The sequence below is a fragment of the Theropithecus gelada genome, chromosome 5 (assembly GCF_003255815.1).
Source record: "Theropithecus gelada isolate Dixy chromosome 5, Tgel_1.0, whole genome shotgun sequence".
Lineage (NCBI taxonomy): Eukaryota > Metazoa > Chordata > Mammalia > Primates > Cercopithecidae > Theropithecus > Theropithecus gelada.
This window is the reverse complement of record NC_037672.1, coordinates 94,000,952-94,145,130: the sequence shown is the minus strand read 5'-3', so window position 1 is coordinate 94,145,130 and position 144,179 is coordinate 94,000,952. Positions and strand designations below refer to the sequence as shown.

Below are 144,179 nucleotides of genomic sequence, written 5' to 3'. Positions count from 1 at the left end.
GGAAGTCTATGGCAGTCTTTCAATCCTGTCCTTGAACCAGAAGTAAAAATGCATGAAAGAGGTGTTACATACCAATACTCACAATATTGAGTGAGGTTCCTTCCAGGACATCTGTCCCCCATGACCATGGAGGGGCATATTTTTTGCCAGCATTCTGAAGCTCATGCATGGAATTTCAATATTTTTGTGTTTAAAATTTTCTAATTTACATATTAGTGTTTTCCTAAATTTTAGAATATACTCTGCCCCTATCTTCATAGAATTTTAATCTGTGTGGTTAATATGAAATTGTTAATGAAAATTCAGAAAATCAAAAGCTTTTGCAAATATTATAGATGACACTAATCTCTATATTCCTACGATAATGTATTCTTCTTCCTCTTACGGCTCCTGTAACATTTCATTACATGTCCAATTTCCTTTTAGACTATAAGCAATCTTGACGACCAGGCTCATGTATTTGGTATCCTAAACATCTAACACATGTTGTATACAGCAAATAGTAAGGGCTGAGTGAATATTTTCAGAGTGAATACACACTTTGAAAACAAAAACTGAAAATGCAGTGCCATCTGTATTAAATAAATGTAGTACCAGATATAATACAAAGGTACATATATTTGAGATTTGTATTAAGTTTTTTTGCTTATTGAGTGCTGAGAGAAATTTGAAAGAATGGTTTATGCAGCTTTTAATGTGGTTCAAATGTATTTATTTAAAACCGGAGACAAACAAAATAGTAAAACAGATTAAATCACTTTCATTGTGTATTCTCTCTTTTATTAAAAATATTATATAGTTTTTAGAAACATTGACTGGGACTTGTCTCTCCTATTTCAAAAAATAAATAATATGGTTATCTAAAATATACAAAGGTTTTCAGTGAATTTTAATTTGTATAACACAATAGTGACCATGGCCTTTAACAATAATTATATAATGGTCATGCGCTGCATAAGGACATTTTCACCAAGGATGACCACTTGTCCATGCTCTCATAAGATTATAATGAAGCTATATGGTGGAGTAGGCTATATCATTGAGGTTTGTGTAAGTACACTCTGCAATGTTCACACAAGGATGAAATCGCCTAATGATGCATTTCTCAGAAGGTGTTCCCATGGTTAAATGACACATGACTATGCATATGCTAACTTTAATTTCTACCTTAAACAACTCGTGATTCATGTAAGTATGAAGTAATTTTTTCAGCAGCAGAGGTATATGTATGGTGAATGCAGCTCTAGGCATATAGTAATGTTCATCACGTTGTAATTCCAAGTCTTCATATATTGAAATCATTGCTGTTGCATAATGAAAGACAAATGCTTCAGTACTAAGAAGGCAACAATTTATTTGACCCTGCATTTGGTTTTAAAATGAGAGGCTCTATTTAAATGATTACTAAACCAGACACTAGGACTGCCTAATGTATATGGGACCATCATGTACACGCTATAAACTCGAGACAGTGAAGAGCCTCAGTAGCATATCTTGACTCAAATCTCCTTTGGATCATTCCAGAAAAACTCATCCTTGGATGCCTTTTCATTCAAGGCAGCATAATAATTTGTGTACAGTTTGCATATATGAAAAGTGTATGTTCCCTTTAGCTTTGCCCCTTCTGCTTAAGGGCCATATTGACAAATGTTAAGACATATCTCTATAGAAATAAGCTAGAAGAACTTTTCTCAGAATGTATTCTGCGTCATACCAGTTTGATCAGACTTCCCGTTTGCAAAATGAGAAAAGTATTCTGTGATTAAAAATAGTTTAGGAAAATTGGTTAGACACGTTCCTTTGTCAGACTTTTTAGCTTTCAAATGCTATTGTGCATTTTATCTGCCTCCAGATGGGAGAAAGAGAATGCAGTATTCTCTAAATTTAATGATTACAAAATCTGTTTTTCAACATCTTATGAAAATAGAGTCATTAAAAATACTTAGAAAAATTTCATTTTTGTCAATGGAAGTGAACGCTATAATCTATTAATTGAGAAAACTGAGATGAGTTCAAAAGTTAAAGTCTTTGCAGAAAAAAAAATTTGAATGAGAAACATAGTTTTAGGCTGCTGATATATTTAATGCCAGCTCAATACAATATGCCATTTTTCTCTATTCTGTATTTATCTTTTCTCCCAAAATTGGAACCCTCACTCCCAATAATATCACTGTATTTACTCATTTGTGCAGTCTTACAATACACACATGTGGCATAATTTCTACTTCTGCACCATGAAAAGATATGAAAGCAAAGAAACTCCAGTGAAAATAAGCACACCTTGCCACTATCACTTGGTTTCTAAATGCTGTTCCCCATTAAAAGTAAAACATAAGTACTTGGATAAATGATGTATTCCAGGGCAAGTATAAAATAATTCTGGAATATCTTATTGTGACAGGAACTATTACAATCAATCAAAAAGGAAGATTCAAGTTCAAATACACAAGAACAAGTTTGACAAATCTCCCACTGAGAAAACCTGGGAAGGTAAGTCTTCATAATAAATAAAGTTATGAATTATAACATGCTGAACATAAACAAATTTATATGTCACTTGTGATGGCTAACTTTATGGGTCAACTTTACTGGTCACACGGTGCCCACACATTTATTTAATCCAACACTATTTTTTATTATACTCTAAGTTCTGGGGTACAAGTGCACAGCATGCAGGTTTGCTACATATATATACATGTTCCATGTTGGTTTGCTGCACCCATCAACTCTTCATTTACATTATGTATTTCTCTTAAGGCTATCCCTACTCCAGACTCCCATTCCCCAACAGGCCCCGGTGTATGATGTTCCCCTCCTGTGTCCATGTGTTCTCGTTGTTCAACTCCCACTTATGAGTGAGAACATGTGGTGTTTGGTTTTCTGGTCTATTTTTGTATGTGTGTGAGAATGTTTCTGTACAAGATGAAAATTTAAATCAGTACACTAAGTAAATTAGCTTGTCGTCCGTATATGAGTGGGTTTCATGCAATCAATTGCAGACCCCAAGAGGACAAAAAGGGTGCCCCATTTTCCAAGGAGTAAGAGGAAGCTCCTGCATGACTGCTTGAGCTGAATTTTTATTTATTTATTTATTTATTTATTTATTTATTTATTTATTTATTCCTGGTCTTCAGCCTCAAACTGAAACATCAGTTCTTGAGTCTTGAGCCTGCCAGCTTTCAGATTGGAACCTACAGCATTAGCTCTTCTGGTTCTCAGGCCTTAGAACCCTGGAAAATACACATGCTAGTAGCAAAAAACAAGCATACAAATTCAGATAGAAAGAAAAGCTTTTCTGTACAGTAGAATATCAATTAATAAATGTAAAAATTACAATTTCTACAATTGTAGAAAAATTACCATTCTTCATACATCATAATAAGAATAAATTCAGGCAAGAATGATGTTTATAGAGCAATTTTCCTACATTAATTATAACTTAATTCTTTTAAGTAAAATTATGAACAAGAATTTATTATGCAGCCCATTCAAATAAGAAAGAATAAGCTTTTGTAGAAAAGTTTTATTGAAGTCTGGATGGAATGCTGGTGGTTTTATTCCCCTGCTCCAAATATTCTAAATGTAAGAGTGTGACTTCAAATTTCTGGTTGCAATTTGCCCAGTTATTTAAATTGTGCAGCTTATTCTCCACTGCCATCTCTAATCCTTGGAGTCATTAACTATTGTCTTAATGAATTCTGAGTGCCACATGTTCTATCTCAATTTTCTTTTTTTTTTTTTTTTGTATCATTTTAGCAAATTGCAGAGAATATCCAAGTATAAAATCGACTATTTTGCCTATACCCCATGACTTTTTTCTTTGTTATAGTTGTTTAGTTTAAACATTTTATTGTTAATGATCTGATGAACAGTACTTTTATTCATTTTAATTATTTAAAAACAGTTGGCTATATTTGATAAGTTGTTGAAAAGCAATTAGGAAATCTATAAGAAGTAATAGGAATCTTATAAGAAAACTTTCTAATAGCAGTTTTATGAATTTATTAATTTTTTCCACATTGACCATGTTTTTATAAGATTGACTAGAAGGATAATGTAACTTTTACATTCTAAGATACTTTATAATATTTAGCTGACTGTGTCCTCATTATACCTAATAACATTGTAAGTTTCAATAGCTAAAGGCCCTTTTTTCATTTTTTATATCTCTTATTTTCTCTTAGCCTCTGTGAAGGTAGTGTAAGACCACTAGATAATTTTGACTTGAGATTTAAAACTAAACATTAGTTATAGAAATATACATTTATTTGGTAATTTTTGGAATATGATATATATGGAATGATATGATTTGAAACTTAATGGAGTCAGTTTCCTGTCTTAATGAACATGTATCTTATCACTACTTAAAAACCTAACTTGAGATAACATTTGATGCTGCTGACGTGAAGTGACAAGTTTAAAAAACTAAAGAAAGAAACTGGACTGCTTTCAGAATGGATGAATCTGATCACATGTTTTATTAAAATGGTTAGCTAATCCCTTGATTTACCAAATTTCTTTGCTTTTCCGAAATAGGAAAGTCAGACATCAAGGCATTTGAAAATGAACTCTCTAGAAACAGAACATATGTTATTAAAAACATCTACCTGGACAACTTCATTTTCTTATAAATAATAACGTATAATTGTCCAAACTCTTACTGCTTTAAAGAAACCCTACATGGAAGAAGTATAGAAGAAACTGATTAGTAAAGAAAGTATAAACATTTTCTGTTATCAGAGTGTGTATATTTAAAGTCAAAGGATATAAATGTAGGCTTTCGTTAAAAATAGTGCAAATAATTCTGTTCCTCATGATTTAATAATCATAGCAAATGTTGTATGAGTTTACGTGCTTGTAATATGAATATTTACATCTAACAAGAGATAGAAAAAAATTATGCCAGTTAGTTAGCTTGATAAGATATTGCAAGAACAAATTTGCTTTATTTTAAAAGGGCCTAAAGAAATCTTTTAAAAGGAAGAAATATAAATGATAATATCAAACCTCACTAAGGTGGAATTAGGGTGTGTTATCTGAATTGCTGAAAAATCAGAATCATTGGAAAATCATTTAAAAATAATCAGCTGTTGGCCGGGTGCTGTGGCTCTTGCCTGTAATCCCAGCACTTTGGGAGGCTGAGGTGGGAGGATCACTCGAGGTCAGAAGTTCAAGTCCAGGCTAGCCAACGCGGCGAAACCCTATCTGTACTAAAAATGTTGAAAATTATCTGGGTATGGTGGCACATGACTGTCAGTGGCACATGCCTCTCAAGGCTGAGGCATGAGAATAACTTGAACCCAGGAGGCAGAAGTTGCAGTGAGCCAAGATTGTGCCAATGCACTTCAGCCTCAGTGAAAAAAAAAAATCCTTTCCAAAAAAAAAAAAAAAAAAAAAAAAGATAATCAAGATACAGATAATTAGCTGTTATCACAAAACATAAAGTATGAAGTAATTTTAAATAGTGCTGCTATATAGGTATATGTTAGTATGTCCAAATAAACATCTGGCCTACTTAATTGACTAAATAACAATTATGATTAGATTAGGCAAATCAAGTTCCTGAAAAGGGTAAATGATTAAATTTGCTTTAATTTATTTTTGCCTATGGAATGGCTAACCTAGAATTTGACACAGAAAAGAAACAAAATGAACATTTTCTATAAATTTAAGTGGTTGAATGAATAAGAATATTTGAGGAGCTTGTTTCTCTTGAATGCAGTATTTCACAAATCAGTTTCTGTCCTTATGATAATTTTATTTTTATATAAAGCTAAACTTTTGTTCATATATTGATTTGGTAAGAAAATTACTGAGAGGTTTATCTTAGTGAAAATAAAACTGGAAAAACATACATTCAAAATAATTTAACACCACTCCTTGTGTTTAACACGATAGCTTTACATATTAAAATTTTATATAAAAATATTTATAGTAACACTGTAACAGAAAATTTAGAAAAAGAATCTGTGGCTACTCATTTGATTCATTCAAAATTGTCACCAAAAACCCTAGAGAAAAGTCTATGAAGATAGCAACTATCAACTGGAGTGGAAAGGGAGGAATGAGGTTGCTATTTTATGCAGGAGATTTCATTTGTAAGACTTCTTGATAAAGTGATATTTGAACAGAGACCTGAAGAAATTGGAGAGGCTAGTCATAAAGATATCATAAGGAAGCATTTTTAAGGCAGAAAGAACAGCAAGTACTAAGCCTGGACTGGAGTTGTGTGGTGCATTTGAGCAAATTGCAAGGAAGCTAGTGGCACCAGGCTAAGATGAGTAAGGAGAAAAGTGAAAATAGATTAAATCTAGAGGGTAGTAAGAGGTTATTTCAAGTAAAATTGCAGGCCATTTTAAGCATTTTGGATTTGTACCTAAAAGGGATAGGAAGCCCCCTCCTATCCACAGAGGACACATTCCAAGATCCCCAGTCGATGCCTGAAACTAGGGGTAGTATTGAACCTTTATTTTATGTATATACTCTACATATTTTTTTTCTTCTACACAATTTTGTGGATAGAAGATTTGTTTTCACCATATATCTTAGCGCCCACAGCATGCCATTTTTTTTTTCTTTTCTTATTGAGATCTTTCCCCCACAGGAAGTGCTTTGGCATATCCAAATTATCAGCATCACTAATGTTGTACTTTGGGGCCATTATTAAGTAAAACAGTAAATTAAGGATTATTCGAACACAGCACTGCTATACTATAACAGTGGCTCTTGCGGCTCATATGGCCATGTGACCAACAGATGGGTAGCCTATACAATGTGGATACTTGGGACAAAGTGTTGATTTCTGTCCTGGGTGGAATGGACTGGGATGGTACAACATTTCATCACACTACTCAGAAGGGCACATGATTCAAAGATTATGAGTGATTTATTTCTGAAATATTCCATTTAATACTTTGAGACCATGGTTAACAGTGGGTAACTGAAACCACTGAAGGCAAAATCTTGAATAAGGCGGGTAGAGGAGGCTACTGTGAAATGTTTCAAGGAGATGATTAAAATTAGCCGATTTGCATGCATCTCAAAAGACCACTCTCATGGGGGTGTGGAGAATAGAGGAGGCAAATTAAAAGTCTGTCAATCCAGATGTGTTACCATCAAGTTTGGATGTGCTAAAAAGTTGCCATAATCTTCATACTTTTAGGTAGACCCAACAAGATTTGCTGATTTATTGAACGGGAAGTTTGAATTAAAGGTAGGAGTCAGGGACAACTCCAAGTTGTTTAACATGAGCAACTAAATTGAAGGATGAAGTTATTTTTCACTAAGATGAGGAAGACTAAAGGAGATGCATGTCTGAGGAGATGGAAATCTAGAGTTTGAGGACGGCTTATGATGTCTATTAGACAACTAGGTAAATATGTTAAGTTGGCAGCTGGATGTAGAGTTTGTAGAAAATATGTGAATTTGGGAGTTTTTATCATTTAGGTAGCATTTACTAGATAAAACTACCAAGGAAGAGAGTGAACTATAGAGAAACTACTCTAAGGACTGAGATCTAAGTATAAATTCCTATACTCTAAAAATATAATGCAGGATTAAATTACTTCCTCAGATCTATCAAGTCCCATATTTGCAATGATTGAAAGTAAAGCTGTATCTTTGAAAGGCAAGTAAAAGAATAGTTGCTTGCTTGCATTTCCTATGAATTGCTATTCATTTTATTTTTTAGAATTAGAAAGAAATGGAATACATTTTGGCTCTACAGAAAGAGAATAGCATGTATGGGGAGTCTGGATACTGCTTTAAAAGCTATATGCTATTTCTCAGGCCTGGCCATAGGCAATTACAAAGGCTTTACCTGTCAGGCCTCACAGGGGAAAGCTGCCCACCCCTCCCCAGACTTGGGGTACAGCCAGTACCTTGCAGCCTCTGAGGGAAGGGGAGTTGATATCAAGGACTCAGGCCCCTTTGGCTGGTCATACTCTTTCTCATATTTGTGGTCCTAGTCTCAGAGCCTTTAATCTCAGGTTTCCCTTTCTGAGGCCTTCTTAGAGGTCTTCTTCAGGTGCCTCTGCATAGGCCTCCTTTTGAGGAGGAGGGGGAACACATGAAGGCACATTTTCTTACCCTTACTCAGACCGTGGACTTGTCCATTCCTTTCCCTTAACTCCCATACTTCTTTCCCAGCCCCAGGGTCTATACAACTTTTAGAGCCTTGTATTCTTGGCTCCCTCAAAAAACAGATAACCCCCACATCTTGGCTGATTCCCTAGTATGCCATTTCACGGTGGTGGGTAGGAAATGGAATAAACAGGGAGGGAGAGTTGATGTGTTTTTCCTGTTTAAGATGCTTGCATATACCATTGTAGTAATTCATTAAAGGCTTAACTCTCACTTTTGGCTTGTTGCTTTAATTGGCTACTCCAACCCCTGGCAGCTCAGCTATTTCTCCCAGCTAAGCTCCTGATAGTGTAAATTATCCTTTTATATATTTTATCAGAACAGATTCAATATTTTTCTTTTTTACCAACCCTGTGTAACTTTAACTTATATTGAGGTGTTGTCCTGCATTTGACCTGGATTATGATTTTCTTAACATTTCTCCGTATTCAGTTAGTTATTCTAAAAATTCTGTAAGCATTTTTTGTAGACAAGTGCTCTTCTGCCCATTTGTTAACGCAGTCATATTCCCACTAATGCTGTGGTCAGTAAATTAATGAATTAATAAATTAACATATCTTATTTTATTTATTATTTTTTTCTACTGTTAATTCTTCTGACAAGATTACTAAATAGTTATAGCCCAAGTGAATGAATGATAAGCCACAAACTAGGTGCTGTTGTTTGAATGTGTCCCCCAAAAGGCATGTGTTGGAAACTGAATTCCCAAACTCATGTTGAAAATTAATTGCTATTTTAACAGTATTAAGAGGTGGGAGCTTTAAGAGGTGATTAGGCCATGAGGGATCTGTCCTCATGAGTGGATTAATGATCTTACTGCAATAATAGGTTCCTTATAAAAGGTGAAGTTTGGTCCCCTTTTCTTTCTCTCTCTCTCCCCTTCTCTTTGTCTTTATGGGTGATGCAGCAAGAAGGACCTTGCCAGATGCTGCCCACTCAGTCTTGAACTTCAGAGCCTCCAAAACTGTGAGCCAATAAATTTATAGTCATTATAATTATCCAGCCTGGGTATTTATCCCGGTGGTATTTTGTTACAGCAGCATGAAACAAACTAAGACAGCTGGTATTTGTGTTATGCCATTCTTGCATTGCTATAAAGAAATATCTGGGACTGCATTATTTATAAACAAAGGCTGTATAGGAAACATAATGCCAGCATCTGCTTGACTTCTGGGGCATCCTCAGGAATCTTACAAGCATGGTGGAAGCTGAAACAGGAACAAGCATGTCACATGACAAAAGCAAGAGCAAGAACAGGGGAAGGTGTCACACTTTACAACAACTAGATCTTGTGAGAATTCATTCACTATTGCAAGGGCAGAATCAAGGGGATATTGCTCAACCATTGATGAGAAATCCACCCCCATGATCCAGTCACCTCCCACCAGACCCCACTTCCAATACCTGAGATTACAATTCAGCATGAAAATTGGGCAGGGACAAACATCCAAACTATATCAGTGTTATAACTACAAATTACTCAAATATAACAGCAATTAAGTATTTTTTTCAGACTTATTTTTACTGCTTGTTCAGTACAAAAATTGGTAAATAAAGTTTAATCTATGTTAAAATCTATCTATTAATACATAGTGTGTTCTAAGCTTTTCTTAAGAGGATAAAATACTGAAATTTACTCAAAGGCAATTTTGATTTGAATCTAAATACATAAAAAATATTATTTATACACTGTTATTACAAATAAAATGTGTCTACTAAGATTACTTAGCTTTTATATAGCAACTTATATTGCATAATAATTTTAAGATTACTCAAATATTATTCTGTTATTTATTATTATTATTATTTTTTGGACAGAGTCTCACTCTGCGTCCAGGTTAGAATGCAGTGACAAGATCCCAGCTCACTGAAACCTCTGCTTCCTGGGTTCAAGTGATTCTCCTGCCTCGGCCTCCTAAGTAGCTGAGATTATAGGCACATGCCACCACGCCTGGCTAAGTTTTGTATTTTTAGTAGAGGCAGGGTTTTACCATGTTGGTCACACTGGTCTTGAACTCCTGACCTCAGTTGATCCACCCACCTTGGACTCCCATCAAATATTATTCTTAATTATATTTTTTAATATTGTCATTAGGAGTCAAAGGACCAAAATATCTTAAATATGACAAGTAAAGTTCACTGAAATTTATGTAAAGGAAATTAAATGGGAATTGTTTTCAAAATCTGGTTCTATGTTCTACTCTGCAACTTGATAGCTCGTTATTTTTATTAATGTCACTAAACCACTGAGTCCCAAGTTCTTCATCTCTAAAGTTAACTTAATTGCCACATTATTATGGGAATCAATTAGCATATATAGTTTTAAATGACTTATGTAGTGTGCTGTGTAACTGAATCTTGCAATATTAGTTTTATTACAATGTTACATTTGTTAACCTTTTGGTGGAATATATTGGATTTACCATGTGACTAGAGGAGGACTATACTTAGGGAAGTTTGACACCTTCCCTCCCATCTTTCAGTGCTTTCAGTGTCTTTGTCCCTTTATTTCTTGGCTGTTTACCAGGCTTACTGGCCTCATATTTCTTTATTCAAAGGTCCTTTTTTTTTTTTTTTTCCCCCTTGTGGACCCAGGCACTTCTCTTACCAGAAATCATCTCTCTCTCCTCACATCTACAGGACTAGGTGTCTGAACTGGCCAAAGGGAGAGTTCACTAATCAAAGAGGAATGGTGTTGTGGCAGAGTGAGCTCTGGAATTAGATTTATAAAGGTCAAATCTTTGGCACTACTTTACTACTTCTTTAAATTTCAAACAATAATTAGTTCTTATTGCCTTACCTGTGCAATGGAGCTAGTGATACTTTTGGCCTATCTCTTAACACTATTAAGATTATAATAAAATAAGATCCCTAATGTACCTTGTAAACAATAAGACACACACAAAGTAAGTAGTTACTATTGTTCAGATGAACTCATTTATTTTAGCAGAAAGAAAGCACGAAGATGCCCTAGAAAACTCCCATTGTTATAAAGAGGTATATAAGTGCTTAACAGAGGCCTTCAAAAGACAAGATCTCTCTCCTGTTACTAAATCTACGGAATAACATAGAAAACAGCCTGCTGAAAAGGACAAATTTAGTTGGGGAAAGGATATATTAATAACATTTATTGGAAAACTTGATATAGTCTGAGTTTGGTGGCTCATGCCTGTAATCCCAGCATATTTGGAGGTCCAGGTGGGGGAATATTTTTGCATATAAAAGATAATCTTGAAAATCTTAAACCCAGGAGTTTGAGACTAACCTGGGCAACACAGTGACACTTCACCTCTTAAAAAAGGGAGAGAGAGAGAGAGATAAAGAAAAACTGATTATCTCCAACTTTTCTTTTAAAAGCTATGCAAGGTATAGATGGAAATAGTGGTCACTAATTTAGTTTACAACATATTTCCAGTTATTGAGAGTTCATTTTTCCACAGTTGATATAGTGACAAGCAACATTTGAATGGTTGCTACTCTGCCAGTGTGTCTTCCTAAGTAGTGACAATGAACAGGGTTCATAGGCAATGGAAGTGAGAAATAAACAGTTCTTGCTCAAATTTTGGAGTCGATTGTTGGCACTACATAGTCTGTCTATCCTTAATAGCACAATGCAATTTTACAATGAAAATAGTGAGTTCCAGATCGAATATATTACTCATTAAAGTTTATGCAGCTTTTGTGTAATAGACATTGGCTACAAACCTAGATACATTTAATTCTAAAGACTAATCTCTATTTGCTATGATGCTAGCTCTCACAGTGTGATTGAAACTTGGAGACCAACCTCAGTTGATCTCTGATGGCTGAGTTGATGCCCCTCCTGAGAAGAGATCTTAGAGAAGGTCCTTGACAAAGGTAAGGACATTGCCCAGAAAAGCCTTAGGAGGGACAAGCTAGGATAAGAAAAAGGAAAAACAGACTTGAAGACAAAGCAACTATTTATTCTGTGAAATGAAACTAGTAAACAGTAGCCACTTGACTTCCATTTTTGTAAGATCCAAATTCATGAATTTATGCAGTAGTAAGGACTACCATGTTCCAGAAACTCTTCTGTGGAAAACAATGATAAGTAACTTACATAATGACAGGTAACTCATATGAATGAACAAAAGTTTTTGCCCTTGGGAAACCTATGTTTTGACAGGATTCAGAATTGATACAATGTATATGGGAATGGTTTATATATTCTAAAATAAAATTATTGCATAGTATAGGTAATACTTTAAAGATAAAGGGATTGCTTGCCATGAGAAGATTTCTAAGAAAATATATTCATAACACGAATATTTGAGGAACAAAGGAAACAATAAGAAACCACATTAGATAACATTAATTGAATGTGTACCATAAATTCTTAAAATCTTGCTATGAGATAAGTACTAGTATTTGATAGATTTCTAGCTGGAAAACATATTTTTTCACAGCAAAAACACTGTATGGTAACATAGTTATTTTAAGGCAGTAACATGGATGCCTGTGTCCAAGGTGCTGAAATGTATTTGATTTTGACTAATTTGAACAATTCGTATCATTAATTTTTCTCACTATGCAATTTAAATATTTTCTGTGATGCACTATTTAGGAAAGTAAGACTTTATGAATGATTTTTCTAATGATAGCATTGTTTATCAAGAGCATTTAATGAATGATATGCCACAATAGGTTGTTTCTTGCTGTGAATGTCTAGAAACACTGGGTATTATAAAATGAATAATGTTTTTGCCTTTTAGCCTCACATATTTTACACCTGAACACACTAAGTAATATTTAAAATGCACAAGTTTTATTTTGACATATTTATTAACAATTATTTCATTTGATGTATATTATGTACATCTTATATACATAATCTTATGTAATATGATTACTATATTAGCAGGTGCTTCTTCAGTTCTGATTCCTCTTCTACATTTTCTACTGGGTTTGGGAAACCTCTATATAAATATATCAGTACTCCAAAAATTAAAATAAACTCAACAAGTCTCATCATGTTATCTCTAAAATTTGCCCTGGTTGGTCTCAAACTCCTGGGTTTAAGACTTGCAAGATTATCTCTTACATGCAAAAGCATTCTCTCATGTCAACCTCCCAAAGTGCTGGGATTACAGGGTTGAACCATTGAACCCATCTTGTATCACAGGTTTTCAATAAATTGTAACTATATCTTTTTTCCAACTAAAGTTACCTTGCTCAGCAGCCTGTTTTCTATGCCATAAACATCTTCCAGGTAACTCAAAGAGCAGAGAGAATCATAAAAGAAGGAGGAATTGGTCTGGACCATGAGCAATTGAAGCTTAGTCTTTCCAAAACCTTCCGATAAATATATAGGATACTGCCCATAATTTTCCACCTGAGAGATACCACAGAAAGAACCGCAGATTCATCACTTCCCTTTCCTCATTGGTTGAGAGTTTACTCAGACATTTTTAACTACTGGCACTTCCAGGTAGCAACTTTGTGCATGCTAATCAGGCTGCCGTCTGACTGTTTCTCTCACCATTGTACCAGAGCAGAAAGCAAATGATGGAAGTTACAGCATTGAGTTGAAAAACTGTCATCTTGAAGGAATTCCAAGTCTGCACACAAGTATTTCTTGACTCTAGGACTAGAATGAGTGGCCTCAAGTAAATGAAGTTAGCCTCAAGAGATGTTGGTCCACCAGATAAACTGTTAAAGAAACAGAATATTTAAAGTTCCAGAGGGGGAAAGAACTGGGAACATTTAAGGAGTTAAAGAAAGCCAGTTGACCTGGAGTCCAGCAGAGGGAGATGAAGGTGGAATATCAGGAGAAACGTAAAGGATAATTACATGACATAGTTTTGTATTCTGTTATCAATCAAAGCAGATTTAAGCATTTGAAATGTGCTACACAAGGGATGGGTTTTTTCCTGAACCATGATCTTGTATTTTCAGTACCCATTGCTGAATGTATAATTTTCTGTCTGTTTCCCAATTTGGAGTCTTGAAAGTGAGGATTAGACTGCCAAGATTATTTTTTAACACCCAAAAAATATCATTTTAGATTATAGGATATTCAAAAGCATAGCTGCCCTTGGATCAGGAAGTCATTTATGATTTGCAATCAACTGTATTTAAACAAGTCCAAGGGACACAGGTGTCATGATTGACATCTCTAATGTAGATGGCGTAGGGAATTTCTGAATTATATTAACCCACTATATAATAGGGAAATATGTTCCAAGACATTCTTATTCAGCCTGCTTCAGAATGCAGAGAAGCATTGCTTTCGCTAATAAACTATCAGTGGCATCTACATGATCTATAGACAAAAAGGAGACTTGAGTGTTCTATCATTGAATGTGAGGAAACGGGAAAAAACAGCACTGGAATTTAGAAGCTAAGTAATAATCTATATTATTTGCTAAACCTTTAGGTCAGGAATCTTACTGAATTTTATATGCGAAAACTATACTAATGCACAACTCACATCTCCCGCCATGGAAAGCACAGTTGACCAGTAACCCACACTGCTGCCGCTCTGAATCTACTATAGTATTTGTACTGAGGATACTTTTCTTTCAAGTTGTACCCAGCCAGTGAATGAGCATGATGAGCGTCACAATTCCAAGACATTTCTAGGAGACCAAATACTCCTCTCACAGGTGAATTGGCTTGAGGACTCCTCATTGGCCTGACCAAATGTTTCTTGGAGCTGTGCTGTAGTCACAGAATCCTCCTACCCAATTCTTTCTTTATTTCCCTCACAGGTGTTAGACATGCATCACAGTCTGAGGCTCTTCCTGTCTTCTCTGGCTGTTTCTTTCATCCTTCTCTGGCATTCCTCCTAATGAATCTCTCACATATCTCTTTTCATGTTGGATTCATCTTCTTGAAGAAACCAACTATCATAAGATACATATTTCCCTGTATTTCACTGCTACATATGCACCAAGGAAGGAAGTAATTCCTTTACAAGATGAGCTTCTTGTATTTACTTCAAAGAGGACACATAAAAAGGATGAATAAAACATACCTATTGTTTGGAACCCAGTAATATAAATAAAAAATATATTTATTATGTGGTGAGAAAAGATCATCTAGTTATTCTCAATAATATCAACTGTATTTTAAATGCTTTGGTGGCTCTTAGTTTTGAAAGTTGGATCTTCAGAGTCCAAGTGATTCTACTCTAATTCTTAGGGCTGGAAGATGTCATGCTGTCTCTGAGAAAAGTAACTGAAAAAGTAATAAATAGCAGATGGTATTGGAAGGACTTTTGATTCAGATTTTCCAAATGAGATTCAAAATACTTGGACTGCATCCAAATGTGAGAGAACTGGGAATCGAGAACTGGAGTCATAGATTTAATGTGATTGAATAGAGTAAATGGATGGTGCTCTGTGTGGCTCTAACCAAACATTTTTTCATGGTTTTTATAAGAATACTAAGTGTAATATATATACAATGAACACTATTAATAGAAGCACAGTTCAGAGTTTCACAAACCAAATAAGGAAAACAAAAAGCATTTTATAATTTGAAATTAGTTAAACTACCCTTGTGTAAATGTCCATTGAAATTCAATGTTGAACATTTAGTGAAGATGCTTTATAGTTATTTATAAGCATTGAAAGTTAGAAGTAACAATAGAATAATCCAGGGATGCAAAAGGAAAGAAGCTGAGTCCAAAGTTTTCCCATGTTTCCTTGATTTTGGTGGCTTCTGAGCACGAAAATCAATGCCAAAGAAATCATAATTAGATTTCAACATATTTGAATAGGAACAAAAACAGTAGCCAGATTCCTCAAGTACTTTGTGATTATCCTAAACATGTTAATTATTTCCATTTTTCAATTTATTAGAAAATTTGAAGTTTGTTAAAATTGCTCTTGATTTTTATGACTGTTTAAAGCATTAGTTCATTAATAGCTGTTCTCATTAATGCTGAGGGCAATTTGCCTTCAATATATTATTTTGCTAATGTATTTTGAGATAATAGTAGGTTTATGGCATTTCAATAATTTGGAAATAAAATATTATTCTAAAACGATATCACTTAGAAAATGATTCCATTATGTTTATTACATCTCAAATACACAGCCACAGTTCGTAATGTTTCTGTAAATTGCTTCTTGTTTTTTTGTTTTGTTTTGTTTTAATGGAAGTAACCACATTTCTCTTACTATTATCCATATCAAACCATAAAAGAAGGACGTCTACACACATACAGTTTGTCATTCATACATGTGCATGCACACACACACTACTTAATTTGAGGTAAATATAAAATGAAAAAATATATGATTTGGAGCAAAGACCATGGGTATTGTTTTTGCCACCAGCTTCATCTAAATTCAAATCTCCCTCTACCATTTACCAGCAATATGACCTGAAACACACAACTCTAGTATTAAGACCGTCAGTACTACTGGAATTAAATGAAATCATGTATCAAGCATTGTCTTTGTTTAATCCCATGTTGACAATGAGTTTTCTCTTTGACCTGGTTCTATTTCCTACCTTCACCTTCATCTCCCACCAGGAATTTTTCAAATAATAGAATTCAATAAAAACAGCTCATATGCTTTTCCAGATGTCCGTGAACAACATATACTGTATGAAACTTTCTTGTGGGAAAGAAAATTAAAGAGAAAGCTTGTATAAGCTTAGATATTCAAATTGGAATAAATTTTTATGAATTGCAAAAACTAATATTTATTGAAAACCTTTAGTACATGTTTCTTCAATATATTACTTGATTTGAAATGTCTTCAATAATGGTAAATTTGCCTGAAAGAAATAATTAATAAATTATTCTTTTTGAACTTTTTTCCTTGAAATATTAGAAATAGATTTGTACATGAACATATTTATTACCATGATATTTTTTCGAAGTCTTGAGCTAACTTAAATTGTCACTGTATGAGATGTCATACTAAATATTCAGCCTGCAGAAATGAAAATCTAGCATCAGGAAAATGCTGTCTGAAGCTATATCTTCGTGATCTCTGTGAGGTATTGCCGATCACACTCTTGGACTGCCATTTCAGAAGATCCTGGTAACATGTCTCTGTAGTATTCTCTGTCAGCCATGGAAGTATGTTTGCTGAATTTTGTTTGATTGAGTTGTCTGTAAGAATGTGCTGTTTCTACACACTAATGCAACAGAGTTACAGTTTTCTTAGTTCTATTTATTTTCATAATTTAAAGTAAATTTTCTGTGAAAGATGAATAGTTTTAAACTGTATTTCAATTATGTCCATTGAAATATTGAAATTATTCACTGTTTAATTTCTCTGGCTTCAGTGCCTTTTTCCCTTAATTCACATTGCTCTTGTTTTGTAGCTAATACTTTCATGTCAATCTCAGATATTCCATACTGCCTCGTTACCATCGTGTAATTGTACAAAGTATTCCCAGATGCTTCAAGTAGTTCTCTAGCTGATGTTTTATCTTCCCTACATTTCCAACTTTTGTTACATGAGTGTTGTTCTTTATTTTCACTTCATTTGCCAGTGTTTCTTGTTTGTGTTTTTGTTTTCTATTTTACTTTTAAAATTGCTTACCTGCGAACAGAGAGAAAAAAACAAAGTGTTTCTCCTACTCTCTTATATAGTCCTTCAGCACTATGTTTCTGACACCAGATGTGTGGCAGTATTTTTCCACACACCAGACAATTCTCCGGCAGACATCAGCTGGGTGTCTCTAATTTGATTCAATTCTAACACTAACTGCCTATAGACAGAGTAGGATCCCACAAGTTAAGGGCTCAGTCCCACAAGACTGCCCCCAATGTCTGACACCAGTCACAAGAAATAGTAGGATGTCACCTATGCTTCTGACCTACCAGCCATAATCTGAGATCCCATTGCCCTTTTCTTGGATTTGATTAATTTCCTAGAGTGGCTCACAGAACTCAGTAACATTTACTTACATTTACTGATTTATTAATAAATGATACAGATGAACAATAAAAGCTCTAAGTTTATAATCATGGCTTGGTCTTTCTAGGAATGAGCACTCATCCAGCAGCACACCAAGAGTCGCCCCATTAGATAAAAAGATGCTCCTATCACCGAGGAAATTCCAAGTGATTTAAGAGCTCTGTATCAGATTCTTCTATCACTCAGGAAATTATAAAGGTCTTAGGAGCTCTGTGTCAAGAACCAGTTCAGATATCAAATATTAGAACAAAAGATTCTCCTGGAACCCCTAACTTTCAAGAAATCCAAGGGTTGTAGAAGTTATGTGCTAAGGACTCTGGGGAGAGATCTAATATTTATATTTATTATTTGTTGCCTGTATTTGTCAAATCGACCCATATTTTGTTTATAAATATATAATGTTCTGTCTTTATCTGTATTATTTTTCTATTTTCCATTGTTTATGTTCATTTTATTATTTTATTGAATTATTATTCAATCCATGTTCTTTCTTTCCAGCTTTCATTCCATTATTTTAAAAATAATTTTTCTAACATTCGTTACATATATATGTCTCTGTGTATATGTATGTGATATTTAACCAGTATAATTATGACTTTTAGTTTTCTCTGGAACCTTTATTTCAATGACACTTTTATATAATAATTATTAATTGCTTCTTATGTGGTAGCTATTTTGAACCCTGGTTTTATTTATGAAGTCAATATGGAGGACAGGCATGTATATATATGTGAAATATATAAATGTGTGTTTATTTATAAAAGTTACTCCCTATAATAAGTGCTCTAATGTGAATAAATGGGGCTCAATGTGGGGGGGCTCCCACATTTATGGGGTACACAAATGATGCTTCCACTGGAGTACAGTTAGGCTTGGATTGAAAAGATAAGAAGAGGCCTAGAAATCATAAGGGAAAGAATAGTCTAGGCTAAAACACCTTAGGGGTGTGAACACCTTAGGGCCTAGAAATCATAGGGAAAGAACAGTTTAGGCTGAAATACCAGGTTCTTAGCTGTGAACAACTTAGGGTCTTTAAAATGGCACTAGACAAACTTCTAGATGTTGGCAAGATCAGATATTGCAGAGCCTTCTAGGAAATAAGTGCCTGATTTAATTTATATTAAAAACAAAAACAGAAAATGGCTCAAGCTGCTCTGTGGAAAATTGATTGCAGTGAACAAGAGTGGAAGTAGAAAAACCAGAATATTGAGCCAATTTAGTAATTCGGGAGAAATCATGAAAATGGTATTCCCTATTTTGGAGCAGTACAGCTAGAGAAAAATGAATTATGGAGGTAGAAACAACAGATATATAGTATATGTGTATGTTTTTTCCCAGAATCTTGAAATAAATTTTCATGTCAATGCCATTAGTTAGGATAAATGACACTAGTTAGAAATGCATATTCCTTTCAATTTGCTACCATATTTACCAGTCTACCAGCCTCAAATAGGCTGATTTAGAAATTATACATTTAGGTAACCTATTTGGCTTAGAAGTCATTTAAGGAGATGAATATATATATTCACGCATTCATGAAGCTTACATTCATTCAGCATAATTGGAGGGATAATATATATAAATATATAGGTTACAGCATTAATATTACTAAGGAATCCTGGCTCCATCACTTGAAGTTTCTTAACTTCTAATGAAAAGAAGTTGTAGCAGTTACTATTACTGTTTAACAAAGTACACCATAACTTACGGCATGAAGCAATAACATTAACAGACTCAGTTTTTGTAGATCAAGAATTTAGATATAGCACAGTAGGGGAGGTGGGATGGTTTATCCTGATTATACCTTGCCTGGAGCATCAGCAGGGAAGATTAGAAATCTAGAGGTGATTCAGTACCTGACGGCAGGAGTTTTCTGGGGTCATCTTTACTCACATGTGGAATAGTTGATTCTGGTTGTCAACTGAGACCTTTGATGGCCTAATGGCTAGGAAACCTATGCACTACCTCTCTCATGTGATCTCTGAGTATGGGCTATTTTGGGGTCCTTCACAGTATGCTGGCTTGTTTGCTGAACCAGGTACCTCAAGAGAATCAAGCAAATGTGTTATCTTTTACGATCTAACACTGCAATACTCATAACATTACTTCTACCAGAGTCCCAAGTCTACCAGGATTATAAAAAAATAACAGGTCTGACCTCTTAATGGAAGTTAGGTCAAAGTTGCATCTAAGAACGCATGCATTGGGGAATATTTTTGGAACCATTTCTGGAAAATACAACTTACCATGCATGTAGTTTTAGTAAATAATGGAATTCTGGACATATGATAGACTATACCTACCTTTCAAAAAGCCAGAAACATCTTTACTTCGTTGAATATATCATTTTAGTTTGGATGTTACTTTAATTTTCATCTTGATAGTTTAAGGAATGCAGGTCATGGTTGAAAACTACATCATTTAAAGACCATTAAGAAACATACACTTTGCAGAAAAGTAGGGAAAGCATTTCAGTTTCTTATTAGCTTTTCCTATGATGAATCACATAATGAATCAGCTTTACACTAGGAAGTCAGCATGGCTCAATAAACCAATCAATGAACTAAGGCTTGAGCATATGGTAAATATACCCTACTCTCCCCAAGATATTTTAAGCCTCATCAAAACAGTCCAAACCAGATGCACGTCTATTTTTTTTTATTGCAACTGTAAAATCCATACCAGAAATGATTTTTAACCCTATAAAAGTTCTTAAAATATATTCACATCCATTCTTGAATGTTTGCTTTCCTAACTTTTCAGCTTATCAATTAGAATATATTGGATTTAGCTCAAGAAAAAGTGGGAAAACCTGTAGTACAATTGGCTTTTCATGATATTTACTGGCAAAGGTTAAGAGAATGCTAAAAGTATTGAATTATGACCCACATGTATATTGATACCAGTACATTCTTCTTCTAACACACACTGAGTGTAATAGAATATGGAAGAGAAAGGTTATAAGAAGCACATTAAACTAGCCATGGCTGTCAGTTAATAATACTTTGCTGCAGACAAGTCACCTCACTAAATGCTTATCTCCATTTACTTCCTTTAATGTTCACAGTAAGCCTATACAGTATCTTAAATGAACAGAGTTTTGTGGGGTTTTTTTTTTTGTGTGTGTGTGTGTGTGTGTGTGTGTGTGTGTGTGTGTGTGTGTTTTATTCTATCCATGAAGACAAGAAATTCTGGGATACACAGCCTAAAGCACATATGGAAATTTAGAAGTAGATAAATAACCTTTCTGTACATTCACTTTTGCGTCTCCAAGGTTTGTTTCTGAATAACAGAGAAGGGGAAGACCAAACCTGAAATTCCAAGGATTGATGTTACACACCAGCCTAGTATATTCCTTAAGAAGCAAGAAAAAAAAAAAAAGTGGTCTGTCTTTAACAGAAAGACCACTCAGACACTTTCTAATATCTTGTTCATTAGACCTGGGTCATATGATCACTTTTAGACTATATACAAATGTTTGGTACAATACTTTTTCTTCCTTTGCCTCTATAGTAGAGAAAAGCTAGGGACTGTATGTATGTTAGCAACTCACAGTGTCTGCTGCACATCCTCTATGATCAGGGCTTTTATTTTTATCCACATTTTACAGTTGGGAAGAGTGTGGCTTGGAGAGCTTAAGTAGTTTTCCCAGAGCTATATTGTCACTTACTAATGGAGCTGGACTAGAAACTGGGCTTGTGAATGTAGAGTCACATTTTCAATGGGTACACAGTATTGCTTGTTATTACTGTTGTGGATCCAAAAGTCATCATTACAAGAAAAAAGGTTGAAAAGTGCACTTCATGCAAATGGATACCAAAAGAGAACAGGAGTAGGTATCCTTATTTCAGACAAAAAAAACTTTAAGGCAACAGCAGTTAAAAGAGACAAAGAGTGACATTATACAATGGTAAAATGTCTTGGCCAACAGGAAAATATCACAATTCTAAACATATATGTACCTAACCCTGGCACTCCCAAATTTATAAACCAATTACTAATAGACCTAAGAAATGAGATAGCAACACAATAATAGAGGGTGTCTTCAGTACTCCATTGGCAGTACAAGACAGTTCATCAAGACAGGAACTCAACAAAGAAACAATGAATTTATAGTACACCTTGGAACAAACGGACTTAACGGATATATACAGAACATTTCATCCAACAACCGCAGAGCACACTTTCTATTCAACAGTGCATGGAACGTTCTCCAAGGTAGGCTATATGATAGGTCACAAAATGAGCCTCAAAAATTTTAAGAAAATCAAAATTACATCAAGTGCTCTCTCTGACCACAGTGGAATAAAACTGGAAATCAACTCCAAAAGAAAACTTTAAAACCATGCAAAGACCTGGAAATTAAATAACTTGCTTCCGAATGGCATTGGCTGAAAAATGAACTCGAGAAAGAAATTTAAAAGTTCTTCAAACTGAATGACAATAATGACACAACCTACTAAAACTTCTGAGGCCAGGCACAGTGGCTCACACCTGTAATCCCAGCCCTTTGGAGGCCGAGGCAGGTGGACAACCTGAGGTTGAGAGTTCAAGACCAGCCTGGCCAATATGGTGAAACCCAGTCTCTAATAAAAATACAAAAAAGTAGCCTGGTATGGTGGCAGATATCTGTAATCCCAGCTAGTTGGGAGGCTGAGGCAGGAGAATCGCTTGAACCCGGGAGGTGGAGGTTGCAGTGAGCCAAGATCACACCATTACACTCCAGCCTGGACACAACAGAGTGAGACTACATCTCAAGAAAATAAATAAAAACAAACAAACAAACAACAACAAGAAAAAACTTCTGGGATACAGCAAAGCTAGTGCTAAGAGGAAAGTTCTTAGCCCTACACACGTATATAACAAAGACTGAAAGAGCACAAACTGACATTCTAAGGTCACACCTCAAGGAACTAGAGAAGCAAGAACAAACCAAATCCAAACAAAGCAGAATAAAGGAAATAACCAAGATCCAAGCAGAACTACATGAAATTGAAACAAAAAAAATTACACAAGATAAATGAAACAAAAAGCTGGTTCTTTGAAAAGAGAAATAAAATTGATAGACCATTAACAAGATTACCCAAGAAAAGAGAGAAAATGCAAATAACCTCACTAAGAAATGAAACAGGAAATATTACACTGACACCACTGAAATACAAAACATCATTTAAGGCTAGTATGAACACCTTTATGCACATAAACTAGAAAACCTAGAAGAAATGGATAAATTCTTGGGAAAATACAACCCTCCTAGCTTAAATCAGGGAGAGTTAGATACCCTAAACAGATCAATAACAAACAGCAAGATCGAAATGGTAATTTAAAAATTAGCAACAAAAAAAGTCCAGGACTATACGGATTCACAGCAGAATTCTACCAGACTTTCAAAGAAGAGTTGGTACCAATCCTTTTGACACTATTCCACAAGACAGAGAAAGAAGGAATCCTCCCTAATTTATTCTATGAAGCCAGCATCACTTTATTACCAAAACCAGGGAAGGACATAACAAAAAAAAAAAAAAAAGAAAGAAAGAAAGAAAATTACAGACCAATTAATAATCTTGATGAACATAGATGCTAACATCCTTAACAAAATACTAGTTAACCAACCAAATCCAACAACATATCAAAAAGATAACCCACTACGATCAAGTGGGTTTCATACCAGGGATGCAGGGAGGGTTTAACACACACAAATCAGTAAATGTGATACACCACATAAACAGAATTTAAAACAAAAATCACATGATCATCTCGATAGATAAAGAAAAAGCATTAGAGAAAATCAAGCATCCTTTATGATTAAAACTCTCAGCAAAATCAACATACAAGGGACATACCCTAATGTAATAAAAACCATCTATGACAAAGCAACAGCCAGCGTAATACTGAATGGGGAAAAGTTGAAAGCTTTCCCTCTGAAAACTGGAACAAGACAGGATGCCCACATGCACCACTGACCTTCAACATAGTATTGGAAGTCCTTTTGAAAGCTCTAAAGATTCCTCCAGAAATCTCCTAGAACTGATTAAATAATTCAGCAAAGTTTCCAGAAATTAATGTACACAAATCAGTAGCTCTTCTATAAATCAACAGTGACCAAGTGGAGAATCAAATCAAGAACTTAACCCCTTTTATAAGAGCTGCAAAAAAACAAAAATACTTAGGAATATACCTAACCAAGGAGTCAAAAGATCTCTGCAAGAAAAACTACAAACACTGTTGAAAGACACAGATGACACAAACAAATGGAAACACATCCCATGCTCATGGATGGGTAGAACCAATATTGTGAAAATGACCATACTGCCAAAAGCAATCTACAATTTCAATACAATCCCCATCAATGTACTACTAACAGTCTTCACAGAATTAGAACAAACAATTCTAAAATTCATATGGAACCAAAAATGAGCCCACATATCCAAAGCAAGACTAAGCAAAGGAGGCATTACACTACCTGATTTCAAACTATACTATAAGGCCATAGTCACCAAAACAGCATGGTACTGGTATAAAAATAGGCACATAGACCAATGGAACAGAATCAGAGAACCTAGAAATAAGCCCAAATACTTACAGCCAACCAATTTTCAACAAAGCCAGCAAAAACATAAAGTTCAGAAAGAACACCCTTTTCAACAAATGGTACTGGGATTATTGGCTAGCCACGTGTAGGAGAATGAAACTGGATCCTTAACTCTCACCTTAAACAAAAATTAACTCAAGATGAATGAAGGACTTAAATCTAAGACCTGAATCTATACAAATTCTAGAAGATAACATTGGAAGAAAATCCTTCTAGACATTGGCTTAGGCAAGGATTTCATTACCAAGAACCCAAAAGCAAATGCAATAAAAACAAAGATAAATAACTGGGAACTAATTAAACTAAAGAACTTTTGCATGATAAAAGGGCAGTCAGCAAAGTAAACAGACAATCCACAGAGTAGGTGAGAGTCTTCACAATCTATACATCTGACAAAGGACTAATATGCAGAATTTACAACGAACTCAATCAAGTCAGTAAGAAAAAAATGAAACAATTCAAAAAACAAGTGGGCTAATGACATGAATATAGACAATTCTCAAAATAAGATAAACAAATGACCAAAAAACATATGAAAAAATACTCACCATCACTAATGGTTAGGAAAATGCAAATCAAAACCACAATGCAATATCATTTGACTCCTGCAAGAATAGCCATAATAAAAAAATCACGAAACAGTAGATGTTGGCATGGATGTGGTGAACAGTGAACACTTCTACACTGCTGGTAAGATTGTAAAATAGTACAGCCACTATATAAAACAGTGTGGAGATTCCTTAAATAACTAAAAGTAGAACTACCATTTGATCCAGCAATTCCACTACTGGTTATCTACCCAGAGGAAAAGAAGTAATTATTTGAAAAGGATACTTGCACATGCACGATTATAGCAGCACAATTCACAATTGCAAAATTGTGAAACCAACCCAAATGTCCATCAATCAACAAGTGGTAAAAAGCCTGTGATATATATATATATATATATGAGAAGAACTACTAAGCCATAAAGAGGAATTAATTAACAGCATTTGCAGTGACCTGAATGAGAAGACTGGAGACTATTATTCTATGTGAAGTAACCCAGGGATAGAAAACCAAACATCGTATGTTCTCACTGACATACGGGGGCTAAGCTATGAGGATGCAAAGGCATAAGAATAGTACAATGGACTTTGGGGACTTGAGGGTAAAAGCAGGAGGTGGGCGAGGGATAAAAGACTACAAATATGGTGCAGTGTATACTGCTCAGATGATGAGTGCATCAAAATCTCACAAATCACCACTAAAGAACATACCCATGTAACCAAATACCACCTGTACCCAATAACTTATGGATAAATAAATAAATTAATTAATTAATAAATCTGTAGACCCAGTTTAGTGATTGCCTCTTTGTCTCCAATTCATCCCTGCAATCTTGTGCTTGGGCATTTAACATGTGGCCTTTGATTTTCCAGTTATATGGATTAAAGTAAATTATGTTGTTTATCCAATTTTTCAGAACCTTAATTAAATATTCTGTTTTCAGTCTTATACTGGACATGTGTATGCTGCTGACTCTGCACTCCAATGTTAGTGACCACAACAAAATATGTTCATAATAATGCTTTAGGGCTTAGTCTGGGTATGTGGAACCTGGATTCATAGAGAGGCAATTTGGTAGAGTGCTCATGAGAATAGGCTCAGTCTGGCATGCCTGGATTTAAATCCAGTTGTACCACTACAATCGCTGTCTCTGTGTCCTTGGTAGGCATGTCAACCACTCTGTGGCCCAGGTTTCTCCTGTGAAAATAATAATGGTAGCTATTTCTTAGAGATTTTGTAAGGATAAAACTGGTTAATATAAATACAGTCCTTAGGGCACTGTCACATTTTTATTCAGCACTGGCTATGATTATGTTTTCTTATTGTCATATTAATTTTTGTGCTCCCATTCTTTATTCCCAAAAACCATTCCCTCTCATAAGTCCTCATAGAAAAACATATCTAACATGACTTCTATTCCCATTTCAATTTCATGTATTACAGTTATTTGTTAAAAGTGGCCAAATTAAATTTAAACTAGGATGTGTGTATGTGGTAGGTAAATGTTCAATTGCAGGGCCAATCGATAATATCAGCACACTTTGGTACATGCCCAGTTCTGTTTTCTAAATAATTTTGTGCATATAGTAAAAACTCAGTACATAATATTTTACTCTATAAAAATTAATGATTCTTCTCTCACTTGAGTGTCTGTGTGCACGTGCCTCCATAGGAAAAATTGAATAACTATGCACCAAAGTGAGAAATGAGTTGTATTACATTTATACCGAACTACATGGTCATCTTAGTAATTCTAGAACTTTCCATAAACTTTTATGAAATGCATCAAAGTTTCTATTTTAGTGTCAAGACACAAGAAAAAATTAAAAAGGATTCTATTGTATTTAGTCCTATGATAGATCATAAGACTATTCATCAAAGTAAAATTACTAGGGCTAACGAAAGCCAACCTTTCAAGAAATGATCTGCCTACAGAGTTCAATCCAGTATCTATACACATAAAACCAGCTGCAAGATAAGGAATACAATTTAAAACAGTTGTTACAATTTCAAGTGAAATTGGTTGCTTCCAATAAAACTTCCTTTTATATAGAGGGGAAACGTACAGTGTGGCAATAAATTCATATTCATTTAAATTATTGCCTAAATATAATATGGGTAGTCTGCCAAGCACTCTTTGTTGAAATATTGGCTAATAGGTGTTTAGAAAGTCTGGGAGGGTGGGTAGTAATCATGGGTGATAGATACTGTCAAGAACTGAAGACAATAAGAAACTCATATAGTTAAAGTTGTAGGGAGAATACATTTTTAAAGGAGTTTTTTGTATGAAATAGTACAGAATGTCCAATTACACATTTAAAAATAAGGAATACTGCCTTTGAGACTCTGATGAAAGAGGATAAAGAAGCACTAAAATTAAAATTATCACTTTTTATACTCTAGAATATTCTCTTGCTTCCCGCCATATCATCACTTAAATGGCTTACTCCTAATAATCTTTTACATCTCAGGTTAGCTTCTGATTAGTTAAGCCTGGATTTTTTTTCACCTATTTGGGCTTCAATTAAGTTCCTCTGCATAGCTCATATCAGCTTGTTCATAATATTCTGGTTATTATTTGTTTTTTTATTTGATTCTAAATTATTCAGCCAGAAACTATGCCATTGTTATTGTTATACTCCTAGCAAGAAAGGAACAGCCAGGAAGACCAGTTTTTTTTTTTTTTTTTCTTTCCTACAAATTGTCCAAGAAGGTATGTAATGTAGACCAAAATATATATTCTTGGCTAGCAGAACCTTTGGCAATACATGTAAACTTAAGAAATCTAGTAAATTAGTTTTTGGCTCTTACAACAAACATATGTCTCAAAATTTACTACATCAATGTGCCAAAAATTTTATTTGCCAGTATCCAAAAATACAGAGCCAGAGGGAAAAAGAACAGTCTTCTTTGATGCACCGGTCAAGCTTGCCAAGTCATCCTGGCTAAGCCATGGCTATAGGACCCTGTAACATGAAGCTGAGAATTGAGATTTGCTAGGGGTGCCTCTAGCTCCTGTTTTTCACGTAGGAGGAAAGTATATATGTGACCATAAAGTACACTAACTTTAATCTGTTCTGAATCCTAATAATATCCTGACATACTCTAAGTATTTTCATTTTCCCCTCCAAATCTTCTCTCCACCCTTCTGCCCTCTGTACTGTGTTCCAGAAAAGAGATGTGTGGCTTAGATCAATGGTCCCCTTGCCATCTGGCTTCTGCTTAGGGTGTTCCAGTGGGAAGGACTAGCAGAAGAGCAGAGGGAGAAAATGAAGTCATGCCACTGGAATATTTGCTCCACAAGTTCCCTCCAGCAGCCTTATTGGAGCTGCCTATATCCTTAACTGATGAAGGCCACACTTCCTGTCAGATGTTATTTTGCAGACAGAGGTTTTTTTTTTGGTTTTTTTTTTTTTTTTTTTTTTTTTTTTTTTTTTTTTTTTTTTTTTTTCCTGAGACTTAACTCTCCCTGACAATGGCTAGAGTGTAGTGGTGCAGTGGCGCACGATCTCGGGTCACTGAAACCTCTGCCTCCTGGGCTCAAGCGATTCTCCTGAGTCAGCCTCCAAAGTAGCTGGGACCACAGGTGTACACCACCACACCCTCGGCTAATTTGTGTGTGTGTGTGTGTGTGTGTATTTTGTAGAAACGGATTTTCACCATGTTGGCCACACAGCGTTTTATAGCTTTTTACAACTACTCCCTTCCCTTGGTCCTTTATCTCTACCTCCTCCTTTTGTAATTTGCTTCAGGATTCTGAAAGAGCCTAGGGGGATATCCCAACTGTAACTCTTTCCTATACTTTTGTTAAGTGTCCTTTCATTAAACCCTCCTCTAATTACATGATTTGCATGTCTGATTCTTCTGGGATCGTTACTAAAAAACACATAAAAAATATCTTGGGATGAAAACAAATTTTCATACCTTCTTTACTCATCCTTAAAGAGACAAAGTCAAGGAAGATGGGAGATATTATGTATGTGGTATAAATCATTTGAATTCTTTTATAATATGCCGTAAAACCTGGGGTTTGCCTTGTAAACACAGAATATATAAGCAAAAGTCTTGGGCTTGCTATGCGTAATATGGTCACCCAAGTTCCGTGGCTCATTAGTTTCTTCTTTGTCAGATGGAGGGCTTAATATTGGTACCTCATATTCCATAGACTTTGATAGTGGCCAACTGATATCACTAATATGAAAATGTTTGTACAGTAAAAGAATATGCTAATATTAGTTATCAATGTTAACACAAACAGAGATCTTCAGTTTCAAATCTTTTTTATTATGATAGTAATTTGAAAAAATGATGGACTAGGTAATAATTGAGATTTTAGCTAAAGTATTTGAAGGCAAAAAGTAAAGAGAATTAAATACTAAAAATCAAATTCTCAGTATGAATATAAGAAAATTTTAGTAGTGACTTGAATCAACATTCAGATATTTTATTTAAGGTAAACATTCAGTATAGCATGACTAAACTTCCTTACTCTATGGTGTTGACTTGAAGAGGCTCTCCTATTTTATTCAGAGTATACAATTTTTTTAAACAAACTACTCTTTATGACTATTTTAAATATAAATTTTAATAGTTGAAATGCACATGCTGAAATGCAAAAGGAAAGACTATGAGTAATGTACAAAGTGAATTAAATATTTATTCTGATGAAATTATTCATAAAGGGCTGCTTGGATTTTAGTGCTGCATAAAAGTATTGTTAAAAGCAAGATTTCATATTGACACAAACAACTTTAATGGGAAAACATACCTTATGCTGCCTCAAGAGGGAAAACATTAAAATTACTTTAATATTTGCATTTCTCACTTTTCTTTTACTTAAAGTATCTTATGTCAATTTTAGTGGTGACAACAACCTTCTCTCTAGATTAACCTACTTTATCTACTTCAAATAATATTGAAATAACTATAAAGCATATATTTTCATTAATGAAACAGATTTATAATAATTTTTTACAGGTCTTAAAAAAGAGGGCATAGCTTTAATTAATGTCTCTTTGAGAGAAGTTAAGAGTACAGTGGATTTTTAATTGCATTACTTCACACCTTCAACGATGATCTTTTTCTTTTAAAGTTAAAAATTAAAAATATTAAAAATGCACTTTAAATACGTGGTGCTTGTTAAATAGTATAGTAAAATTTTTCTAAAACAATAGTTGGCAAACTTTTTTCTGCAAAGTGACAATGTGTAAATATTTAGACTTTATGGGCCATTTAATTTCTGTTGAAACTACTCAGCTCTGTTGCGATAACAAAAAAGCAGCCATAGACAATAGTGAATGAACAAGGTGATTGTGTCCCATTAGTCACTGCTATGGCCATAGTTTGCCAATATCTTTCTTTAAAAGTGAGTTCTCTATATTTTGAGTGAATATCAGGAGTAATTTTTAAGAACAGATCTAGTATATGTTGAAAATGTTTCAGCTGAAATGAAATCCACTTTAGAAATAAAGGATGAAAAGAGCATGCTACTATGCTGTTACTGAATAATATAGTGTTTTATGCTTTAGGCAAATAGAGTGGTCTGTTTTTCAGGTCTTTGCTTCTCTTTTGTGAAGGAAAGATGTTCTAGTGTTGGAATAAGTGCAGTCACTCTACCATCAGAGTCCTTCCATGTAAATGAAAGAGAAGGTCTTTACGGCTACAGGTACCTAAATCTAATTTTAGGTTACAGGTATATGAGCTTGGAGAATGTGTCCACTATACTGAGTCTTGGTCTTTTCACCTGTTAAATAGTGTTCTCTGCTTTGAAAACTAAGTTATTAATATATAATGCATTTGTAGTTCCAGACGTACAGCAGGTACTGCAGAAACAGCTGTCATCCCCTGCCTTCTTCAGTGTTATGAAAATAACATATCTGTTATTTTGAACCTGAGAGAAGAATCACAAACTTTTAAAAAATATTGTACTGTGGCAACAGGGAAGGGAGAACTAGGAGGATGAAGCAGAAAATATCTTATCTCTTGATTTTCTGACTTTTAATTTTCTTTCAGTAACTGTTCCTTCAAGTGGAATAGAGTTTTTTATAACATGGGATAGTTGGAATGATCTAGATATTCATCCTAACTAACATATATTGCTCTCACTGACACACCTACTGAAGAATACCTGGTCGTTGAAATCAGAGTAAAATCACAAATAGCTAGAATAATCCAGACATTCATAGGGCAGTGAAAATCATGCATAAGCTTCAATTATCTTTACCTAAGATTTTCAACTTAAATTCCTTTTCAAAAGTCTCAGTCAAGAAGAAACTTTTTAAGGCTCTTAACTGAAAAACAAATGTGAAATTACATGGATCAGAAATGAACTTCAATACGAAAGCTATGATCACATACTCTGAAACAGTGAAGGGATATATCTGTATGAAAGCTACCAAGAAAGACACAATTTAAGAGAATGTGACTCTTTATTTATAACAAGTTGCTGTTATGTTTTTGTACTATGGATCATGAGAGTAAAGAACACTGAAAAATTGAGACACCTTTGCCACAAAATTACAAATGTTCCTCAAAACAATGAGGCAGTAGCAGAATAACAGAAGCCATTATAATCACAAGCCATAAAACTTTATTATACGAAGTGACTACACGCACTTAATGGATGCAAATAAGTGTTATTACAGTGAAGGATTGAAAACCAAACTATTTCCATTTAGGTAAATCACGTCTTAAAAGTCCACTAATTAGCCCTTTTTGCTTAACTGCATTTCAGTTATCACAGCCTTTACTATTCACACACTCAAAGGGTCCAGGTATGGTTTATTGTCCAACAACAACAATTCTTTTATTTATTCTGACAGAAATATTTCAGAAATTGTTTGAGGATGAGAAATCAACTTTCTGGATTTGTCTACACACAGTAGACTATTTCTACCCGCAATTATCTTGTTCTCTTTCTCTATATATATATATATATATATATATATATATATATATATATATATTTCTCAGTTAGAAAACTGGAAGAGGTTATTTGAATAGAAAACCGTTTTAGTGAGGAACATTTTTAAAAAATAAGAATCTAGACAGATCACTTATTGTTTACATTTCAGATTATTCTTCTTCATCTTTTTTGTGTGGAAAAGATAAATCAATAGGAAAAATAAGCCTTTGATCGAAATGGAACAGGAAACAAGATTGTATGGCATCCAGAATTTCCTTGTGGTGTCTTTGTGCCCATCTCCATGAAAACAAGTGTCTACTACTGGATCCCTTCCACCCAATACACCATGTCTCTCAGTTATGTTGTCTATTAGTCAAAGCTTAATATCTGCCACTTTTCTTTCTATTTGGGGCTATCATCCCCCGTCTCCTCTGAAGACTTCTGTCATGAGAGTACTGATTTCATCCTCATATTAGCCACTATAAGCCTATATTCTTAACTGGCTTGTTATATTCCAAATGATCACACACAAATAAGATGAAACTTCTGCAGAAATTTTAATACTGCCTCTTTTGTACTCAAGTATCTCTGTGAACTTTTTATGACTTTATAATTTCCCCTAGTCTTCTGAAGTCCACATTTGTACTTCTCAGTTTACTGTTCTAACCTAACCTTTCATTGTCTCTAAATGAATCTTAACTTCCAATTACAATAGGATTTTCATTTGTGCCCATGCTTCTGTTTCTTTTTTCAAGCTGTTTACCCAATTGGAAATTGTGATCTCTGTCCCTCTCGCCTATTAATTAAACCCCCAACTCCCATCTCTGAACACATATCTTCCACAAAACCTTCCCAGAGTTATCCTCCCTTCCTTAAATTGTACAACTAATCCTCTCATCTTTCTGACTACATTATATGTTCCTTGAAAGTTCATCTTTATATTCCCTTTTGTATTTAGAACAGTACTTTGTACACAGAAAGTGCTGTATAAATATTTGAATGAGGTTACCTCACTTCCGAAATGCAAACACAAAAAGTCAGAGCTGACCTTACATTAGCTAGAGCAATGTGGTCAACAGTGTTTGAAAACTCCATTTGGAAAGTCCTTGATAAAGATTTGGTGATGGTTTTTGTAACTGTATAGAAGCCTGGCAAGATCTCCCTAGCAGTAAAAAGCAATATAGAATGACCAACAGAAATGCCAATACCAAGTATGTCTGGCCATCATACGGTATAGCACGGAGAAGCTGAATCAATTTGATGATGTGAAGAAAACTAGGTAGGTCAGAAATAAATGTTTCTAATGAGACAAACAGTAAAGCCTTAAGAGTCTACTGGGTAACTTAAATCCCAGTGCTAAAACCAGCGAAATAATTTCAAATGTAGTATTTTGCTATAGGAAATTTTGCAAGAGTAAAAATAGGCACTGGTATAGAACTTTGAAAATATTATGCATGTACTTATTCATTTTGTTATACATTTACTTAAATACTGGTTGTTTATTTCAATCTACTAAAATCATCTTATTTAAAGCTCCTCTCTTGTAAAATCAAAGTATTTTGTTTATTTTTCACAAATTTTAACCTGGAACATAATTTCACATTTATAACTATGGGGCCCTTGGTGTGAGAGAACTGTAGCCCATTATTTTTGATGCTGAATTGGTATGAATGCAGATTTCAATTTTATTCTTGTTCTTGAGACAAAAACGTTGTCTATTTTATGATGATATAGTAATGCCAGAATATAGAAACACAAATAAAAAAAATCCTTATGATTGCCTTCATATTTATACACATTTATTGTGCTTTAATTTAAAGTTGATCAATTTTAAAAACTTATTAATGAAATATGTCTTTAACTTAAAATGCCTCCAATGAATTGTGTAATTCTCACTTATATCAAAACTTTAGACTTACCGGGAAATTTTTCCCTGACCCTGCTAAATTCTCAAGTATTTTATGTACTTTTTACTTTTTTTTAGAACTTACTTGGGTTTACAAAAATTAATTTCAAATAAGCCTAATTTTGTCCGTGGAATTCAAAGATGAATAAAATGTTACCCTGTCATCATAAATCCAAAAGAATCAAACTATGCCAATCACATTTTCCCCTCTCAGAATTTCTAGATCCTGGTCACATATTTAGAGGTTAGGTTTATATGAACAAACAATTTTACAAATGATCCTATTTCTTGTGCTCCAGGTATCATTCCCAATTCTTTATATCTACTTTTGGGGTCTAAAAGTAAAAACATTTAAAGCATCCAGGAAATTCAAGTTCCAATTAATTCAAGAAATTATTATTTAACTCCCCAGAGAAAAGAGGAAGATTTTTTAAAACTTATTTCTCAAGGTGGTGAAACTTATACTTGGAAGAGAGGAACAGGAAATGAACTGAATCAGCTTTGAAAAAAAAAAAGCTGTATTTGATCTCTTGAAAAAGAAGTCTAAATGTAGTTTTACCTTTTTATTCTTATTTTTAGAAATAATAACATTTGTACACCATTCTTTCTGATCACACATTTAAATGAAACAGATCAAAGTACCACTTGCTTTGAAAACAAAGTGCTTTCTTGATGGTATATACAAGGAAAGGCATCTTTACAAATTTTATTTCCACTTGTAAATATTATCAACATTTAAAACCAAGTTAATGAAACACCAATGAGAAAATCAAAGCTATTTTTTTTTATATTACATAGAGTTGCGGTTCTGAAGGCAAAACTATTTATATCAAGCACTTTTAAGTATTTTAAAATATAGTCATGCTCAGATACACTTGAAAGAGTCCCAAAATCAAAACTGTCTCATGATAATGAGTAAGCTATAGCTTCAAACATGAAAATAGCCACACAATATTTTAGTAAAGTACTTTATTCTTTATGAGTACTTTATTTTTGATTTATCCTTAAATGAATGCTCACTTTAAAAACATCCATCAGTACTCAATGTTATTAAAATAAATGTATGGATAATCTGTAAATGAATATATAGATGGCCAAAGTTTAATTTGGCTGTTCATTCAAGAAAAAGCAGGGTCAGTGGATATTGGGCATTACCATTTGATTCATGCTTATTTTTTTTTCAGAAGTTTATGAGCAAGTGAAAAAAATTAGAGTTAGCTGAGAACACACAGTAAACTATAAATAAATAAATAAATAATTTAAAAACTATATATTTCCAATACATGTGTATAATCATGCCAGACATTCACTAACCATGTAGCAGAATTATAACATTAAAAACTAGAGTGACAATTGCAGAGGTGACAGGTTCCCTCTCAAACCTTAAGTAAGATAGGCTGTGATCATAAAACTCTTCATCATGATCATTGGTCTTGACAACAGAAACAACATTTAAAGGTTATTTCCAAGCAAAACCTGTTTGTTCTCCAGAAATTTATGTGATAAATCTTATAAACAATTGATATGTCAAGCTACTTACAGGATTATAATGATTGAAGCCTAAATTTAACTCTCTGTTTAACAAAAGAGGCATTTTTAAAACTATTAACTGATAGATTTTACATCCAGTGAGACGCTAAGAATTTAGAGAGATCTCACACTCATGTTCATAAAGACGCCTCTAACAAAACTCCCTCTTTAAGATGATTTTGAGGCTGCCCCCAGTTTCTAGAAAAAAAGAATATTATAATAATGTATAATGTAGTTGCAAAACTGACAGGGTCCAAAACTTTGGAGCTGGAAGAAGCAATATGTAATGCAGGCCTAAAACTGTTTTCTGAATATTACTAGTCTAAAAACAATGCTAATAGCACATATTTAAGATTTTGTCCTCAATATGACCTGCAACTCAGTTTTCCAGGTAATAATTTTTTAACCACATGAGTAAATACAAGCACCGTTCCTCAATATTTTTATTTTAGGGACTGCAACACTTTCATAAAACATAAAGAAAAGAAAATTTCTCTCTGCATTTAATTTGCATTAATTTGCATTTGCAGATTTTAATATTTCATTGTTAACCTCGTTATACATTATAAATGCTATGAAGCAGAGAATAAAATGGTTAGATTTTACCTGATTTTTTTCATCTTACATTCTTAAAAAATGACTGGTGGCTTCTTTCCAAGTTTGCAAATCACCAAAGTAAATGTAACTGGAGTTCTGTTTAATATTGTGCCAGAAAATGGACTGGACTAAAAGACAGGTAAAAGTTGACCTTTTCATAAGTCTTCTGCAATTGATAGGTTAAAAATAAATAAATTTCTTCTTGGGAATACAATATCTTGGAAGCAAATCCAAGAAAACTATGGCTTTATGTTATCAACTAACTGTATTTCAGGCAGGGCAAGCAAAGGAAAAGCAAGAAAAAACAAATTAACAGTCTTTTTTCTGGCAAAAAAGTTGCTACATAAATATTAGTCATTAGTCTCACATTACAAAACAATTATAGTTTATATTTAAACAAAATATGTATTAAAATAATTCCATCTTTAAAACATGAATCATAGAACTTAAACATTCAAAATTATAACAACATAGAAGTAAATTAAAGAAAATTTAAATAAAAATAGGTGAGTATTTTAATCTACTGCATTTTGCAACTAATCAGTTTCACGTAAATTAGCCTGAAACCTGCTACTTTATTTACTTCTGAAGGCCTTAAAATAGTTACAATACTACTCACATTTTAACCATTTTTTTCTCTGCATTTTAAATTTAAACTTCAAGTTACTGAAGGACAAAAGATTCTATTGAATTTAGTCAAACTTCTTTTGACTTTTGCTTATGAAGTAGATTTTATAAGTAAAGATAGCCAACCCAATAAACCAAGTTGAACAAGGCAAAAGCTGTTGGGAAAAATATTCTAGAATAAGAGTCAATTTTGGCAATGCGTATATGTATCCTTCCTTCCCTCCAAGATCCTGTTCTGCAGTCTTCAAAGCAACAGAAGAAGCTGGCACAATCTTTGCCCTCCAAACACTGATACCCATAATCTTCTTCTTGTGGCACAGAAATACTATTCATTGGAATCAGAGTGGATCCAGGATGGAGACCGGGAGTCATCTGGTCAAAATAATAAATGAATGTTTGACACCAAAAAAGTAGCATAAGGAAAGATCAATTTGCTCCCTTAACGCAAACTCTGGGAGACTGATAGGTAATGAAAATAATCTTGATTTCAAAAAATCCAGTATTTTCAATTATAACAAGTTTTATATTATAATTTGCTTTGTAACAGAACATTTGCTACATTCTAGTATGCAGAAATGAAACACCTCTGAAAAATAAAATATATTTTTATACCTTTAGAAAGTTGACCGACCAACATATCATTTACCTTGGATCTGATTCTAAAATAAAAATGAACCATATATTCTAGTTTACATTAAAACATTAACACTGCTATACACGTCTTTTTTTTTTTTGCTATTATATATTATTTGTTTTCTTGAATAAAAATGAGAATAAGTAGCAAAGAAAACATTTTGATAATGCAAAAGGTTTGTGAAGATATGAATGGACAAAAAAAAGTTATGGGGTTTGTGATGGGTAAGCACAAGGCACCATATTTGGGAAAGAGGATGTATAGTAATTAAAAGCTCAGACTTGGGAACAATCGGAGTTCAAATTCTGCTCATTCTACCAATGTAGCTGTCTTCACAGCTGGAATTATATTTGCACCTAATTTCTGTGACAGTTATGATAAGTAAATTTCATGGCTTATGTAAAATGATCAATGCTTCATCATGCTCAGTAATAACAGTTACTATTATTAACAGCTTTATTTGGAACATGTTAAATTTTTATAATACTTGATTTTGAATAATACTTAAATAATTAAAGAGTGAAAGTATTATTCTTTGACTTCTATGTTTTCTTCTGTACAAAAGTGGCATTAAAAATATTGTAGGTTTGCTTGATTGTTAAATTGGATGATGGACATAAAACACTAAGTAAAATACTTGAAACATAGCAAGTAATCACCTGCCAGTAGGTAACAACATTACTGTTGTAGTTGTTACTGTTTATTCCTGATGAGGCTATATCACAATTAATTATAAAATTCATGCTAAGATAAACATACAAACAATAATAATAGCAACAACAAAAAAGTCCTAGACCACATAAAAATGTTATTGGATGTAATCCCAGCACTTTGGGAGGCCGAGACGGGCGGATCATGAGGTCAGGAGATCGAGACCATCCTGGCTAATACGGTGAAACCCCGTCTCTACTAAAAAATAAAAAAAACTAGACGGGCGAAGTGGCGGGTGCCTGTAGTCCCAGCTACTCGGGAGGCTGAGGCAGGAGAATGGCGTGAACCCGAGAGGAGGAGCTTGCAGTGAGCTGAGATCCGGCCACTGCACTCCAGCCTGGGTGACAGAGCAAGACTCCGTCTCAAAAAAAAAAAAAAAAAAAAAAAAAAAAAAATGTTATTGGAAAAAAATTAATGACTCCTTTAATAAGCTGGCAAGTAATATATGAATATTTCAGCATTAGTAATTCTTCATTTTTCAGAGCTCAACATATTTTGAGGGTTATCTTAAGATGTGAATCTTACAACTTACTGTATTCAGCAATTTCACTATCTAAACACTAAATACAGTGCCAATTTTATAAAAATTGTTTTAACCGGATCTTACATCTTTTCTCATGCAAATGTGAGTTACATGCTCTCATCCTAAATTTTGAAATAGTCAGGTCAACAAAATTAAATATTTTCTGAAAAACAATTTTACATTTATATACAAAAGTTTAAAATTTCTTACAATGTGAACCTATATTCATGTCCATTTTATTTCTAAAAAGAAACATAGAATCCAAGTCACCAAATATTAAAAATCCAGTATATGCAAAAGGAAGCAAATATTCACATCTAGTGATATTTTTAAAAGATTAAAACATCATGCAGGTCACAATATTCATATTAGAGACAAATGTGCACCTTAAGGATAAGGAGAAATGCCCTAAACACAAATAAGTTCATGATTAAACTTGCTTAGCTATATCATAAAGAGCAGAGGCAGTATCTTATTAAATGTTAATGACAGATCTTTTGTGGATGGAACTTGGGGATAGTTGACTACATCCCTAAGTTTTAATGGAGCACTAAAATCATGTAGAAAAAAAAAAGGCGGGGGGGAGAGATGAATTGGTACCTATTTCCTTGTCACTTGATACTTGAATAGTATTGGCTCTTATGCTAACCAGAATGAAAATTAATTTTAAAAAATTGTTAGGAGGCAATTTTAAGATTTTGTGGTAGAAAACACATTCCATATATGAAACAGCATTATCATAAATGGAAATATCGTGTTTTTCAGAGGATATTAGTTTTTCATGAGAGAAATTATGACATTTTTAAATGCACTAAAATGAAGAAAAACTGCAAGTGGTTTGTTTAAAAAAAGAACTAATCTCTGGTGAGCAGTGTCATGGAGAGTTCTATTGCAAATACATTTTAAATTGGCAGTTTTCTAGATTTTTGCTGCCTCCACCCCCATCCCCTCAAAATTCAAGTTCACGAATTGAAATAAACTACACATCAATGAACGATGAAAGTAAACAGAAATGGACATATAAATGCTGAGAAAAATAGCCAAAAATCGAACACAATATCAATAAAACAAAATATTGATGAAACCTAGATTTCTGACCTTTAAAACACTGAGAAATTAATCAGAAAAATATATACATTCCAAGTCTTATTTATCTGAAATGCAACTATGCCACCCATCTTTTAATTTCTCAAGTATAGACTTGCTTTCCCCCAAAAACATTAAAAAATTATAAATATTAAAAGATAATTAAATTTAAAATTAAAAAATAAACACTAAAAAATAATAAATCAGTTAAAGCAATTTAAAAAGTAACAACATAATTGAATGGAATATTCTACTTTAAATAAGTTTCTAAAATATACTTTTAAAAAATTTCAAAAATTACTAAGAATATAGCTTAGCTTGCTATTTTGAGAAATTCATCCTATTTCCACTATTAAGGATATATCTTAAAGCACCAAAATATACTAATATCAAACAAATGCGAAGTGATAAATCAGTATTTACATACAATTACTTATGCCATCTGCTAATTATTATACCATCTGCTAAAATTACTAAATATTAGTAATATGAATAGCAAATATTATTTGATGATTATATTATTATGAAAGACTGACTATATAATATTACTAATTTCCCATTTAAAATACTGCACCTGAAAATGCCAAACTAAGCACTGTTTATTCCTCCTTCACAAAATCCTGTTTAAGTTGGATGTTCAAAAATTATAGATTATACCATTAACATTAAAAAATCAACAGGAGAAGGCTGGGCGCATTGGCTCACATCTGTAATCCCAGCACTCTGGGAGGCTGAGGCGGGCAGATTTCTTGAACCCAGGAGTTTGAGACCAGCCTGGGCACCATGGCAAAACCCTGTATCTACAAAAAGAGGAAACAAAAGAAATTCAGCTGGGTGTAGTTGCATGTATTTGCAATCCCAGCTATTTGGGAGGCTGACGTGGGAGGATGGCTTGATCTCAAGAAGATGAGGGTGTAGTGAGCTGTGATTGCACCACTGCATTCCAGCCTGGGTGATGGAGTGAAACTTTGTCTTAAAAAAAAAGAAAAAAATTCCAGGAGGTGAAACTTGGTGATGAGGAGCTGCCAATCAGCATTTAGAATTTCTGATAAATTTCTGAAGTACAAAAAGCAGATGGAAATAGGCCAACGGATAAAGCAGACCAAAAGAAGACACATCTCACAAAGGCTCAGTAAATGAAAACATGACTGTGAAATCTACTCTTCCCATCAAAATGTCAGAGACTCTTAATATAAGGAAGGAAGAATGGGAGTAATGAATAGGATGGAAAACATGGTGTTAGCTAAATGTCTACCTCCAGATCAGCTGCACTCCTTTGAACTATAGCTCACCTACTGTGCATGTAGAGAATAAAGATGACGATGGTTGGCATTCACTCAGTCTAAACTCTATAACTTCTAAAAATGAGAAGAACCTTCCACTATCCCAGGAGAAAGGTTAGGGCTCTTGATGTTGGAACTGGAATGTCCTAGTATTGTGCCATCATCTTATTATTTAGAATGTATATGTGTATATTTGGAAGGAATCAGATGTCATGCCCCACAAACACATGTATAAAAGTAAAATCCAATGGCTACAAACTTGACAGTTACATACCAAACTTACTGGGCCTATTTGAGGAGCAATCATGAAGATGTTTTGAGGTAAGTGAACAATACAAAGGAAAAAAGTGAAAATGAACAGCCGGAATTACTGATTCTAATATTTTAATAAATATGAGAATATATATCTAGTTAGTCCACTCAGAACTACTTGAGGAAGTAATACATCCACTTAAGGAAAAATGAACAAAAAACAGTTAGAAAATAAGACCTCTCTGAAATTCATGAAGTTATTGTAAATTTTTAATAAGCTAAAAATTTTAAAATGAAATCTTGAAAAAAACTGCTCATAGTAAGGAAAAATGGCTTAAGATATGATAAAAAGAATATCTGGAATATATGCTGAACCTGGGAAGTCTAAAATCTAACTACCAGTAGTTTCCAAGGAGAAAATAGAATTAAATTGGAATGAAGAATTGATAACATTCTCAAAAATAACACATAAGAATATTAAGTAATGAGGAAATGAAAGAGGTCAAAACACAGAAAATATATGAATCCTTAAGAATTTTTTTACACTGTAAAAAACACGATGAAGAAAATTTTCAGGTAAGAAAAGAAAAAATTTTATCTGTAAAGAATAATAAAATTGGCACTACAATTAATCACAATAATGAATTCAGAAGTAGAGATTTAAATATATTATTTAAAGTTTTAAAATTAATCAAGTGCCAGACTAATTTTTTGTATTTCTGTAGAGATGGGTTTCACCATGTTGGCCAGGATGGACTCAATCTCCTGACCCTGTGGTCTGCCCACCTTGGCCTCCCAAAGTGCTGGGATTAGAGGAGTGAGCCACCGTGCCAAGTCAGTAACTATTAATAGCAAGTTAAAATACGGAGAAGGTAATTATCACAAGAATGTGAAAACAGAAATGGTTACAATGTAGTTGCTTCTGAGATTTGGTACAAAATGTTCTAGGTAGAATATTTTCTTTATTTGTACATTTATGAATTGTTCTATTTGTTTATTAGTTTCAACCATGCTCCACTATTACTGTTAAAATTAATTTTTTTTAAATGGGAATTTCACTCAATGATTAATCTGGTCCTTTTCGGCTGCAATAGTCTATGATGTTTTAAATAGAAATATAAATATTAAAGAGTGTTCTTTGGAAGCCAAGGTAGAAAAAAGAGCTGTTGTTGGTGGTATCTATACACTTCAGGGAAGCATCATGTGGCCTTGTCACAACTGGTACTAAATGATTATTCTATCTATTGAAAACATCCCACTATGCACCGACTCTTTACAATTGTTTAAGTAACCTTCTTGCTGTATTTCACATTTCACCAATATGACATAATCCTTCCTGGGAGCTTTGCCAAATATTATTATAAGAAAGAGTCTTTATAAGTTGTGAAACTGTGGATTGATACAGCTTTTCATTATTTTAGTACTCTGAGAGGTAGACAAATGTTTATTCAATAGGCATGCACTGACTGAAATGAAAATCTTCTCTGCTGAAAAGGAGCTGTGGGTGAGGACTGTGGTATGGGGCAGGGCCAGGGGGACCCAAACACTTGCTATGCATTATTTTCATCCCAATATCTTGATTTCAGCTTTTAGTATTATATTACTTCTGGAACAATTGCAATAGTCTTCAAATTTATCTCCCTGCCTCTTTTGTCATCCAAGTATATACTGTATACTACTTCTAATTATCCTCTGAAAACATACATAGAAATATACCATCCTGCTTAAAAACGTGTATAACTTGCCAGTGCTAACAAGACAAAATGTAAATTCTTAGCATGGCTTTAAAGATTTTGTAGAACCTGGCCGTAAACCATTCTTCTATCCTCAACATAGGTTATTTTCTTTCCTAAGATTCCTGTTTTCAAGACAAAGATTACCCAATAGCACTTTCTGTGATGAAAATGTTCTACATCTACACTCTTCAATATGATAGCAATAAGTCACATGTGGCTACTGAGCACTTGAAATGTGACTAGCGTTACTAAGATACTGAATATTATATTTTGTTTAATTTTAATTAATTTAACCCAACCTATCTATATGTGGTTAGTGGCTATTATATTGGACAACATAGCTTGGGACGTATACTAGTGTACTTTTTTGTTCTCACATGTAAGGCTCAGCCCAGCTGACATAGTTCCCTCTATCTTAAATGTTCTTCCTAATTTGCTATCTTAAAAACCGCAACTATTCTTCAAAAAATTGCTTCAGTGAAGCCATACTTTCTCTGGAATTTTCCCTGCCAAACTTCCATTAGCTTACATGCTTTACGAATGAATTATTTACCCATGAAATGAAAGGAATCCTCTCCTCTCCACAAGATTCTTTTCAACACTGTGTGCCTGTTCAATGTTTCACAGGCGATATTACATGAAGTCTGAAGACTGCCTGGGATGCTAGGCATAGGCCACATAGGTCTGGCTTTATGATACTTGTCTGTTTCCACAAGAACAGTTCCTTTAAAAATACATTTTATGTTTTTATAAAAAATAAAAAAATAAAAATATTGTTATTTAAAAATAATAAAACATCATATATATATATATTTGTTGTAAAAATACCCTGCTTCTGTAAAAGTATGAGACATTATTCATCTAATTGTTAATTCCCTCACAGAGTCTTTGTTTAATTTTGATTTTTATCTTGGACTGTTATTTATATTGCATCTTATTATATTTGTATTTGCGATGTATTTTTTCACAACTGGATGTAATCATCCCTGAAAGCAAAGAACACGTTCTCTTTTTTGTCTCCATAGTGTCTTAGCTGGAGATATAAATTTCTATAATTTCACATCTTAATAAAATCAGGAAACTAAAAATAAGTAAGTTCCTCCTCAAATCGCTATAGCAGAACTGTGAAGTAGGTGCAACATGGTTTTCTGAGATTTCTGATAGCCTATGGGCTGAATATTCAAGTTTCAACATAAACTACTCTTCAATTGGCAATGGCTGGTTTATTACTAGTGCCTTTCTGTGGCCTTTATCTCTTGCATAAAATGTCTTGATTCCATAGTTCAACATATTTAACTTTTTAGATTTTCTTGAAAATAAATGTTGACACAAATACACCTGAATTACATACTTACCAATTAGTAATAAAAATATATATTGGATGGGCATATGAAACAATCCAAAATGTCATTGACATGTACAATAAAATAGAAGGAAGAAAAATATGATAACAGAATAGAGAAGGAAGGAAGGAAGGAAGAAAGGAAGGAAGGAAGACAAGAAGGTAGGAAAGAAGGGAAGAAAAGGGAAGGAAGAAAGGAAAGGCAAGGAAGGAAAAATAGAAAGCAAGCATAACAGACAAATGAAAGAAAGAATGAGAGAGAGAGAGCAAGAGAGAGCGAGCAAGCTGGTTCAATATTTCATGTGGAGAGTAAGTTTAAAAGGGTGTTTATCAATTTATATTTTAGGGTGTTCATTGAAGGTAAAAAATCGATTTTGTTCAAGTATTATCTCTTCCAAAGAAAAAAAATCTGAACATTCTGAGATTTCCGTTAAGCAGTCAACAAGATGTCAGGAAAAGGATTTTAATTTTGCTTAATAACAGATATGTTGACCTTCCAACAGCTCTCTAGCCAAAACATTGCATCCCAGCCTGACTATAGCCCTAAACAATTTTTTTTAAAAAAGAGAAAATGCTGGATTCTAAACTACTCTGAATTTTATTTTTTGTGTGTGCCATAAACTGTAGCTTTTATTTTTTTATTTTTTATTTTTATTTTTATTTTTATTTTTATTTTTTTTACTTTTGAAATCAATTTATACAAGCATTATTTAAATAGATTATTAAGCCTACAAGTGTACACAAGGTTCAAATGAGATCACAGAAGGTCAGTAAAATTGCTGATGTTTTCTTGTTTTCTTACATTAAAAGAGTTTTTTTTCCAGTTATATGTGACATTTAGTCTTTGAGGATTAGAGACAAGACTGTACACATTTTTTTAAAAAATTATTATTATTATACTTTAAGTTCTAGGGTACATGTGCATAACGTGCAGGGTTGTTACATATGTATACTTGTGCCATGTTGGTGTGCTGCACCCATCAACTCGTCAGCACCCATCAATTCGTCATTTACATCAGGTATAACTCCCAATGTAATCCCTCCCCCCCCCCCCATGATAGGCCCCGGTGTGTGATGTTCCCCTTCCCGAGAGTTCTAGGGTACATGTGCACAACGTGCAGGTTTGTTACATATGTATACTTGTGCCATGTTGGTGTGCTGCACCCACCAACTCGTCAGCACCCATCAACTCGTCATTTACATCAGGTATAACACCCAATGCCATCCCTCCCCTCTTCCCCCTCCCCATAATAGGGCCCAGTGTGTGATGTCCTTTGTAGGGACATGGATGCAGTTGGAAACCATCATTCTCAGCAAACTATCACAAGAACAGAACAGCAAAGACCACATGTTCTCACTCATAGGTGGGAATTGAACAATGAGATCACTTGGACTCTGGAAGGGGAACATTATACTCTGAATTTTAATAAAGAAAATGGGGATATTAAAGAAAAGACAAAGAGGAAGAGAGAGAGAAAGCAGGGAAGGAGGGGGTGAAGTCACAAACATTTAACACAGGCTTAATGGCAAGATGCTACAACATCTTGCAACCAAAGAAAAATGTGGATTCCAGAAGCTCTTAAATAGAGAATTTGAGACAACAGCAAACAGAATTGCCTAATCCTTCTAAAAGTACATTCTGATTTACCTGATTAGCAAGACCATATGGCTGTACACTGAACCATGCAAGGAGTCAGATTTGATTACTGATCCTGGTTTTTCACTCAAAATATCGTTTAGGACTTAAAGAGCTCATAAAGCACATAATTGAACAAAGAAAAGAGACTATCAAACTTCATTATGAATGGCAATAAATAAAATATTTTTGGTACTCAAGTAGTCAATTATAATATGTCAATTTAACTGTTGCTATTTGCCATTTAGTACTTCAATATTATCATTTGATTTTTGTTCTTTAGCTTTCCATAATTAGTAGTTTGCGACCTGGGCTTGATGCTAAATTTGAAAGACTTAACATATGGATTTAAAAAAATAAGCATTCTAGAGCAATTACTAGATTATGGAAGTCCTTAATGAATAGTTGATGAATGACTGAATAGCATCATAAGTTTAAAGTCTACACTAGAATAATCCAGCTCTCTTGAGTACATGTGCCATTGGAACTGTGGCTGAGTGTACATGATCTGCAGTCAAACTGATTAGCTACTGTCCTAGAGTAGCCATGTTTTGGTTGTGTCCCTCAGTAATATAATAGTAGTACCTAAATTATTTATTCTTAGAATTAAATTAGAGAATGGATGTGAGATTGTACATTGCCTGGCCTCTATCTTAGTTATTTTTATTCTAAACATTTCCATTCAAAATTTCCAGAAATAAAACTTTCAAGGCAATAATCCAACATAGATGTAGATGAGTGAATGATAAAATGGAAAATCCAGAGAAGATGCATAGCTTTCATGAAAGGAAAATAGTAGAAAGCATTCATTTTTCTTTATCTGAAAATTTAACAATAGATATTACAGTTGACTTCTGATTTGTCCATTCGGGAGACAAAACATCCTATGAACAACAATGACGTGAAGTTGATGGAATCATGGGCTAATTCTACAATGCAAATTATCAAATTTGTACTGCTAGCAATGTGCTCTGCTTTCTTGGAATATTGTGGGTTTCTGAAAGAAAAATATACCAGGCTTATCTCTTGGAATATAACATGAAAAGTAAAACATAACTTAAAAGTATAGCAGAGTTTTATAAAGAAACCAATGAAAAAAGATTAGGGAAAAATGCATTGACTCCTAGAACTTAAAAAGCTAGATAATAGGGAAAATTCATTATATATATTAAGGGAGGCTTACAAGCTTGCCACTAATGCCTGGCTATTTGATCCATTTCTCACTTATTTGAATATTTTGAAACAAATCTTTGAAAGAATTTACTGAAATTAAATGTTTTCTTGTTAATTTTAGAAAAATAAATGTCTACTTTTCTAAGCCCTATGAGAACAGGATATATAAAGGAAGGGTCACAAGCTTGAGCTCTGGTCTGTGTCTTGGATCTTTCGCTTACTAAGGCTGTTCTTGTGCAAATCATTGAACCTCTACTTAGAGGGTTGCTCTAAGCATACATGAAATCATGCATGTAAAATGTTCTGCAGAGTGTCAGGAACATTCAACATGTGTTAGATATTACTTTCATGTTGCTATAATTGATAATATAAAGCATAATCATAGTCAATAATTCCATACATTAGTATATTAGAATCAGTAGAATCCATTTTAACAAATTAAACTTGATGTAATATAAGTTAAGATAATCATTGGATTGAGATGGGAGATTAAAATAGTACAAATATACAAAAACAAAAAAAGAATGTTGTGATCATGACTTTTAAAAACAGCTGGATACTACCATTAAAGAGGAATCTTCATCACTAAAAGTAAGGTAAGTTTGTTAGAAATGCAAATCCTAACACAAAAATCGAATCAAAGGTAAATCACAAATAATGTTTGAGGTACAAAGAATCTACCACTGTGGGAAAATTTAGGCCATAATGAGCCACTCTGTACACAGGATATCCAATGGGAGATATTTAAAAAACATAAATACACTTTTTTTGGTGAGCAATGTTAGGTATTCCAGTTTCATCTTAACTTTATTTGTCTTTGGTTATGGGTCTCAAGTGTCCCTATTTCTGTAAACAAACACATAAATATTCAAAAGAGTATCTCTAAGTAAGTCAAGGTTTATAAAATAGAAATTTTTCTTTTTAACATACCGAGGCTTTATTTTTTAGCTTTCTGTCTTTAGTAGCAGTCTTTCCTTTTTTGTTGCTGGTAAAATAATGCAAGGTTCCATATTCCATCAAGGCTGCAAAAACAAAAATGAAACAAACAGAAACAAAGAGATCCATCGCAGTCACATAAGAAACCTTAGGTAAAGACTTCCTGGCAATTGTACTCAGGGTTGTCATAGTCAGAACTGTAGTGATACCTATGGAGAGAGGAAACAAAATAGGAAATGAAAAATAATAGACCACATTTATTATTCCATCTGATTTGGCAATTTTGTGAGTGAAATTAAACAATGGAAAAAAATACGATAACTAGTAATTTACAGAAATAATTATTGGTAGCCATAGCTACATTGTGTCCAATGTGCTCTTTGTTTCTGTGAGTTCTAATCACTTAAATTACTGCAGAGTACAAGTTGACTCCCAATATCCTTTCTTCCCTTCCTTCATTGTAATAGAATATCAAATATTTAGCTGGCATGTGGTTGCCCAAAACAACTTTATTTGCCATCTCTCTGCAGCTGAGTGTGGCCACAGGCTGAGATCTAGTCAAAGGGAACCAAGTCAAGAATGTAAGCAACACACAATATCCTAAAGACAGCATTAAAGAGACAAGGAATGTCTTTCTTTCCTTCTCATTGCCTTCTGCTGGAATGCAATCGCCAGACCAACCGCACTATCTGAAAACATTAGATAATATTGGGAATTAAAATGACTCACAATACAGGAGAAAGCTAGAAGGAGCCTGAATTTCTCATACTGTAATGCATTGTATCACCTTGAAATACCTACCCTTAGACTTCACATAAGCAACAGATATTCTTCTATCTAATTGAAGTGACAGTGACTTGGCATTTCCCACCATACATATGCAGTCAAAATTAATCCAAACTAACATAGCTTTTTGTTATATAATAACTTGAGTTAAACCTACTTTTTAATCTCAATGTTTAAGTGAGGAATACTGGCACAGTTATATCAAGGGAATACTGCTTTGAAAGCACAGAGTAAATCCTTTTATTTTTGAGAAGTCAGCATGTATAATTGGGATTTCCCCCAGAATCCCAACCCTGCATGTGTATCCTTGAAGGGATCTGTTTCTCATCAGTCTTCGTGTGGTTCTTACCACTATCAATCTTAGGTCTCCTAAATTACAGATGCACATGCTATATTTCTTTTAGCCTAAACTTCCATAATCCTCATTCTTTTTCGCAGCAAATATGGTCCCATGAGCAGAATTGCTTACTCTCTTAAAAGTACTAAATATAATGCTAAATGCTTCTTAATTTGACCAATATTTATAGAGTGGCAACGTCTATGATGAAAAGTAAATCAAAAACAGCTGCAGCAACAGTCTCTTTGGTATAGTGAAGGCAATAACCACCTCTTCCCCTCATGTCTCCACTGAAACATACCCTAACAATTCTACTCACAAGCCTGTTGTTTCACTTTTATAATTTCTTAGGATTGGAGAAAATATTAAAGTCGATACAGTTGTGATGAATTTGGAATTACGAGACAAATTTAGGTTTAATCTCTGACTCTTCTACCTATTAGCTCTCTGATCTTAACAGTTTTTCAACTCCTTTGTGCCTCTCGTTAAAAAAACAAACACACACACACAGTAATATCTTGCTTTGTACTTGTAGTAAATATACACAAAAGGTACTTAATTTAATTATTTGTCTATTTTTTAAATTTCCAAATATACAAAGCCATTATCAGTTATATTATTTTTATTAATTTTTAATTTACTTCCTTTTTTGTTAGAAAATGTACTCTGAAAATTTTAGTGTTTTGAATTTTAGTAATATCTTGTTTAATGATCCATATGCACTTGAAAATATTGTGTGCTCTGAAGTTAGGTGTAGTAACCTATAAATATCAATCATGTAATGTATTTATGATAATTTCAAAGTTTCTATCTCCTAATTAACTTTTTCTTGTAATTCTAACAATGAATGAGAAAACACCAATGATTGCAGATTTGCTTATTTTTCCCACTATTCCTTACAGCTTTTACTTCAATTATTTTGAAACTAAATATATATTTTAAAGGCTTTGTTATGGAAAAGGCTTAAAAAATAACATATACAAGTCTTCCTTTCCCTCATCTCCCACACAAGCTTATTAAATCACATTGTTACCATCGTCAGCCCAAATAGGTTTCCAAAGTGTTTCTTGCCTCCACAATTATGTCTCCTATCTAAAAAGTCTTAAATCCAAACCGTGGTTTCATGTTATTATCCATGACTGCAATAAATTTTACTTTATTAAGTTTCTGTTACATTCTTTTTTAATAAGGCAAACAAAACTAAGCAGAACTTTGCTTTCAGACATTTATTTAATTTAGTAATTATTATCACTGCCATTACCTTGAGAAGAACATGGTAGATTTTCTATGAAAATATTTCTGAGTCCATTAGAATAAAAAACATTTAGGATATTAACAGGATATTGAGAAAACATTTTGGATATCATTGTTATTTTCTCCATGGCTTCCCCTACTGAAGATACTACAATAGTCTCCCATCACATTTGAAATAAAATTTAAAGTCCTTAAAATGGCCGACAAAAATTTACATGATCAAACTATTGGCCACTTCTCCAAATTCATTTTCTGTGACTATTCATTCAGCTCCAACCATATTTGTCATCTTTCTGAACCCCAAAGCATGGCATAGCAGGAAGATCTGGCTTTAAAACCATACAGTTCCCACTGCCTGGAATATCTTTCTGCCCAATATCCACCAGGCGAGCACCACACTTCTTTGGGTCACTGCTCAAATGCCACATCATCAGAGGTATCTTGCAAGACTCCACAATATAAAATAGCAAATATCACATCACCAACACTCTGTCATTTTCTAAACATTGATTTTGCTATCTCTTCACAGCCTTCATGACTCACTAAAATTTTATTGTATGCCTTTTATATTTGAACATTACCTGTTTTCTCTACTAAAATGTAAACATCATAAACATGAACTTTTTAAAGTTTTTTCACTGTTAACACTGCAGCACCAAAAACATTGCTTGCTTTACAGAAAGCATTTGATATATTTTAGTAAAATGCAAGGTTGAGTTCATTGAGTTCAGGAAATTGTCCTTCAGTGATATGTGTGTGTATTTATATTTAAAGCAATTGTAATTCTCTATCTTAGGGTCCACAATTACAAAAGATATTTGCTAAGTTACATCTGGCTGTGATTATCTTTACAATTGATGTGCTAATATTGAATAAAAATAAATTTATGCAAAAATGACTTCACAGTTGGCTCTTCTCTTCATGACACTCTAGCATATAGTTTTATACAAACCCAGTGGTATAAATAATCCATTCAAATTCTCTTTGAGAAACTTCCAAAGTGTTATGCATAGTGATTATACTAATTTACATTCCCAGAAAAATATGGAAATAGAAACAAAAATACTCTGTTTAAGTTATACTTATAGTAGCATACAAAGAACCTAAAATAATTTATACAACTTAGAATATAAAATAATTGTAAACAATGAAAGGAAACAAAATTAAGGTATGAATGGATTTTGTCCACTAGCTATTTCAATACCCCTGTTTAGATGCCCAAGAGAACTTCATTTTCAAGTATAGACCCATGTGCCTCAAGCATTGTTGTTGCCACTTTTATGTGACCTGCATTTTATTGTATTTATTAGATGGAATCATTTATGAGCTATCATAGAAACCACATAAAAACTTCTTTGTGGTTAAAAACAGAAACCATCTCACCTTTCTTTACATATTTTTAAGACACAATTATGAGCAGTGCGATTCACGTGTCTTTCACTGATTTGGCGGGTGAGTCAATTGATTAATAAGTTTTCTTCATGTATCAATACCTGATTGCAGGTTATCTTTTTCTTTTAAAGAACTGTATCATAATTAGTCACTTATTTTGTTATATGATTTGATTATTACAATAGATTGCTACAGAAAAAGAGTGAAAGTCTATTTTGTCAAGTATTAATCACAATTACCCTGTTAATCAATGTTATTGTACAGGCAACTCTCAAGCATTCACAGAATAAGTACACACTTTATACACGACAGAAGCCATAGAAGCCAGGGAGCTTCTTGTTCCTTTCAGCTACTTGCCCTTTGGAACAACTGACTTCATTAGCAATGTTATAAAACAGGTTATTTTAAAGCCATCCACACACCCCAGCAAATAAAACAATGGTTATTAGTGACTCAGCTATAACATAAAATAAAATCTTGATGAAAAGTGATAGAAAAACTCAACCAAAATAAGATTTAGGAATTATGTATGATTTTAATGTATTAATTCTTGTTACGTATCTATGCTTCCTTTGGTCTTCATTAGGAGAAAAAAAGAAGGAATTTTCTGAAATTTCAAGTTCTTTACAATTCCATTTTCTACTTTTCTTTTTTTACATATCTCTTTCAACATGGTATTGTCCTTTAGTTTCTGTCAATTTTTTTCCTGACTGTATTCTAGAAGAATGTATTTAATAAATGTGACTATAAACTTTTATTACATCAAAATGATTTTTTAAAGTTCTATGATATTATAGCATAATATTATGTGTCATACCCAGTGATGTTCTTGCAGGCACTGCATCTTTATTGATCCAAAAAGACACCCAAGAAAGAACAACTGTCAGAATGCATGGAATGTAGGTCTGAATAGTGAAATATCCCATTCTTCTGCTCAGGTCAAAAAAAATTGTCATAATAACATAATCCCCTGGAAGAAAAGAAAATGTTTTATTTTGGCCATATAATATAAATCCCAATCCATATATTTAAAATAAAAAATGTCATTTAATAGTAGCATCATTCACTATTTGAGTATTCTCTTTACCAGAGATTGTGTGAGAGATTTCAGTTGAGTTTCTCAACCCTACAAATGCAAACTGATATAATCTCCAATATTTAGGGTCAGCCACTTCTACGGAGGGCTTTTTCCACTTATACTCAATTTCATTTTTAGGGTATCCATCTATAGAAAAAAAAATACATAGATTAGCAAGATCCAAATTTGATACCATTACAATACCAACATTATCCAAAGGTAAATTCTTGCAACTTTTTCCTCCTTTTTTTATTATAAGATATGCCAAACATAGAACATTTGAATACAATAAATATTAATAAGCAGAGTTTAATGACTTATCATACATGGATCAAATAATGATAACCCATGTAATCTACTTAAATTAAGAAATAGAAACTTGCTAACACATAGAAAACTCCATATGTCCACCCCAAAATAGTACTCCCTCTACAATCTAGAGGTAATAACTATCCTGATTTCTGCAATGATTGTTTCTTTTTAATGTAGATTTTTCATATGCATCTCTGAAAAGTATAGGATAGTTTGGGTTACTTTGAATTTTATTTGGTCATTGCCATACCTAAGGCATTCTTTTGCATATTATTTTTTCTTCTTTTTCCTCATGCTACCTTGTCTAAGAATGTCTTTTTTAATATATCGTGATAGTCATCAATGTTGTATGTAGCTAAATTTCTTCCATTGTAAAAACACACCAAAATTTATCCATTATACTGTTTTAGACATTTGTGATATTTTCTGTTGGCTATAACCAACATTGCTACTAGTAATATTATTATACATGCCTCCCCAAATGTGTATATGCAAGGGTTACTCCAGGATATACATCTAGGTATGGAGTAGTTAGGTAATGGGTTACACATAATATCAACTTTATGAGGTAGTGCCAATCTTTTGTCCATGGAGAGTATATTAACATATTCTCTCTCTCTCTTTTTTTTTTTTTTTTTGAGACAGTGTCTCACTCTATTGTCCAGGCAGGAGTGCAGTGCGTGATCTTGGCTCACTGCCAATGTCTGCCGCCCAGGTTCAAGCAATTCTCATGCCTCAGCCTCCCGAGTAGCTGAGACTACAGGTGCTCACCAACACGCATGGCTACCTTTTTTTTTTTTTTTTTTTTGTATTTTTAGTAGAGACAGGGCTTTACCATGTTGGCCAGGCTATTCTAAACCCCTGACCTCAGGTGATCCGCTCCCGTCGGTCTCCCAGAATGCTGAGATTATAGGCGTGAGCCAACATGCCTGGCCACTAACATATTCTCTTATCAGCCAGAGTGTGAAAGTTCACATGAATGCATATTCTCATTAATTTTGATATATGCAGTCTTCTTCAATTTTACTCGTCCATGAAGTGTATTTTATTTCACATTCTCCCGATTAATAATAAAACCTAGCATTTAAAAAGTGTGCTTATCAGGAGGCTGAGTCAGGAGAATGGCGTGAACCCGAGAGGCGAGGCGGAGCTTGCAGTGAGTGGAGCTCGCTCCACTGCACTCCAGCCTGGGCGACAGAGCGAGACTACGTCTCAAAAAAAAAAGAAAAAAAAAAAAGTATGCCTATTAGACTCTTGGATTGCTTCTTTGAGGAATTGCTTATTCAATTGCCCAGTATTTATTTTTTTACTTTCTCTTAATTTTCCTCTATTTTTATATTAATGATTTATGTATTCTAGATAGCAGTCCTTTGTCAGTTATTTGTGTTGAAAATGTTTTTGTCTACTTTGCAGTTGTCTAGAACGGAAGTATATCCTTTCATCTTTCTAAAAAATATTTTTGTTTCTGCCTTGTGTCAGGAATATATTTGAGGACTTGTTGAAGCAACCAAGTGAAAGAAATTTGGGCTAAAAATCTATTTGAGGGTAGACATGGAATCAGATTCTCTCAAGAAGAATCATTTCACCCTGTATGCTGATTTCAGAGGGAGGCAACCTCCCTTTTAGCTTTTGGTGGTTTTTTTTTTTTTTTTTGTGTGTGTGTGTGTGTGTGTGTGTGTGTGTGTGTGTGTGTGTGTGTGTAGCAGGTAATTCTTCTTGTGCTCTCAACTGGTCAGGCTTTTGTATCCCAACTTTATGTGGAGATTATGTTATGCCATCTTACAATACCATCAAAGCAGAACTTGAAGGAAATCAACCACATTTTGTCAATGTCCTCAGGTCAAAATCGGCTGCAAATTTACCTTTCCGTTATATAGTTTTCATGTAGATGTTTGTAGCTAAAAAGTTCTTTCTATGTGTGGTCACATGCGTGTTTTAGAATATTTTAATGGTATAAAATTTTTACTTTCAACAGATAGATTGGTAGCACATTACAGAAAGAGAATTCACTAACTTGAAATTTCAAAAATAGTATATCCAATATTTCCCAAAGAACATGTATTTTGCACTAGGATCTCTATTAGTCATGCAATGAAACAGTTATCATCTCTGCTGATCTATTTAAATCTTTCCTTTTCTGCATCTTCTTTCACTTGCTCTCTACAGTTGAAGCAATTTTGATTTCCATAGTTTCTATCTTTACTTTTAAAAAGTTTTAGAGTCAATAGAGTATAGGCATAGTATATAGTAGTGTGGGCACAAATAAACATGTTGGCTAAATTGTCACTCTGAATCTCATGATATTAATTTTTAAAATTGGGACTATAATGAAATCTCCCACACATATTTGTTGTGAAATATTAGATGCAGAGAGCTTAATTCTCTACTGGACCCATGTAGAGTACCTGAAAAAAATTAGCTACGATTATTATATGTTTGTTATTGACACCCAATTAAACTCACAAAGATAAATGATTAATTACCATTAACAACAATCAAAACCGGAGAGCTGTCACACCAAAATTTAAGAATGGCTTCTAGAATGAAGTACAACAACTGCTACATCAATTATTTACAATGACCTTTTCCTTGAGTTCCTTGAATTCTATCAATCAAGTATTTGTTGCTATTTGGCTGTTTAATTCATTACAAAGTTACTATTGAAAAATCAAAGCAGTGAGATAGATCATTAATATAAAAGAATGCTTTAATGAGAATATATCATTAAGAAAATTCAAGAACATCGTTAACAAAAGGCAAAAAATATGTGGAAATTTAGTAAGTTAAGTAGAATTATACTTATGAATGAATTGTCATATTACACTCTACCACATTCTAGAATGCCATCTGTTAAAACAACAACTTTCAAAAGAAAGAGAATAGCATTAGACAATTTGTGGGTAAAGGCAACCACGTTTTTATAAGCCATTGTATTTTTTAAGACAATTGTGTGTATCTAGAAAAACACTGTTATAAAAATACCTGTGATGATACATATGTTAATAAATGTAAAATAAAATTAGTATAGCTATGGAAAGGTTATAATAATTTCCTTTAAAGAAAATGCCAGGTTTTTCCTGGAAGAAATCGATAATTTCCTGGAAACTTACACTCTCCCAAGACTAAACCAGGAAGAAGTTGAATCCCTGAATAGACCAATAGCGGGCTCTGAAGTTGAGGCAATAATTAATAGCCTACTAACCAAAAAAAAAAATCCAGGACCAGACGGATTCACAGCTGAACTCTACCAGAGATACAAGGAGGAGTTGGTACCATTCCTTCTGAAACTATTCCAATCAATAGAAAAAGAGGAAATCCTCCCTAATTCATTTTATGAGGCCAACATCATCCTGATACCAAAGCCTGACAGAGACACAACAAAAAAAGAGAATTTTAGACCAATATCACTGATGAACATTGATACAAAAACCCTTAACAAAATACTGGCAAACCAAATCCAGCAGCACATCAAAAATTTATCCATCATGATCAAGTGGGCTTCATCCCTGGGATGCAAGGCTGGTTCAACATATGCAAATCAGTAAACATAATCCAGCACATAAACAGAACCAAAGACAAAAACCACATGATTATCTCAATAGATGCAGAAAGGCCTTTGACAAAATTCAACAGTCCTTCATGCTAAAAACTCTCAATAAAATCGGTATTGATGGAACGTATCTCAAAATAATAAGAGCTATTTATGACAAACGCACAGCCAATATCATACTGAATGGGCAAAAACTGGAAGCATTCCCTTTGAAAACTGGCACAAGACAGGGATGCCCTCTCTCACCACACCTACTCAACATAATGTTGGAAGTTCTGGCTGGGGCAATCAGGCAAGTGAAATAAATTAAGGGTATTCAGTTAGGAAAAGAAGAAGTCAAATTGTCCCTCTTTGCAGATGACATGATTGTATATTTAGAAAACCCCATTGTCTCAGCCCAAAATCTCCTTAAGCTTATAAGCAACTTCAGCAAAGTCTCAGGATACAAAATTAATATGCAAAAATCACAAGCATTCTTATACACTAGTAACAGAAAAACAGAGAGCCAAATCAGGAATGAACTTCCATTCACAATTGCTTCAAAGAGAATAAAATACCTAGGAATCCAACTTATAAGGGATGTAAAGGACCTCTTCAAGGAGAACTACAAACCACTGCTCAGTGAAATAAAAGAGGATACAAACAAATGGAAGAACATATCATGCTCATGGATAGGAAGAATCAATATCGTGAAAATGGCCATACTGCCCAAGGTTATTTATAGATTCAATGCCATGCCCATCAAGCTACCAATGACTTTCTTCACAAAATTGGAAAAACTGCTTTAAAGTTCATACAGAACCAATAAAGAGCCCGCATCTCCAAGACAATCCTAAGTCAAAAGAACAAGGCTGGAGGCATCACACTACCTGACTTCAAACTATACTACAAGGCTACAGGAACCAAAACAGCATGGTACTGGTACCAAAACAGAGATATAGACCAATGGAACAGAACAGAGTCCTCAGAAATAATACCACACATCTACAATCATCTGATCTTTGATAAACCTGAGAAAAACAAGAAATGGGGAAAGGATTCCCTATTTAATAAATGGTGCTGGGAAAATTGGCTAGCCATAAGTAGAAAGCTGAAACTGGATCCTTTCCTTACTCCTTATACGAAAATTAATTCAAGATGAATTACAGACTTAAATGTTAGACCTAATACCATAAAAACCCTAGAAGAAAATCTAGGTAATACCATTCAGGACATAGGACTTCATGTCTAAAACACCAAAAGCAATGGCAACAAAAGCCAAAATTGACAAATGGGATCTAATTAAAGCAAAGAGCTTCTGCACAGCAAAAGAAACTACCATCAGAGTAAACAGGCAACCTACAGAATGGGAGAAAATTTTTGCAATCTACTCATCTGACAAAGGGTTAATATCTAGAACCTACAAAGAACTCAAACAAATTTACAAGAAAAAACAAACAACCCCATCAAATAGTGGGCAAAGGATATGAACAGACATTTCTCAAAAGAAGACATTCATACAGCCAACAGACACGTGAAAATATGCTTGTCATCACTGGCCATCAGAGAAATGCAAATCAAAACCACAATGAGATACCATCTCACACCAGTTAGAATGGCAATCATTGAAAAGTCAGGAAACAACAGGTGCTGGAGAGGATGTGGAGAAATAGGAATACTTTTACACTGTTGGTGGGTTGTAAACTAGTTCAACCATTGTGGAAAATAGTATGGTGATTCCTCAAGGATCTAGAACTAGAAATACCATATGACCCAGGCATTCCATTACTGGGTATATACCCAAAGGATTATAAATCCTGCTGCTATAAAGACACATGAACACATATGTTTATTGCCACACTTTCACAATAGCAAAGACTTGGAATCAACCCAAATGTCCATCAGTGACAGACTGGATTAAGAAAATGTGGCACATATACACCATGGAATACTATGCAGCCATGAAAAGGGATGAGTTTATGTCCTTTGTAGGGACATGGATGCAGCTGGAAACCATCATTCTCAGCAAACTATCGCAAGAACAGAAAACCAAACACCACATGTTCTCACTCATAGGTGGGAATTGAACAATGAGATTGCTTGGACTCGTGAAGGGGAACATCATACACGGGGGTCTATTATGGGGAGGGCGGAGGGGAGAGGGATGGCATTGGGAGTTATACCTGATGTAAATGACAAATTGATGGGTGCTGACGAATTGATGGGTGCAGCACACCAACATGGTACAAGTATACATATGTAACAAACCTGCACGTTGTGCACATGTACCCTAGAACTTAAAGTATAATAATAAAAAATAAAAAAAAGAAAGAAAATGCCAGGTTTTTATACTCTAATTATTCACCTCTAACCACTTCTCTATGAATCAATCTTTTTTAATTAAGTCAACTTATTTCTACCTTTTTTTTTTCTGAATTCTTAAAGTAGTCTCAAGTATTTGCTATTCATATAGTAAATACTATTTGCCCAATGAATTTCTGAAAAATTTTGAAAAACATTTCAAAATCTAATATATTAAAGTTAAATCTTGCCTCCAGGAAGATGAATATAATTTGAATCACCTTTTTTTTTTGGTGGCTATGTAAAAACATTTGAATACAAACCTATTTTCAATACTCCTTTATTTAATAAAAATAAGCAAATAGCATTGGAATAAAACTAAATGTTATAAAGAATGTTTTAATGAAACATATGCATTCACTACACATTTATTGTAATCTTTTAGTTTAAAAACAAGAAGCAAATATATTATTTGTAATTATTTTATCTAAAAGAATTGAACATAATGTACACTTTTGAAAATCATATTTTATTTTCTTTCATTTCATTTTTAAATAAACAGCTTCTAAGGTTAAAATTCTATGAAATTATCAAGTGTTTTGTTACTTACAGCTTGAAAATTCCAGTGGACAGGAATGTTCATCCATAGGAAAGTTATGAAGCTGAAGATAACATTCTGCATTAATTGTCAATCTATTTAGATGGAAAACAAAGTATTAAATAAAGATAAATAATTAGAAGCATTAAAAATTCCCTGTCTAATTTTAAAACAAGAATGTGTCTTATGATAATAGATTGTGATGTATTAGAATATATTAATGATTCTAAAGTCTCAAAGTCTTAAATAGCGATATTACAACGTTTATATATGAGTATGAGAATTCTAACAATTTCCTCTTCATTCAACTAAGTTACCACTGTATACATTTCAATATGATCTCTGTGTTTACACGTAATAATTCATACTTCAATATATCAACCAACACACATGTGCAAACACAGCAGATTAGCAGATTATAAATGGTTAAGTATGATAATTTTTCTCTTAATTTATTATGAATATATTTCCACGAAGAACGGTTCTTAACAAGCAGATATGTTCAAGGCAATGAGCTAAATAAACTTGAACTTTATACATCAACCTTCATTTAATCCTTTCTTAGGGATGTTTTACTATATCATTGAAAATTAGAGTATTATAAAATTTTATAGCAGGGTGGGTTTCTAGAGGAAATCTTACTCAATTATTTACATGGCAGGTTAAGAAAACAATAATATTTATGCTGCAACCTCTTCTGCTTCAAAGGAAGAAAATCAAAGAATTTTTTCTATTTGCTTTTAGTCTTTTTCACATAATAATAACTGAGCTTAAAAAAGTATTGCCAAAATATTTCACATTATATTTCAGCATGTGAAAGGAGCTCCATACTTTTGACTTTGCAACTTTGAGAAATAAAAAATTTAGAGTTGATTAAATATTAGTATGGAAAATAAATGAGAGCAACTACAGATTTTTAAACAAATATTACCTTAAAGTATATAGAACTCGACCATCATTCCAAATTCGAAGCAGACGATTAGGAGTTGTTATCCAGTGAGCATCAGATTTTCTTGAGTTTCTGAAGAAAGTGTCAGGAATCCAAATTTTTCCAACCATATTGCTGTTAAGCATAAGCACTTTCATGGTACTATTGAATTTTAAACGACTGTCAAACCAGGTTTGGGCAAAAATTATATCTATTGTGTATTCCTAAAATGTAAGAAGAGTAACAACATATTAGTAAAGCTACTATTTTAGTTGTTTTTCTCAGAAGTTTGAATTTTTATATTGTAAAGTTTCTGCAAGTAACAGTTAAACTCAGTCTTTTTGGAGGAAAAAAAATGCCATTATTTTAAACTTTTTTTTTTTTTTTTTTTTTCCGAGACGGAGTCTCGCTCTGTCGCCCAGGCTGGAGTGCAGTAGCATGATCACGGCTCACTGCAGGCTCCGCCTCCCGGGTTCACGCCATTCTCCTGCCTCAGTCTACGGAGTAGCTGGGACAACAGGCGCCCTCCACCACGCCCAGCTAATTTTTGTGTTTTTAGTAGAGACAGGGTTTCACCGTGTTAGCCAGGATGGTCTTGATCTCCTGACTTCGTGATCCTCCCGCCTCCCAAAGTGCTGGGATTACAGGCGTGAGCCACCGCACATGGCCTAAACTTTCTTTTTGTTTGCATGAATCGTGTAAAATAAAATCCAAGATTTCCAGTAGTTATTGTTGCCCAGTGTTACTTTATTCTTTTTAATTTTTTTGGGTGAATTTTACTCAAGATTTTGTAGTATGTAGGATGTACTTATTAAACTTAAAAACAAATTATCTTAATGTTAATAATTATATTAATTTATACAGAGCTTAAATCACAAAAATCATAAACAAAAGAAAATCTAGATGCAAAACCCAACCAAATTATTTAAGAGGCTTTACATTGTTTTTTGTCTAAAAAGTTAATTCCAATTATTTATATTTACTAGTTTTAAATGTTTTAAAGCAACCACAAACTAATTTACTGAGCTATTATAAGATGCCAAACATATTTAAGAGCTTGGCATGTGTCATGTCACTAAATCCTTATTGCAACTATGTGAAATATGATCATTATCTTTCAGTAACATGTATTAATAGAAATATAAAATAATAATTCTCACATCACAGAACTAATAAGCAGTTGATATGGAAACTGAGCCACTGCAGGCTACATTCCAAGTCCACACCCATAACAAATGCATATAATGGTGGTTATAGTGATGTCTGATGGGTTCCAAGGTTGGAGCAAAACCTTAGTCCATAGTAACTGTAATTAGGAAATTTCATTTTTAACAGAGAACCTTCAAGAGTAGATAATCGGATGTTATCTACCTTCGTATACTGACAAAAAGTCTGCCATATTATAGGCATTTAAATTAAATAAAATGAACAAGAATGCAGCAGTAATCAATGCCAAGGAGGAAAGAAAGTAAATATACATATATATAAGATATATATACACATATATAAAAATATATATACACATATATAATATATATACATATATAAAATATATATACATATATTATATATACATATATAAAATATATACACATATATTATATATACACAATATATATGAACTGTGTGTGTGTGTATGTGTGTGTGTACATATGTGCGTGTATGTATGTTTGCATGTATATGGATATACTTTTGATATTTAAAAGAATAAGTAAATTGAAAAATATGAGGTATTACATAAGTTACTTCTGGTGAGAGAGATTGATTATTTGCACTTGATGTCATATTAGCAACTGGCCAATTTTCCTGAAGGAAAATATTTAATATAAGAAATAGAAGTATAATTGAGGATATGGTGAATAAATGAAAAATGGAAAAAATTATGAGAGATTAATAAGTAAACAAAGTAGATTCAACTTATTTATAGGGAAGTTGGATCAATTCCTAGGTTCCAGGCAGACTACTTACAATTACAATTTGCTCAACTGGAATATAAAAATAAATTGAGAGGGTACCTCATTTTATCTATGTTGGATGAACAATGTTACAATTCTGGAAAAGAATATATAATAATTATTTAAAATACAAAAGGGACCAGAAACTATGTAATTGAGTACGAAATGTATGTTTGATAAAGTGCTTAAAGTATATACACTTATAATTCTGAATAATTTATTTATATAATGAAGTAATGTGTGATCATTCAATAATCTACCTATTTATTTAACATCTATATTATGTCAGTTGTTGTTTTTAATGGATTTAAAATACGAAGTTTTTGTGCACAAAAATGCTTGCATCATCACCCTCTCTTTACATAATTTTGATTGCTGTGCTAGAGTAACTTAGGGAGATAAATAACATTTTATTTTTTTCAACTTAATATGGGATGGCACGGATCAAACTGTGCTGTGGAATATAGACTGAAAGTACTTTTGCAACCATGTAAGCCTTATAAATCTGATAGCCACAACCTTGCTTATATACTGTGTGTGTAGGTCAGGCTGAGTCATAAGGCAAACCACATCCCATAATACATAATAATTCATATTTATGCTATAGATGTTTAATCATCTTATTGAGTAATATTAATGGGGTAATGCGTAAATTGCGCAAGCATTTAGGAAGTCCTAGAGAACCTTATACACATTATCACTGGTGTATTCTTTATTCTTTAAACCTTGTGAAAAATTATTGAACTCCTTCACTGAAGTTATCATTGATCCCCACTCTACCTGCCTGCATCTCAGGTCAGATGTCTTGTCTTTGGAATCAGTTATAATTTATCCAAGCAGCCTCTTCACCTGACACAAATGACTAACTATTCAGTCTAACCATGTAACCTACGCTAATGACATGGTGTCTAATTTTAATGGCAAATACAAATAGACAGAAGTCTCATAATCCTTCTATGGTGAACTAAATGCCCTGGAAAGAGCATTTAGTCAACTTTATTCACCAGAATTATGTTGTACTTTTGTGTGGGATCAAACAGCAGAAACTACTCAAGATACTAGTAAGGATTGCGGCTAGGCAAATATTCAACACTAGTTGGTAGAGGGAATGTAATGCTACCTGGCAGTTATACTTAGCTGCAGTATTCCTAATTCACAGAACCTTAAAGGTGGCACTTGAGAACCAATTTGTCTAAGGCTGGGATTTCCAAAGCAGCTGTCAATACTGCTTAGCAGCTGCAGGACCTTTTTAAAATCCCTGATTCTGGAAGTGTTAATCACTGTTGGAAGGCTTATGATTTCCAAACAATCAGAAATGGAAAAAGTTTTCTACTCACAGTTGTTCCCTCAATCCAATATCAAGAAGAGAAAGACTCAGAGAATATGTCTTGATAATCTATCCATCCAAAGCCCTTTGCAGAAGCTAATACTTATAAGTCCTTTTAAATTGCTAATTGTTAATAAATGCCTCACTGAAATAAGAAGACCATTAAAATCTATGCCATGTTACACATAATAAAAAAATCCAGTTTTGTTTGCCCATTTGTATTAGTATAATTTCCAGAAAACGACCAAACTACTCTCGTACTTCATGTTCCTGTTCACAGGTTATAATATCTACACAAGAAATAAGCAAAAGCAAAACATAAAGTGGAACTTCTATTTACTCAGAACAACAAATACAACAGCTTCTAAGATAAACATTTTGAGATAAGAAACAGTGCATTTAAAATTTGACATCCAATGCATTTTACAAAATGTACTGTATCTCCTTGCAAGTTAGCTGACAAAACAGCATTAATGAATAAATGTGATGTGAGCCATTTTGATTCCTAACTTAATAAAATCAAATCATAATTGATAAGGGTGTAGTGCAGTCTCATTACTACATTGTCAGTTTGCAATTAAGCACTGTATCTCACATTTCAAATTACTAGTAAATTCAATATTACTGTATTTCTAGTAATGGGAGAAGCTTCACACAAAATTCAAGACCTGCCAAAGCAATTAACCTAGTTATATAATTTCATCACAAAATTTGATGGATCCTGATGTGTTCTTCCTATATTGGCATTAATCTCTTCCAAAACTGTCTAGTCACATGGCCAAAACAGAATGGTAGACCTAATAATTTTTAGCAGTAATGGAGCTATAGACATGTGGAGAAAAAGTACAAGTACAGCTAATCCACAGGACAAAGAAATACCTTTAGTGGTAAAATTTTACAAATATCAGCTCCAGTTTGCTTAATTATTGTAAAAGCACCAGCTTCTGAATTCTAGCAGGATAAGGTAAATAAAAAATTAGGTGTTATTCTAAGTTTGAAATATAAAAAAGAAATAGGGAGCAAAGAGGTTATGCCAATTGCTTAAATCATTGAAATCATCAGCAATACATGAAGGTGATTCAAAAATCAGACACATGTTCTAGATTTACCTACTAACCCTTTGTGCTCTCTTTTTATGTCTATGAATGTAGACTTCCAAAGGCACATAATATCATGTGCATTCATCAATTAATTTTTAGCAAATATTTTTTCAATGTTCTTGTTAGTTTTATAATGTACTGGATTCACAAAGATGCAAATGAAGCCTTCTTGGTATGAACATATACATAATAAAATTGGAAAGTAATAAAATGTAGAAGGGGTATAAAGAGAAATAGAAATAGTAGAGATTATTTTTAGTTAGGGGAAATTAAGAAAGACTTCATGACAGAAACTGCATTTAACCTGAAACCTGTAAGATTTGGAAATATTTTGATTTATGCATCAACTAGTAAATGGTGGAGGGAAGGGAGAGGGCAAAGAGGCAGTAAAGTGCAGGGCAGAATGGAAAATAAAGAATGCAAGTCATATATAATGAAAAAGTAGCACATTTTCTTTATGTCAGGGAATGTGCATTCCTCAAATATACAGGCTATCCTACATCTGGAAGAGCTTTTTGGCAACTATTATCTAAAATTACCAATTTCCAATGATTGACCCTGCAGCCTAGAAACAGCTCTGAACACTGCACTGAGAATAATGAACTGAAAATCCTAGTACTTCATGTGTTAATTTTCTGCATCGTGCTCAATCAACATTTCCTTCTGGAAATATATAACTATATTTCCAGAATATATATTATATAATATTCTGTTTACAAGTTCAAAGAGTAAAATATCAAACATTATATTCACAGAACAGTTAAACTCTATAGAATAGAAGATGAAATAATACAATCCGTAGGGTTTTATAAACCCTATGAATGAACTCCCGGTTCTTAAGAAGTTACAATAAAATAGAGAGGACAAGGTCAGCTTCCAGAACTTGGAATAGATATAGTACATGCATACCTGAATTCTGGGGTGGGAGAAAGCTATTCTTGTGAGCTTGTATTAGTAAAGGTACTCCACAAAAACACAGCCAACAGGATAAATGGGTAGACGTATAGATGCTGACTGATAGCAGGATAGATAGATGAGAGAGAGAGAAAGGGAAAAGAGAGTCGAATCATATAATATGTAGGTGCTGGAAAGTGCAAAATGTGCAGGGAAGACTAGTAGGTAGGGAGTCAGGGAAGAGTTTACGTTTCAGTCTTCAAGCCAAAGGCAGGCTGGAGCCTGAGTCTCTTCTTCCTAGAGGGACCTCAGTCAATCTTTTAAGTGTTCATCTGATTGGTTGAGGCCCAACTACATTATAGAGGGTAATCTGCTTTACTCAAAATCTACTGATTTAAATGTGAATCACATCTAAATAACACCTTCACAGCAACACCTCGACTGCAATTTAGCCAAATACAGTCATGCACTGCATGACGTTTTCAGTCAATGATGGGCCACATGTACAACGTTGGTCCCATAAAATTACAATGCAGTTGAAAAAATCCTATCACCTAGTGATGTTGTGGCCATCCTAACATCCTAGAACAACAGATTATTTACATCTTTCTGGTGATGCTGATGTAAACAAACCTATTGTGCTGCCAGTTGTTTGAAAGTATAATACATACAATTATGCACAGTACATATTTGGTAATATTATAATATTTTGGTAATAACTAACTTACTACTAGTTTACATGTTTACCGTACAATAATTTCTATCATTATTTCAGATTATACTTTTTCTACTTTATACACACACACACAAAACAAATATATATGTTAACTATATTATATATACACATAACATGTATATATGTTAACTGTGAAATGACAGAGTATAGCATAATAAATACATAAACCAAAATACACACACATATTACATGTTATATATAATATTATATATAAATATATTATAATGTAATGTATATTATGTAGTTATGCATTTCATGTATTTGTATACAATTTGTATATGTACCATTATATATGCTAACTGTAAAACAGCCTCAGGCAAGTCCTTCAGTAGGTCTTCCAGATGACGCATTGTTATCAGATCAGATGACAGCTTTATGCATGTTATTGTCCCTGAAGATCTTCTTGTGGGACAAGATGTGGAAGTGGAAGGCAGTAATTATAATGATTCTGACTATGTAGGCTAATGTGTAGGTTTTTTAGTTTTTAACAAAATGTTGAAAAAGAAAAAAAAAAGGAAAAAGGAAAAAGAAAAGCTTACAAAATAATGACACGAAAATACTTTGTACAGCTGTAAAATATTTTTAAGTTGTTATGAAAATGTCAAATTTATAACAAATTTATAAAATAAAAAAATTCAGTAACCAAATAATAATTTGTTATGAAGAAAGAAATTTTAAAAATTAATTTAGTGTATTCTAAGTGCACAGTGTTTATAAGGTCTATAATAGTGCACAGTAATGTCCAGGCCTTCACATTCACTCACCACTCACTCACTGACTCACCCAGAGCAACTTCCCTGACTGCAAGCCTTCAGTAATAAGTCCCTTATACAGGTATGCCATTTTTATCTTTTGTACCATATTTTTTCTGTGTTTAGGTATGTTTAGATATGCAAATGCTTATTGTGTTACAATTATCTACAACATTCAGTTCAATAATATTCTTAACAGGTTTGTGTCCTAGAAACATTAGGCTATATTATACAGCCTCGGTATGTAGTAGGCTATACCATGTAGGTTTGTGTAAGTACATTCCATGATGTTTCTACCATGATGAAATTGACTAAAGATGCATTTCTTATAATGTATCTCTGTCATTAAGTGATATATAACTGTATTTGGGGACCATAGCCTGACCGAGTTGACATGTAAAATTAACCATCACAGAGTTATTAACAGTAGGAATAGACACCCATGGAGTCAGAGCACTTTTCAAAAATTACCCATGTGTTTCTTTTCCAGACAAGGGACAATTTATACTGCGGCAAGAAGGAACATATTCCTCCATCTCATGTTCTCTATGAAAATCTGCGTTCTTGTCATTTTGTCCCATCTCTTGGTCTGTCAGTGAAGTTTGCTTCATATTTCTCAATTGAGTGGATGTAATATATTAAAAATCCATTATGTACAGGTTATTGTCTCTATTTATTTCTCTGTACATTGAACTTGATCTGAATGACCATGAAATCTGGAAAGAAGTGATCTACACTGAAAACATGAGTATTGAGTGATGTTTCAAGAAAATAAGGACAAAAAATCCATTGTGATGCTAGCTTCACATGTGCAATGAACTTTTTAATTAAATGAGATATGTGTCTTTACCTGGTTTTTATTTTTTTATTTTCTGACATTTAAGTGCATCTTTACTGTTTTGTTTTATTATTATACTTTAAGTTCTAGGCTACATGTGCACAACGTGCAGTTTTGTTATACATGTGCCATGTTGGTGTGCTGCACCCGTTAACTCGTCATTTATATTAGGTATTAAACCTATTTTAAACTCCCTTTGCCTCCGCTGAGATTCAATACTGATTTGAAATGGAGCAGTTCTTAGTAAAAATACTAATATTTGACAGATTTTAGATATATTTATGATAATATAATTTTTATTTAAAATCTAGCAATCTGGCAAAAGAGTAAAGTATTTCATGAAGTTAGTTTATGCTGAGTTGTCATATGCCATAACATAATTTTAAAAATAATTATCCAAAAACATGTAAATAACTGAGCCTAATATTTTTGATAAATTAGACATGTTTTCATAAACCTTTATTAAATTTAATTAAAATATATATTTGATAGCCTTTCATTTAAGCAGAGAAAGCTAATGTTTTCCAGATTCCATCAAATTGTTTTTGCCCAGTGACTATTCTATACTGCCAAGCTCTATCTTCTCATTTCTTTTCCTGCTTTTCCCTGATTGTAATTGAGATAGAAGGAAGCTTTTTCAAGATCATACAAAGTGTAAGAGATTCTGATCATGTACTCCACAATTTTAACTTCTTTACCATAACTCAGGTCATCCATATGAGGCAAAAATTTTTAAACCACAGAGATGAAATTTATATGTTGACAATTAGTAGTTTTGGTCACTTATTTCATACTTACCTTTCTTTCATCTTGCTTTTTACTTTCATGGCATTTGTATCTATGTTATCACTGTGGGGTATTTGGATGAATAAATGATTGAATAAGTCTAACCTGCATGGACCACGCTTCCTAAGTATGAAACATAGTATGATAACAAATATACAAGAGATCCCCTTTATTCATGAGTATGCATTCTAAGATTCCCATTGAATACCTGAAACCCTGAATAGTTGGGAACCTTATATACTCTGTTTTTCCTATACATACGTACCTATGATAATGTTCAACTGATAAATTAGGCACAGTAAGAGGTTGACAACAATGAATGATACAATATAATTTTAATAACAAAATACTGTAATGAAGGTTCTATGAATGTGATCTCTACCTTCTTCTCAAAATAACTTATTGTACTGTACTCACCTATTTTTGGATCATTGTTGACCATGGATAACTGAAACCACAGAAAGCAAAACCACAGATAAGGAGGGACTGGTGTATAAACACACTCAAACTATACTTCCCCATTACAGTTTATTACCAACTAACAGCATGGTAAGAAGTTCTCTGTGATAAATGATTGATATTCAGATGAAGGTTCTGCTTCCTAGAAAAGCTTCATCGCCAGTAGGCAAACATGCTTTCTATCCACATATGCAACATTTGTTATAGATTGGTTCAATGCTAAATAGCTAGATTAATTGCTGGATGAGCTGAGTGGGAAAAGTGTTTCTACATCTGTGACTGCCCTGTACTACAAATGTTTTATTGATGTCTGAATTAGCTTGTCTATCTGAGCAAGAGAGAACACTATATTTGGAAATGATATATTCAGAAATAGTCCACATGACTCATGTTTTAAATTATTTATATTATTACCAGTTTACAAAATGCTTACTGTTGTCCATAGTCCAGCTGCAGAAAATGAAGAACTTTCCAACATTGTATCCTGCTAGTGGGGCACTATTTGCACTTGCTGCTTCTGTTTACCTCAGGAGTTTGAATCCTATTGCGCCTATCACAAAGCTAGGTACCTCTACCAGGAAATCCAAGGCTTATCATAGAGTTTTAACAATTTCAATTATGGTAATTTGTTACAATTTTTATTATAACAAAATGTCAAAAGTCAAGACATTTACATAAGTTTTCTCTACTGCACTTTTTAATTAAACTGAAGAGCAGCTGGTGTTAGTTCAAATTCATTGTCAATCTAAGACGAAAACCTTTACTACATTATTTTAAGCCTTTGCTGTTCTAGATGTAAAAATAGCACATTGAATAAGGGATAAGATATTGTCTTTTAATTACATACATAATTTTAAATAATTTCCAGATAATCAATATAACAAATACTAAATATATCCAAAGTATGCATAATAGTAAGAGTAATGTGTAGTAAAAAGAACACTGACTGGATGGAATGGGAAAATTTTGTCATAATTCTGAGATTTACTAGAGTAGGGTGCTGACCAAGTCACTTATACACTCTTACTGGCAAAATGTGGGCACAAGGCAAGATCGTAATTACTCTCTTTCCCAGCTCTAAGACTCTATGATCATGAAAACATTATAAAATATTAGATTAATGTATTTTTTAAAAAGTCCTACCTATAAGAGGGGTAAAGTCTGAGGTGAACATGGTTTCTTTCAATGACTTTTCCTCATAAAAATACTTTCAGTCTGTAAGTACCATTGGTACCTTCCTTTAATCCTGCCTAATCCCTACTAAATTTATAGGTGAAAATGGCTCGGACTAGTAACCTCCAAACCTGGTTGACTAGAATTCTCTGATAAGCATTCTCACAATTATTTTTATTAATTTTTAATTTCTAGTTTTATTTTTAACATTTTATTTTAAAATTTTACTTAAAATTTTATTTTAAAAAATTAGAGGCAAGAGCTCACTCTGTTGCCCAGGCTGGTTTTGAACTCCTGAGCGCAAGTGATCCTTCTGCTTCGGCCTCCTGAAGTGCTAGGAATACAGGCGTGAGCCACTGTGCCCAGCCAGCATTTTCAAAATTCAACGTGCAAATAATATATGTAGCTCTACACAATTTTACAATGTAATCTCCTAACATGAAAAAATATGAACTGCCTAAATGTGCCTTAGGTCATATTAATTTGTCTGTGTGTGTGTGTGTGTGTGTGTGTATGCTAAATTACTTTTTCTTAGATATGTATGTACTTTTTCTTAGATATATATGTTTTTATATTATTATGTGTGTTTTTATATTATTAGCAAAGTCACTCTTCTCTGATTAATAAATGTGTAAATAAAGGTGTAAAAAATTAGGAATCATAAGAGTACGTTTGAATCAGCTATAACATGTGAGATTTGGAATAGTGACTTGGAGCAGCCGGTTAAAGGCCAAAAGCCAAGTTTTAAGTACATTTATGATAGTCATGAGCTGAAGTAAACTAGACATTCATTCTGTCAGAACATTGGCCACAAACCTACTCTGAGGACAGAATTATCAAGCAGTACATTCTACAACATTCTATGATTGCTAACCCATAAAAAACTAAAAAAAATAGTAACCAATTCAAGACTGTCTACCTTGAGGTATCTATCTTGAAGTGTCAAAAAATTCAAACAATTTTTGAATTTGTTTTCTAAAAATTCAAAATTTTCACTTTCAATATTTGACCAAAATCTATGAGAGGTCTAGGGTATGTATACACATAGCCTGAAGAAATAATAATGGTAGCTAAAATATTTAATAATAATATTACTCAATTACAGCAAATTGGAAATATTCCACATGTAAAATAATTCATTACTAAATAATATGCAACATTTAATTAATTTTTTAAAAGTAATGACACAGTATAACACATAGAAAAACATAATATTATAAAATAGTGAGGTTAAAAAAGCATTGGGTAAAACTATGTACATAAAGTTACGATCATAACAATGGTGACCACTAGATATAATATTTCAGTATATTTTAAATTTTTTCTTTTATCTAAGTTAAATTTCTAATTTTCCCAGATTGAGTATGTATTACTTTTATAATAAAAAATTCTTTTTATGGAAAACATTTTTAGAAGAAAATAGCATTAGGATCACCATTTACAATTTAAAATATGTATAGATTCGTACACAGGATTTTTCCTGCCTTTTCCCTTCTGTCTTGGTCTAATTTGCATTTTTAGTCATCTTCCCTGCTAGGTTTTATGCTCTTCTGAAGAAAGGATGACATATCTTTTCCGATATCTTTTTTAACAATGAACCAATTGTCACTATAATAAATGGTAAATAAATATATGACAGACAAATAAAACAATGAAATATATATATAATTGTATTTGAATTAAGAAATAAAATTATTTTGATAATTTTTAGAGATTCTAAGCTCAATTTAACATTAAGGTTGGATACTTGACCATTTCACTTAAATGAATGAAAAATGATTATTACTGAGAAAAATCCCTTATTTACATTCTATAATAAATAATAATTGTGACTTCTGTAGCTCTACATACATTTTTGTTTCAAAAGATATTTTTTCCTTGTGTAGAGAGCAATTAGATTTTTGTTTTCTGTTAAAAAAATTCGGAAAATGGACATTCCTGTTACATATTTCTGCGCAGGCCAGAAAGAAAGCATTCTGTCATTTGCTAAGTTTGCCTGATCCTCTTTGCCTACTGCTCACCCTCTTGTAGTCCTCTCCAGCAGGCAGTTATTTTGAAGCACAGCCCAGGTGACTTCCCAGCTCCTTTTTAAATTGTCGTCTTCGTAGCTGGTGCCCTTGTTCCTCAGCCCTGTCTCCATTACTAAGACAAATCAGAATTTCCAGTAGGAAGATCCTGTCCTGTTTCAATTCCCAGCAGGAAGATTCTATCCAGTTTCAGAAGTATATTCTAGGACTGTGTGACATATCACTCTTGCAGTTAGAAAATATTTAAATTAACTTCTGCAGGTGAGAACTGGGATCTAAGTAGTTTTTATTAGTTGTTCCTTGTCCCGTACTTTCAAAGTATCCATATTAGTCATCTCTTAATATTGGATTATATAAGGGTATACCAGTTCCTATAATTACATTCATGTCCAAATTATACCTGGAATTTTTAGTTGTAGCTACTTTTGTACTTACTAATCTTATGCTGTAGCCTCCTGTTAGATACCCATAATATCATCTTGAATTTCCTGGAGCTCTTACTGATTTTGATTTGGCTTTAAAGAATTGCCATGGCCCTTGAGTGTTGTACTTGCTAGTCAGAGGGCAGCCAACATCGTGAGATATTTACTCAGAAGAGTAAAGATACATAATCTCCCCCAAATCTGAAAAGTTACGAGGTTATAACTATTTTATCTAATAATCTCTAGTAACATATTCTTCACTTCAATTCTGATTGCATATTTTTGTTCTGCTTATATTGAAGATAGTTTTAATCAAACCATATATAAAATTGAACAGCTTCTTTCCAAGTTACTCTATTTTCCCCATCTTCATTAGTTCATCTGTTACTCATTTTGACTGTAAAAAGAAAAGCATATTCCATTGTAGAATAATGTGATTTTAAGCATTATTCAGAAATCTATGGAAATGCTATTTTATGTATCTAAGTTTAAAAAGAAACACCCATTTTGCAGCAAAACAAATTTTGGCTAACTTAAAAAATTAAACTAATATATTAATTTTGTTTCTTACTAGTAAATTAAATTACATGAGTACTTAAGGCAGTGACACCCTCTTGCTTTCTTAATTATGCTTAAATCTGCTTCCTCGATTACACTCACATTCAAAACAATTTTGCTCATTTTATGAAAAGTGAATTCTAATTTCCCTGCATTGTTTAGTTAAAATAATCTTCTACATAACCTATTTCTTATTCATCCCTAGTATTACAATGCTTTTCTTTTTAATAAACATTATCAAGTGTTCCGTGGGGTTCTTTTATTTATCTATTTTCACCTGTTTTAGTATCACTAGTTTCAATAGTAATTTTATTTAATTAAGTTTTTTTTAAAATGATCACTGTTGAAGGGTATAAGTGTGTAATTTGCTCCACTGGGGAAACTAAATCATTAATACATTAATCTTTTATATAGGAAGATCATTGTAGAAGCCTGTTGATAGTCATTCTTGTCAAAGTGTTTCTAGAATACTAATACATCCTTGAATCTTGTTTCTCTTTACTTTAATGACCATGTTTTTATTTAATGTATTCATGCAAATTGAAAACATAATCCCCAAACAAAAAATATACAATTCAGGAAAATGCAGATTTTCCCATATGCTCAGTCTTATTTTCTCTAGGCGTTGGTTACTTAGAAACTAAACATTACAATATTCCACCAAAAAAAATAACATTTTAGCAATGTATTACTTTATGAAATCTGATATTTGCATATTGTTAAAAAATGCAACGTATTACACATATATATTAAAAGTTTTCTGTTTGTAAAAATCAATTGATTATATACTAATTTGTTTTGGGTAGAACTAATACTAAAAAGATTTGTTGAAACTGCCTCTTCCCTTAGTTTCCACAGCATTGTTTTGTCACTTTCTTGTCAACCTTGATGTTTCATTTACTATCTCAGCTTCGTCTTTCAGGTCCTTAAATACATGCGTTCCCTAAGGTCTGCTATTTGTTTCTTTGTTCTTCTCTTTTCACTTTAAGGCTGTTTTCCCCATCTCACAGAAGTTTGGCAAATTCCTGACAAAGATTTGGCCCCAGCCTCGACTTTTCCCTGAATGTTAGCCCCTAATTTAAGACTAACTTCTAGGTCAATCTTTTGGAACATTACTTTATCCTCTCAAATTCAATTTTATCCACAGCCAGTTCATATTTGCTTGTACTAAGGTGACAAAGATGTCACTTATGGCATGGCTAAAATGTTGTCACTACAATAATCAGTGCAGACAGCTGTAAAAGTTAATGAGAGTCATGTGAAGATTGCATCAAGTAAGAGAAAAACTGAGTGTGACTGTCACACCAGAGGAGTGAGCAGACATAGGTAACCATTAGGCATACCAGAAAGGTTCCCCAGCTGTAAAGCAATAAAACCTGTAATAAAGAGAAGACTTGACTGTTGTCATATTGAATAGCTAAAATGAAGAAGAAAATCAGCAAAATACTTGAGAACTATCTTTAGATGTCTTACGGGCTGAATGGTGTTACCCCCTAAATTCATATGTTGAAGACTTAATCCCAAGAACTTCAGAATGTGACTACATTTAAAGGCAGGGCCTTTAAAGTCAACATGCGGCTTTTAGGGTGGTCCCTAATACAATATGACTTGTGATAAGAAGAGAAAAGTTAGATACACAAAGAGACACCAGGGACGCACAGACACAGAGAAAAGACCATGTGAGGACATGGTGAGAAAGCAGCTGTCTGCAAGCCAATGAGATAGACCTAAGAAGAAACCAAACCAGCCAAGGCTTTGATCTTGGACCTCTGGCCTCAATATCTGCAAGAAATAGATTGTTGTTGTTTAAGCCACCAGTCTGTGCTACTTTATTGTGGCAACCCTAGCCAACTAATACCAAAGGCAAAAGCGAAGGAGAGGAGTACAAGACGTTATTGAATGCATTCAACAGGACTCAGTAGTCTGACTCACAGAAATGGGATCATTAGCGTTTGGAACTGAACATTGTAAAGTCTTTTTTAAAATAATGCCTGTTGCTTATATTGGCATTGTTAATTTTGTTCTTCATTAGTAGTAAAATACTATTTATTCTATGTATATAACATAAAGAATGAATATCACACATTCTCAATTTTTATTCTAAATTGTTCTGTCTTGATATTTTCTCATATTCTCTCTCCCTTCCTTATTTCTCTTCTTCTCTCCTCTACCTTCTCTACCCCCATACTCTTATCTCATCTTCTAAGCCATGTTTCTCAAAATAGTAGTTTATAAAATTAAATCTACATTCCCACTCACTCCCTAGCTCCCAGAAACCAGCATTTGACTATATGACTATCCCTGCAAGAACCATATATATTCTCAGGGCTCCATGGCAAAAAGTTTGGACATGAGGCCACTTTTGAAGATGAAGGAGGGATGTACAATCCAGTTGTTATCCCTTTCCTGCCTTCGCCATTCCAACTGAATTTCTCCTAACAAAGATAATTAACACCACCTACTTGCCAATGCCAGTTATCACAATCTAATCCATTTTATTGTATTCTCATGTGCATTTGTAATTCATTATGATTCCCTCCTTCTTTATCGTCTTTACTCTCTCAGATTTTGTAACACCATCTTCTCTCATTTTTGCTCCTACCCTTCTGACTTTTCTGAATATGTCCCCTTTCTGTGCTTCTCTTTCTGGCAACTATATTTCATATACATTCATCTCATTACACCATCTGGTCCTCAGATCTGCGATCGTCTTAATCTGAATCTTCTCTTAGATCATCTCACACATTCTTGATGTCTTAAGCTTTATTATATTCTTCTTGTCTTCTTTCTCTTTCTCATCTACATCTATATTTTGTGCTAACATCTTCCCTGATAGCAGATCTATAAGGCAAAATGCTGCTGGACAGTTCCTCCCGAATGCACCATGAGGATTTGGGGCACATAAGCCTACACTTATTCCTACTTCGGATAATAACTCTACCATCTTCAAAGTATCTTCATTTCTACACCTTGGAGCCAGGTTACACATAATAAGTCACCAAATTCTCAAAAAATTACCTATTTTTTTAAATGTATTATTGTCATCTCCAGCTTGATTACAACTGCAGTAAGTAAGCCCTTGAAGATCTCTTGTCCAGACTAATACAATAAACTGTAATGGGTCTCTGTAACCCTAACTTGGACTCTTACCTCCATCTTCTATATTACTATAAGAGAAATGTATTAAGCAATGTAAATCTGCCTTTGAAACTCCCCTGGTAAAATATTTCCTGTCATTTCTCTTATCCCAAGGGATATAATTTATACATAATACAATTTAGAAGCTTCCTATTACGATGGCTTACAAGACTGTCCTTAATAAGATCCTTCAATATCCCTGTTGCCTCAATTTCTTACTTTGCACTTTGTATTCCAGTAACATCAAATTGCTGGAAGTTCCCCTGATCTTATGAGGCTGTTTCATTCCTCTGTGACTTTATGCATGCTGCTTTCTCTGCCAGTAAGTCCTTTGTTTTCTCTCTCTGATTGACTACTTTCCCCTCAGGCTTTCTGATTTTTTCTTTCCAGATTTCTTCAGGGACCTCTTCTTGCTGGATCAGATGATAATCTGTTATGCCCTTGCATAGTTCTACCAAACACAGCACATTGGAATAACAAGACACAGATTCTTAGATACAGGTGTAGTTTAGCTCCAGTTGCCAATACCTGGCACAAACTAATTGTACATGTTGATCTGAATTCATTCAGAATTAAGTATAAAAAATTACTCATATACAAATTCTATTTTGGAGATATACACTTGAGAGATCTCAATGGCAGATAATTATTTTTAATATTTCTTACTCACCATATTAATTGGATCAACTGGTCCAATGCTGTTTACATAAACATCAGTTTCAATTACTGTGGGCCTCACTGCAAAATACCAACAAAAAGAATGGTCAAAGATATGATTAGACATTGTTTTAAATAAATCTTATTTTTAAAGAAATCTTAATAACTACTTACATCTTACCATTTCAATCATAAAACATATTTTATTATGAAATGTGAAAATGTAGCCATTATAAAAACAATCTTTACATTTTGCAGATCAGTCACAGATAATTATATAGAGATAAAGCACATTAGATAATGCAGAAAAATGACCTTGTAGACTGAAAGTTTCTGTTATTGTGGCATGTTTTTAGTCATTGATGCTCAGTTATCTTTTTCAAACTTCATCCATGTTTCCTACATGACAGAGTACTTCTCACTCATAATTGCAACGCTGTGATTGACCAGGCAAGGTGTACTTACTCTTTTAATACACACACAAGTCTGCCAGACTGAATATCTACTCAGTCTCAGTCTCCAGATCTTGGCATTTTTCAATCTGACAGAGCCCTCAAGCTACCAAACTTCAGTGAAAAATGTGAAGCATTTTGCAAAACAATGTCTATCAAATTTTAGAATAATATTTTTACCCCTTGCAATTAAAAATACACTTAATAAAACACACGACACTTACATAGTTTGTTTTTCCTCAAGCAAAAATTTTATTATATGGCATACATATTTAATAACACAGATTTAATTTTAGTATACAAAACTATGTTTCTAGATCTACACAATACTTGAAAATGCAATTCCTTTGCTAGCCATCAATTAGATATCTTAAATAAAAGTAGGTCATACGGTTTATGGAAGGTTTTACAATGTAACGTAGACTGATGACTTCTGAGATGAGTTGCTTTAACTGTTTCTAATTTGTTTCTGACTAGCTATGAATTATAGCCAATAAATATAAAATTAAGCTAATTATAGTTAGATTAACAGAATGATTTTTATGAAAGTCAATTAAAAACAAGACAATAGATTTATTAGTTCCATTTGTAAGTATATTGATTATCACTTATAAGTGATTATAACTGATATAAACAATATACCATTCTTATATAATAAGACTTTTTTTTTTCAGTTAAACTGATAAATCAGCAAATGTCAAGTGCCTACTTTTATTTTACATACTCAAAGCTGAACATTGTCTACATTGAGAGAGAAATTGTTCCTGGGACAATTTTCTTTAGAGTATAAATGTTTTCTACATTTATGATGTCGAAGGTTATAGATATAAGTTAACTGTCTTGGTTTCCTGATATCAACGTTTCTTAGCCAATTATAAGATAAACATATACGTTAGAAAAACATTAACTTTGGCATTTTGGCATGAGTTACATAGAACGAGAGACACTGAAGTATTTTATGATGTGCATACAGCAAGTGCACCCAGAATGAGACAAAAGAAGAATCACATCAGTAAGTCCAATACTGCTACGAATATAGATGATACTTAGTTAATAATTGTTAAATATGTATTTGAAAGCTCTGACAAATCTTTTTGAGTTATTCTGTTTACCATTTTGTAAACTTGACTTGCTATTTGATCTGATCCTTGACTCTGCAGCACCAACCCACAAAGATGAGTAAACCGGAAAGTAGACTAAAATATTTCGTATTAATTTTGAAATCACGACTGGTGACATGCTTTAAAATATAATTGATAAAAAAACCCAGAAATCTGTAATTGCTTCTTAATAATGACTCATTGTTGCTTTGATTCATAGTATCAACGATACTTACGAGTAATATTACATAAATATTCACTTCTTGGAAATGACTAAGTAATCTTTCTTAGTACTATCATTTTCTCAATCCAAAGTTTATTCAATTGCAAGATATGAGTGATGTTCAAAAACTAAAATATTATATTTTAATTTAAAACTAGAAAAATAAAACTAACAGAGAATTGTCATTCCAGACTCTAAATAACATCTTGAAAGTAAGCACAGACTATGTTTAATTCATCAATACACATGGAGATTAAAGATTTCTTTTTTGCAATAGCATAACAATGCATGGGAAAACCATGTACTGCCACGGCAAATCACACACACACACACACACACACACATATATATGTGTGTGTGAAGGCAGGTAGAGATGGCACTGGATTATTTTTGCAAGGTTTCTTTCTGTGCTGTTATTCTAAGAACTTTGCTTTAAGTTGCTCCACAGGATATAAGTAGATATTCTCCCAGTGGGAGTCAGTATATAGAAAGAATAGAGGTTCAGGGCAATTTAAAGACCATCCAGAAAATAGAAACAGGTAGAAAAATTTAAAATTTTAAAAAGAGAAAAGCAGTGTGATCAATGAAGTTTCCACATTCAAATTCCAAGTAGCAAAGGCAATAATTAGGAGAGCCAAATGTAGAGGTGGGTAATTGGTATATCAGTGAGAAAAGATAAACTACAATAGATTTAAAAAATATTTTCTTTCTAATTGATTTTAACCATGCTTTCTTGGACACACTATTCTAATTTAACTAAGATACCTTTAGCAGATTATGTAGATTTTCGGTCACTTTTGTATATTAAAATTAATTTAGGTCAATTAAAAACTCTAATCCTGTAGAGTTTTATAGGTTTGCTTACTGTCACAGAATAGGCCTTAAAAAAGAGAAATAGTCTCACTTATTCAGATATTGAAGTTATCATACATAATTTTTTTCTTTATTTTATGTTATATAAATTTTACTTCAAATTTAAATATTTCATTCAACCGAGTATATTATTGTTCGTAAATGACATACGTACAATTCCAAGAAAGAAAGCAACCACCTAGGTGAGCACTCTTACACAACTGGTTGTTTTTGGACCGTCTTCTGGTCCTTGCCCATATACAGATTACTTTTTATCTAACTACTCGAATTTCTATGAATATTTTCTTTTATTGTGAAAGCTAGTGTTTTTTGTTGTTGTTGTTGTTGTTGTTTTTAAGAAAACAAAGGAATAAAAGAATGGCTACTCCATAGGCAGAGCAGCCTCTATGAAGATCTTCTGAAAGTTTATTCAGGGAGACAACGTTTTTATCTGCAAATAATCACTTCTCATAAATGTACCAACTGTTTCCTTCAACTGATACATTCATGAGAGATATGAGTGTATAATTTTTCTTCTAGTAATATCCCTGTCTGGTTTAGTTATCAGGATTTTGCTGGTTTAATAAAATGAGTGGAGTATCCTTTCTCCATTTCTTTGAAAGAATTTGTGTAAGACTTATAGTAGTTCTTTCTTCTATATTTTTTGAAATTCACCAGTGAAGCAACAAAAATGTAGTATTATTTCTGAACTGAATCATCCTTCTGTGAATATGTTATTGAGACAATTGGGAAGTGGGGCCAAGTATTCACTGGTAGTAACATATCAATATTATCTTCCTGGTTTTGATTATTGTATCATGCTTATATAAGGTTGAAATAATATAAGTATATTCTCTGACCACAATGAAGTTAAAATAGAAATTAACAAAAAATATATCTTTAAAAATCCCCAAATATTTAGATATTAGGTAACATTTCAAAATAATCCATGAATCAGGAAAAGGTCAGTAGGAAATCAATTTTTCAAAAGTAAATAAAAATGAAAATAATGTTACAGGTTATAAAATTGAGAAAAATAAAATCTTGATCTAGTTAACAGAAAGGCTATAGTTATTAAATGGTAGAGCTTATAAACATGTCCCAAGAAGGAAAACTCCAGGCCCATATCACACATAGACTTTGAAATAAGTATGATTAACACATTCCAGTTTCCCTAGACTATACAGCAGAAGTCCTTGACCCAAAGATAGATGCCAAGCTTGAGTTTAGATACTTCTGAGGCCTTAAATAACAAGGAAATGTCAAACACCACTTGACAACCTTCCCAGGTTACATGTAGATATATATGGATGAAAAGGTGCATAGGGATAAGTAGATTCTTAAGGCTGAGCTAATACTATAGCTAGTAGAAACATATGGCTGTTTAAATTTAAATAGAAATTAATTGCATTTAAATGAAATAAAAATATTTCATAAGCACACTAATCACATTTCAAGTACAGAACAGCCACTTGTGGCCAGAGATTACAAAAATGGGCAATGCAGAACAACATTTCTATCATTTCAGTAAATTTTACTGAACAATGTTCACCAGTGGTTCTCAATGAGAACACCATGTCTCCTGTAAATTATTTTGAAAATTTCTGGGCAGCTGTTTGTGTTCATCACAAAAATTGAGATTATTAGTAATAGTGTTTACTGGATGAAGTCCTAGAACTTCATAAAGCAGTCACATGCGATGAAAAATTGTCCCATATTTAACAAGATTTTGAATATCCTGTCTTGCATTCTTACAGGTAAAACAGTATAAAACAGTATGCCTTATAGTCTGAACCTAGAAGATAAGTTTCTTTACATGTAACCACGAAGTATTTTTGTGTTTGCCAGGAATTTCTGAAAAATAAAACACAGGAAGATGGTATTTATTTTGTTCTGAATTTTACAAAATGTTTTACACCATTTTACCTAGCCATATCACCAACTACAATGTTGCTCATGGTACTGGAGTCACTGATAAGACACACTTATATCTCTTGATTTATGTGGGCTTTCTAATATACAGTCATTCTTTGTATAAATGCAAGCATCTGGTAGCTTCATAATTTCCTTCAGTGTAGTTAAACCTGAGCATTTTCATATAGAATGTCAAATATTTCATTATAAATTACTTTTTGCACCTTATAATACAGGTGTTGTGTAGTGTATATCCCACTACAAAATACACACAAACAAACCCCATATATTTATATTTAAATGGCGTGTGTATGTGTGTGTGTGTGTGTACTCCCTAGAATGTCTTCTCAGGAAAATTGAAGACTGGTTTCTCATTCTCTACTTAAATATACATTTAGGCAGCAGATTTGGCAACCTGCTCTTGCTCCCATACCTGATCGGGGAAAAGGAAACCTAGAAGTGATAGGACTTAAAGAAGAATAAGCAGAGGAAGAGCTGCACATCTACTCTTCAGCACTTTTAGGATATTTTGTTTTCTTGTGGCTATAAAGCACGCCAAAAGAAAATAACTTGGTTAGCAGCATCTCACAGGATTTTTGACCTCAAGAGAGTTGTGCATCAGCAGCACATATCTTCCGACTAGATTGCTGCTGAAAGGAGTTAAGGCAGGTGGAAGATACAGATAAGCATCCAGATTTCCTAAGCCAGGGAATTGAGCCAATAAAATGCCTATGAAAAACAACAAAAATTATTTATACTTCCTAACCATAAAAGTCATTATTTACACATCTAGCCCTTAACTTACACCTAAGGCCAGTTGGCGTTATCCCAAAAAGAAGTAACGAGTAACAAGACTAAGGTTGCAACTATGCCCAGTTAAAACATGTAGACTAGTCTTCTTTATATCTCCCCCATGTCCCCATCACTAGAAACACAGAAGAGATAAAGAGATGGAATAAAACAACAGGCCACACTACTCCCTTTCTTACCATCCTCCGACTCCCACAGTGTCACCCTAGTGGGGCTTATCTTCCCTGCGTCTCAGGAGAGGATGTCTTTTAATCTGGATATTAAATGTTTTATATTAGGTTGAACTATTTAAATAACTGAAACTGTTTGGAAAGTCATAGAATCTACTTGAAAAGTTGTTAAGAAGTAGGAAAATAGGCTGGGCATGGTGGCTTACACCAGTAATCACAGCACTTTGGGAGGCTGGGGCAGACAGATCGCTTGAGCTCAGGAGTTTGATACCAGTCTGGGCAACATGGTGAAACCCCGTCTCTACAAAAAAATATAAAAATTAGCTGTGCGGGCTGTGGCACGCTTCTAGTCCCAATTACTCCACAGGCTGAGGTGGGGGGATCAGCTAAGCTAAGCCCCAGGAGGTTGAAGCTGCAGTCAGCTGTGATCATGCCACTGCATGATATTCATCATATGATAATCATCATCATTTATGATATTCATCATAAAGCAATAGAAGCTTAACTGGATGAACAAAACCTTTTTATGTTAATTCTCCATTAAGTTCAGAAGACCTCAATAAGTTGGTTATATAAGTTTTCATAGCAACACCAAAGACAAAGGTTATTAAAACATATTTTGGACAGAAAGCTATACATACAAAAATTATTTCAACATTAAGTCACCTATGATGTATATACAGTCAGATGCACAGAAAAAATGCCACTATGCATGATACAGTTATCAAGGTATCCAGGACATATTTAACTTAATGTATTAAACACAGTGATGCTATCCCAAGTGGATATAAAATTTGAACATTTATAGCTTGATCTGAAATAAATGTACTTAAACTGCAAAACTCATGGAGCAGGGCAACTATCAAAATACCTACACATGGACTAAAAAAGACTATATACAATGGATTCTATTCTACAAATACTTGGTAAATATTAAGAGAACCTGGTTTATATTTTAAGCATTGATTTAGCAATTAAGAATACAGTGATTTATAGTTTTAGGGAACTTACATTAGAGAAAACAGACACAAAATAATTATAGTAGAGTATAAGGAGTAAAACAGAAATACAGACTTCTGATGCTTCCTTTGTTGTTTAATTGATATCAAAATATCCACCACCATAAAGACAACTATAAAATGCATTTTTTAATAAAAACACACAGATAGTGAAGAAAGCACAGCAAACCAGATAGCTAGAATTTGATGTAACAGTTTCCCGAAAATAATGAAAATGAGATGAGTTCTACATTATTCTTTGGCCACTTTTTCCCCTTGATATATTTGCTGTTTGACAGCACAGCAATAGTGACTGAACAGAACAGATCAGCTTAGAACTTTTAGCTCTTTGATTTGGCTAGAGAGACAAAACTTGAAATTAAGGGCTATCAAGACAGCTAGGATTTCCCTGGAATACACACACACATGCACACACACACACACACACACACAGAATTTAATCGAACATTCTACATGTGATTTCCCCTCAAGGCATTTTTTGTTTTCTAAATTGTACATATGTGATGTTGACAAACCAAATATAAGCAGCTCCTAAGCATCTAAAACAACATGAAGAGAGTTGAGCTATTTTAGGGATGTCTAGCCAGCCAAGAAGAGAGGATCCTGGAACAAACCTCAGGCTGTCAGTCCATGTATCTCAAATGGTTGGGTCTTAGGCATAATAAAAGTTTTAGCAAGGAAATTATGCTAGTTCTGACCAAATGACAGTGATTTTCTTTACTCAATCTCACTATCGAAACAACATTAAGTCCTCTCTGGAAGAAAATAATATCATGTAGAATCTCCATTATTTTTCACATACCCTACTCGCATTCAGCATGAAATTAAGAAACATTCCATGAAATACAACCACATAACCTTAAACAGAGAGATACAATGGAAAATAAAATTTTATAAAGTTACTCAAGTTATCAAGACATTGTAATGATCAAAGATTTTAAAATAACTTCAGTTAATATATATGTAAGAAAATAAATGAAAAGATTGCAAATATTATAGAATACCTGAAAATGATATAAAAATTGGGTGTAAATACTACAAATGAGAAACATTGAATGGGAAAAGAGGTCTGTAATAAAGAGCAGATTGAAACACAAATAGAGTAGAGAGAAAACTATAGAAGAGCGTATGAGATGTAATGACACGGCAGAGGTCAAACATACCCGCAGTGGAGTTGCAGAGAAATTGAGACAGAAGAAAAATGTCTGACGAAATACAGGCCAAGAATTTCAAAAGCAGCTATGTTTCAACCTACAGATTCAAGAGGTCCTATAAACTCCTCAATATAAATATGAAACAAAACAAATCTAGGGACACTAAAATAAAACGGTAGAAAATCAAAGACTAAGAAAATGTTGAAGTTATCCAGAGATAAAATACATTTTATCTTCAAAATATCAAGATTAATGTTGAAATGTGACTCCCCAACAGAAATAGTAAAAGTCAGGAGAAAATTGAGTGATATTTATGAAGTTTGGAAAGGAGATAACAGGGTTTCCATATCCATTGGAAATATTCAAAATGAAGGCAATACAAAATAATTTTCATATAAAACTGAAATATTCCATTTCGAGAGACTCGCACCAAAAGAAATACTGCAGACAATATATTTATAAGTGGAAATAGGGTATTTAAGAAAGGAATTAACACCAGAAAGGATAATTTATTGGTATAAGTTAATTGCTTTTAAACACCTAAAAACAATAATAATCATGTCTTTTGGTATTTCAGATAAATATAGAATAAAATATATGGACATAATAGCAAAATGACTCTGTAGTTTATGGAAAAAGGTTTGAATTTTCTTTGAATTATGATAATTACTGATTTCTGATTAAATGTAATAAAGTGCATATTTTACTGACTAAAACTTATAAGTGAATATGTATACAATGCAACGATAGAAGGATAAAATAAAACTACAAATATTTAATCAATTCAAAAAAGGGAAAAATAGAGAAAAATATAAGCAGTAGAGAACGAATTAAGCAGATTAACAAAACAGAAAACAATAGAAAGATAGTAGATTTAACACAAAATATTCAATTATTACCTTAAACATATCTGCATTAACCACTCTATTTAAAAGAAAGTAATTGTCAGACTTGATGACTAGGAAACAGAAGCAATATACATATTTCCTAAAAGAAATTACTTAATGAAGGACACAAAAATGCTGAAAACTAAAGTATGAAAAAAGATTAAAAAGTCAAATCGGCCAGGAGTGGTGACTCATGCCTGTAATCCCAGCTCTTTGGGAGGCCGAGGCGGGTGGGTCACCTGAGGTCAGGAGTTCGAGCCCAGCCTGACCAACATGGAGAAACCACGTCTCTACTAAAAATACAAAATTAGCTGCGCGTGGTGGTGCATGCCTATAATTCCAGCTACTTGGGAGGCTGGGACAGGAGAATTGCTTGAACCCGGAAGGAGGAGGTTGCGGTGAGCCAAGATTGCACCATTGCACTCCAGCCTGGGCAACAAGAGCGAAACTCCATCTTAAAAAAAAAAAATAAAAGTCAAATCATAACTCAAAGAAAACAAATGTAGATATATAATATCAATCAAATTAAATGTTACAGCAAAATGTATTCTACAGACCAGAATGATTGTTTTCTAATGATAAAACTGTTATTTAACAGAAGGTGTAACCATCCCAAAGAAAATGTGGTATATGTATGCAATTGATTACTATTCAGCCACAAAAAAAGTATAAGAGTCTGTCATTTGCAACAACATGGATAGAACTGGATGACATTACGTTTAGAGAAATAAGCCAGGCACAGAAAAACAAACATCACATGTTCTCACTCATTCGTAGGGGTTAAAAATCAAAACAATTGAACTCATAGAGTTAGAATAGAATGATGGTTACCAGAGAGTAGTGAGGTGGGGTAGCAGGGATGGTTAATGGGTATAAAAATATAGTCAAATAGAATAAATTGGATCTATTATTTGACAGCATAGCAGGATGACTACAGTCAATAACAATATATCATACATTTAAAAATAACCAAAAGATTATAACTGGAATGTTCATACCAAAAAGAAATTATAAACACTTGATGTGAATACCCCATTTATCCTGTTGTCATTATTACACATTGTATTTGTATATAAAAATACCTTACATACCCCATAAATATAAACATCCACTATGTATCCACAAAAATAAAAGTTAAACTTCTTTTTTAAAAGGAGATATAACAGTCCTAAATTTGTGTGTACCTAAAACAATTTCAATATGTATAAAGCAAAATCTTACTGGGCTAAAAAAATTTTAAAAGGCTAACTCAACCATTGTAGTCAGAGATTTTTAACCCAATTCTTTCAGTAGATGTATAGATTATTTGAGCAACAAGAATTAAAAATCTGACTTAAGTATGTTTTCAGACCCAGATTAAATTAATGTAGAAACCAATAACAAAAATATACATAGAACACCGGCTAATTTTTGAAATTAAACAATATTCACTAACTACTGCATGTGACAAAGTAGAAATTACAAAGAAATAAATTGTAAAAGTCTAAAGCAGTACATGAGAAAATTTATATAAATTCCCTGTGTCTTCATCTCCCAATATTTCCTTCAAAAAGTATAAAAAAACAAAAAAAAAAAAACGGAAAAATAGAAGTAAACAAAAATTAAGTCTTCAGCATAACTTGAAGACAAAAAATGCCCACACTTCAAAATGAGTATAAAAGTCAAACAAGCAAACAAATAAAACCCCAAATACCAAATCGTAGAAATAAATCTTTCAAACATTGTCTCACCTCTACTCTAAGGCAACAGTTTATGGTGGGCACAGCAGCCTGAAATAGGCTCTGTATAAGACAGAAGCGAGTCAGTGATGGACCTAAGGTAGATCCCAAAGTCCACTGAAGAAAGTAAGTATACCATTAATACGAAAGTATTTAAACATATTGGAGATCAGTACAAGAACTAAGAGGAAAAGGATCTACAAGTACGTGTGATATAAAAGAGTGATATTCAAAATAGGTTGTTTCTGGGCCAAGAAAAATGTCAAAAACAAAAACAGAAGTGAGCTTAGGAAATTGTATAGTGACAAGGAAAAGTCAAGGGGACTACCTCATGCTTCTACAAGTAACAGAAGAATCAATGAATTGGAGGTAATAGAATTTCTGCCCCACCACAATCAAATCCACAGTCTGAACTTTGCTATCATTACATTAAAATACATCAATAAGATAAGATCTTGTAGAACACCCACAAACCACAAAATTAAAAGGACAAAATAGTTATTGCAGAAATAAGATATCAAGATCTAATACAAATCAATTGTGGAAAATTCCCACACAAAATAATAAGCAGAAGAAACTGTAAGAAAATACTCCCCACAGTTAAGTATATTCAAACAAAAATTTAGGAATAAGAAAAAATCACCTTGAATAAAATAATTCAGAAACTCAGCAAGATAAATACATTTCTCTCCCACACACACATACACAAAAAGGAAAAAATAAATAAAGAATTGGTTGAACTTCAAAAAAACAGAAGAAAAAGACAAAATTATGATGGTCACCCATGAATCAACTAAAACAGCTTAATAATAGGCAGGAAAAAAATGAAGAGAATACAAATAAGACATAAAGAGAAGTCAGAAAGTCACAGAGAATATTGTGCAAATACAAAGCAGACAAAGTGTGACTCACACACCTACAGTGGGAATTCATGAAGAAGAAAACCAAAACAATGTAACAGAACAAATATTCAACTTTATATTCCTAAATAAATACATACATACGTAAGTAAATGCCTTTTCCCAAGGTTGAAAAAAAACCTGAAATTACATTTTGAAAAAATTTAACAGTGTCTAGAAAAACGGTTACCCAAATTGAACAACTCTGAAATATATACTAAGAAAATACTTCATTTGAAAGGTTTCTTAAAAAATCTTAAAGGTTTGCAGGAGGAAAAAAAAAAGATTAAGTAAATTACAAGGACTGAATAACAGACTGGCATTAGACTTTTCAAAAATAATACACAAAGCAAGTTACCAGTGTGATTAGGCTATGAAAGTGAAAAGTCAGTGGAAGAAAACATAAATTGAGGATTTCCTATATAGCCACTAAGTCCTTCAAGTTTCAAATCAATAGAAAAATAATTTTTACATATAACAACTTTCTGAAAAATCTACTAAATAAAGAGATGACTAAAATAACTTTAGCAAAATAGACCAATGATAAGAATTTTTTTTATTATTATTTAACTTGGATTTTAGGTTCGGGTTACACATGAAGGTTTGTTACGTAGATGAATTCATGTCATAGGGGTTTGTTGTAAAGATTATTTTATCACGCAGGTATGAAGCCCATTACCCAATAGTTATCTTTTCTGCTCCTCCCCTCCTTCCCACCCTCCACCCAGTGTCTGCTATTCCCTTCTTAGTGTTCATGAATTCCCATCATTTAGCTCCCACTTATAAGTGAGAATGGGTGGTATTTGCTTTTGTGTTCTTGTGTTAGCTTCCTAAAGAATATAGCCTCCAGCATACATTGATAGAGCCTAAAGACTAAAACAAAGATTGGGAAAATGCTGTTAAACAAATTTGCAAATAGTACATATTGTGACAAAGCAGAAAATATGTAATTAAAAATAATAAAGCAAAGGAGAAGAAAAAAAGAAAATAGAAAAAGATCATTAATTGTTGTATGGACAGTATGTGGGAGTTAAATAATATCAATAACAACTGAGAATTCTGAGTAAAGAGCTAATAAATGAAAGACTAAGGCTATTAAAAGTAGGAAGGTAAAACTAGAACAAAAACGTGAAACTTCCAAAATACTAAAATAAACCAAACATTAATTAAATGCAAGAAATTCACTGCCCATATAGATACATAGCAAATCCTACTAATATATGATGCCAGGGTTGAGCACAAAATTCTCCCTTTTGTTTCTTTTCCCTATCACCGTTCAGTTTCTTAAACACATTTCTCTCTAGCTTTCTGACATTTTTATATACCCAGAAAAAAAACCTGTTTTGAAGACTGTGTTTTCACATCACACATACTTGTAGATGTGTAGGGAAAGAAAGAACCCTAGCAAAATAAGAAGAGAATGTAACAAAAAGAAAAAAGAAAAAAACTGTCCTTAAAAAAGATGTTTAAGCAAACATCATACCTACTAGTGAAATAGGGATTGCTTTACCAGGTATCAGAAACAATTTGAGATTATTCAACATTATACTCTAGTCTTACCCAGTGCAATATGGCATGAAAAATTATAATTTTGGAAATGAGAATGTAAAATATTCATTATTTGTAAAAATGGTCATTATTCTATATCTTATCTTTCAAATATTAGCTCTTTTATGAAGTATTTCTCAGTCTTAGGTAGTTTTATCAAAACTCTGTCAGATATTGTTGTAGCAGTTGGAAAATAATTACATTTTTTTTCTTTCTTCTTATTTCAGACTGTGAACTCCTCAAAACATTAGTGACCATTCCAACCAATAATCCTCAAATTCAGCAGATTTTCTGACATACACCACACACTCAAAGAATAAGAAAAAATGATTAAAATAGTACCAGTAATGATATGTTTAATAGTCATCAAATTCCCAGAATGGTAACTCAAACTTACCTCCTATATCTGGACGAAGTTTATTGTCATAGCCTTGAAGCAATGAATTCAGAATTTGTGTGATATCTCCTTCATGAATTTTTGGAGCCAAGACCCAGGTTTTGTTCACTGTTAAATCCTCATCATCTTCATCATCTGCCTTATCAACACTAAATAATTCAAAGAAAAAATGGATGGTAGAAAGTTCAATCAAATCATGTATGAAAGTATAGTTTAAGGATATTAGAATTGAGTAGGAAAGTCATAATGGCAGACAAAAAGGTATTACACAATAACATTATATTTAGTAAGACCAACACATTTGTCATACGAAGTGCCTTGACATAATACTCAAAAAATGAGAATTCTGTGCCAGAAATACACAATATTAAAATAATAAAATACATTTTTAGCACTCCCACAACTGTCATTAACATTCATAAAAATTATTCCCCCAAAATATGACTGGTGTCCCCTAAATTTGCATAGCATACAATCTGTACACCCATATGTGGTGACCTTAAACCATCACAACCAAAATAAAAATTAAAAGGTAAAGAGTTACAGGAAAAGAAGTAATAATTCGTCTGGTAAAATGTATAGAAAATGGATGGGTAGAAAAAAAGACAAGAAAAATTGAGTAAAGACAGGTTTGAATAAAAAGGAAAACATTGTTGTACATACTGTTGCTCATTTCTTTTAAGTCGGAAGAACCCAGCCATCTTTTTCCAAGAACTTTGTCAAAGATTTTATGATCATCAAATTATCAATAGGTGACTCATCTTGCACATATATTTGGGAGGAAGCATAACTATCACATTTTACTAGAAGTGATATTGGAGAGATCAAATAACTCTCTTCCTTATTTTTATAAATGAGAAAACCAAAGACCACAGAAAAATAGCAAAAACACAAATCTGTTTATCAGCAAAACTGAGACCCAAGTATTACCTCTCCAAAGATTGCTTTCTTATACACCTGTGTGCTTAAAAGTGAAAAGATTCAGCTGACTTCTGAATTGTGATAGAAACATCCAGTAATAAAGGAATTCATCAGAAGTAATAAATTACTCTTCTCTTTATTGCCCATAGGTAACCCCATCTTCATTTGAGTAAGGTCATTCTAGACTTAACAACGCACCTATTTTAGGAAATCTCTCATTCTCCAGTGAAAAGGGGTCCGAAAAACTAAACACTAACATTGGTAAAATCAAGTAAATCTGTAATTTTCCAGGTTATTCGCATATATTTCAAAGATGTACTTCCCTCTAGCAGTAAATACCTAATGCTTTCTACACTACCTATTCAGAACTCTTTTGCTTTGAATCTAAACACCTTAGCAAATATAGCCCCCACTCGTTTTATCCTTAACCTATCAAGCTGATTTGAATTGCTAAGAAGTACATCAAGCATTTGAATACAAGAGAACAGGCCAGTCCGAGATGTTTATGTTGGACTACCCTGGCCTTGAGAGAAGTGTTATTACTTTTGATTGCCACCTCTTTGGTATTTTTTTAGTGCTTGTCTTCTCATTTTGTGAAAGAAAGTGGAGTGGTCAAACAAATCCTGAATTCTCAGTTCCATTTCCCAGATATCAGCTGTAACAACCTGGGTATCACATCTGCTTTGTTGGCTATCTGTGCGATGGTTGGGGGACTTCATTGTATCATCAGATTCACTTTGCCCTCTATTTGTTTTTTGTGAAGATGTTTTTGTTAAGATGCTTATGCAGATGCTTGTGAAGTTAAAATCTTTATATTGACATAAAAAATTTTACGAGATTTTAACAGCATAAATTAAAATTTTACTTTCAAAGAATTTACTATATTATTTCATCTTTATAATAATTATATTAATAGTTATCTTCCACAGATTAATAACTGTACTATTAACAATGTTTCTCCTCTTCTTGTGAAATAATTATGCTTGTCACCCCACTAACTTTTAACTTTCCTGTAATCGGTAATAATCCTTCCTGCAGGAGGATTATACATTCCTGTCCTGTTGAACTCAGGTCTCACCCTGTGATTGATTTGGGCTAATGGTATATAACTGACATGCATCACTACCAAGCAGTGGGTTTAATAGCAGTGAAGTTTATTACATCTCTCTTGTCCTTCTGCCAGGTGATACTCAGTCATACTCAGAGGCTACTCCATTACTTCACTCTCAGAGTGAAGGTGACATGGACAGAGCCACAGCTGAACTAAAATGGACATGTAATCTGAGTGAGACATAAACATTTAGGGTTGGAAGCCACTGGGATTTGGAAGTAGTTTGTTACCACAGCACAACCTAATGTGTCTTGGCAGATAGCCTCCGGATGGTCAATTTTATTTGTAATGCTTTGAGAATACAAATTGAGAGATGTTAAGCAACGTATGCCTCAGTTCCGCTATTCCAAATCTCACCAGTTTCTCCCACCACCAACACCTTAGTTAAACAATCTTAGCAAAATCTCTGCCAAAACAATTCTGGCCCCCTCAAGTAAATATATCACTAAAGCACATAGAATGTGCTATTTACGCAACCTCAAGAAAGCTTTCTAGTAGTCAGAGGCCAGCTCTCAGACCCCAAACCCTATGGTCCTTCTATTACCATATTGCATTACTTTGCAAATGAAGAAAAACTCTGTGAGAAGTGGATTAACTTGGTAAAATCAAGTAAACTCTGTAATTTTCCAGTTATTCACATATAATTCAAAGATATGTTTCCCTCTAGCAGTAAATACCTAATGCTTTCTACAGTATTTATTCAGAACTGGGATTCTGATACCTGGTAGAACTGGCGCCACTCTGGTGGAACTGGGGCTCTGATACCTACACTACACAATGAGCACACTATAATATTGTTTTCAATTTGAGATACACTTATATATGAGTAAAAATGCTTTGAGCTTGTACTTCTAAGGATGCATTATTATAAAGTAATTACAAAACTTCACTTATAACCCTATATAGATTCCTGGAGAACAGATCAGTTAACATATTTTTACTTAAGTACATCATTACAGTAATTATTTTGCTCTACTAAACTTGTGTATAGTATAGAAATGTTGTTATATTATTTCCTTCCAATAATTTCCTATTATTTTCTCTAAGTAAATAAGTACATATGAGCTGAGGAATTAGAAATGCTGAGTTGTCACATATTCTCAATTATAAGTTGGAGCTAAATGATGAGAACACATGGACAAATGGAGAGGAACAACACACACTGTGGCATATCAGAGTGGGGAGGGTGGGAGGAGGGAGAGGATCAGGAAAAATAACTAATGGGGCCTGGGCTTAATACCTGGGTGATGAAATAATCTGTAAAACAAGCCACCATGACACAAGTTTATCTAACAAATCCTTACATGTACCCCTGAACTTAAAATAAAAGTAAAAAAAACCTGAAGTATTAAGAATCCCTGTTGGTGTGTGCTTCTGGAATGTTTGATTTCCTAATTAGACTTGTTGAGATATTGGCAACAACTTAAATTTTAGGTTTTCATTCACCTCCAAATTTCAGTTTTATAGAATGAAATATCTAGTAGGTATGGCAAACCACTGCACATATAAGCAGTTGATCTTTCCTTGAATAATGATTGAATCAAGTGGAAGATTTTAGAAAAAAAAAAAAAAGCTTTTTCTGTTTTTTTTTTTTTAAATACTAGCAATATTTTGGTAATCTAAAATCCACATGCTGATAGTAATTTATATTGCCCTTTTCTCAGGTAGTAGAGAAGTAATATGAAAATTGACCTCAATAATACTACAAAGTTATCTTTCCTCAGTTTTGACAATAACATAAGAGAAATTTCATTATAGATAATTTATCTACATCTTTTCTCTAAGCTATCTAAGTTATGTTCAGAATATTCATGAATTACTTTCAATATTACATTGGCGTTATTTTGGTGACTGAAAAGTACATCATAATTTTAAAAACATAGTACTTACAGTGTGTTTGATGTCCTGATTTTTTTTGGAAGCTGGGAGATTTTTGCAGCAGTTACACGTTTTGGATAACTATTTATTTGGAAAAAACAGGTATGATTTTTAAAAAATAATAATTTGAGAATTTCTTAAAAATTAATATACCTACCTTAAAATGAGAAAATATAAGATTATGGAATTTCCAGGACACACAACTATTAAACAATAGACTCGTAATTTAAAATAATGCTGATTTAATTTGAAGACATATTTTCTGCTTCCTTAAAGTTTTCCTGGCACAATGTATACTTTTATTGAATAATCTAGGGTGGTTCAGTTTTGAATTTCCTAATTCACAAGACCACAACAAAACCTATAGTACATAGTCAGCAGACACATTTGGATTGTATGTGGCTAGGGGAGTCTCAGCTCTTGACTCCTGAGAAGGTAGAATAATAAACTCAAGGAGTTGCACACTGTATGACAAAAAGAGCACTGTGATATCAATCTCTGACCCAGTGTTTTTATCCATCTGTAGAGATAATACCGGGTACTAAAAATGTGCCAAGTGCTAGGACTACAAAGACAAATGAAATTATAATCTTGATCTAGATGGTCTCATTTTCTAATAAAGGAGAAAACATTTTCAATCAAATGACACAGAAAAGCATCAGACATTAAGATGCTTATCATGGTATTATCTATGATTGTACAATGTTTTTAACAATAAAAGCATGTTTAAATCACGATTTCTTAACAAAAAATACACACCTATTGTTTGTTGAGAGTCTGTAAAAACATCAAATTATTTTCATAATTTAATATTACATGAAAAATAACAGAAAACAATTTGTTTTAATTGTCATCTATGTATAAAGTGGCTTAAAAGATTTGATGGAAAAATAGAATAATGTATACACTCAATATTCTATACTAGTGAGACCATACAATTTTTTTGTATGTTAATAGTATCTGGAAATCTTCATGTACACATTGTATAACATAAATATGTGAAAAAGAGTTAATTTTACGTGAATGCCTAAGAATGAACTTCTTCTTATATACCAGATAGTGCTCTGAAATAAAGTTCTAATTATAAAATGAATAACTAAATCGAGTATTTTAGAGAGAGAGGTAGAATATCATATTCTCTTAAGAAAATTATTGTGGCAGTCCTGAAAATTTGCCACTTGGTTCTCCTGCTGTGAGAACATTAGCCGCCTGCCAATACTAAGGATGAGCCCCGAGTCTGCGCCAGACCCAAGCTGTCTCAGGCTGCTTTCTGTCAATAACTGAACACAGTAGCAATATTAATTCAGATCCATTCCTGCCAGACTAGGAGCCCCTCTGAAGGACAATTTGTGTTGGAGGATTCCTACTTGCCTGGACAAAACTTTCTTAGAGGGTACTGCACTCAGATTCTTTTGATCCAAACTACTTCTCCCCCTGCCCTACTTTCATATGTTTCAAACATCTTTTTTTACCTGAAGCCTCTCTTGCTACTCCCTCCTCCTCTCATTTATCTTTCCCAAGCATTTCTCTTTTACATGTCTAAGGCCATCTTGATATCTGTTTCTCAAAGACTTCTTCTCACATTCAATTGCAACCTGTACTTATTTACTAAAGAAAATATTTGAGTCACTTAGTATATGATTATTATTTCCTTTTGTCTTACTAAACTCAGTTATTTTAATGTATCATACAGATTTCTTTGATGACACAGGAAATTACTATATGTGAAACAAAACCTTTAATAACTATATTACTCGTCTATATAACAAACAAGAGTTTCAAATTAATAACAAAGAGTTAATTTAAGTAATGACGAGGCATGCTTTGCCATAAAATTATGAAGAAAATCCATCTTTATTGCTAGAGAAAAAAAATATGCCTACAGAAAGTCAGTCAAATAATATAAATTATTTTTCATGCATAAAGTAAACATTCATTGAGGTTTGCCCAGGAAAATCTTGGTTTACACTTGTTGTCCTGAAATGATTTTTAATAGCAGCTTCTCATCACAAAATGGCCTACTTTGGATGATTATACAGTCACCCTATATTTCGTTCATATAAAGGTTACTACAAACATCCTGGTTCTGATACATGACGGAGCTTCTTCTATTAATCTGTTAAGAAACCACACATGAAACTCAAAGTAGCTTACTAAGGTGCCTGAGGAATGTGAGTAAATCCTGAAGGAATAGTGATAGACTATTTTCCTCCCCAGTGTGAAAAAAAGTTATAATTGCAAGTGAAAATGATTGATGAGGTCATTTACATAATTAATTGAAAAAAAAATGACAGTTGCTACTTGTACTGAGTATATGTATGGAAAATTCACAGGATAGTAAATATAATAAATATTTTGTCACCGGTACTTCCTCATAAACACTTCTGAGTTAGTTAATTGGTCATTATTTCCTCACAGGGAAAAAATCCACCATGTTTATTAAAATACTTATAAAATTTGGTTATTCATATTGTTACCATCTGAGGTTATCATATCCCTCTTTTTTAAAAGTAAGTGGGGCTAACAATATTTTAATAGCAAATTAATCAGTGAATCAATATAAAACCCAGATAATAGGCAGATATGTTCAATGAAGAAATCCAAATTTTTGCCCTTTATAATTAGAAAATAAATAAATATGTTCAGAAATCATGACTACCACTATTATTCTTGTCATTTGAATGTGATTGACCAGATTTAATTTTGAGGGTCATTTTGCTACTCCTATTATTTTAATATTAATAAACATAATTGACTGCATGGTCTTGCTATCCGTATTCGTGCCAATTTAGATAGCTGAGAAAAAGCATAAGTGGTTAGAATGAAACAAAAAGTATAGGTACATTCTCAAAACTGATATTTTATGTATTTTTATATACCAATCAGGAACCAAATTCAAGTTATGATTAGTTACAAGTAATCTCTACCAAAGTTCTATGTATGTTAAATTGTCAGCACCCACACCAAGCATTTCTAGCAGCATACAATGTTTGAAGTAAGAGCGTGTGTAGGTATCCTCATGTCCTACTCCTTACATTAAAAAATAAGGAAACTGGAGTTCTAAACATATAAATGACTTCACTAAGGCCTCCCAGCTACTTAGTGCCAAAAATTCCATATAATTATTATATTCACATGTAAAATGATTATAATGATTCAAATGTATCAATGATCATACTTACCACATTATATATCAGTTACTTAGAGAAATGACTCCTACTCAAAACATACATAGAGGTTGTAGTAAAAGGAAGTTACGAAGTGTTTTAGAAACTCTTAAAAAGTAGATAATGATGTAACCATCAACTGTCTGTGAAACCAATACACAGTTTAAGAAGCAAAACGCTCTATATTCTTCTCCATCCTCAGAGATTATGAATGTTATGATGAATTTATTGCCCTGTTGTAGTAAATGTAATAACTAATATGTTACATTAATGAATGTTAGTTAGTTATTACATTTTAGCATATAACTACGTAACCCTGAATGCCACAAAGTTACATATAGCCATAATAGATTATTATGTGTAGTCACATAATCCCTTTTTCCAATCTGTTGGATATAAAATACTATCTAATTTTCATTGCATTACACTCCTGTAGTTATTATAAAATAGAACACCTATTTATATGTATTGGGCATTTTGCCTTATGTAAACTACATTCTAGTTGGGATTTTAATACTTTTTAAACAAATATAACAAGTATTTTATTACATTTCATTTGATAGATATCTATTAGGTGCTTATTGTGGGCTGAGCATCCAGCATTTCTGGATGCTGGGGATGCAAAGATGACTAAAAGCAGCCCCCAGAGGAAAGCTCACGGAAAATAGAAGCCTTAAGTATTAGTATTAATCTTTTAATGGTAGTGTGGGATTTGAACAAATCATTACAAATCTTTGAGGCACAGTTTCCTCATCAAACTTTTAAGGCTTATATTTCTATAAACCCTTAGGTAATGAATATGTATATATATTAAGCATTACTGTATTTATAAAAGGTAATTCAGAACTTCCTCCTGAAAATGGTAAAGTGGGCACGCTATCCTTCCTTTTTCAGAAATCAACCAAAAGTAGCATGGAGACAGAAAATCAAATTCCCAAACTCCATTTTTTATAAACAAGGATACTTCAGAAATCCAAAGCTCAAACAAAGAGAAGGACCATAGATATCTGAGGAAGCTGGTAGAATGATCATTTCTAATTAGGGTCAGGGTAAATTATTGATACAAGATCAACAAACAGATGCACCATTGGCAGATGTAGGTCATCTCTAAAACTGGCTTGCAAAAGAAAATGAAAGTGAAAAAGAAAAAAAAGAAAATGAAACCAAACTGGCTTACAAAAGAAAACGAAGCAAAAGTCAATTTGCTGTGGCTGAAGGAAGAATGATACAGTCAAATATACACACTGCTGTTTTTTCATAATGTGGTAGAAGATAGTCCAAGCACTTTGAATAGCCCTATAACTGCCTATCTTGGCTGCCTGTACATTTAGGTGATTTGGAGAAAATGTGGAAATTATTTTAAGTTACTATATATGCAAAACAAAGGGATGTTTTAAAAAGACAATTATTGACTTGAGGGAACATTTTTAAGTTCAGAAAAATTATTACACTATATAACATGATTAAACTGTAACTATATTTATACAGCCATAATTAATTTGAATGTCCAATATGGGTTTGATCAACATCACATTATCTCCAGACACATAATCTTCTAATTTTCTAAAATTACTTACCTGTATAGATAAATAGGTAAGAGTTATATAGACAGATGATAGCTAGCTAGCTAGATAACTAGATAGATAGATAGATAGATAGATAGATAGATAGATAGATAGATAGATGATAGATATTCTCTACAAGTTAATCTCTGTATGCTCTTTCCTTTGTATTGATTGTTTTTTTATCATCAAAAAGCAAAACAAGTGAGGAAGTCCTATTCCAACCAATTAGATGGTTAGAATTGTTTTCTTCTCCAGGTTACAGTAGGTCTTTAATCTTCTTCCTGAAATCAGTAGTTTTATAGGCACATTTGAGTATGACCACCTACTGAACTATACTTTGACCTGGTATGAAAACAATCAACAGGCAGGTTCCTTAAGCAGGTGTGTTTATACCCCCAGGTCCTTTCTCAGAACAGGGTAGACACCTGAGCCCCCAGAATTTAGCCAGCCTTTCATTCCTGACAGTGGAGAATTTTAACCAACAAATGCAGCAATAGCTAATTTGTAGTGCAGCCCGTTTAAAGGCATAACTAGAGAAAGAAGGATTTTCTGCCACCAAGAATGCCCCATCCTCAGCTTTCCTGATGTTTGGTTGATCAGTCCTTCATTGGGTCCCAGGTGATACCCCATAATTAGTCATTTATGTATTTACATTGGTTTGTTTGGTTTGTCTAAGTGCAGTTTTGTAATTTAAAATGAAAAGAATCTTATACTACAAAAGACTTTGACAAAGAGTTAGAAAAGCAAAACTTCTTCCCATTGTTTTATTTTACATTGGAAGGAAATGAGATTTACTTCCTGATAATATAATATAGCAAGATCACTGTTAATAACTCAAATGTACATAAACGCTCATAGCTTAAACACAATGAACGCTTGGTTCTACTGTGCTCAACTGAATTAAGCTCAGGATGGATAATATGTTAAGTTCAATAATTAGGTATATGAACTTCTCTTCTCTCACCTAACACCTTTCCTTGTGACCTATCCTGACCTTAGAAACAGTTCATTTTCAGTCTGTTTTTTTGTTTGTTTGTTTGTTTTGTTTTGTTTTGTTTTGTTTTTGTAAATGAAATAAAATGTGGCGCTTACTATAAAAATTTTTTCAGCTGGGTCATTAAGCTGGATATAAAAAAGAATCAGGAGTGAGGAAGAATCTGGCATGCATGGTCACCTAATTCATCCTTCCAGCTCCAAACGCAACTACATTTACATCATTTTTTTAATTAAAAAAATTGTGGGTACAAAGTAGGTGTACATATTTAAGGGGAATGTGAGATGTTTATATACAGGCATACAATGTGAAATAAGCACAGCATGGAGAATGACGTATCCATCCCCTCAAGCATTTATCCTTGGATACACGTAATCCAATTGCAGTCTTCAAGTTATTTTGACATATATAATTAAGTTATATTGACTACAGTCACCCTATTGTGCTATCAAGTAGTAGGTTTTATTCATTCATTTTATTTTTGTACCCATTATGTGGTTTTACAATTGTCTATTGATCTTTACTGTTGAATATTATTTTCTTTTCACTTGTCATTAACTAGAAACTTATTATAGTTTGCCATTTATCAGCAAAAGCTTTATGAAATCGTATAAATTGATTAATATACATGTTCCCAAGATAACACCTTATAATAATGTATGAAATGCTTTAATTTTAACATGATTATAAATCTTACTATTTAGTATTTTAATGCAATCATTCTAAATTCTACACACACAAATGTACACATACACCATCCTCATTGTCACTCAGTTCCTTCCTTTCTTGTTTCCTTTCCTTCTCTTGTTCTTCCTCTCTCTCACCATTCCTCCCACCTCCTTTCCCAACCTCCTTCTTTTTCTTATTGCTTCCTATCTCCCTCCCTTTTTTCTCATATGTGAATTATGATGGTGATACTAAATTATATAATTTTGAATCATTAAATAGAAATGATGATTCTCTTGACATTGTCTTTGGAGATATCAGAAATCCTACCTTGTTTTAATTTATTTTCTTCAAATATTCTGTTAACTTGTTGTTACTCTACAAAAGTCTCATGTTCTATAAACTTTCCAACCGAACAATACTTCTACTGAAAGCTTTGACATTTAAAATACTTTATACCTATGATTATTTTTAAAATTAGATGATTATCAGTATACTATTCTACAAGTGGTGATGTAACTTAATTATAATAAGAGGAATCAATAATAGAATAAGTATTTACTTATGTATTTGGTAAAATGTTTATGTATATGTGATAGACAAAAATCTATTCTAGAGGAGATACGACAAAAAAATGGGAAGGGAAATCAATAGGTTTCCTAGCACATTCTGCACATTTTAAATATTTATCAGAAGGAACATTACTGGATTAAGAAAATGTGGCACATATACACCATGGAATACTATGCAGCCATAAAAAAAAGATGAACTTGTGTCCTTTGTAGTGATGTAGATGCAGCTGGAAACCATCATTCTCAGCAAACTATCGCAAGAACAGAAAACCAAATACCGCATGTTCTCACTCATAGGTGGGAATTGAACAATGAGATCACTTGGACACAGGAAGGGGAACATCACACTCCGGGTCCTATTGTGGTGAGGGGGGAGGGGGGAGGGATAGCATTGGGAGATATACCTAATGTAAATGATGAGTTAATGGGTGCAGCACACCAACATGGCACATGTATACATATGTAACAAACCTGCACGTTGTGCACATGTACACTAGAACTTAAACTATAATTTTAAAAAAAAAGAAGTATAGAAAAATTCTTATGTTACTAAGTTGGAAATACTTGGGAAATATTCTGTATAAATGATGGTAATAAGTACGGAATGAAAAAATTCTAAGAAACATATAGTATTGGGGAATTTTTGGCTAGAAGGGAACATGAATTAATACTTTTATCATACACATTTCTTAAGCCAGGAAACAAGACAGTTTATATGTCACTAAATCTCCCTGCGAGAAGTGGTGTTTTGCACAGTCACTTGAACCAGGAATTGATTTTGTTCAATTCACATTTGCTTTGCTTAATACAGTCCACTCATTCATCAGTCAAGTAGGAGCAAAATGTTGAGTTTCTGTTGTCAAGAATCTTAAAATTTGTTCAAAACTAAAGAAATTCACTCATTCACAATGATCTGGTAACAGAAGTTTTGTGCTAAGATTCTGAACATATTAATCCTTACCACTATCCATGAGTGTGGGGTCCTTTACCACTATCCTTAACACTCTCCATGAGTGTGAGATTTTTGTTTATGGATGCATCTCTAGTGGCTAGAGAAGTGATGGGCACTAAGTTGGCACTCAATTATTATTTGTTGTATGAATGAAAACATGAACGTGGATTTTATAAGGTAAGCATTTTACCTTAATTTTATAAGTGAAGATCACTCAGTTTCTAAGAATTTTAAATAACTTGCCAAAGTTCTTACTATTAGTAAGTGGCAAAGGAATAATTTATCACAGGTAAAATTCTTCAGGAAGACTCAAATTATTTTAAAAAGTCTCCTTTGGATCTCTCTAATTCTGCCCTTGCATTGATAACATAGTCTATTATCAAAACAACACCCATAGTGATGTTTTTAATATACAGATCATGTCATATCATATCTATGCTCAAAACCCTGGATCTTAGTTGGAGGGTTTTCCATATCTCATAGGATAAACAGTGTCTCCTCTAGTTTTTAGAATATTTTCAGTAGAATTCGTACCAGGTTTTCTTTGTACGACTAGTAGAATTTGGCTGTGAAAAGCCCAGGACTTTTTTTTTGATTAGTAGTTTTTTTCTTCTTCTTCTTCTTTTTTAATACTGATTCAATTTTGAAACTCAATGTTGGTCTGTTCAGGGTTTTAATTTCTTCCTGATTCAATCCTGGAAGATTGTGTGTTTCCAGAAATTTATGCATTTCATCCAGATTTTCTAGTTTGTGTGCCTAAAGGTGTCCATAATAGTCTCTGAGGATCTTTTATAACTCTGTGAGTTTCGTTGCAATGTCACCATAGCCATTACTGATTGTGCTTATTTGGATCGTCTCTCTCTTTTTCTTCGTTAATCTAGCTTTCAGTCTATCAGTCTTGTTATCATTTTAGAGAAGGTTTCATTGATTCTTTGTATAAATTTTTGGGTCTCAATTACATTCAGTTCTGTTCTGATATTAGTTACTTCTTTTCTTCTGCTAGTTTTGTGGTTGATTTGTTCTTATTTTTCTAGTTTCTCCAGGCACAATGTTAGATAATTAAATTGAGATTATTCTAACCTTTTCAGGTACACGTTTAGCATATAAACTTTCCTCTAAACACTCCTTTTTCAGCATAACAGAAACTTTAGTATATCTCTGTCTTCATTTATTTCAAAGAAAGAATTTTTTATTTATCTTTTAATTTCATTGTTTACCCAAAAGGCATTCTGGAGCAAGTTGTTTAATTTCCATATAACTGTGTTGTTGTGAGAGATCTTCTTCGTATTGATATCTATTTTTATTCCACTGTGGTTCAAGACTGTAGTTGGTATGATTTTGGTCTTTTTGAATTTGTTGAGATGGTCTTTATGGCTGAGCATGTGGTTGATCTTGGAGTAGGTTCCATGTGCAGATGAGAAAAATGTATATTCTGTGGTTGATGGGTAGAGTGTTCTACAGATATCTACTAGTTACAGTTGGTCAAGTATCAAATTTAATTACAGAATTTCTTCGTTAGTATTCTCCTTTAATCTAGCTAATGCTTTCAGTGGGGTGTTGAAATCCTCAACTATGATTGGCTGACTGTCTAAATTTTTTTGTAGTTCTAGATGTACTTCTGTAAATGTAGGTGCTCCAATGTTGGGTGCATATAAATGTAAGGCAGCTGAGTCTTCTTGTTGAATTGCACCCTTTATAATTACGCAATGACCTCCTTTGTCCATTTTTACTGTTGATGGTTTAACGTTGTTTTATCTGATGTAACATAGTGAACCCTGCTCTTTTTGCTCTCTGTTTGTACAGTAAAATTGGCTCTAAACTTTATTTTGAGCCCATAGACATTATTACCTCTGAGACAGGTGTCTTGAAGATAGCAGATGGATGGGTCTTGTTAATTTATCCAACCTGCCACTCTGTGCCTGTTAACTCCTCTCTAACTAATTCTGAAAAGCCAGCACCACCCTGATACCAAAACCTACCAAAGACAATGAAAAAAGAAAACTACAGGAAAATACATTTGATGAACATAGATGTAAAAACCCTCAAAATAAATACTGGCAAACTGAACTCAACAGTACACCAAAAAGTTAATTTGTCACAATCAAATAAGTTCTTTCCTAGGATATAAAGTTGGTTCACCCTACGCAAATCAATAAATGTGATTCATCATATGAGCATAATTTAAAAAACACATAATCATCTCAATAGACATGGAAAAAGCTTTAGATATAATCCCACATCCTTTCATGATAAAAACCCTCAAGAAACTAGGACTTGAAGGAATATACCTCAAAATAATAAGAGCCATCTATGACAAATCACAGCCAACATCAAACTAAATGGTCAAAAGGTGGAAGCATCACCCTTGATAACCGAAACAGGACAAGGATGGCCACTCCTACCACTCCTATTCAACGTAAGATTAGAAGTGCTAGCCAGAGCAATAAGGCAAGATAAAGAAATAAAAGGCATCAAATAGAAAAAGAAGAAATTCAACTATCTCTTTTTAGAGAGTTTATGATTCTATACCAAGAAAATCCTGAAGCACTCCACCGAAAGTCTCCTGGAACTGATAAACCACTTCAGTGTAATTCAGGTTTAAAAAAATGTATAAAATTCAGTAGAATTTCCATACAAAAATAATGTTCAAGCTATGAGTCAAATCAAGAATGTAATCCCATTTACAATAGCCACAAAAATAATACCTAGGAAAACATGCAACCAAGGAGGCGAAAGATCTCTACAAGCAGAACTACAAAACACTGCTAAAATAATTCACAGGTGACTCAAAGAAATGCAAAAACATTTCACATTCATGGATTGGAATAAACAATATTATTAAAATGGCCATATTGGGCAAAGCAATTTACACATTCAATGCTATTTCTATTAAGGTAACAAAATAGTTTTACACAGAACTAGGAAAAACTATTCTAAAATCCATATGGAACAAAAAAAGAGCCCAAATAGCCAAAGCAACTCTAAGAAAAAAAAAGCAAAGCCAGAATCATCACATTATCTTATTTTAAACTATATGATAAGGCTACAGTAACCAAAACAGCATGGTACTGGTATGAAAACAGACACACAAGCAAATGGAACAGAAGAGAACACAGAAATAAAGCTGCACACCTAAGACATATGATCTTCAACAAAGTTGACAAAAATAAGCAATGAGAAAAGGACTCTCTATTCAAGAAATGGTGCTGGAATAGTTGGCTAGTCATATGAAGAAGACTGAAACTGGACCCTTATTTTGCACCACATACAAAAATTGACTCAAGATAGATTAAAAGTTTAAATATAAAACTTCACACTGTAATAATCCTAGAAGAAAACCTAGGAAACACTGTTCTGGATATCAGCCTTAGGAAAGCAATTATCGCTAAGTCCTCAAAAGAAATTTCAACTAAAACAAAAATGGACATGTGAGATCTTATTAAACTAAAGGGCTTCTGCACAACCAAAACAGACAACTTACATAATGAGAGAAAATACTTGCAAACTATGCATCTGACAAAGATCTAATATCTGGAATCCATAAGGAACTTAAACAGTTGAAAATCCAACAAATAAATAGCCCCATTAAAAACAGGCAAAAGACACGAGCAGACATTTTTCAGAAGACATAGAGGTGGCCAACAAACATAGCAAAAAATTTTCCACACCTCTAATTGTCAGAGAAATGCAAATCAAAACCACAACAAGATATCTCACACCAATCAGAATGGCCATTACTAAAAAGCAAAAAAAAAAAAAAAAAAAAAAAAAAAAAAATAAGCAAAGGGACAAAAAAAAAAAAAAAAAAAAAAAAAAAAAAAAAACAGATATAGATTAGGCTGTGGAGAAAAGGAAATGCTTATATACTGTTGATGGTAATGCAAATTAGTTCTGCCAATGGGGAAACAAGTTTTGAGATTCCTCAAAAAACTTAAAACAGAACTATCATTCAACCCAGCAATCCCATTACTGGGTATATATCCCAAAGAAAACAAATTATTCTATGAAGAAGACACATGCATTCACATGTTCCATGCAGCACTGTTCACAATAGTAAAGTGATAGAATCAACTGATAGGTGTCCATTAGTGGTGGATTGGATAAAGATAATGTGGTACATATACACTACGCAGCCATAAAAAAGCCATAAAAAAACCAACAAAATTGTGTTTTTTGCAGAACAGAAAAGTAAATGCCCCATGTTCTCATTTGTAAGTGTGAGCCTAACATTGGGTACTCATGAATATAAAGATGACAGCAAAAGACAATGGGGACTATTAGAGAAGGCAAGGAGGTATGGGGTAAGGGTGGAAATACTAACTATTGGGCACTATGATTCGTATGTGGCCGATGAATTTATTCCTACTTAAAAGCTCAGCATCATGAAATGTATGCAGGTAACAAACCTGCACATGCATCTGTTGAATTTAAAATAAAAGTTGAAAATATAAAATAATAACTACAAGGACTACAAGCAATTACAAGGCCCCCATATTTGGTCTCCCACTTCAAATGCTTATCTCCCCAACCCTCACTTGGCATGACTGAAAGCTTCACTCACTTCTAGTATTTGTTCAAATATTATTTAATATTTGAAGCCTGTCTGATCACTATTTACTCTTCTATTCAAATTCCATACTTCCTTGCCCAGCTTATTTGTTTCCATATGTATTAGTCCGTTTTTATGCTGCTATAAGGAACTGCCCAAGACTAAGTAATTTATAAAGAAAATAGGTTTAATTAACTCACAGTTCAGTATAGCTGGGAAGACTTCAGTAAACTTACAATCATGGTGAAGGCAAAGGGGAAGCAAGGTACTTTCTTCACAAGGCAAGAAGAAGGAAAACTGCTGAAAGGAGGGGGAAGAGCCCCTCATAAAACCATCAGATCTTATGAGAACTCACTATCACGAGAACAGCATAGGAGTAATTGCCCCCATGATTCAATTACATTCACCTGGTGTCTCTCTTGACAAGTGGGGATTATGGGGATTACAATTCAAGATGAGATTTGGGTGGGGATATGAAGCCTAACCGTATCACCATAGCTCTAATTTAATTATAAAATCCTATACATAAATGATAAAGGATGAAATAGTTTTAACCCATTAAATTGTATTTGCCCATTTGGACAAAAAGATAATTTTATAAGTTCCAATTTATATATTTATGCTTATTGTTTACTGTGTATTGCTCCCTCCTGAATGCCAATTCCAAAACGGTAGAAGGTGTTTTATCTCTAGTTCACGGACATATCAAAAGTTTCTAGAACAGCATCTGTCACACACAGGGTTTCAATAAATATTTGTTAGTAAATAAATATATGTTGTCTCCACAGGCCCTATCTGTGATCTGTTGTTCATGACAAGTTATGTACTATTTATTTACAACCATCAAACACATTTTCATAAACACAGTATTTCAGGGAAAAGTTCCAGAAAAGAAACGTATGATTCTAATCTTTCTGAGTAGAAGATACAAGATACTCTCATGTCAAGAACTATAAGAATTAGTTTTTTAAAGGGTAGGAAAAATCACTGATTTTAGACTTAAAATCAAAAAGTAAATAAATTTTATTTTTTGCCTTCATGTTTGAGCTACTAAATTCTTTTGTAGAAAAGTTCCTTTCTAGGGTTGTAGCTCTGAATAATTTTTACTGTACACAAAGCTGCAGGAAAGCAAAAAAGGTAAAAGAGTGATAAATAACAGCATTATAGATTCAAACTTGCAGAATTTTATTATATGTGCCGTTGAAGCAAGCACTAAACTTCCAGTGTTTTAAAGAGGTGAAATGATAATCCACTCAATTCTATGATTATTTTATGAGCACAAAGAAAAATACAATGGAACCTATCACTTAACATACAGAGAGATGCTTTGAAAACTTGAAATGGCAGAAGAGAACCAAGCCTAGAATACTAGGTAAGTGTGTCCCTGTATGCTTCCAATCTGTCCTGTGATTAACTCTACCATGCAGTTAATCATATTGTATCTTAATTGCTTACTTATTTATTTATGATCCTCTCTAAGCTTTAAGCAATTTGAATGTATTTAGGTATTTAAATACCTTAGAGCCTAAAGTATTCACTGTGATACCCCCAGCACCTACTCCCAAATCTGATACATAGTTTGTGCTCAATTTAATAAAAATCAATGAATAAGCAAATGAACAGAAAAAAAATTTAGAGCTTATTATGTTATTTTCAGATAAAATTATCATGGAATCAAGAACATAACTAAAACTATAACTGTGGTCCTTGATTTAAAAATTAGGTAGATAACTTAACATAAAACTAATTTAAAAAACGTAACTTTCAGATTCCAATACTAAATCATCAAAAATAAAAACAGAAGAAAAAAACTTACTCATTTGACAATGACAACACAACATATGAAATGATAAAGCAGAACTATAACAGGGAAGGTATATGTCTTATGTGAAGAAGACTAAAGACTTTATTAAGGAACATAAGGACAGAAAAAATAAAGACAAAATAAATATTTTGCCTATAAAAATATTGTTAACGTATGATTCCTAAATTTGTGATGCATTTAATATAGGTTTAATCAGAATCTCATCTTTTGTGTGTAACAGGTTAAAACCACTAAAATTAAGTAGAATAATCAACATGAGAGTTTATAAGATATTATTTAAAAAGGGAATTCTTAGATGGAAATTTTCTGGCAAGAATAAAAAGAAAACAAAGTTTCTGTAATCAAAGCCTTATTGTAGCAATAAATAGTGAAAAAAAATTAAGCTTTCAAATAAGATCTCAAATATATAGAAATATAATATATGATAAAAGTGAATTACCAGTTTAGAAATAAAAGAATTATTGAGTAAATTGTGTTGAAATCCTAATTAGCTCTTTTTGAAGAAAATAAAATTAGATTCCCAACTTACACAGCAAATTGCTATGTATTAAGCATAAAAAGAAACTGAATAAAGAATAATATTACTAAATTATATTATTTAAATTATATTATTCAAATATATTGAATTTAAAATATATTTAAAATGTTTTTGACACTTGGGGTAAGAATGCCTTCCTAGGCAATATGTAATCAAACCAGCAAAAGAATAACTAACTGACAAACAAAACTTTAAAGAGAACTTATGGTTGGAATAGGACACTTTGCATAAGTCTAGAGACAAAACATTAATTGAGAGAAAAATATGTATAAAATATTGATATACAACAATTTAAGAAAGAAAAAGGCCAGTAAATATAAAAATGTATGCAAACATTTTTCGGTAGTAAGGGAAAATAAGTTTAAAATGTGACAACAATCTTTAGCCATCACATTGGCAAAATATTAAATGATCCGTTATATCTAGTACTGAGGATAATATGAATAAATGGCATTTTTATAACAATTAGTAGAAAATGGAATTTGCTTTACAGTAAATAATTTGGTAATATTGATCAAAATATTGAAATTAAAAGCACATATATATGGATATATGTACATAAAAATAATGTTAATGACAAAATATAACAAAATATATTAAGGAATAATTTCATGTTAAAATTTATGTATCATATAAAATACGACATAGTCATTCAAAAAAGAGGTAGAATAAGTATACTGATCTAGAAAGGTATCTTTGATATTAGTTACATAAAAAACTAGTTAGATTTTATTTGTGTTTTTAAGAATACACATGTATGGATGCACACAACACACACACACATGCATACATATACATCTGCCTAAATTATGGAAAAATCTGGAATTAAAGGCTATAAGTTCCTAAGTAGTTATTTTAAATCAATAAATCAGGTTCTATTTTTTCTCCCAAATCAATGAGTAGTGCCACCAAATACACTCTCCCCTTGCCTCACGACCACACCAACTCACCAACCCCAGGAAGAAAAGATGTTATTCTAGGTCCTTCTCAGGAAAGAAACAAAAAAGAGAACTATCAAAGTAAAAGATGGGCTATTTCCTTCTGTCCTTTCACCATTGTTCTTTTGTTCTTCCTAGCTGCAGAAAGCCTACCAATATCTTTCTGGTAGACAGTACCAAACTGTATTATTAAACTTTCTCTAATTTTAGCTTTGTCCTTGTTAGAATTATAAAATTTAATCATATTTTCTTGTAAAAGCAAGGTAAATAACATGTGAAGTTAAATACCTAATGTCCCCATTGCCTTCTTACCTTTGATCCATTGATCCATGAAATCAAAAACTTTCTTAGGAGGCTGAGGCAGGATAATGGCATGAACCCAGGAGGCAGAGCTTGCAGTGAGCTGAGATCAAGCCACTGCACTCCAACCTGGGCAACAGGGCAAGACTCCGTCTCAGAAGGAAAAAAAAAAAAAAACAAAAAAACACCACTTTCTTGTACTCCATCTAGAGGTAAACATTACTATTAATTTTATGTGTAGTCTAAATAACTTTTTTTTTGCTAAGTTTTTTTTTTTTGAGGACTGAAATGGAATAAGATAATTTAACATTTACAGTATGCAAGCAAAAATATTATGACATTAGGGAAAATCATTTTTTTTCACGTTTCAACAACAGCAACAACTTGAAAATGATTTTTGAAAAGCAAGTAAAGAAAAATAAGGTTGAATAAAAAACTCAAACTGTAAAATAAAATTAATCTTCTGTCTGTAGACCAGAGCATGAATAAAAGTATACATCAATGATTTTATAATTTGAGATGTGGAAAATTGATTTAGGAGAAAGAAGTAAAATGCAGCTTCATTTATGGTCTATTTTATATGGTTTCCTTGGTAAGGTTGAAGATATAGAACTCTTCAAAACTACATCTAAAATAGGAAACAAGCAGCAATTTAAATTGCTTTTAGCACAGAGGGTTTCCCTGTTACTTTCAAAAAGGAGTCTGGAAAATTCCCAAACATATCAAAGCATAGTTTATTTATTTAGATTCAACATAAGATTAGACATAAGATAGCTAATTTTAAAAAAGAGTAATATCAGAATCCATTTAAAAAAATTAATTGGTATAGTGGCATGGTTTTAGAAAGAGGATAAAAACAGACAATTATAAAACAGATTTTTTTGTAATGTCTTTGGTTATAAATTTGAAATTTTTGTAGTTTTTTGATTGATTTTTAATAAAAGAATAAATACTACAAATAAAACAGTATAGCTTGCCAACTTTTAGATTTTCGTATTTGTTGATTATTTGCTATGTTTAGCAGGCCAACTTTGTTCCTTAAAACAGAGTTTAGAAAACTACAAACCACCCAGCCAATTAAGTCTTCACAAGGCTGGTGAATGCCCAGAAATTGTAAATGTTCTTTTGTGGCCACTTCTATGTGAGTGCTTTTTGGAGTAAGAGAAAGAATATGTAATTTTTATTATAGTCTATTTAAAAAGTGAACACCGAAGAGACAATATATTGAAATTATCAGTGATTTCTCTATTGTTAAGTTCATTTTCATAGTGCCTGACAGAACATAAGTTAGACTTAGAAAAAAAATACAAATCTTGGTGACATTCACACTTTTTAAGACTCTGGGGTATCTATGCTTCAGATACATTCTTCAAGGCTGCTAAACGTTTTGCAACATGGAGGCATTATATTGAGCTTATTAAATTATAAAACATACTAAAAGACCTTAAAAGTGGAAGAAAGAAATGGGAATTCATACCTCTGAAGACAGAAACATATATATATTTTCTAAGCTTTGTGATCTTAAATGAGTGTCAAATATTTTAATTGACAAAAGATTGTCTTAGACTATTCACTTCAAAAACTAAGAGAATACAAGTAAGTGAATAGAAAAAGCAAAACAGTCCAGTCTATTCTAGTTATGACAATCTGATGATTTTCAAAATGAATTGTTACTAAGAAATTCCAGAGACAAATATACATTCATAAGCCACCTGCGCAGGGTAACAAATTAGTTTATAAAATACAGGCATCTGAATTAATACTTAAGTTCAATCCAGCCAAGAGGGCTACTCAGTGCTAGTAAATATGGCTCTTTTCTGGAACAGGTATTCTTTACTCAACACACTCTATTACATGTGCTGGAAAATTATTTTTATAATTATACCCATCTAGGATGATCAAGAGGTCAATGATATCCCTGTACTTAAGCATACTGTACCTATTGTCTTGTTTATCATTATTACCATTACCATTACCTATTGTACAATCATTAGTGACTGTTCTAGAAATCTACCCAAAGGTTAACCTAGTGGCTAGAGCTCTTGATTCTAGCAGTCTTAAAGTTATCTAGGGAAACAAATCACACCTTGACATGAATATTAAAATATATATTAAATTCACTATTTTATAATCATAAACTTTCTGATCTGCCTATTGTAGCTATAGGTTGGAGAGCAGGGTCTATATTAAGTTTACTTCTATATGTCTATTGCATAGCACAATCTCTATTACTTCTTAGTCATGTAATGTTTGTCTAACAAATAAGGAGAAATGTCAAATCTCAGAATACATTGTTTCTGGGAGGTAACAATTTCTACATTTCAGGATTTCAAAATTAAACTAAATTATATAGCCTTCAATAGGATGCTTCTATTTCAATGCCACATCTTACACAACCAGAGTAAAGGCTCACCTAAAAGATATAGGAAATCTATATACAAAAAATTCTACCAAACTGTGAGAATCTACCTTTGGCACAAGATGGTAATGTTATCTCTCTCTCTCCCTTTCTCTCTCTTATTCTCTCTCTCTCCATCTCTGTCTGTCTCTCTCTCTCTCTCTCTCTCTATCTATCTATCTATCTATCTATCTATCTCTCCATCTAGCTAGCTAGCTACAGTATAATATGGCTTACCCTTATCCTCACTCCCCTAATAGAACATATAGCCTACCCCTTCCTCAGATGTAAGGATATCTATCTATCTGTCTATCTGTCTGTCTATCTATCTATCTATCTATCTATCTATCTATCTATCTATCTAATCTATATACCTATATCTATCTATATCTATCTATCTATCTATCTATCTATCTTCTATCTATCTATCTATCTATCTATCTATCTATCTATCTATCTATCTTTCACTCATACTGACCTGAACTTATGCCTATAACAGCTGATAACATACAGTATTTTCCCAGAGTTGCAACTAATGGCAACTTCTTTATTGCCCCCACTATACCTCCTCTAGAATTCTGAGCAGCAATTACAGCATTTTATTGTGTTTACTTGTTTATGTTAATATGCTATCTCGATGCAAACGACCAGAGTTTGTGTTCATTGAGCAGGAATTCTGATTTCTGTATCCTGTTCATCTAGCATATAATATATGTCCTATTTATGCTACTTAAACACTATAGGGCAATGGCTTTGTCTTGTTTACCATTATTACCATTGTATCTAGTTTCCAGAACCCTGCTTAACACACAATGGGCACTGAGTAAATATTCATGGAATGAATGGTGATGCTCAATTAGTATTTACTGAATGAATTAATAGCTAGGGCTATTTCTTGAAACATGGGACTTCAGTTGGCTAAACTATTTTAGTACTGATAGACTTAGATAACGAAATGTTTGAAAATGCAAAAAAAAAAAAATCTACAAATTTCATCTGACTCCTATGGAGTATGACAACTCACTAACAAGCTTCTGCTTGAACATGTCTAGTGATAAGGTTTCCATTACCATGTTAGAGAACTTTTGTATTGGGAGAAAATCTGCCTTCATGCAATTTTCACTACTTGGTTATGGTTTGTCTAGTACATCTATACACAATAAATTCAAACATTATTATATATAGCATCCTTTAAAATAAGATAACCATTCAGTTCCTCAGTAAAGCTTATGTAAATTAAAAATTTTTGCTTTTAACTTTTTAACTTATAGTTTTTTTTTGTCTGTGTCAAGTACTTCATGTGTCAAAATTTTTTAAAAAATAGTCTCGCACTACCCATAATACTCCAGAATGTATGTGATAGGTACAAAGTAGATTTTTCTACTGAATGTGATTTTATCAATGAACTCACAATTTACTGTAGTAACTCTCTTCTCTTCTCTTTTTTTCTCCATTTCCTTTTTTTTTTTTTAATTATCAACAGTAATGTTCATTGTTTTGACTTATATTGCATTCATCATCTGAGAGATGTGGTAGTTAAAAATGCAGGAGGGGTATAGAACACAGGGATTTAAGTCTTGGATTCAGCACCTATCAACAAGGTGACCTTTAATAAGTTCACAAAAATGTCTGTTCTCCTGTTTTTCCATCCGTAAAATTGAGAGAATAACAATATCTAGGCTATATTCTTCTTCTTCTTCTCGTTAGGTAATTTGGCTAAGTATAATCTTCTAGGCAGAGTACTTGACTTCAGATTTGAAGACATTTTCTCCCATAGTCTTCTGGTATTGCTGATGAGAAATCTCTTGGCTCTTCAATTCTTTTCCCTTGATTATGATCCATTCTTTCAGCAACTTCTATCTTCAAAAGTTTAGACTTCTCTGTTTATTTTTAGAGTTCCAGAGGTGTATTTTTTATTTTGGTTAAAATATATGTTTTTCTTTAATTCGTGTCATAAATCTAGGTCTTGGCAATGAATAAGTATAAGCCCCATTTAAAAGACATTTAAGACTTAGAAGACATTTAAGAACACAAAAAGATCCAAATATTTCACTCTACTGCACTTAAAACCACTTTAACTAGGCTATATCATACTAGAATAACTATAATTCTACAGAATATCTGTTATGACTTTCTTTTCATATAAAATTTTAAGTGTCGGTTTCTTTGCACAGATTTTCTTTCTTGGAAATTTCGTTTCTGGAAATGCATATGACAACTCCACACTAATGGAGATTTTCTGCCTCAAAGAGTTGTCTGAAATCACTCCAGTGAGAAATGATGGAGCTGAAACTGGAATTTAGATCTGTTGGTAAAGGCCAGGATTCTCACTTGAAACCCTGCCCATATGTGAATTACTCTCTTGAAGCTCATTCTTCCTTTTATTTCATGGCAGTCATTTATCATATTTTGGTAATCACTTTCTCAGTATCTCCAGAGTCATTTTTCAGTTTTTTTTTTTTTACTCTTTCTTTTCACTCCTCCTTTGGGCCTCCACCTTCATCATTATATTCTTACATTCAATTAATCTGTTTAATATTTGAAGAAATATCAAACATTTCTTCATGTTCCTTAATCATAAGAGTTCTTCATAGTATAGAATAGAAGAAAGATACTGATCATTTGGATAAAGTAAAAGACTCTGTACTCAGGGGGTGTATCAATTATGACGTTCGCATTTTAGCTTCAAAAATCTTTTTCCTCTCAGTCTTTTTCATATTTAACTATCATGGAATATCTTTACTTAGTCATTTGGTTCTCCAGTTTGGATGGTTATCATCAGCATTTTATTACAAAATTAAGCCAAAAATCTAGACACTTAAAAAATTATTCCTTCATTGCCACCCACACAAAAGATATTACTGAAATTACTTGAAAATAATTCATTTTAAACAGCAAGTTTATTTGAATATTTTCAACTGGGCAACTGAATGCCACATAGTATGATTATTGACTCATGGAAATTGTTTTGAAAAGAGAAAATTATGATTTTTTTCCTTGAGCTCTTTCAATATACAACTCTTAGTCAAGGCTTATTGTAGGTTACTTTTGGTAACAGCTAAAATCTCTTTTTAAACTCTTTTTTTTAAAAAAACCGATTATAACTAGATTTTTTTTTTCAACATTACAAAGAAGTTAAATCAAGCTGAAGAGATTCTACAGAACTTGTCAAGATGCCAAAGAATCTCCTAGAGAATGATACGCAGGAACCATGACTACAGTTTTAGTTACAATGATAGGATAGTTTTTCATAGTTCATCAATAAAAGGTAAAATGTGTCTCTCTTCCATACTCTTGATGGAAATTAATGAGGAAACTAAGCACTGCAACTGATTAAATAAAAAAAAAAATGCTTCCAATTTGGGGAGTCCCCAAAATAGATGACTTTCAAGATATATTTTGGAAATCATATAAAACACTAAAATGCTTACAAACTGAACTATTTATGGATAGTTTTGGAAAGGAAAACTAACTAAAAGAAAGGGAAAACGAGAGAAAAATATGACAGTACATGATTTATACATGTTAGCATCTGTTATTGCCAACTAAATATTAAAAAGATAAAAAAGTTCACCCAACAGTAGCTACTTTATTTTACTTATTTTAAAAGAATGTTCATTGCAGCATTATTTTTTAAATTTGCTTTTTAGCAAAAGCATGTTTGTATTTCCTTTTAATTGCCGTATTTCCCAACTTGGTCTCATAGAATCCAATGGAGAAAGAAATTTGCTCTAATAACATTCTCCTGGTTTGCCTACAAAAGTGTTTCTGTGTCAAACTTTTTCCATTCACTGAAGAAAACAGTTTACGATGCATCTTAAGGAAAGCACGCTCACATTTGGCTTTTATTGCTAGCTTTCTATCTCATTTTTAAAAATTATGGATTTAGGGGGTACTTTTAAAAGTATATCAGTATATCATGAACGCTCATAACTGAGGCCTTATGGGCTAATTAGAACAATGGCTTATAAATTTATCTTTTAATGTATATTTATTCACTGGACAAAATAATCCCAGTTACCTATATTGCTATGATAATAGAAATTATGTGTTAACTGTACAATACCTTTCTCACTTATACATATGGTTACAAAGTCCATAACATTCACACTTAGAATTTCCCTCTTGAAAACTACTTAGATAAAACAGTGAAGCAACCATTGACTTATTTCACTTTTCAGTTGAAATCATAGATGTGTTGAATGTGAAAATCTAAATAAGTCATATGTGGTCTACTACTCTCCTTCATTTCATAGATGAAACTGTGTTCAGAGAGGTTAAAGACCCCTTGCCACATGAGATCATGTCTCCAGGCTTCTAAGCCTGCCCTCTGTCCCTACAGCACACATCTCTTCAACTCTGAGAGCTTGATGAGAGTTCTGGAGCCAATTACAATGATCACAAATATTCCCCAAAACAAAACATGTTTATTTAAAATAAAACATCTCTTGGGATAGATAATATGCTCTTTACTAAGCAGCTTGCCTATTTGGTTGAAAGGAAAACTTGTATACAATGATAAAAGGTTATTTCAGAAAACCACTGGTAAATCTGTTTTTATTTCGGTAATATTATGATATACTTGTCTACCTAAATATCTTCTATAAAATGCTATAATATATTCAAAGAATAAGCCATTATGACACAACATATATAAGAAATAATTCATCCAGTAGTATGTTTATGTTCGTGTCAAACATTTAAGAATCTAAGGGAACAGGGTAAAAACAAAAAAAAAAAAAGAGAGAGGGAGAGAGAAAACTTTAATCCTAAAAAAGTACTAAGTGTCAAAAACTTCTAATAAGTCTAATATTACTTAGCATACTTTAATCCAATCTCTATTTTCTGGGAGAAAATATACACGTTCTATATGCTGGTGTGGCAAAAAAAAAAATTCACTCTAGCTTTACACGTATGTTTATAATAATAATTCATTTTAGCAGTGATACAAGTAGTTATAAAGGCATGTTTCTATCTTCAAAGTGATTGTATTTTACTTTTGAATTCTATACAGAATTACATTTATAATAATGTAATGTTAAAAGTACATTTATTTGAAACAAGTTGCATGGTATGAGTACCATGTCCCAGACCTTTATAAGTGTCTATATCTTAATCAACATATTTTAGCTCAAGTCATCCACTACTCCTACATTTAATCCATGAATGATACCTAAGCATTTGATTTTTCTACCAGAATGATTTAAAAATTTTACTGAAAGGTATTACAACCCAGTTTTGTTCCTGTTAAATTTGAGATTTGTGATTGGCGATACTCTCTTCTTTCTCTCTCTCTCTCTCTCTCTCTCTCTCTCTCTTTTCTCTCTCTCTCTCTTGCCTCTCTCTCCTCTCTCTCTCTCTCACACACACACACACACACACACACACACACACACACACACACACAGCCAAGACATTCATGCGGCCATACATTTTTAATTACTGATGGACAACCAATTAAAAGAAAACATTCAAACCTGGTTCAAATTAAATATACACGGTTATTTTTTACTTGGATACTATACATTTTTAATGCTGATAGATTTTTTTTTAGCCAGATTTACAATCTTTCTTGATGTAAAACACTGGTTTGTTCCAGAAAGTTACCAAAAACCAGGAAAGGGGAAAAGCAATAGCAGTAGGTAGAAAAGCATCACACATATCACGCTGTTTAACAACAAGTTTCAGAAATAACTTTGTGTTTACAATGCAGAATCATCCAGAAAGTTCATCGGTGGCATTCATTCAGCAAATTTACTGGCAAAATCATTTCTACTCCCCCTCACTCTCTCCCAGTAAGTCAACCTTCACTAGTTCACTAATTTATACTCTGCTTGAAGTCAAAAACAACTGAACCAACCTCATGCTTCAAAAATATGTTACTTTCCTTCTATCTGAGAATGAATAGATCTAATCAGAAAATAAAACGATGGTAAATACCAAATATGTGTTAGGAAATACAAATTACTTAACGTAGAATAATTTTTAAAAGACAGAGGAATAAGGGGAAAGGAGTAGATAGCAAAAAATAGTTTTAAGCCCTTGAATTTACTCACCAGTTTCCCAAATGCAGGGTCAGTAACAAGAAGACCAACCTCACCCCTCTACTTTGACTCCGCAGAAGAAAAGGGGAGAAGAGAAAAGCTTTCAAAGGACCCATCGAAATCGCTTTTTCTATGCGTGTGCTGCACTAGCTCAATTCTCCCAGCCAGGACTTTTCCTCCCACCTCAGCAGCAGCTGGCTGAGTACAAGAAGGGAGAGTGTGGAAAGGCAGTGCACCTCCCAACCAGGTAGGATGCGACTCCCATCAGAATTGAGCCAGCGAGCCAATCAGGCCGAGAGGATGCTGGCATAAATTATCTTAAAAAGAGTTGAGCCAATCGGTAGCCCAAGGAGGCGGGGTTCTCCTACTAGAAATTGAGCCCAGTAGGGAAAAGGGCTCCGTTTTTCTAAAAGAAAAACAAACCTCTTCTCCCTTGCAGCCGCAGAGTGGCCTTGACAGAATCCCTCCCTAGGAAGAGGCTGCTTTCTCCTTCCCTTCTGCTCTTCCTCTTGTCTGACTATTTCGGGGCCACTGCCTCTTTCCTCTCCCGCGTTCGGATTCTAAATCTGTCTTCCAAGAGAGACCCGTGGGAAGCAGGCAGTGCCTAATTGGTTTTCCCCAGGTTCGTGGGGATTCTGTTAATTTGTGTTAATCATCTTGTTAATTTTGTGGGTGGGGCGGTGTCTCCTTTCTCTTTGCAGATCCAGCACCTGGCAGGATGCCCCGCACAAATGAGCACTCAGGAGATGTTGAATATATAATTGAATGAATGAACGAATGAATGAGCAGGCTCCGTGCATTCCTGGTTACCACGTTTGCTCGCTCCATCCCCCTTCCACCGCCTTAATAGTGAGAGAGGATTTGCAGTCCTCTCCCACCGGGCACGAAAGATGACACTAATGAATGATGCCAGGCAAGAACTATCTCATCTTACAAACACAAAAACAAAAGTCTGATTTTATAAAGGTTGTCTTAGCCATAGGAGCTGTAGACCTATTAGATGGGCAATCCTCTTTTGCATCTGTTAAGCCCCAGTGTTTGGACCTAACTTCAGAGGCTCTGCTTTGAGTTCCTAGCAGAGCCCGACAGTTGCCGTGGTAACCAGAAAGCCTCCGGCAGCTGGAACAACTGTACAGGCGAAGACGCTGGAGGTGGTGGAAGCAGGCGCTTTCTCTGCCCAGCCATCTTCTGTCTTAAAACGCCTTCCCAAGAACATGCTTCCCACGGAAGCTTCCTGGGGTTGGAGTCTTTAGCTGTTAATCCACCCCACAACTACCTGGAATTAGCCAGATTCTGGTTTGAACTGCAAATTACCACCCAGTTACCTGAGCATATTTGTCTGCCTCAAAGGGTTCAAGCCAGAAGTAACAGGGTTTGTGCACGGCCGTAAGGTAACTGTTGCTGCACTACCTACTGAAATCACTTAAAGAAACTGGATAGGGGTAATGAGGTTACTGATTCTTGTTCTCGCCCGAAATAACAAACAGTGTACTGCTAGGCATTTCTCCCCGTCTTTGATTGATTCTCCATCCTTTTAGTCTCCTCTGGAAATGCACATTGACCATCCTTGTTTTTCTTCTCACACTACACATTAATTAGGCAGTATTTTTCTCTTCCACAAAGCATGTTAGTCAAGGTAGCCCATATCAAATAGCTTATAAAACAGCAAAGTTTAATTATAATAGATTTTAGGGTGAATAAATTTACGTAAAATGTGATGGCAATATAAATTTGAGGGTTTCTTTTCTTTTACTGGTTCAATTAAGAATGTGCTTTGGATAGCTATTTAACTGTTTCATTGAATGTACACACTAATTCACTGATCTGATTGGATAGAGAACTAGGAATTAATTCATTAGAAGTATGTCGTGAATAACAAATACTTGTCTGATTACTCTTTGCATTTTGCTAACATTGGGTAAGGTTTGTAAACATTGATGGGAATATGATACTTTATAATATTGCATGCAACAGTAGATGTAATCCTTCCATCAATAATTTTTAACAAGATTTTACTCTTTAATTTTACATATACAACTGAAAGACACTGAGAACAGTTAAAAGAAATTAATAAGGAATGGTGAAGGATATCTCCTTGGGTAGTAAGAATTTGCCTGTTTATTCTTGTAAAAGATTTTTAAAAACTGGAGAGAATTTCCTGTGTTCTCCAAAATCCAGGTTTTTGCAAGTTTTATGCTGAAACTTGCAACTTGATTCATTCATTTATTTCAAGTACTTTTATTTATTTCTATGTTTCCTCCTTTGATATATATTTTCTATTTTTATAATATATTTTATGGGAAACTGATCCTATTCTGCTGTAGTTAATTATAATTTCGTATGGACTATTATATGTAAAGGGGGTTTGAATCCTGCAGAACCTGGCAAAAAGGAACGATAGTGTTAGATACCACCCATGTGTTGACCCTGACAGTCTATCTCATTTGATTTGATAAACCAGCTGTACGTATGGTGGGGAGGAAAGTGGGGAAAGATACATACTGTCAATTCTGAATAAAGCAAATAAGGTCCATCATACTCATCAAATAAACTGGTGTCTTAGAGGGGCACACTCATTGACTCATGGAGAAATAAGATCAGGTGTCTTACAGAATTCTAGGTAAGAATACTAGAAGTTGCTATAGGTAAGGAAGTGAAGAAAGCTCTCTTCCATTATGATAGCGGTTTTCAAGTGGTGACAACTTGACCCCATGGGACTTTTGTCAATGTCTAGAGATATTTTCAGTTAACACAATCTGGGGGTAAAGGCAGCTACTAGTATTGAGTGGGTAGAGGCTAGTGTTGCTGCTATATGTACTAAAATGCAAAAGAAGACTCTCCCACAGCAAAGAATTGCAGAGCTCAAACTGACAATAGCACCAAGGCTGAGAAGCCCTGACTTATGAGTGCAGAGAACAGTAAACAGAGTCTACTAAAACTGATGATTTCCTTATATTGTCATCGAAGTCACCATTTCCCTCCTCCTTCTTTGAATCACAGTCATTATCCACTAGGCTTATATCTAGTTATAATGACTATCAACACAGTGCACAACAATTTTTCCCCCAAATTTGTTCAGGGATCATCTTAAAATAAATGGCGTACCTCTTTAAAATGCAGATTCATGGGCTTCTTCATTAAATATAGTTTTTAGCAAGAAATTCTGGAGATTTTTTATGCATCCAAGTTTGAGGACAAAGGTTCATCATCTCACAAAATAACCAGCGAGACAGAGACCTGATCATATATGTTCAACCACGACCTTAGTAAAGCAGGGGTTCAGCATGATTCCTCTGTCCATTGTTAATTAATTAATTCAAAACTATTTATTAAGAAACTGTTATGTCAAGAACTAGGCCCGGAATTAGAAATACAATGGTGAACAAGTCTTACTGCCTTGGTTTCTTTGTCTATAAAAAAATAGGATAATAATTCTGCTTAGTTTATAAAGTTTTTTAAAGGATTAAATGAATTAATACACAGATATCACTTGAAATAGTGCCTGGATAATTAAAATTACTCAAAATTTTAATACTGTTACCTCACTGATGGTCGGTTTCAAACCTAATTATTCATTCCAGTCTCTAGTATAGCACCTGGTACAGAAGAGTTAATTTGTAAAATGTACAGTCTATTAGAAAGAAATGAGATAATTAGAAGACACTGTTGTGCTCACCCTACCTTCAACATTATCTTGATATTTGCTTTCTCCAGAACAAGGAGAAATTTTGAGTTGTATTCTACCTCTCCTGATACATTTTTCTTCAGATGACCAAAACTCTATACTTCAACCAATGCATCAGTTTCAGGTTCCTAAACTTATCCCTCAAAATCATCCATTTTTGTCTTGTCACAAGCTATTCCTTAGGAGACCTTTCCTTCTTCATCATCTGTTTAATCCCTTTTCATTCTTTCTGATTAATTTTATGGGCCTTTTTTTTTTCAAAGAGCCCTTTACTGATTGTTCATTGCACTCTAGTCTGCGTTACAGAGATGTCCTATATATAATAATGTTTAATAATTTTGAGCATTAGCTGTGTTCTCAGGCATTGTTCACCAGTTCTAGGTTATGGGTGCACACTGTTATCTGTCCTCCTAAAGCAAATGCTTTATTTCTGCATCATGGAATATATTACATTTTTGGGAACTGTCTGTATTTCTACCTAAACTTCTAGTTCTGTTTTAAAATTTTATATAGTAAGGATTGATACTGCTTATCGGATCTGGTATTATGTCATGTGCTTAACAGTATATGTGCATATTTGATTAGCACCTCTCTCTCCATAGAATGTAGCTCTATGAAGGTAGGGTCTTAATTTGCTTTCATCACCTGTGTATTCCTTTCATATGAAGCAGTGGCTAGAGGGTAATAGGCAGTCAATAAATATTTGTAGAATGAATATAGATTCAATGCATAATGTACTAAACAAGCAAATGAATAACTTTAACATGTATGTTTTATATATATGACATATATATATATATATATATATATATATATATATGTATATATGAGCTATGAAGGGATCTCTGTTCCTGTGTAGTGATGTCTAATGTTCAGATCCAAGTAGACAAATTCCAGATTTTGATACTTGACTTATTCCTTCCCATGAGACCATGAGGAGCAATTATTTTTCTGATCCACTGCTTGTCAAGACCAAAATCAACAAACCCTGCCACTTCAGTTTATATAATCAGATTATTTTTTATAATGAAACAGAGGTGATGACCGGCACAAAGATATTTTAAAAGACTGAAAGCTTGCAGTCTTTCTTTGCCAACCTGTTCAATCTCCTTAATCCTGTACCTGGCCTCCAGAGTGCTGCCAAGATATAGTCCAGAAGTTAGTCCTTGATGTCAGATAGGAATGAATCTCTGGCTTCTAATTTAAAGACCAATGTTGTTTTAGCTTTTTTGTTTCTGTATTATAATTTCTGAATCTGAACTTTCATCACTGATTATCTCTACTCTTTCTTATGTCTTCTGTGTTTTCCTTTTACTTGATTTTCCCACAAACATGTAACTGTGCTCTCGTGTCTAATATTAAAGTACACATATACACCATCTTTTCCTTTTCCCCCCTCAGCCATCCATGCCTTTTTAAAGCCATCCTTCTCTTTTCACCAGCCACTCACTCACTAAACTCTCTGATCTAGCTTTTGCCCCTGTGACACTAATGCCTGCATGTTGCTAATCCAGTAGAAGTTTCCAATGCTCACCTCTGTGATCTCTCATCTGCATTTGATCATCCCCTCTTTCTCAAAATATTCCTAGATGTTATTATATTATTTTTTCCCATTCATCTTTTGCTAATTCTTTCTAGGCTTCTTAACATGCTTTTTCTGCCTTGCCTCAACACTTTGGAGTTCCTCAAATATTAGTCTGACCTCTTTTCTTTTTGCATCACACTATCATCATTGGCAATCTCATCTATTATCAAATATTTATATATTATTGAAAGAACTTAAAAATATCTCCTTAAATCATATTGCAAGTCAAAGAAGTTTTACTGGGCTTCAGACACATAAATCTAAATAACACCAGCTAGCTAGCCCAACTAGAGACCTTACAGTTTTTTCTTTTCCCTTGACATATATGTCATCTAATTTATCACAAGCTTTTTAAAAAATATTTCCAAATCTTATCTTCAAACTATCCAGTGTAAATAGATTGTATAACCATAGGTTCATACATAAGGTGGCCTTGGTTCAAAACCAAGATCTTCTATTTGCTTATTTTTTCAATGCCTTAGTTCTCATGTGGTTACTGTAAAAATTACATTAGTTAGTTTATATGAAACACGTAAAAGAGGGCCTAGCACATACTAAGTGCTCAGTTAATCTTAGCAAGCATTACTACTGCTATTGTCAATACTCATCTTCCTTCTAGCTCTACTGCCAATTAATCTAAGTGGCCATCAAACCACTACAGTCACCTTCCATTTCTGATCTTGTCTACCTTTTACTTATTATTTATATAACTACTAGATTGCCCTTAAAAAAGGTGAAAACCTACAATTCTGTCCATTTTAAACCATTCAATTACTTCCTATTCTAGTTAGAACAAAATGCAATACTATTATCATGGCCTGTGAGATGCTGAAGCTTCTGGCCCCTACGTCTCTCTCCTGCTCCATCTTTACAGTTCTCTCCTCTTCTCAATGTGTTCCAACCAGAATGACTTCCCTTTAGACTCTCATTGCCATGCCTCATTTTCACTCAATGGTTTTGTAGATGATTTTTCTATATCGTAATTATTTCACCTCACCTTTCACCCTTCCTTAGCTATTTCCTTGTCCTATTTCCACTTTCAGCTTAACTAGCCCATCCTTAAAGAAATCTCAGTTCTCCAATTTAAATTAACTCCACCATTATAACATCTAATAGCACTCAGCACTTTTCGTTCCTGATATTTGATGTATTTTAAAAATTAATTGATTCATTTAATTCAAGAGATAGTCACTGAGCACCTGGGTTTCAAGCACTCTTCTATGTACTAAGGATGTCATAAATGCAAAAAGCAGACGGATTTTTATGCTCTCATAAAAAGCATTCTATTGCATTCTGTTAAAATTTCTATGATATAAATTTTAATTTTATTCTTAAAAATATTTTTACAACCAGTCTAATTTTTGTCTCTTTTCTAAACTGTAACTCATTGATGGCCAGTTTTTATTGTTTCTTTCTTTATTTACACTATCCCTAGTCTAGAATAGTCTCCATCACAGCCATTTATTGAATGAATAAATAAAGAAAGGGATCAACTGAAACATTTCTACATTACTATCTCTATAATTTGGGTATTATGTTCCATTTCTGTATACTCAAGTTTCTTTCCTATAGAAAGCTAGGATATTAATATGAAATGTGCAGAATTGAGGTAATATTATTATATAATTAAAAAAATTGTCTACCAAATAACTGTCCCCAATAAATGGTAGGGATGTGGAGTCAGGAGGGTAAACCCCTGCGAGCATAATGAATCATGCGGTTATGCTATCTTTGCAAAAAAAGAAATGCAGAGTCAAGTAACATAAATTTATATTCTGCTTACACTAATTATTTTTGTGATCTTTGGCAAATCCTATCACTCTGAACTTTAAATTTCTCAATTACAAAATGAAGTTAATGATTATTTTTATCATTACAGGTGAGTATGAAGATAAAATAAAATAATTTTAATGCAACTCCTTGTAAACTATTGTGATGCAGAAATATAGTTGTTAATATTATTGCTATTACTTTTTGATGATCAGTACAAAATGACAAGAATCAGAGAAGGCATAATAAAGAAACACAAAATATCAAGAGTTAACAATTACGTAGTCCTTGTAGTTTGCTACATATCATATATCTTAATTAATTTGGATAACTTTGCTTATTTAAATCCTACAACAATCCTATCAGGCAGTCACCAGTAGTTTTCCTTTATTTTGTAAATAAGGAAACTGAAGAGAAGAGGTTTAGTAAGCTTCCCAGGTCACAAAGCAACTATATAATTAAGCTGAAATTTGAACCTAGAGAGTCAGGTTTCAGAGCCCAGGTTTCGAACTGCTATGTGAAAGTGTACTGAACAGCAGACAAGTCATGATATCTGCTTTAAAATAAATTGTTCATATTTCTGCCAAGGCCACCTTTTCCCCCTCAGATAAACCAACTTGGCTATTTCAGTGACTACATACCAGGGTATCATTGTTGTGAAAACCTTTCATATTTCACTTTAAAGGGCCATGCCATAAAAATGTCAAAAGTGTGAAGAGTTTTTAAAGAATGGTCCTCATGCAGCCATGTTTCAAGAGAATGTAATCCTGTTTAAGATATGAGACACTTACAGGAAAGAAGTCCAGCACTGGGAGATTTATTGTAGCCTGACATTTAATGAAAACCCTAAAGGTTTTGATGGAGCTTTATTATATCAACTACTCACTTACCTCATATGTAGCCTAATATATTTTATTTTAAAAATGCCTTCCTTGCAGAACTGGCATTGAAATAATAGCCCCCAGGGCATCTTTGAATGGGTCCCATCCACTACCTAACTCCCTAGTCATCCAATTTATAGCCTGTGATGTGTCTATTTATGTGGCTTTGGCTAGCAGCTAAAGAATAATATAATTTCCTATGGTTGTAAGGGTCCAGAGAGAAAGAGAATCTTCTTATACTTGCATATTTTCCCCCGCATTTGTCTCACTGTAGCTTCCGGTCCACCAAAATACTCAGCAACTACATATAAATACCACCAAATTATTTAGAGCCCCATGAGGAGGTACCATGCACGCCAAGAGAATTGCCAGTGTTTATTGATAGAAATCTGTGGAGCCCATATGGAAATGAGTTCTAAGTCAGTTGGATCAGATTGAAAAGACTATAAATGTGTTCAAATGATTGGTACACTAAACAAAGATTCTGAATTCAATATATTAAACCAAGAAGCTAAAGAGTGTTTCTGACACTTTGCTTCACTAGCTGACTAAACCTTTACTCAAAGGTAATCTATAATAATGAAGTTGAAATGTCCTTAGATCTGCAAAGCAGTTATCCAAAGTTTTAGGAAAAAATGGTGGTTAGAGTGGGTTGGTCATGTAAGACCTGTTAGCCAGCCCCACTAATGCATTTATGAGACAAACTCCAGCAGATTTAAAGAACTCTATGGTGGCTATTATGTAAAGGCCAGGGATGATAGTAGGAAATAGTATGATCAAACTGGATCCCTGAAATTCAATGGGAACAGTGGGATCTCGGGAATTCCCTGTATTCAATGAGCATAAGATTCCAGAATGGCAGGGGCCAATTGGCAACAATAATAAGAGATAAAATGAGCATCATCTTAAGAGTTAATGTGAGCACTAAATTTAATATTACCGTATTGGACAGAAGAACCCTAGCAGTAGACAGTGAAGTTTGACGTGAAAATATCCTTGGCATTAGTGTTATAGATCAAATGTTTGTATCCCTCCAAAATTCATATGTGCAAATCCTAACTCCCAATGTGATGTTAAAAGAAGGTGGGGGATTTGGTAGGTAATATATCATAAAAATAGATCCCCTGTGAATAGAATTAGTGTTCTTACAAGAAGAAACATGAAAGTGATTTTTCTCTTGGTGACGTGAGAATACAACTAGAAGATCACCATCTGCAAACCAGGAAGAGTGCCCTCACCAGACACCAGATATGTTGGCCCCTTTATTCTTGGACTTCCCAGACTCCAGAACTGTGAGAAATAAACTTTTGTTTAAGCTGCTAAGTGTATGTTATTCTGTCATAGTAGTATGTAACTAAGAGAGTTAGCTAATTTATTATGTTGTCCCCAGAACTGAAGTAGGTGATTGTTCTACAAAGTCTTATTGATGTGTATAGGTAGAAAGGCAATAGATCTGATAATGAGAGATGTGATTTCAAGTACCACCGTGATGTCCAAACCTCCTATCCAATTTAGTTGTGGACCAATTTATGGACCCAGACTATCTTAATAAAGGAGAGTGTGGGTTCCTTTAAGTAATGATGTGTCTATACAATCAAAGAATTGTACTGAAAATCTACTTCCTAGTCTTCCTCCAAGAAATTCTGCCACTATTTATTAGAGTGACTGAATATTTTAGAAAGGGAATAACCAGTCTTTTAGGGACTGTAATGCCCTGGCACAAGCTAACAGAAATGTTTGGGTACTCAAAATGCCACTGTGGTCTAGTTGTCATAGTAAGGACCTATGAATATCAGGTGATAACTGTGATTATGGTTGGGTCCACAGGAGGCCTATGTCTCTCTGCACATATCCTGTGGCTTTATCCTAATTAAAAATGTGCAGTGGTAAGAAACATAGAAACTGGCAGAACACAAAAGGTTTTTTGACCTATGGAGACAAAACCAAGTGAAAGCCATAATAACTACTGTCACCTACTAACATAATAAGAAAAACATAAGACCACATGTTTGCCTCATCTAGGACTTGAAAGGTGAAGGAGTGGTATTTCTCATCAAATGTACATTCAGTTTTCTTATTTGTTTTGTATGGAAGGCAGATGGATAAAAGAAAATGATGGTGGATTAATAAAAAATGTAATTAGGTAATGATTTCACTTGTAGCTGCTATCCCAGATGTGGTTTTATTGCTGCAGTTAATTAACAATCACCTGACACCTGGTATGTAGCAAACATTTAGTGACAAGACCCATTAGAAGAAGTCTACTTTCAGCTGAGAGAGTTAACAATACACTGCCAACTGACAGGCCTCAGTGCTAAATCAAACATCCAGCCCCATGACATAATCTAAACTAAAGGTACGTTTATTGGCTTTCTGTTTTATAAAACATCATACTGTTCCATTACAGGGATGACACCATGCTGATCGGATCTGGTGAACATGAAGAATGATATACTCTAGAACTTTCATAAGACACATACATACAGGGTAGAAAAAGAATCTCATAAAAAAATCAGGGGCCTGGTACCCCACGATATTTCTAGGGTTTCAATGGTCTGCACATGTCTAGATACACCTGTGAAGTTGAAGGGCGATTTGCTGCATCAAGCTCTTCCTATCATTAAGGAAGAAGCTTATCTCTTTCAATTTTGGAGGCAGTATATACTTTATCTAGGTTTATTACTCCAACCCATTTCCAAGTACGCTTAAACTCTGTTTTGCATTAGACTTTTATTCTTTTTATTAGGACTCAGAAAAAAAGAAAGCTTGCAATAAGTTCAGACTACTGCACAAGCTTCTCTCTCACTTGGGCCACAGGATACTGAAGATTCAATTATGTTTGGCATGATTGTAGCAGATAGGGTTACTGTATGCCCCTTTGGGGAAGATTCTTATTGATAAATCGCAAAATACACTTTTAAACTTTTAGAACAAAGCTATAAGCTAAACCTAAGATTATTATCCCCTTTTAAAGAAATAATTTCTGGCTTGCTACTGGTATCTAGTAGAGATTGAACACTTACTATAAGCCACCAAGTTGCCATATAACATGAGCTACTCATAATGAACTAATATTGTCTGATCAACAAATAATAAAATAAAAATTGACAGAAGTCAATCATAAAGGGCACGTGGTACATATATCAGGCTTGAGTGGTACCTGAAGATGTAGAAAAGCCCCATGAGCAAGTCAGCCAGATGTCCATGGACCTTACTCTAGCTTCATTTCACCACATATTAACCTTAACCCTTAAACCTAACTAGGAGTTTTCTAATACTGTTTAATTGAGGAAAGAAAAAAATCAGTCTTTGTCTACAAATGATTCTGTAGGATTGACTTGAACCACCCAAAAAGAAAACCATAGTTGTACAATTCTACTTCAGGATATCTCTGAATAAAATGGTAAGGAAAAAATCTTCAGTAAGTTCAAAGAGTATACCTGTTTGCAGTTTTTTCTTCCTGAAATGAGAGCTAGTCAGAGATAGGATCTACATCAATCCTAGACTATAGCCAAGGGTCAGATACTTGGAAGGGACACAGTTTAAAGTTGATAAAAAGTAGGAGTAAGGGAGAAGAATTTGGACAGATCTCTATAAATGGGCAGGGAGTCAAGATATTTTTTTTTGTTCCATCTGTGAATTCTCACTAGATTAGCTTCAGCAGAGGAAGATACCCATAATGAGGTGAACAAGATCATCTGTTGTGTGGATATCAGTCACTCCCATTCACCAGCCACCCCTGTCCATATTGAATGTGCTCTTAAAGTAAACAAGGCAGCAGGGATGAAAGTTACACAGAGATTCAACAACATGGAATTTTACTCACCAGGTATATGTGTGACTTGATGACTGTCTAGTCTATTTATAGCAGAACCTCATATTTAGCCCAATAATGGTTACATCCTCTAAGACTATTAGTCAGTCACTTTGTAGCAATGGAGAAAAGACTCCCTATTCAATAAATGGTGCTAGGATCACCAGCTAGCCATATGTAGGAGACTGAAACTGGACTCCATCTTTTCACCATATGCAAAATCAATTGAATCTGGATTAAATACTTAAGTATAAAACCTAAAACTATGAAACCCTTAAAAGAATACCTGGAAATACAGTTCAGGACAGAGGCCCTTGAAAAGATTTCATGATGAAGACACTAAAAGCAATTGCAACAAAAACAAAAATTTACAAGTGGGACTTAATTAAACTAAAGAGTTTCTACACAGCAAAAGAAACTATCAACAGAGTAAACAGACAACCTACAGAATGAGAGAAAATATTTGCAAACTATGCATATGACAAAGATCTATAAGGAACTGAAACAAATTAACAAGCAGAAAATGAACAACCCAATTTAAAACTTGGTAAAATAAATGAACAGATGCGTCTCAAAAAAAGACATACATGTGGCCAACAAGCATATGAAAGAAAATGTTCCACATCACTCATCATCAGAGAATTACAAATCAAAACCTATATAAGATACCATCTCATACCTGTCAGAATGGCTGTCATTAAAAAGTTTTAAAATAACAGATGTTGGTGAGGTTGTAGAGAAAAGGGAACACTTATACACTGTCGGTGAGAATGTAAATTAGTTTTAGCCACTGCAGAAAGAAGTTTGGAGAATTCTCAAAGAACTTAGAACTACTGTGTGACCCAGAAATCTCATTACTGGGTATATACCCAAAGGACTGTAAATTGTTCTACCATAAAGACACAAGTATATGTATGTTCACTGTACCACTATTCAAATAGCAAGTACATTCAAACAACCTAGATGTTCCTCAAAAGTGGACTAGATAATGAGAATCTGGTACATATACACCATAAAATTCTGTACAGCCATAAAAAAGAACAAAATCACGTCCTCTGAAGCAATATGGATAGAGCTGGAGGTCATTAACTTCAACAGATTAACACAGGAACAGAAGACCAAATACCACATGTTCTCATTTATAAGTGGGAGCTAAACATTGAGTACACATGAACACAAAGAAGGAAACAATACACACCAAGGCCTACTTAAGGTGGGAGGGTGGGAGGAGGGTTAGAACTGAAAAATCAACATCTGTTTTTCTGTACTTCTACTACACTGTATATGTGGTCTATTTATAGCAATTTGTATTTTTATTATGGTGATATTTTTATTTTTATTTTATTTTATTTTACTAAAAAGAAGACTGTGTCAGGAACTCATTTCTCTCTCTCTCTCTAAATTATTTATTTATTTATTTATTTATTTATTTATTTATTTATTTAAGATGGAGTCTCACTCTGTCACCAGGCTGGAGTCCAGTGACCCAATCTCGGATCACTGCAACCTCTGCCTCCTGCGTTCGAGCGATTCTCCTGCCTTAGCCTCCCGAGTAGCTGGGACTACAGGTAAACGCCACCATGCCCAGCTAATTTTTATATTTTTAGGAGAGATGGGGTTTCATCATGTTGGCCAGGATGGTCTCGAACTCCTGACCTCATGATCCACACGCGTCAGCCTCCCAAAGTGCTGGGATCACAGGCGTGAGCCACCGTGCCCAGCCAGGAACTCTCTCTTTTAATTTTGTGTCCCTAGTACCTAGCAACAACAGGCACACTCTTGTGTATGAAAAAGTTGGATGAAAAAGAGAATGAAAATTTGTTGTCAATTATCTATTTATCTCTATTTACCCATCTAATACAACTTTGATGTTTCCTATAAATCTCACATTGAACTGTAATCCCCAATGCTAGAGGTGGGGCCTGCTGGGAGGTGTTTGGGTCACGGGGACAAATCCCTCATGGGTTGGTGCTGTCCTCATGATAGTGAGTGAGTTGTCATGAGATCTGGTTGTTTAAAAGTGTGTGGCACCTCTCCCAACCCTCTCTTGCTCCTGCTGTCATGTGATACACTGTTTCCCCCCTTTGCCTTCTTGTAAGAAGCCCAAGGCCTCATCAGAAGCTGAGTAGATGCTGGCACCATGCTTCCTGTACAGCCTGCAGGACTATGAGCCAATTAAAACTATTCTCTTTATAAATTATCCAGAGTCAATTATTTATTTACAGCAACACAAGAATGGTCTAACATACTATCTACTTGACTATCATCTGCAAAATAACAAAATTTAAGTCATGAAAACATAGTAAAAATTAAAGACGTGTCAATTGATTTGGGTGCAAATGGTGAAATATGTAAGGGTTAATATGAGAAGAAATTACTCATTAGCAATTGAGATATTTCAAGGCTTTGCTACAAATTAGTTGTTCATAATTACGATATATTGCAGTATTGTTGGACAAAACCAGCCTTGAAAGTTAATCAGGGAAATTGTGTCATATCTCATGGGTAAAAGAGAGGAATACATTTGTCTGGATATCTAGGGTAGTGACAAAGAACAAGAGTATGCCAATTAATCTCTGAAATATTATGAGGCACATAAACAAGGAATACAACAACAAATGGGGGGAAATTCACACTAAAATGTTTTGCAAGTAGAGTAGCTGGAGAGGAGTAAGCCTCTACAGATTTATACGACATATATGCATAATATTTTAAGTATTTCTCCAAAATCAAATAATTAATACTACAGATTTTTAGAGCCCGTTTCAGTGATCATACACAGTGATCATACACATACACATCATACACATTATGATCAGCTCTGTTATTCTCTGAAAATTGAATTTTATTTTAGAATATGCTATTAGTTATTTGAAGTCAGTAGTTCATTTAGTAATAGCCCTTTAATTACCGCTAAAAGTGCCTATGAATTATTCTGCCCAAAATAAATGGTTGAAATGGTTATAAAAACATGAAAATATCTGTCCTAGTCTTCAAGAATAAATTTATAATCACTAATTTTATCAAAAATAAGGTTAAATTAAAGAATATGCTAGATAATGTATTACCTTTATAAACAATGAAAAGTAGACACCATAATTGTTTACTCTTGAACCAAAACCTGGCTGCTCCAAACTTGGCTGTTTAACAGAAAGACCTAGTGGAGCCTGAAAAAATAAAATTCCTCCACTTGGTACAATCTGATATAGAGTTTCAATAGGTGAAATCTTGAAATATGTACATTAAAGAAGCTTCTCAAGAGATTGTTATGTAAATATAGGCCTGCATTTGAAACTGCTGATACCAAATACAGTGGCAAGATGTAGTCACTATATAGTTTTTCAGTGAATATATAAATGAATTATATGATTTTTAAATTTATCATTTTCTAAGAATGTTAAAATATTTCTTAGAATTTAAGTATTTATATGCCAATATAATCCTTCATACATGGGTGAACTACGACCTCTTAGAGCTGATGACCTCTTAATGAAGTGATGGATGAGATTCATAGTCTCTGAACTCCTCTATATAGAAATATTATGCATTCTTTTTTTTCTGAGATTAGATTCCATCTCATTATTGATGCAGAAAGTATTTGACTACATATAAAGCGCTCCTTTAAAGGTTAAAAACTAATGCCATAGGTATTTATATAGCCATTTATTTGCCTGTATACTGATCTTTATTCTGGACACACAACCAACCTCATTTAAATTTCAAGTCTCAGTGCAATTATCACAAACCTGTAACCTTAGAATAAAAAAAAAAAAATACAGTATGAGTAAGAAACAAGGTCAAATACTGCCATTTTCCCACATTACTTTACACATGTAATAGCCTTAGAGGTCTGGTTTTTAATTTTTTACATAATGGAATTCAAGACAGAGATTGTTATCTTGAGATAAGTTTATCAACCATTCATACAGCTCAACGGAGCACATTGCTAGAACTTGCTCCTGACAAGTATGCAGGAGGGCCGTCATTTTGATGTCCTTGTAGTTCACATTCTTCACCCTGTTAGGTAGCAATACTTTGTATGAGATTCAAAGTTGGTAAATCAATCAAGCAAGGAGAGTATAGATTAACTTCAACAATGTCACCCTAAAGGGAGATTAAAAAGCATCTTCTTCAAGATAGTGAAAAACATGAGGCTAAGAGATAAAGTTTACTTATATGAGGGATTGATGAAATTGTTTTGAAAAATCATGATGTAATTAAAATGGAATCAGAATGGCTGTAAAAACTATTTAGGTATGTAAAATAATGGTTATTTAGGTACAATTTACAAAGGATAAAATTCATCCTTTTATGTATATGATTCCTTTGACTTTGACAGTTTGTAACCACTGTCACTGTGAAGATACAGAGCACTCCCCACAAATTTCACTATGCATCTTTATGGTCAGTTCATTCCAATAGCCAGTGTCTAGAAATTACTAACCTGACTTCTATTCCTACATTTTTGCCTTCTCCAGGATATAATATAAATGGAATCATAAATTCTGTAGTCTTATGTGTCTGTTTTTAATTTAATATAATAAATTTGAGATTCTGCCTTATTATATATTATTAATATTTTGTTCCCTTTATTGCTGAACAGTCTTGTATTGTACAGATGTCCCAAGGTGTATTTATTCATTAAATAGTTAATGGATATTTACCTTGTTTCCAGTTACTGCTATAAACATATCCATTCTCTTGGGTAGATGCCTGGAAGAACAATTTCTGGGTTCATATTACATTATATACATATATACATTTCAGATATTATAAGTAAAGTATTAAACTGCTCTCCGAAGCAACTGTACCATTTTGCATTCCTAGCAGCAATATATGAGAGTTGTTCTTCATCTTCATCACCAATTGATGCCACAGTTTTTAAAAACCATTCTTATTTATGTGTAATAAAATCTCATTTTGGTTTTTATTTAAATTTCCCTGATAAATAATGATGCTTTTGCATGTGCTTGTTTATCATCTATATCTCTTTTATAGTGAATAATCCATTCAATTTTAACTTTTAGTATTATTTTTTATATCTCTGTAGTTTTTAGGGTACCTGTGATTTTTGTTTACATAGATGGGTTCTTTACTGGTGAATTCTGAGATTTTAGTGCACTCATCACCTGAAGAGTGCACACTGTACCCAAAATGTAGTCTTTTATCACTCGCCCCACTCCTCCTCACCTCCAAAGTCTGTTATATCACTTTGTATGTCTCTGCATCCTCATAGCTTAGCTCCCACTTACAAGTGAGAATATATGGTATTTGGTTTTCCATTCCTAAGTTACTTCACTTAGAATAAAAGCCTCCAGTTCCATCCTAGTTGCTGCAAAAGACATTCTTTCATTCCTTTCAATGGCTGGATGGTAGTCCATGGTGTATATATATCACATTTTTTTTTATCCACTTGTTGGTTGATGAGCATTTAGCTTGGTTCCATATCTTTACAATTGTGAATTGTGATGCTATAAACATGCAAGCGCATGTGTCTTTTTCATATAATGATTTCTTTTCCGTTGGGTAGACATCTAGTAGTGGGATTGCTGGATTGAATGGTAGATCTACTTTTAGTTCTTTAAGGAATTTCTGTACTGTTTTCCACGGTGGTTTTACTAATTTACAATCCCACAAGGAGTGTACAAGTGTTCCCTTTTCACCAGTTCCATGCCAACATATATTGTTTTTTGACTTTTTAATTATGGCCATTCTTGTAGGAGTAAATTAGTATCTCATTGTGATTTTAATTTGCATTTTTCTAATGATTCCTAATGATACTGATTCCTAATGATAATGATTCCCAATGATACTGAGCATTTTTCACGTTTTATGACTTTTAATTCATTTGCCTTTGCGAAATGTCTGTTCATGTTCTTTGCCCACTTTTTGACGGGATTATTTTTTTTCTTGCTGATTTGTTTGAGTTTTTTGTAGATTTTGGATACTAGTCCTTTGGCACTTGCATAGGCTGTGAATATTTTCTCCCATTTTGTGGGTTGTCTGTTTATTCTGCTGATCATTTCTTTTGCTGTGCAAAAGATTTTTAGTTTAATTAGATCCCATTTGTCTATTTTTGTTTTTGATATCTTTTCTTTTTGGGTGTTGGTCATAAATGCTTTGCCTAGGGCAACGTCCAGAAGAGTTTTCCCAATGTTATCTTCTAAAGTTTGTATGGTTTGGGGTCTTAGATTTAAGTCTTTGATCCACCTTGAGTTGATTTTTGCACAAGATGAGAGATGGGGATCCAGTTTCAGTCTTCTACAAGTGGCTTGCCAGTTTTGTCAGTATCATTTACTGAACAGGGTATCCTTTCCCAAATTTGTCTTTTTGTATGCTTTGTTGTAGATCAGTTGGCCATAAGTATTTGGCTTTATTTTTGGGTTCTCTATTCTATTTCATTGGCCTATGTGACCATTTTTATACCAGTACCTTGCTGTTTTGGCAACTATGGACTTGTAGAGTAATTTAAAATCTGGTAATGTGATGCCTCCAGACTTGTTGTTTTTGCTTAGTATTTCTTTGGCTATGTGTGCTGTCCTTTGTGATCCAGAAGAATTTTAGAATTGGTTTTCCTAGTCCTGTGAAAAATGATTTTTTTTTAGAAGGAGTCTCTCTCCATCACCCAGGCTGGAGTGCAGTGGCACAATCTCAGCTCACTGCAACCTCTGCCTCCGGGGTTCAAGCAATTCTCCTGTCTCAACCTCCCAAGTAACTGGGACTGCAGGCAGCTGCCACCATGTAGCACGCAGCACCTGCTAATTTTTGTATTTTGGGTAGAGATGGGATTTCACCTTCTTGGTCAGGCTGGTCTCAAACTCCTGACCTTAGATGATCCACCCACCTCAGCCTCCCAAAGTGCTGGGATTACAGGCATGAGCCACTGTGTCTGGCTGATGATATTTTGATGGAAATTTCATTGAATCTGTAGATTGTTTTGGGCAGTATGATCATTTTCACAGTATTGATTATTCCCATCCATGAGCATGAAATATATTTTCATTTATTTGTGTCATCTATTATTTCTTTCAGCAGTGTTTTGTAGTTTTCCTTATAGAGGTATTTCACCTCCTTGGTTAAATATATTCCTAGGTATTTTATTTTGTTCTGCAGTTGTTGTAAATGGGATTGAGTTCTTGGTTTGACTTTCAGCTCGGTTGTTGGTGTACATTGATTTTGTGACCTGAGACTTAACTGAATTTGTTTATCAGATCTAGGAGCCTTTTGAATGAGTCTTTGGGGTTTTCTAAGTATATATCATCAGTGAATAGTGAAAGATTGACTTCCACATTTCCAAGTTGGATGCCGTTTCTTTCTTTCTCTTGCCTGATTGTTCTTGCTAGGGCTTCAAGTTCTATGTTGAATAGAAGTGGTGAAACTGTGCATCCTTGTCTTGTTCCAGTTTTCAGAGGAAATGCTTTCAACTTCTTCCCATTCAGAATAATGTTGGCTCTGGGTTTGTCCTAGATGCTTTTATTACTTTGACTTAAATCCTTTCTATGCCTACTTTGTTGAGGATTTTTATCATAAAAGGTTGCTGGATTGTATCAAATGCTTTTTCTGCATTTATTGAGTTAATCATATGTGTTTTGTTTTTATTTCCGTTTATGTGATGTGTAACATTTATTGACTTACCTATGATAAACCATCACTTTATCCACTTAATTATGATGTGTTATCTCTTTGATGTGCCATTAGATTTGGTTGTATATTATTTTGTTGAGGATTTTTGCATCTATGTTCATCAGGGATATTGGTCTATAGTTTTCTTTTTTTGTTATCTCATTTTTTGGCTTTGGTATCAGGGTGTTACTGCCTTCATAGAATGATTTAGGGAAGGATTCTTTCTTTCTCTATCTTTTGGAGTATTATCAATATGATTAGTACCAACTCTTCTTTGGATGTCTGATAGAATTCAGCTGTGAAGCCATCTGGTGCTGGACATTACTTGTTGGCATTTTTTTTATTACTGATTTAAACTCTCTGCTTGTTATTGGTCTGTTCATGGTTTCTATTTCTTTCTGATTGAATCCAGGAAGTTTGTGTGTTTCCAGGAATGTATCCATTCCCTATAGATTTTCTTGTTTGTGCACATAAAGATGTTCATAATAGCCTTGAACTATCTTGGGTATTTCTGTGGTATCAGTGGTAACAGCTCTGGTTTCATTTCTACTTGAGCTTATTTGGATCTTTTCTCTTCATTTCTTGGTTAATCTTGCAAATGATACATCAATTTTGTTTCTCTTTTCAAAGAACCAGCTATTTGTTTAATTTAACTTTTGTAATTTTGTTTCGATTTTATTTCATTCTGCTCTGATCTTTCTTATTTCTGTTTTTCTGCTGAGTTTGGGTTTAGTTTATTCTTGCTTCTCTAGTTCCCTGAGGTATGACATTAGGTTGTCAATTTGTGTTCTTTCAGACTTTTTCATGTCGGCATTTAAAGGAATGAACTTTCCTCCTAGTACTGTTTTTACTGTATCTCAAAGATTGTGTTAAGTTGTGTCAGCATTATTCATTTCCAAGATTTTTTTTTTTTTTAATTTCCATCTTGACTTCGTTAACTCCCAAATCATTCAAGAGATTACTGAATTTCCATGTATTTATATCTTTTTGAGGATTTCTTCTGTAGTTGATCTCACAGTTTTATTCTACTGTGATTTGAGAAGATACTTAATATAATTTTGATTTTCTTAAATTTATTGAGACTTGTTTTGTGGCCTACAATATGATATATCTTGAAGAATGTTCCACTTGCTGATGAGAAGAAAGTACTTTCTGCAGTTGTTGGGGGAAATGTTATGTAAACATTTGTTACATCTATTTTTTTTCTGGGGTATAGTTTAAGTCCATAAATAATTTGTTGACCTTCTGGTTTGAAAATCTGTCTTGTGCTGTCAGTGCAGCATTGATGTCTTCCACTATTATTTTGTCGCTGTCTATCTCATTTCTTAAGTTCGGTAGTAATTGTTTTATAAATCTGGGAGCTCCCGTGTTAGGTGCATAAAAGTTTAGGATTTGTGATAACTTCTTGTTGCGCCTAACTTTGTATCGGTTACATTAAAGTCTGTTTTATATGACATAAGACTAATTAATTCTCTTTGCTTTTGGTTTTCATTTGCATGGAATATCTTTTTCCACTTATTTACCTTGAGTTTATACGAATCCTTATGTGTTAGGTGAGTCTCGTGAAGACAGCAGATATTTGGTTGGTTTTTTTTATTCGTTCTGCCATTCTGTATCTTTTAAGGGGAACATTCAGGTGATTTATATTCAATGTTTATATTTAGGTATGAGATATTGTTCTGTTTATCATATTATTTGTTACCTAGGACCTTTTTTTTTTTTTCCATTGCATTATTGTTTTATAGGCCCTGTAAGTTTTATGCTTTCAGGAGGTTCTGTTTTGGTGCATATTGATTTTTTTTCAAGATTTGGAGCTCTTTTTACCATTTCTTGTAATGCTGGTTTTGTAGTGAAAAAATTTCTCAGCATTTGTTTGTCTTAAAAATACTTTGTTGCTCCTTCATTTATGAAGTTTAGTTTTGCTGGATACAAAACTGGTGGTTGACAATTCTTCTGTTTAAGGAGACTAAAGATAAGGATACGTAAGAAGATAGTCTGATTCTTATGTACCTTGGTGTGATCTTTTTGTCATGAATTTCCTAGAAATATTTTGAGTTTCTTAAATTTGGATATCTAAATAATCTCTAGCAAGGCCAGGATAGTTATCCTCAATTATTCCCTTAAATAAGTTTTCCAAAGTTTTATCCTTCTCTACTCCCTCAGGAAAACCAATTATGTAAGTTTGGCCATTTTACATAATTCCGTATTTCTTGGAGACTCTATTCATGTTTTTGAATTTTTAAAAATTATTGTCTAATTGTGTTAATTTGAAAACCTTATCTTTGAGCTTTGAAATCTTTATCCTTGTTCTAGTCTATTGTTGAAGCTTTCCATTGAATTTTTATGTATTTATGTCTTTCATTTTCAGAAGTTCTGATTGATTTTTTTATCATATCTATCTTACTGGAAAATTTTATATTCATATCCCAAATTGTTTTCTTTTAAAATTTTGTTTATTTTGGCTTTTACCTTTCTCCGGCTTTTACCTTTCTGTGGCGTCTCTTTAAGTAGTTTAAAAATCAAACTTCTGAATTCTTTATTTAGTATTTCAAATATTTCGTCTTAGTTTGGATCTATTGTTGGGGAGCTAGTGTGATATTTGCAGAGGGTACCGTAGAACCCTATTTTGTCATACTACCAGAACTACTTTTCTGGTTCCTTCCCATTTGAGTAGACTATTTTTTCAAACTTTTCTTGATTTTATTTTTGACTTGGCTATATATTTTTTTAAATTTCTCTTCTTCCCTCTTAACAACATGACTTTAATGTTTATAGTTTATTCTAGCCTATTTTGGTTCTTGGTGATTTTAGGGGTGAAGACTCTGTCTGAGTTCCTTAGTTATCGAGAGTCTTTGTTGGCTTTCTCACACATTGGTTGCAGTAGCTATGTACTGCTACAACCACAGTATGTGTGTGTAGCAAGTTGACTGTTTCCTTTGGGGTTGAAATTGCAAGAATCCCTTGAAGTGTATCTCATTCCCCTATTGTGCATACTTTACTTATTGATTTGTTTTTTCCCCAGTACTTTATTTACTGAGTTGATGGATCATTCTTCAGGCCAGTATGGGAGGGATTCCTGGATAGGAACTAGTTGTAGCTAAAGCAGGTGGGTAGATGCAATGCCCCATAGTGGGCAGAAGTCCCAGCCTTGGTGAAAGTGGCTGGGAGAGCTCTCAATTTGATATACTGAGGTTTTATCAGGATAAAGGATGGAAATTACTTCATCTCCCCTGCCAGACAGGAAAGCTATCCACCTCCCAGTCTCACTGCTGTCTCAGTGTTCCAGCTATTGAAATAAAACAGATGTCTCTTTTTGTCTGTAGAAAAGTTAATGTTCCAAGTAGAGAGGAATTGTGATTCTGCTTCTCATGCAAGCCTGAACCTTTGGGGATGCAATCACCATGAATTGTTCCAGAAAGGCTCCCTATAAAGTGCATTCACACTGAGTACCCATGGGAGAAGCCTCAACTGTGTCTGCAGTGGTGGACTATGAGAGAACAAGCATCATTCTCCAAAATTCTTCATGAGCACAAAGGCTGCGTGCCTGTTGGAGTAGAAGTGCAGACTCACCCTGCTGTGCCCAGCACTGCAATTGTGTCTCTGCTGTAAGAAACTTCCCACCAGCAGAAAAATATGAGACTTGAGACCTACCATCCATATTCTTTTGTTCCACTGGGTATTCCCTTGATGTGGTGCTCTCTCCCTTCCCCTAAGAGTAGGAGTTCCTGAGAGCTTAACTACAGCGATTGTTATTGCTCTTTTGAATCTAGCCACCCAGAGGGACTGCCACATTCCAGGTTGGTGCTGAGGAATATCTGCAAAGCATCCAGTGATGTGACCTGTCTTCATGTCTCCCAGAAGTGGGTACCAGCATCAACTCTAATGGAGGTGTCAGAGTAGTGAGTTAGACTCTGTGCAATTCCTTGGTTATAGATTGGCTTAGTGTGCTGGCTTTCTTGAACGCTTGTTATAATTGCAGTGAATTTGTCACATGGACGGATTCAGGACCTCTGGTTAGCCAGGATGTTGCAAGCAGTGGTTATAGCTGAGGTTACACAGCAGTATTCTCCTGCATGGGCACAGTGTGATTCAACCTAGAGGTGCTGTAATGGATTGTCAGTTGGCCTCCAGCCAAGACGCGGTGCTTGCATCAGCTGTGGTAGTAGCAGTGGGATTTGAGCTTGTCCTAAGTTGCCCTGGCAAAGTATTTTGGTTTCTCAGGTGATGGGTGGAGCTATAAAGCTCCCAAAGTTTATGTCCTTTATTTTAAGCTACCAGAATGAGTGGAAAAGCAAAACTACTTGGGAGCAGAATCAGGAGGGTGTGTATTCTGACTCTCCTTGGCAGGGACAAGCAATGTCCCCAGTGAGGGTCAGGATGTGGTTCTTAGGCCACTGGGGTAATGTTCCAGAGGGGACTATAACTGTCTATTCTGCACAGAAGAGTTCTCAAAGGAAGTGGGGACTAACAGGTGTCAGTAAGCCTCACCCAGCTCCCATGCAGCTGGCAAGGCAGATCTCACTTCTGCAGTGCTCCCCTAACAGCACTGGGTTGAGATTCAGGCTGTCTATGGACAGAACTCAGACGTGCCCCAGGCTATAAGCCTTCCCAACAGAGATAGCAATCACACCTTTCAGATCATGCCCTCCCTGTCTGCCTGCAAGGCCAGGTGCTCAGCTCTTGCACTTGTGTCTGCAGTTCACTCCTGCTTGTTCCTCAGGTTCTGGTTAAGGGAGTTCATTCCCACTTGAGATTATATCACAAAATTCAATTGGGAGCTTCTTTCACCCTGCAACTCCTCCCTGAGATAGTTGACTGACTTCTCCAAGGGCCCCTGTGAAATATAACCAGGAATGGCTTCCCTGGGTCCATACTGGAGACTGGAAATGCCTGCAAGGCACTTCCTACTGCTGCTTCTACTTTCATATTTCTCTTCACTTCCAAAACCAGTTTCAGCTCTGGATAGGGGTAAGGCCTTCTCCCATCATCTGAATTTTCCAATTCCTCAGTGGGGATTTGTATTCTGGAGGTAGACTCTCCCCCTCTTACACTTTGGCGACTTACATTTTTTTTTCCCTTTCTTATGGAGTAGGCTATAGTCTGCTGCTTCTTTCAAAAGGTCTGTGGATTCTTTCAGTTTTCCTGTTAAGTTCCGGCATTGCTTCCTGGAATAAAGCTTACAGTGTGAATCTCTATATGCTGTTCTGTCCTTTCAAATGAGGGAGGCATGCTAACACTGCCTCCAATCTGCTGTCCTGGAAAAAGTAACAATTTTTCATTTTTATTTTTTTATTTTTTATTTTTTGGACTATTTTTTTTAATTTATTTATTATTATTATACTGTAAGTTGTAGGGTACATGTGCATAACGTGCAGGTTTGTTACATATGTATACTTGTGCCTTGTTGGTGTGCTGCACCCATCAACTCGTCATTTACATCAGGTATAACTCCCAATGCAATCCCTCCCCCTCCCCCCTCCCCATGATAGGCCCCGGTGTGTGATGTTCCCCTTCCTGAGTCCAAGTGATCTCATTGTTCAGTTCCCACCTATGAGTGAGAACATGCGGTGTTTGGTTTTCTGTTCTTGTGATAGTTTGCTAAGAATGATGGATTCCAGCTGCATCCATGTCCCTACAAAGGACACAAACTCATCCTTTTTTATGGCTGCATAGTATTCCATGGTGTATATGTGCCACATTTTCTTAATCCAATCTGTCACTGATGGACATTTGGGTTGATTCCAAGTCTTTGCTATTGTGAATAGTGCTGCAATAAACATACGTGTGCATGTGTCTTTATAGCAGCATAATTTATAATCCTTTGGGTATATACCCAGTAATGGGATGGCTGGGTCA

At 33.6% G+C, this 144,179-nt stretch overlaps 1 protein-coding gene across 2 annotated transcripts; it reads right to left on the bottom strand.

Moving 5' to 3' along the window:
• Positions 1-36,099: 36,099 nt before the first annotated feature.
• GABRG1 (gamma-aminobutyric acid type A receptor gamma1 subunit) lies at positions 36,100-119,253 on the bottom strand. 2 transcript variants are annotated; one of them, XM_025386044.1, is made up of 10 exons: positions 118,978-119,253; positions 90,548-90,696; positions 77,418-77,485; positions 60,586-60,806; positions 59,667-59,749; positions 52,924-53,061; positions 52,654-52,806; positions 48,062-48,276; positions 37,045-37,127; positions 36,940-36,985 (listed from the first exon to the last, which is right to left on the bottom strand). In XM_025386044.1, the coding sequence occupies exons 1-10, from the start codon at positions 119,079-119,081 to the stop codon at positions 36,940-36,942; spliced, it is 1,260 nt and encodes a 419-aa protein (XP_025241829.1). In that variant the 5' UTR covers positions 119,082-119,253. The 2 variants fall into 2 exon arrangements, with proteins under 2 accessions (XP_025241828.1, XP_025241829.1); XM_025386043.1 differs by having other exon boundaries at positions 36,100-37,127.
• Positions 119,254-144,179: the final 24,926 nt, after the last annotated feature.

Excerpts from the sequence above, each read along its gene's own strand:
- GABRG1 (XM_025386043.1), bottom strand. The coding sequence starts at position 119,081 with ATGGGTCCTTTGAAAGCTTTTCTCTTCTCCCCTTTTCTTCTGCGGAGT. Across the intron at positions 90,697-118,977 it reads ACCCTGCATTTGGGAAACTG|TGTTGATAAGGCAGATGATG; the intron begins GTGAGTAAATTC and ends TGAATTATTTAG. Across the intron at positions 60,807-77,417 it reads CAGTTGATCCAATTAATATG|GAATACACAATAGATATAAT; the intron begins GTGAGTAAGAAA and ends CTTACATTTTAG.